The sequence below is a fragment of the Stegostoma tigrinum genome, chromosome 12 (genome assembly GCF_030684315.1).
Source record: "Stegostoma tigrinum isolate sSteTig4 chromosome 12, sSteTig4.hap1, whole genome shotgun sequence".
Classification (NCBI taxonomy): Eukaryota; Metazoa; Chordata; class Chondrichthyes; order Orectolobiformes; family Stegostomatidae; genus Stegostoma; species Stegostoma tigrinum.
Window position 1 is genome coordinate 39,685,997 of NC_081365.1, and position 126,088 is coordinate 39,812,084.

Consider the following 126,088-nt stretch of genomic DNA (forward strand, 5'->3'; position numbering starts at 1 on the left):
TTTTGAGGATGTGACTAGAAAAGTTGATGAGGGTCGAGCTGTGGATGTGGTGTATATGGACTTCAGTAAGGCATTTGATAAGGTTCCCCATGGTAGGCTCATTCAGAAGGTCAGAAGGAATGGGATACAGGGGAACTTAGCTGCTTGGATACAGAATTGGCTGGCCAACAGGAGACAGCGAGTGGTAGTAGAAGGAAAATCTTCTGCCTGGAAGTCAGTGGTGAGTGGAGTTCCACAGGGCTCTGTCCTTGGGCCTCTACTGTTTGTAATTTTTATTAATGACTTGGACGATGGAATTGAAGGATGGGTCAGCAAGTTTGCAGACGACACAAAGGTCGGAGGTGTCGTTGACAGTGTAGAGGGCTGTTGTAGGCTGCAGCGGGACATTGACAGGATGCAGAGATGGGCTGAGAGGTGGCAGATGGAGTTCAACCTGGATAAATGCGAGGTGATGCATTTTGGAAGGTCGAATTTGAAAGCTGAGTACAGGATTAAGGTTAGGATTCTTGGCAGCGTGGAGGAACAGAGGGATCTTGGTGTGCAGATACATAGATCCCTTAAAATGGCCACCCAAGTGGACAGGGTTGTTAAGAAAGCATATGGTGTTTTGGCTTTCATTAACAGGGGGATTGAGTTTAAGAGTCGTGAGATCTTGTTGCAGCTCTATAAAACTTTGGTTAGACCGCACTTGGAATACTGCGTCCAGTTCTGGGCACCCTATTATAGGAAAGATGTGGATGCTTTGGAGAGGGTTCAGAGGAGGTTTACCAGGATGCTGCCTGGACTGGAGGGCTTATCTTCTGAAGAGAGGTTGACTGAGCTCGGTCTCTTTTCATTGGAGAAAAGGAGGAGGAGGGGACCTAATTGAGGTATACAAGATAATGAGAGGCATAGATAGAGTTGATAGCCAGAGACTATTTCCCAGGGCAGAAATGGCTAGCACGAGGGGTCATAGTTTTAAGCTGGTTGGTGGAAAGTATAGAGGGGATGTCAGAGGCAGGTTCTTTACGCAGAGAGTTGTGAGAGCATGGAATGCGTTGCCAGCAGCAGTTGTGGAAGCAAGGTCATTGGGGTCATTTAAGAGACTGCTGGACATGTATATGGTCACAGAAATTTGAGGGTGCATACATGAGGATCAATGGTCGGCACAACATTGTGGGCTGAAGGGCCTGTTCTGTGCTGTATTGTTCTATGTTCTAATACTTCTGACAAAGAGCTTTCCAAGTAAATTTTTTCAGTATGACTACCTACCACTACTTGGTACAGAAACTTCCATTGTTAAGTGGCATCTGAAGTTTAAAATAAATAAAACAAAGAAAAGAAACGAAGAGATGGTTCAATAAATTAATACCTGCCATCCATTCAGCATCCACCATCCTGTAAGATGCAATCACCACACTCCTACATCTCTTTCTGAAATCAGCTTGATTTTGAAAACTGATCAACTTAAGGATTTATCACGTTCCTTCTCAAAAGAAAAATGATAGAAATAAAGACAATTTTACATCGTATTCTAAAAAATGTCCGCAACGGCCACTTTGAAAAAAAGACTTCAGTTCCAGGTATTTTTAAAAAAAAGAAAAAAGGCAGCATGGAGGGAAATTTAACTATCTCAAACACTCACCCTGGATCTTGATTCCAGTATATTCAGAATTCTTCAGGAGGTTCATGCTAACAGTATTATGTTACAAGATAGGTTTATTCATCTTGATAACTGTCAAAGGTTTATTCACCTTGATAATTGACAAAATACAAAAATTGAACAATTTGGAAATCGGAAGTAAAGACAAACAGATCTGAATATGCAAGACAATCAATAACTGTATTGCCTTCACAATTATACACATTTTCATGAATTTCTAGAAGGAAGGTACAATTCCCTTGGGTTAAAAAAATTCTAAGAGAAATTAAGCAGACAATTATAGCTCAGGCAGTGGTTATGGATTTAAGTGCTATATAAAAAAAAACACTACTTATAAATTTTAAGCAAAAAAGATTTTTACTTCAGGTTATCTCAATCACACAATTAAACAGCTTAAAAGAATCTTTGATAACACAGTGTGAAGCTGGATGAACACAGCAGGCCAAGCAGCAGAGGAGCAGGAAAGTTGGCATTTCGTGTTGAGACCCTTCTTCAGAAAAGTTAATTTGGGGTGCATATATACAAAGTGATTTCATCACACACTGCCCCAACCTACCTGTACCAATGTCAAACCAGCGGCAAGCAACAGTTTAGACTGTGTTCCTTTATTTTTTAAGCTACATTAATTGCCATATCTTAACGTTTTTGGAGGAGGGTCTAGGCCCGAAATGTCAACTTTCCTGCTCCTCTGATGCTGCTTGGCCTGCTGTGTACATCCAGCTCTATACCTTGTTGTCTCAGATTCTCCAGCATTGTCAGTTCCTACTATCTCAAAGCATCTTTGTTGTGTGTTACGGTCATTTTTATCAAGTGACTTTGGCACTTGATTTGTTCGCTAACCTGTGCGGAACAACAGTCTGTACATGTCGAACACAAGATAATGCTCTCCTTAAAGTGTGCCGGAGACAATAGAAGAACTGAATTATACTTGTCTGTTTTCTTCTATTGAGATGGTTAGCAAATATGCTTCACTTATCTTAGCAAGCGAGAGGCCAGTAATACGTAGCTAGTATACTGCTCCACAAATAAACACAAAAAAGGTCAGGTCTGGATTTTCAGGCAAGATCATTACCTGTAGAGGAAGGACTGTCATTTTAAAGGGTTTGTGCTGTTCTGTGATGCAGAGCAGAGCAGAGCAATCAGCCTGCCTACGAAGGGGAGCTGGCCGCTGCTCAGAGTGAATCTTAGTTCTACAGTGAGCAAGATTATGGGCCTAAACAGGAAGGAGAGGCTTCTTTCAGTGGGCCTACTCCCTCCTAAAGCAGTTCCAATAAGCCTTGCAATGCTACCAGTGATCTCTCTTAAAAGCAAATCATTAAAATCAGCATCAATAGTGACAAAATGGAGTACATTTCTTAGACCTCACCTATTTCCATCAGTAACATGAAGTGGTGAAGGAGCTTTCTTCCCAGCTAGGGCAGAGGAAAATCCTCAGTGGTGCTAACAGGGACAGACATACAGCAATAGGCCTCTTCGCTCAATTTCAATTTTCCTCAAGAGCACCAAATTGAGCCGAGTTATACAGGAGGTCAACACTGTATAGCTGGTGATCTGATTTCCCACTCAGTGTGCAAAACAGATGGAAAAGACTATGAGATTTCTCATAAAGTCTCTTTCTTCAGTTCCAGCATCAACACTGCAGTAAAACTGGAAGGATGTGTTGGTAATAGCCCTTAACCTGGGGATAAAATGGTCTTCCACAGAACTGGCTTTACCCAGAACTGATAAATACATTACATTCAATGTCTCATGATCTGTAGAGAAACAAGCCTTTTCATCATTTGAATTCTTGTGTCTTTTCTGCCTTTCAAAAAGTGTCTCATATGCAGCAAATATACAAAGTGGTTTCATCAGTGATATCATCACACAGTGAACTAACTGCCCCAAAGTCAACCAGCAGCAGGCAAGTGTAGACTGTTTCTTTATTTTTTTTAAAGTTACATTAATTGCAATATCTTAACTTAAACAGCAAGCTATACTGTTATCAAAGCAGATCTTTCACACTAAAATCAAACTGAAATGCACTGTATTGGAGTGAACCATAGCAAGATCAGTATCCACTGGTGTAAGTTTCAACTTGTGCATGTTCAAAGACAGCAATAAACAATTGCACAACCGTTTTCTCTCAATAGTGTCTTGAGAACACATTGTATATAATGGAACTACTGCCTCTCCCTTTAAACACTCCCAAAGGAAACTTGTGCTGCAGCCCATTTTAGCCCTTGGCACCAGTCTCCTTTTCAAGCCTGTTTCCATCAGAATCAAAGACTGCTTATTTTACTGGCTTCAGGACTTTTAAGAAAAAAAAAGAAACTGGTAAAACTTGGCTCTCTGCTTGAATCAATATTTCATTGTAATTTAGAACTTGCATTTCACAGTATGAACTCTTAACCCTATTGCCATTCAAGGCAATAATGTTCAGTTTACACCCCAAATTGATCAATAATCTGAAACCACAGGAATGGTGACTGACCAGCAGAAACCAAGGAAATGCAGCTGGAGTTAGATCTTCTCTGTCAATAGAGATGGGCAGATGTTGAGGAATACTGGCAGTATCTCCACAGTATCACTCATTCCACTAAAAAAATTAACAAAATCACACAGTGACATTCCCACAAAAGAAGTGTTTGTACCCCACTTGAATATTTGAAAATGGCTTTTTAAAAAAAAGAGGAAAATTACAATCATTGCACGTTAACATTCTTAAAACAAAACACTTCTTGAACACCTGCTTTTCTTTTCCCCAAAATTTGCAGAGTTTATGCAGTTCATCCAATGGTCAATCCTCCAACACTAAGAGATTGTCATCTCAGTCTGAGGCCATCGATATTAATTTGTGTTGCTCGTATCTTTGTGCCATTCTCTCCCCGCAGCAATAGCGAGAAGAACAGTAACCAATTGCACAGGAGAGAAGTCCAATTAATATCGCAATACCAATCCCATATATCAAAGGCATTTTGAAGGAATCCAGCACTAGCAGTGAGAACAGGAAGGGAATGAGAGAAAACAAAGACAAAAATTAGTATCTGATCCTCTGGTCTTTTCGTACATGCTGAAATATGCAAATATTGTATTCCAGCACCACTTCTGTCCAATCTTTCTGAATTTTACTTCTTTTTTGAGTCCCACCTGCATTGTCTCCTTCTAAGATGCCTGATCATTCCCTTGATCTGCAATACTACCTTTATCTCATTTCTCATTAAACACATTTCTCATTAAACACATGCATTTTAACAATTTCTGACTTTTGCTGGACTTAGCTTTCCTTTTGTTCTTGTCCAATTTCTTTGTTTAATTCTATTACTAGAACCTGGCTGGAGTATAACATTAACAAGTGACTTTACACCTGTGTGAAAAGGGCATTCCAGCACTAGAGAGACTGTAATCACACTGATAACAGAAATCAGAAAATAATGATGACTAAAAAAGGAGGCCAGTTGACTCATCCCTCTGCATCCTGTTACTGTATATCTATGGATGTACTGTCACATAGGCTAGCTCAAGGTAAAGCCCACAGATTATTTATCACCCTTGGGAAAGCACTAAAGGTTTTTCAGAAACACTATGGAGCGAAATCTGTGAGGCTATATGTTGTAGTTGTGAATTATGTACTACTTCTCCTGTTTGAGTAGAATATCATTGTCACAGCTGCAAGAGTACGAGCTATGTAATCAAACCAGCTTTTGTTACATGTTTACTTTCACAAGATGAGATGAGCAATTACTGTTGTCATGGAAACCTTCTCCTAAAAAGCACTGTTCAGAGGCCTCCAGGATATCACCATCTCAAAATGGACAGTGATACAGGGGAAAAGTAGGGAAATGATTTGATACACCAAGGCACCAGGCTACCAAGGCACAAACTTGTAAAAATTTATTTATGGTGGGGTAAACGGTGTGGGGGGGGAAGAAGAAGAGTAACAGAACCACTCAGCTTTTCAATGTCTGCATTAACTGGAGGAAAATCTGGCAGTCCCTTCACAGACATGCACTGCAACATAGACAATTCATTTTTCATGAGACCAGATAAACCTCTCCTCCTTAGATGCCAAATGGTGAATCACGGTTACTACATTCTGTCCAGAGTTAACTTTGCAGCCACTATAAAACGCAGATATTCAAAACTTTCTACAGGTATTGTGTGCTTAGCCAGTGCTTTTGCTCATTTCTAAAAGGACACTTCATAGCCTTAACAGCTATTATTAAAAGGCTATTTTAAAGTTAGAGGCTTGGGGTTCAACATCACTTCGGTACAAGGGCCAACTGTTGTCTGCTAAACCTGCATTTAAAAGGTCACTCTTGCTGCTTGAAAGTGAACTAATCATCTAAACTATAAACAGACTGCCTGGTTTAAAACGACACGCTCTGCAGGTTTGCCTCTCGTCAAAATTGACTTTGTTATTCCCAGTCTGCTGTCATTATGGCTCTTGGAGAGAGTAGGGAAGGGGAGAAAAGAGATACAGGACATCAGTCCCACTGGCCACCCAGAGATTAGCCTCAAAAAAAAAGGAGCGCACATCTCTGAACAGCGGGGAAAGCCAAATGGACTGCGATGCCATCAACAAGAACAGCCTGTCAACTCTTCCTCCACATTCAAAACGAGACACTCAGGATTTCAGAAAAGGATCAATTCACATTCAGAACTATTCTCAAAAGGTAAAAACAGAGCAAATAATTAATCACAATAGAAATTTTGGCTTTCAACTTTTAAGCTCTACTTCCTTGGCAATCGACTAATATTTTCTTTTCTCCAAATTTCAAAAGAGCGTAGAATTGCAAGTAAAAATCTTACTTAGTTGGTGTGCACAAGGAGGCACTAGAATGTTTTACAGCATGAAGCATCACATTTCCAACAGGCAGTGTAAGTCACAAGTTTGAATTATAATTGTTTCAAAAATATCAAAAATCTTTTGAACAAACCAGTATTAAAAACTTAATAAATATTGTGCTGAAAAAATATTAAATTCCCTCCTTCTCTTGATTTCATTATGTAAAATATTAGGGGAAGCCTAATGAAAAATCTCTGAAAACAGGAAAAAAAATCATTCATTCCTGGCCACATGCAAGCACTTCAGCTTTACTCAAAGCTAGCTCTGAATGAGAAATAAAACTAACCTGAAACATCAACACGTATGGAAAGAGAATCAGAATGTTGTGGAGGCATTTTCTGCCATGTTCCGGTCTCTAATTTTACCCAAGGTGTGACTTTGCAAAGATAATCCCCGGCAACAGACTTCTCAGAACAGTGTAGTCGTAGACGGAATTCATGCATGCTGATTCGTTCAACGCTGATATCGGTATTGGCTTTCAGATGGGTCACCACTGACCTTTGATCTATCGACAGCAGAGGACGTTGGCTTGTGTCATTGGAGAATTGTTGGGTCACAAACCATTCGACTTCATACAAGACATCTAGGAGGCAAGTCAGTTCATCAAAATTTAGTTTAGAATCACTTCATTACAATCTTGAATACATTCAAATTCATTTCATCTTTCAGGAGGTGCAGCTCATTCACGACACCAGAATTTACATCAGGAGGGTGGTTAAAGAAAAATCTAGAAGAATAATCAATTGAGGAAAGGCCAAATAAAGGTAAAAAAATGGCTCAAATAATTTGGAGTCAAAGCTTGGCAAGAAAAATGGCAGCTGAACAATGGGCCACCTTGGAGATTAAAAATAGCTGGAATGGACACAGATGATCAGGCAAACAAAACCAAAGCTGCCTGGTTCAGAAAGAGATGGAAATTGTGACAAAGTAGTAAAAGTATGCCTACGCTAATGTCAGGCAGAAAATAAAAATTCAGAACCAAGCTGAATATAGAAGATTTAAAGAGGAACTGGAGAAGTGAAAAGACGCAAATAGTGTACACCAAAAGAGATTAGCTACTAACAGGAGAGGGAATGCCAGTGTCTTCTGTGGGCATATACATAGTAAAGAGGAGGAGTGGGCCCCAATGGTGACCAAAAGGAGGATTCATATGCAGAGGGAAACAGTACAAAAAGCAAATGCTGGAGAAACTCAATTGGTCTGGCAGCATCTGTGGAGAAAGAAATGGGGTTAATGGTTTGAGTCCAGAGACTCTTCTTCAGAGTTTCTCTAGCAATTTCTGTTTTTGTTTCGGATCTTCAGCATCGGTGTTTCATTTTAAGAGGCAACAAGTATGGCTGAAACAAACATTTTGCATCTCCGTACTTGAGGAAATCAGATGCACTGTATTTACTTACTCTTTCAGCCAAGCTTTCACTTCCATTTGAATTTGTCTTTACCAAGAAAGCAGATGCTTCCCAGGCTGTGATGACTGAGGAGGAGATATATGCTAGAGGGTTTAGAATGGAGGAGCAGAAGGAATTACATAGGCAGATTGAACTTAAAAGTGACAAGCCATGGACAGCAAGTGAAATGCATTCAAAACACGCTGAATGAAGACAGAAAGGAAACTACTTGGGCACTGGCAATACCTTTCAATCTTCCTTAGGATCACAGCGGTGCCAGGGAGCTGTAAATTGCAACATTATTCCTTCCTTCAAATAAAATGTAAATGTTTAATTAACCCATATTTACTTATGAAAATAAAAGAAACATGAAATTCTAAAGAGAAGTGACCTTGGATATAATTTCAGCTCCAATATTTGCAGAGAATATCAAACTTGAAAGCATGATAAACTGAGAGACGGATGGTGAAAATCTTGAAAACACCAGACGTTGGAGAGGTGGGCAGATGGGTGACAGATGAAGTCGCTAAAGTCCCATAAGGGCTTATATAGTCTCACTGGGCTGCTCTTAGGAAAGGTTTAACCCGAGGGTTACCATACTTTAGGTGAGGGGAGAGGTAGAAAAGTATGGAAGTTGAACTCAAACTGTTGGCAACAGTCTGCATTACAAACAGATAACTGACCCCCCACACTTTGGTAGGAAGGAGATGGAGAAACAGTTTAAAAGGGTACAACTCTTAAAAAGGGGACAAAAGGAGAAAAGAGGGTCCTACATGTGGAAAGTTATTTAAAAAGGTGGCAGAACAGGTGAAGAAAGCAGTTATTCTAGGCTTTATTAATAGGGGCACAGATTGCAACGATGGAGGTGGTTATCTTGAATTTCTATAAGATAGTAGCTCAGCCAAGTCTGAGTATTCTGTCCAGTTCTGGGTGCCGTGCTTAAAAGGTGGATGTGAAGGCAAAAGAATGAAAGGGATTAGGCAGAATGTAAAGCTTCATCTGAAACCAATGTAGATAGAGTGAACAAGCTAGATGTGTTTTCTTTCCATTTGAAAAAGATTTAGAGGAGAACTGTACTGGTGTGTTTGTGTGCGGCGAGCGCGCGAATGAGGGTGGGGAGACGAGGAGACAAAAAAAGACACTTCCACTTTGGAAAAGATTAAGAATGAGGGGACACTGATTTAAAGTATTTAGCAAAAGAAGTGACAAAAAAAATAAAAATAGTCAAGGAGAAACTATTTCAACTTAGCAAACAGTTCGGCAATGTGTTTCAAATCCTGAGTGTGTTGTGGCGGCGGGGAAACAGGCATTCACGGAGGAATTAGGTAGTTATTTGAAAAAGGGACAAGTTTACAAGGCAGAAGATGAAAGGATAACATTAAGAGAAGATCCTCTTCTGGAGAGCCAACACAGACACCATGGGCTGAATGGCCTCCTTCAGTGCTGCAACAATTGTGACTGAATATTGTGAGAACTGGGTATCACAGTGAGAGAAACCAGTCAAAGATGAGAAGCAACGACAGATCTTCTAAGCCAATCAGATTGGAAGATTGTGAAATGAACAGGGGAAGGGCAGAAAAGAAAAATGTAATAAAAAGCACCAAACCAAAGTGGATGAATTCAAAGCCAAGCAACAAATCACCCCAAGAGAACCTAACAATTGTCACGGCATTACCAGCCCTGAATCCAGTGCCTCCCCCCACCCTAAAATCATCCTAGAGGTTACAACTGATAAACTGTACTAACCACGTGAATATTATGGCTGCAAGACCATGTCAGAGGCTAGAAGTCCAGCAGCAAGTTACTCATATTCTGATTCCCTGAAGTCTGCCCACCATCTACAAGACAAGTCAGGTTAGTGAAGGAATACTCCCCAGTCAGCTGGATGAGTGCAGCTCCAACAACACAAGCAGCCTGGTACCATCTAGGACAAAAGCAGCCGACTTGATTGTTTGTGGATGTGGTACCATTCACTTCTTCCACCACTGATGCTCAGTAGCAGCAGAACCTATCTAAAGGACGCACTGCAGCAATTCAGTAAGGCTCTTCAGACAGTACTTATTAAACCCACACCCACTACTATCTAGAAGTATTGGGGCAGCAGACACGTGCTAACACCACCACTTCCAAGTTCCCCTCCGAACCGCTCGTCACCCCGACCTGGAAACATGTCACCATTCCTTTAGTGTTGCTGGGTCAAAACCCTGGAACCCTCTCCCTAATGGCACTGTGGGACCAAATACAGCATGTGGACTGCAGCTCTCCATCTTCAAGGGTAACTACTGAACTTGAAGGAACTTATGGACAGGGATTACAGCAGTGTTCACATGAAGGTGTTAAATGGGAGCAGGGGAGTGGATGGAGACAAACTACAATATTAAAAGGAGAAACTGGGAGAATATTGATTGGAGGCAGCTCTTGGAGGGTAAAATCTACAGACATACGAGTGTATTTCAAACAGCACTTGTTCGGGAGCAGCACATTCCTGCAAGAATGAAGGACAGGTATGTCATGTTACGTGACCCTTGGATGATCAGGGATCTTATGACCTTGCTCAATAAGAAAAAGGAAGCATAAGGTAGGTCTAGGACAATGGGAACTGAAAGCCCACAAAGTACGGAAGGAAAGATCTTAAAACAAAACAAGGAATTAGAAGGGCTTAAAAAAAGGGTCATGAAAAGTTGTTAGCAAACAGGATTAACCAACAGGAGGGAATCTATATGTGGAGCCATAAGAGGTAGGTCCTAAACAAATACTTTGTGTACGTATTCAAAGAGAAAGAATCAATGCAGGATGATCCCAGGGAAGGGAGTGTGGAATTCCTAAGCCAAGTTGCTATTAAAAAGGAAGAGGTGTTTATGCGTCTTAAAAACTATTAAGTCCCCACACCTGATGAGATCTATCCCTGAATATTGAGGGAAGCAGAAGAACAAATTGCTAGAGCATTAACAGAAATCTTTGTATCTTAGGAGATAATAGGAACTGCAGATGCTGGAGAATCTGAGATAACAAGGTGTAGAGCTGGATGAACACAGTAGGCCAAGCAGCAGAGGAGTAGGAAGGCTGACATTTCGGGAATTTTCTGAAGAAAGATCTAGGCCTGAAGTGTCAGCCTTCCTGCTCGGCCTGCTGTGTTTATCCAGCTTCACACCCTGTTTTCTTTGTACCTCATTTAGCCACAGGTTTAGGTCCCAGAGGATTGGAGAATAGCCAACATTATCCCATTGTTTAAGAAGGGTAACCGGGATAATACTGGAAATCAAAGGCCTGTGGGAATCAGATGGTGGTGGTAGGGAAGTTATTGGAAAACATCCATATGCATTTAGAAGCAAATAGACTTATTAGTGATAGACAGCTTGGTTTTGTGCATGGAGGTTATGCCTCAGTAACTTTGAAATTGAGGTGGTGGTGAAGATGATCGATGCAGGAAAAGCAGTTGATGTTGTCTAAATGGAAGTCAGTAAAGCCTTTGACAAGGCTCCTCATGGCAGATGGGTACAAAATGGTGAAGTCACATGGTATCAGGGTGAGCTGGCAAGATGGATACAGAACTACCTTAGTCATAGAAGACGGAATGTAGCAGTGGAAAGATGTTTTTCCCGAATGGAAGGTTGTGACTAGTGATGTTCATAATCATGACTGAAAACGTGACTGGTCAAATTAGTAAGTTTGCAGATGATAAAGATTGGAGGAGTTGTGGATAGTGAGGAGGATTGTCAGAGGATACAGCAGGATATCGACCAGTTAGAGGCATGGGCAAAAAAAGAGATTGGCAGATGGACTTCAATATGGACAAATATGAAGGCGATGCATTATGGAAGGTCAAGTACAGGGAGAAATTATACAGTGGATGAGTGAGGATACAGAGGGGGATCTGGGTGTGCAGGTCCACAGATCACTGAAGGTGGTAGCACAGGCTGAGAATGTAGTAAAAAAAAAACTGATGGCATGCTTGCCTTCATTGGAACGGGCACTGAATAGAAGGATAGACAAGTTGTGCTGCAGCTTTACAAAAGCTTTGGTTAGGCCATACTTGGAATAATGCACACAGATCAGGTCACTGCACTACCAGAAACCTATGGATGCTTTGGAGAGGTGTCAGGGAAGGTTCACCAGAATGTTAGCTGGTATGGGGGATTTTAGCTATGAAGGAGGGTTGGACAGACATCATTTTGTTTTCACTGGAACACAGGAGGTTGAGGGGTGACTTAATAGAAGTCTGTAACATTGTGAATAGCATGGGTAGAGTGGAAAATATATGAGGCTTCCCCCCCCCCCCAGGGTGAAGGGGTTAATTACAAAGGGACACAGGTTCAAGGTGCAGTGCAGTTTCAAAGATGTACAAGGCATTTTTTTTTATTCGAAGGGTGGTAAGCGCCTCGAACATGCTGCCAGAGGTGAAGGTGGAAGCAAACAATAAGAGCATTCAAGCAGCACTTGGACCACTGTTGAATAGGAAGGGAATAGAAGAATGTGGAGTCTATAAGCAAAGACAATTTTAGTATGGAAGGGCAAAATGTGTCAGCGCAGCCTTGGAGGGCTGAATGGCCTGTGCCAGTACTGTATATTGTACTTTGTTCGAGTGATGGGCAATAAATGCTGGCTGAGCCAGCGATGCTCATGACACAAATGAATTCAAAATGTCAAGACAGAGACAGTTTCTTTAAAAAAAAGGGAATATTGGATTTAAAAAAGGGGAACAAAATTATTAAGATAATGAAATGTGAGGCTGGATGAACACAGCAGGCCAAGCAGCATCTCAGGAGCACAAAAGCTGACGTTTCGGGCCTAGACCCTTCATCAGAGAGGGGGATGGGGGGAGGGAACTGGAATAAATAGGGAGAGAGGGGGAGGCGGACCGAAGATGGAGAGAAAAGAAGATAGGTGGAGAGAGTGTAGGTGGGGAGGGGATAGGTCAGTCCAGGGAAGACGGACAGGTCAAGGAGGTGGGATGAGGTTAGTAGGTAGCTGGGGGTGCGGCTTGGGGTGGGAGGAAGGAATGGGTGAGAGGAAGAACCGGTTAGGGAGGCAGAGACAGGTTGGACTGGTTTTGGGATGCAGTGGGTGGGGGAAAGAGAGAGCTGGGCTGGTTGTGTGGTGCAGTGGGGGGAGGGGATGAACTGGGCTGGTTTAGGGATGCAGTAGGGGAAGGGGAGATTTTGAAACTGGTGAAGTCCACATTGATACCATATGGCTGCAGGGTTCCCAGGCGGAATATGAGTTGCTGTTCCTGCAACCTTCGGGTGGCATCATTGTGGCAGTGCAGGAGGCCCATGATGGACATGTCATCAAGAGAATGGGAGGGGGAGTGGAAATGGTTTGCGACTGGGAGGTGCAGTTGTTTGTTGCGAACTGAGCGGAGGTGTTCTGCAAAGCGGTCCCCAAGCCTCCGCTTGGTTTCCCCAATGTAGAGGAAGCCGCACCGGGTACAGTGGATGCAGTATACCACATTGGCAGATGTGCAGGTGAACCTCTGCTTAATGTGGAATGTCATCTTGGGACCTGGGATGGGGGTGAGGGAGGAGGTGTGGGGACAAGTGTAGCATTTCCTGCGGTTGCAGGGGAAGGTTCCGGGTGTGGTGGGGTTGGAGGGCAGTGTGGAGCGAACAAGGGAGTCACGGAGAGAGTGGTCTCTCCGGAAAGCAGATAGGGGAGGGGATGGAAAAATGTCTTGGGTGGTGGGGTCGGATTGTAAATGGCGGAAGTGTCGGAGGATAATGCGTTGTATCCGGAGGTTGGTAGGGTGGTGAGAGAGAATGAGGGGGATCCTCTTGGGGCGGTTGTGGCGGGGGCGGGGTGTGAGGGATGTGTCGCGGGAAATGCTACACTTGTCCCCACACCTCCTCCCTCACCCCCATCCCAGGCCCCAAGATGACATTCCACATTAAGCAGAGGTTCACCTGCACATCTGCCAATGTGGTATACTGCATCCACTGTACCCGGTGCGGCTTCCTCTACATTGGGGAAACCAAGCGGAGGCTTGGGGACCGCTTTGCAGAACACCTCCGCTCAGTTCGCAACAAACAACTGCACCTCCCAGTCGCAAACCATTTCCACTCCCCCTCCCATTCTCTTGATGACATGTCCATCATGGGCCTCCTGCACTGCCACAATGATGCCACCCGAAGGTTGCAGGAACAGCAACTCATATTCCGCCTGGGAACCCTGCAGCCATATGGTATCAATGTGGACTTCACCAGTTTCAAAATCTCCCCTTCCCCTACTGCATCCCTAAACCAGCCCAGTTCATCCCCTCCCCCCACTGCACCACACAACCAGCCCAGCTCTTCCCCCCCCACCCACTGCATCCCAAAACCAGTCCAACCTGTCTCTGCCTCCCTAACCGGTTCTTCCTCTCATCCATCCCTTCCTCCCATCCCAAGCCGCACCCCCAGCTACCTACTAACCTCATCCCACCTCCTTGACCTGTCCGTCTTCCTTGGACTGACCTATCCCCTCCCTACCTCCCCACCTCCACTCTCTCTCCACCTATCTTCTTTACTCTCCATCTTCGGTCCGCCTCCCCCTCTCTCCCTATTTATTCCAGTTCCCTCCCCCCATCCCCCTCTCTGATGAAGGGTCTAGGCCCGAAACGTCAGCTTTTGTGCTCCTGAGATGCTGCTTGGCCTGCTGTGTTCATCCAGCCTCACATTTCATTATCTTGGAATCTCCAGCATCTGCAGTTCCCATTATCTCTAACAAAATTATTAAGCTTGTTTTTAAAGTATCCAACCATTAAAACACAAATAAGTGCAACTTTTTCGGTGTTGGTGTTTCATTGTGAAATGTTAACTATTTATCAATTTCTTTTAAAACGTTGGCAATTAATACAGAATGTCAAAATACATGTGGAATTTAAAATGCTCAAAAATAAACTCTTGCTTCACTTCAGACAAATCCTAAACTTGCTGGGGTGTCATTAGTTTTTGTCTAGATTAAAGATGCTGCTCACTGCATTGCAATGGGGAGCTATGTAAAACGATGCTATTCTCATGACACTATAGATCAGCCACCCTCAGAGAGCTACTTTCAAGTTTTCAGTGTTCGAGACTGCAACAACTTTTGCCTTAAGTTGTTGTAGTATGTGTACATAAATAAGGGAGTGTTCTGGCTATCATGTTAATATTGCAATGAAGCCAACTCTCGTCACTGTTGTTGTTAACTAAGGTGTTGCTAAACTTGAAGCCTGCATATGGTTTTATAAATTTTGCATTTGTAGAAAGTTTATTTTTGAAAGATTAAGAGGTACATATTCTGAAAGCTACAAGCAAAGAAGTGTAAAAGTGCACAATGAACTTTACCAACTATAGTAATTGACAGGGCTCAAATAGATTACATAGGGAGCTTGATTTGATCTTGCGCAGGAATAACTAATGTCAAATGCTTCAGTAAAATCTTCAAAATGTCATTGCAGCACCCTGCCTATTTGATTCTAAGTGAAATGATGGAATAAAATTCAAATAGAAGATGATCTTTGAATGGAGTTTCATTTTGGAAAATTATACAAGAGGGAAACAGCTTCAGAAATACCACAGACAGGTGGAACTGCCACTCATTCAAGCAGAATCTTAAATGACCTTTGTTTCAAAGTTTTACCTGGGTGGGGGATGAGGTGAATTATACAGGGGGAAAAAATTTAATTCCAAAACGTCTTTCCATATTCTACTGCACTGGAGTGGGATGCATTAATGGCTATCATCTGAGTGCAGACAAGAAAAACACTTTAATGTCATAAAATCCCAAAGCATTTTACAGGAGCATTCTAAAACAAAATGACTCAGCCACATAAAACAAATTAGGTCAGATGATCAAAAACCTACCTCCAATGCTGAGTTTAAGAAGTGTCTTCAAAAGGGAAAGCACAGTAAAGACTCAGTGATAAACAGAGAATTCCAGAACTTGGAGCTTATATTCAACTCAAGGCACAATCATGAATTATAGACCAATTAAAAATCAGGAATGATTAAAACAGCCAAACAGTTTAGGAACACAAGTTTAGAGGGTTGTGGAGATTATAGGAGGGAAAAAAAGAGGGTCTGGTTTTCAATGTTCATTTCTTTTAAAAATCCATTGGATTACTTATTAAGTGTGTGACATCTTCCCTCCTGACAGTGACCCAAACATATTTTAAAAACAAGGAGAAAAAGGGGAGTGTTTTTGTTATTCCCAGGTCTAAATGACAGGATTGTCCTGCATCTTCCATCCATGTCACATTTATCTACATTCCTCCAATCACGTGTCAATGAGATCAAATGGCAAAGCAAAGTTTAAAGAGGAGCTACGTTTTTAATAAACAGTTAAGTTTCCATTTTTTCCTCCTTTGGGGTCACAACTCTTTCCAATCACCTCAATTACACCAGAATAAGTCATTTTGAAATGCCCCCTGTCATCCACTCAAGTCAAATTCCTGTGAAATCTCAGCTATTATCTGAACATTTAAAAGACGCAAGACTTTAAAAGAAGAGTCTTGGCTGCTTGGGCCCTGATTATAGATATGATGGGAGACTTCATCTGAACAGTGGCTAGTATTATTCCTTCAGTATTCATAGTATCATAGACATGCATACAGAGCAACAGGAGAGGAGAGAGGTGATAAGTAACAAACAGCAGATTCCAGAACTGTAGAGCTGCTGAATGTAGCCATGCTTGACTGAAGATTTCAGGCATCATCTGCTTGAAACTGCAAGCCTTCTGGGTACAGCGCGTTCTTAGGAAGCTAGTACAGACCTCCTAATAGGGTTGTTGCTAAAGTTACCTGAGTTGTTAGGTATGTCCAATAGATCAACAGTGCAATTCATTTCCACAGTCTCGCCTTGGAATACATGAGGCTTCTCAGATTGCAAAGTCACGTTAAACCGAGGAGCTGCAGAGCAAGATGAGAGAGACAAAAAATGGTTTATTTTATTATACTCTAATTATTTACTCAGTGCAGCTTTAAACTTTGAAATTCCACTCAAAGTACTGGTCTTCCTTCTGAAGTGACATGACAATTGATTATCAACATTCAACTTCCATCATCTGATTTTTTAAAAACAAAGACTTTCATGAAGTAATGTGATTTTTGTTAGAAAAGGAAAGGCAGCTACCTAATGTAACCATGAGCCCCTGGCCCGAGACTGCGATGAGTTTTAATAAACCACTGAGGTGCAGAAAACCTATCTACACGATAGTCACAATTTCATCCAAAGACAGTAAAACTTGCGTGGACTCCCAACACAAGAAACTATACACCATCCAGGACAAAACAGCCTGCTTAACTGACACCATCTCCACAAGCATTCACTTCCACAACCATCAACATTCGCAATACATACTGATCTTACTATCTTCAGGATGCATTGCAGAAATTCACCTAAGATCCTTAGACAGCACCTTCCAAGCCCACATCCACTTCCATCTAGAAGAAGGGCACAGACACAAGGAAACACCATCATCTACCAATTCCCCTCCAAGCAGCTCGACACCATGAATTAGAAATACATTGCTATTCCTTCACTGTCCCCGGATTAAAATCCTGGATCCTCAAGGAGGATCGGGGTCAACTTATAGCACATGGTGAGCTGCTGCTTTGAAGCACTGCAATCCACCACCCTCAAGGGCTTGAGATCCAATTTGAACGAAAGATGAACGCCATTTAAATAATTTATTTTTATTCTTTTTGTAACTCAAAATGGCACCAAATTGTGGTTACAAAATTTTTTAATGCCGCATATTTAAGAAGATATAGGTGAAATCATTCATAACTACAGATGGACAATAAATGCTGTCTCAGCTAGCAATACCCATGTCCCATGAGTGAACGAATACAAAACACAATAAGTCAGCATCAAGAAAATATTGTGTTTGATTTGAATTATTGTAGTCACATAGGGAGGCAAAGGTCTAGTGGTATTTAATCGCTGAACTGTTAATCCAGACACCCAGATAGTATGCTGGGGACCTGGGTTGAAATCCCACTATTGTGGAGGATCTGTGATAACGGGAACTACAGATGCTGGAGAATCCAAGGTAACAAAGTGTGGAGCTGGATGAACACAGCAGGCCAAGCAGCATCTCAGGAGCACAACAGCTGACGTTTCGGGCCGAGACCCTTCATCAGAGAGGGGGATGGGGAGGGGGAACTGGAATAAATAGGGAGAGGGGGAGGCGGACTGAAGATGGAGAGAAAACAAGATAGGTAGAGAGGAGAGTATAGGTGGGGAGGTAGGGAGGGGATAGGTCAGTCCAGGGAAGATGGACAGGTCAAGGAGGTGGAATGATGTGGTAGGTACTAAATGGAGATGCGGCTTGAGGTGGGAGGAAGGGATGGGTGAGAAGAAGAACAGGTTAGGGAAGCAGAGACAGGCTGGGCTGGCTTTGGGATGCAGTGGGGGGGAGGGAACGAGCTGGGCTGGTTTTGTGATGCAGTAGGGGAAGGGGAAATTTTGAAGCTTGTGAAGTCCACATTGATACCATTTGGCTGCAGGGTTCCCAAGCGGAATATGAGTTGCTGTTCCTGCAACCTTTGGGTGGCATCACTGTGGCACTGCAGGAGGCCCATGATGGACATGTCGTCTGAGGAATGGGAGGGGGGAGTTGAAATGGTTTGCGACTGGGAGGTGTAGTTGTTTGTTGCGAACTGAGCGGAGGTGTTCTGCAAAGCAGTCCCCAAGCCTCCGCTTGGTTTCCCCAATGTAGAGGTAGCCACACCGGGTGCAATGGATACAATATACCACATTGGCAGATGTGCAGGTGAACATCTGCTTGATATGGAAGGTCATCTTGGGGCCTGGGACGGGGGTGAGGGAGGAAGTGTGGGGGCAAGTGTAGCACCTCCTGCGGTTGCAGGGGAAGGTGCTGGTGTGGTGGGGTTGGAGGGGAGTGTGGAGCGGACAAGGGAGTTGCGGAGAGAGTGGTCTCTCTGGAAGGCAGACAAGGGTGGGGATGGAAAAATGGCTTGGGTGGTGGGGTCGGATTGTAGATGGCGGAAGTGTCGGAGGATGATACGTTATATCCAGGAGGTTGGTGGAGTGGTATGAGAGAATGAGGGGGCCGGGGTGTGAGGGATGTGTTGCAGGAAATGCGGGAGACGCGATCAAAGGCGTTCTCGACCATTGCGGGGAGAAATTTGCGGTCCTGGAAGAACGTGGAAATCTGGGATGTGTGGGAGTGGAATGCCTCATCCTGGGAGCAGATGCAGCAGAGGCGGAGGAATTGGGAATAGGGGATGGAATGTTTGCAGGAGGGTGGGTGGGAGGTGGTGTATTCTGGGTAGCTGTGGGAGTCAGTGGGCTTGAAATGGACATCAGTTTCTAGCTGGTTACCCGAGATGGAGACAGAGGTCCAGGAAGGTGAGGGATGTGTCCTACCTACCACCTCATCCCGCCTCCTTGACCTGTCCATCTTCCCTGGACTGACCTATCCCCTCCCTACCTCCCCACCTATACTGTCCTCTCTACCTATCTTCTTTTCTCTCCATCTTTGGTCCGCCTCCCCCTCTCTCCCTAGTTATTCCAGTTCCCTCTCCCCATCCCCGTCTCTGAAGAAGGGTCTAGGCCCGAAACGTCAGCTTTTGTGCTCCTGAGATGCTACTTGGCCTGCTGTGTTCATCTAGCTCCACACTTTGTTATATTGTGAAGGATCCTCCTGTTTCAGCTTCTGCCTGTAAGCTCACACTTGCACGATAAATTCATAAATTTGGAGATGAAATGTTGCCTGGAGAGTAATCTGCTTGGAAGGATGATGGATCTGACAAATATGCAAACTGACTTACGTTAATCACCGCTTGAAAATCAAAGCGGAGGAAGAGAAAAAGAAAAATGAACCAACAACAAAAAAAAAGGCTTGTAACCTTGAACATTACCCAATTAATACTTAAAAAGGAAATGAGAAAAACAGTTATTCACTGCGAATACGGGGTCCGTGAAAACTTCACCACTGCTGCGGAGTGTAAGTCAACATTAAACAAAATGGGCTCAGGTTAAAAATCCAGCTTCTCAAACAAACATTCCACAAAAAAAAAGCCATTGCCTAAATTTGAGTGTTAGGAGACAATAAAACCCCTCTTTCAAGAAAAGCTTGTAATTTGGCTCCATTTTAATCTAGCTAATTTAAATCTAACTAATCTAATTTAATCTAATCTAAATTAAAAAACTGTAAGAAGGACCACCACATCTTATAAAAAGCATGTGCTGCAGCCAAAGAGATTGTTAAACAGGAAGCCAGTTCTACTTTCTGACCTGTTCCTATAGTCACATATCGTCCTCGGACTAAACTATTATTAAGGTGCATTTACTGCTTGTGGTCAGCTACATTGAACATATGCCAGAGAGTGTAATGCTATTTTTTCAAAAAAACATTTTCTCCCAAACTGTCCTGTACTAAAGGCACCGATTCCTTGCTGACATGCAATTCTGTTGCCATAGGATGGCCTCCTTGAAAATATATTTTCCTGTTTTCTGAATGGGAATTGACAGTAGGCTGAACTACGTAAAGCCTAACAGCCAAGCCCAAGCATATAACTGATTCTGATCGGACTGGAAATTGAAGCTGAAACTTGCAGACCATGATGCTTTATGTTTACAAACAGTTATTTATTGCATGTCAAGTCAAATGTTCTAAACACATTCTATTTAGTCCTGCATCAGAATAATTCTATTCCCTAAAATGGGTTGAGGTAAACACTCAGGTGAAGAATGAACAGTTATATTTAAATATCAGTTACAAATTATTTTGAGCTGTGGTAACCACACTTAATGACAGTTCTGTTGCAGCTCTAAATAAAGCAAAACCTGTTTTTTTTCTTGTGTTGGGAGGTGCAACTGATTAAAAACAGCATTCCCCTATCTTCTGTATTAAATAATATGCCAACAAGAATTTCACTGGCAGAACATTCACCTATAAAAAGGTAAGCTGGGCAGCCAAACTGAAACTACACGCACTGATGCAGAGATTCTAAAAACAATATAGCATCTAAAGTATCAGTGTCGGGTATAATTACACTGCCACCTAATCAAAACCCAGAAACCTCAAATCACATGCAGTACTAATTACAGTTTCCTGTTATGTCAGGAACGTAAAGAGTTTCAAAAAACAAATCCAAACTAAAAGTTTGAACACAGCACACTTAATATGCTGATAGAACATGGACTGTATTAGTCATTTACAGACTATTAGATATTGAGCACTCAAAAATAAAATTGATGCATGGTCAAAGACAAAGTACACTGTACTTTTAGCAAATCAACTATTCACAAAAAGCAGCTATTTCATTCTAACCTCTAATCTCCTACACTGCCTTTTTAAACAAACCTTCAGCATTTTTAATAACAAGTTTTAGTCATAATGAAATTTCGTTACAGCTTTGGGTTAATTTATAACTCAACAAAAATACAAACTGTTGTCAAAGTTTCAGTGGTGTTAAATTTGGAAACAAAAACTCAAATCTGATGGATCTTTAGTTTACACTATCGAATGCAGGCAAGGCAAAATCTAGTCTAGACTTATGAAAACATAGATGTAACAGTCATACTGTAAAGAGATTACAGGCAGTCCCCGAGTTGTGAACAGGTCCCATGCTTGAGTTAATTCACAATTCAATTTGAAGACAAGTCAGAACACAATGCAGGATATATGGAAGGAGTTGCTTGTAAAGGACAGGAAATGTTTGTATGTCAGATCTTTAAAATTACACAGTATTAAGTAAAAACATTCATAAATGGACATTCACAAATTGGAGACTCCCTGCATATGTTTCCCAGATTCAAAACATTCAAATCATCCTACATTAGAAAGGCAGCTATTTTGTTAGATAATCAGCAGTCTTCTATTAAATCACATTGAAAGGCACAACAATTTGTTATCCGAGGATTGTCAATAGTTTGATAACATTAAATTGAGAACCTACCTGCAGTTTTAAAGGCAACAGCAACAGTGTTGGATGAATTTGCAACTATTTCAGACCACTGCCCATTTGTATCCAGAGCCCAAGCCTGTACAATACAGTAATATGATCCCTCATCAGAAAACTGAGTCCTGTACAGACGGAAACGGAACTCATCATCACCAACTTTTTCCAGAACAACATCCTCCAATCGATCCTGGTCATCCCATCTCTCCAGTTTGACCACCGAGTCCCGAGTCAACGAAATAAGTTTTTTGCTGTATTGTGTGTCTGTAAGAGCTGGTTCATTCATTGCTATAGCCACAGAGTAATGGGGGACTTCAACATGCTCTGCAGAAACACTACAGATCATCTCAAAAGTGTTTCCTCGTGTGGATACTGGTTTCTCCTCTATTGCTGTAATACTCAGGCTTGGATCTATGAAGTGGAGGAAATACTATTAAATGCAATTAAAAGGATCGATTCTTTATAATTCTAAACCACCAGTTGTTACAATCTGAAGACAATATACTTGATGCGTGATACACACCAAACTTTGGTCATGAATTGTTCCACTATATTGTGCTGAACATTCTGCTCAAATCAAAGCTTTTTGACAATACCTGCCCACAGTAACCCACATTGCTTTTACTTATTTTGCATGATTGTGAGAGTGCAAAAGGAATTCTGTTGGTAGTGGTGGCATGGAAAAGAAGAAAGAATTTACACAACCCATCCCATGTTAACCATTTAAAAGCAACATCTAACAGTATTATCTTGTCTGTGCTATTGCTTACAAGTGCTGATCAATAATTTTAAATTGTTCTCTATTTTCAAAGAAAAGCATTTTTAATATACACAGAAAAACTTTAGATTTTCCAAAAAGCGGAGGAGACCTTACAAAAAAAAACTGTTGAAATATTTTACCTTCTGTTTTCCAGTCAATATCAATGGCAAGCGAGGAGACTTCTTGTTTTTTCAACCACATATTACCTCGTTGTTTAATCTGGGCAGTGACATTGCAAAAATACTTTCCTCTATCAGAAGCTACAGCCTGTTGCATCTGAAATTTGAAAGTGTATAGCTCAGGCTTCATAAAGATGATGTCTCCTTTTTCTGCACGCTCAATATATTCATCAAACAATTGTAGGGTCCAATCCTGATCCATGGCTGCTATAGGCAGAGTCACTTCTGGAGTTCCATTCAGCTGTTTTGGGATGACATACCAGGCTACAGTCAGCTTTGCATCATCTGCATTTTGTAAATCCAACACCCGGCACTCAAACTCAGCTGATTCCCCTGTGGTACTAGGTACCTTGATGGAGCTTAGCTGGACAGTGTAGGTAGGATCTGTGGATGCAATCAGAATGAAGCTTATTTATAATAATAAACCACAAAAAAAGCTCAACTGATACAGTTCGTGACATGGTGATCGGATAGGTAACTATTTAAAGAAGGTCAACAACAAAACAAAAGTAAATTGCAGTTGGATTTTTTTCTTAAATACGTTCATGGTGCATGGGCACTGCTTGGCCAGCATATATTGCCCATCCTGAATTGCCCAGAGGGCAGTTAAGAGTCACCCACATTACTGTGGCTCTGGAGTCACATGCATGCCAGACCTGGTAAGGATGGCAGTTTCCTTCCCTGAAGTGAACCAGGTAGGTTTTTCTGACAATCGACATTAGATTCATGGTCAGAGACTCATCTATCCATCCAGGCTTTTTCAACTGAATTCAGATTTCACCATCTACCGTGGCAGGATTTGAACCCAAGTCCTCAGAACATCATCTGGGTTGCTGGATTAATTTTCATCAATAAACTGGTTAGCAACGTTAGAAGAACATTCCACTTAGAACAGCATTTATACATCCAGGCCTGAATTTCCAGATTTGTTTGCAGGTTCAAATAATGATACAAGAAACTCAAGTACACCAGGATTTCAAAAACATTCCAATGAGGTCCAGGAACAAGTTGCCAGAAACAATTTCCTTCAGCTATTTCAAAACAACTGAGAAAAGAAAAAGGGACAGCATGGGCAATTAGACCCAATGAGCCACATCAACCCAAAAGTAAACAGCTCCACAGAAAAATGTTACCATACATTCACATTAAAGCTGCAGCTTCAAATTGTAAACGTAGTCTGAATTTGGGAATCCAATGCATGATCAGACACTGGATCAGGCAAAGGAGTGTCAAATTTGCACTACACCTTTAAAAGTAGGAAAAACGGAAAGAAAACTGGGAACCAAAGGCTAATTAGCCTCACAAACTGTTGGGAACATACTGGAATCCCAGAAGATCTTAATAACGCACTCTGAAAAATGTCCGATCAGACTGTAGCTTTCGAAAAAGAAAATCATGTTTCAAATTTATAATCATTTTTTCAAACTGTAACTAGCAAGATAACCGATACGAGGACAGTAGATGTAGTAAAACCTGGACTTCCAAAAGGCATTCAGTAACATGCCACACAAAAGGTTAACAGACAAGGGAAGAGCTGAGAGCTCGGGTAACAAATTAGCTTGGATAGCAGATTGGTTAAATGGGCAAAGAGCAGGAATAAATGGAGAATCTTTCATTGGCAGATTGCGACTAGTGAAATGCCACAAGGATCAGTGCTGGGACTTCAAATATTTCTAATCTAGATATTATTTTCTCTCTGGTCTGCTAAGTTTGCTGACAACACAAAGCTAGATTGCAAGGAAGGGGAAAGAGAGAGGATGGAAGAGGATGAAGAGATATAACTAGATTAAATCAGTGGGCAACAAGTGTGGTCATTCCCTTTGATTGTAGGGATGGAAAAAAAAATCAATTGGGGAAAAAGCTTGCAAATGATATTCATGGGACTTGGGTGTATTTATGCAAAATCACAAAAATGTTGGCAGATACAAACAATTAGAAAAAGCAAATAGCACACTGGTCTTTATTCGAAAGCACCAGTTGCCTTGTAACAATGAAGTCTTGCCTGTACAATTGTATAGAATACTGCATGCTGTTTTGGTCTCCACATCCACAACAGATCTACACTGGAGCTAGCACAGCATATGTCCACTCTAATGACTCCTGGAAATAACAAGGGTGTCCTATGATTAGGCTAAACTGGTGTTTTACCTTCTAGAGTTTAAGAACGAGTGTGATCTCGCTGAAACATTCGAGATGTTGAGGGGGATAGATACAAAGGTCACTTCCCCAAGCTGGGGAATGTTGAACACTGGACCAGTGTCTCAAGATGGAGCAGAGCATCTGGGTTGGAGACGTGGGATGAATTGTTCGCTCAAAAGGGCTGTGAATCTTTGGAATTCTGTGCCTTAAGGATGTAAATGTTCCATCTTCGAATACATTTAGGATTGAGACAGACTGGTCTTTGAACTCTCAGGGAATCAAGGGATCAGGAGCAGATATTACAGATGAAGCCAATAGTCAGCCATGATCATGTAAACTGTGAAATACGTTTGACAATGTAAAATCTGATCCTGCTCCTATTTACAGGACCTACGAGTGAGGAACAGCCTGGAAGGGAAATCTTTAGTTTGAAGCTAGTTTAGTCAATTGCTGGCTTGAAGCGTGAAGCCTCAACTTGAAAGTGGATTGCATAGGTCATTCTAACTCATGGGAGTTATTTAAATATAAAGGGGACAAAATGCTTTACCTGAACACAGCATCAACACCACCAGGCAGAAGCTGGACAAGTGCAGAAGTGGGTTCTTACTGGGATCTCTTCCAGCAAGCAGCTAAGTGGGCTCAGGGAATCAAGGGGGTTTGTGAATGGCTGAAGGCGGAAGTGGCAGAGGACAAAGAGGTTTAATCTAACATCACGCACAGGAGCGCAGGGCTGCTGGCTTCCTTGTAAAGACCCTGGAATAACATTCATCTTCTTAATGGCCCACAAGTTAATCAGAGATTAAAACTAAAGCCATATACACCACAAAAGGGAGGTGATGGCCTAGTGGTATTATCACTGGGCTGTTAATCCAGAGACCCAGATAACATTCTGGAGACCTGGGTTCAAATCCCACCACAGCAAATGGTGGAATTTAAACTTAATAAATATCTGGAATTATGAATCTAATGACTACCATGAATCCATTGTCAATTGTTGGGAAAACCCATCTGGTTCACTAATGCCCTTCAGGGAAGGAAACTGCCATCCTTACCTGGTCTGGCCTACATGTGACTCCAGACCTACAGCAATATGGTTGACTCAACTACCCCCTGGGTAATTAGGGATGGGCAATAAATGCTGCCTAGCCAGCAAAGCCTTCATCCCATGAATGAATTAAAAGAAAAAAAAAAAGCAACTTTATGGATATGCTTCTCATGTTTCCAGAAAAATCGTTACCCTAAGCATCAAACCCAATTTCCAAAACATTTAAATGTTGTCAGGATCTCAGGTGATGCAGTCAGAGCTCAATATTTTCCAATTCTGTTTGGCTCGCACCCATCCTCATGTTCTTAGCTTATAGGATATCAATTTTCAAAATGGTACACACTTCTGGAAACATCTTTTTACCCCAGATAGCAGTTTAAACCAACTTACAATGATCATTCGTCATAAAAATACACTGAATTTAAGTTAGTTGTACATAAAGCAGTGCATCGCTTGTTACTGCCCTGGGACAGCAAGTCAGTGCCACTAATGTCAATAGGCACGTGGAACTGGAGGTGGCACCCACTCTGCCTGTTAGATGTTGACCACAATATGCAGAGTCAAGCACTCATCACCTTGGTCACCAAACCCCCGGGGCTACCCCACTGGCTGTCCCACTCCCAACTCCTGTCAACATGCTTGTCCACAGAGAATGGTAAGCAACAAGGGAGCAGGATAGCTGGCAACTTTGCAAGCAGGGTGGTGAAGTGTTGAGGGTTTGGCAAGCAAATTTTAATCCCAGAATTTGAATTGACACAAAACATTTGCAAAAGCTACTTTATATCGGGGCTGAGCTCATTAAACTCTTAACTTTGCTTAATGCCAGGTACGGACCTAGTCTTTGATGCAGGAAGGTGCCTATTGCAAAATTTGCAATGACATTACAGACAATAGCTGCATGGGTGGGGAGTGCATCGCCTGCGGTTGTAGCAAATGCAGCTTTGAATTAAAAGCTTAAATAGACAAAATTCCATTTTAATATTGGTGTCATGCAATAAATGTGCCAAGGCAAACAGATGAAAATGGAATACAAGACATCCTAATTTCATGCATGTAGGCTTTAATTTATTACTTTAGCACTTCAATAATTGAAGTATTAAAATTACCTAAAATGCCAACAATGACACCAACCGGACTGGACGTTCCCTCTGCTGCCTTGTGCCAAATCTCACTGGTATACGGAACCCAGACCGAGGCTGCACAGTAGTAATATCCACTGTCTGTTTCGTCAATTTGTTGCACTCTCAGTCGGTACTCACTGCTACTAATCTTGCTCAATGTGACAAAATCAGTATCGCTCACCACTGCTGCCCGATTCAAGCTCACTACAGCCTTATCACTTGGAGGATGCTTTGCTGCAGATGTGCTGAAATACCAGGAAACTTCAACTGTCAGCGTGTCTACAACTCCTGTTACGTTGCAGATGAGGTCAATTTCATCACCTTTATTCAAAGTGAGCTTCTGACCGGGTGTAGAGACGTTCAATGTCTGGGCTGTAATAAACAAACAAATAGCATTTTAGTTTTTGTAGAATCAGATTCCCTACAGCACGGAATCAGGCCATTCAGTCCACACTGATCCTCTGAAGAGCATCCCACTGCAGCCCTATATTTCCTATGGCTAAGCCACCTAGCCTGTACATTCCTAGACACTATGGGCAATTTAGCACAGCCAATCCACATAACTGACATCTTTGGACCACGGGAGGAAACCCACACAGACATGGAGAACGCGCAGACTCCACACAGACAGTTGCCTCATAGAACATTAGTGTAGTACAGGCCCGTCAGCCCTCGATGTTGCCCCCACCTATGAAACCAATCTGAAGGCCATCTAACCTACAATCGTTCCATTATCATCCATATGTTTATCCAATGACTATTTAAATACCCTTAAAGCTGGTGAGTCTACTACTGTTGCAGGCAGGGCATTCCATGCCCTTAATACTCTGAGTAAAGAACCTACCTCTGACATCTGTCCTATATATATCACCCCTCAATTTAAAGCCATGTCCCCTCATGCTAGCCATCACCATCCGAGGAAAAAGGCTCTCACTGTCCACCCGATCTAATCCTCTGATCATCTTGTATTTCTGTATTAAGTCGCCTCTTAACCTTCTCTCTCTAACATAAACAGCCTCAAGTCCCTCAACCTTTCCTCATAAGCCCTTCCCTCCATACCAGGCAACATCCTGGTAAATCTCCTCTGCACCCTTTCCAATACTTCCACATCCTTCCTATAATGCAGCGACCAGAACTGCATGCAATACTCCAAGTGTGGTCGCACCAGAGTTTTGTACAGCTGCAACATGACTTCATGGCTCCGAAACTCAATCCCTCTCCAATAAAACCTAACACCCCATACACCTTCTTAATAACCCTATCAACCTGGGTGGCATCTTTCAGGGTCTATGCACAAGGACACCCAGATCTCTCTGCTCATCCACACTATCAAAGAATCTTACCATTAGCCCAGTACTCGCTATTCCTGTTACTCCTTCCAAAGTGAATCTCCTCATTTTTCTGCATTAAACTCAATTTTCCACCCCTCAACCCAGCTCTGCAGCTTATGTACCTCTGTAACCTGCAACATCCTTCTGCAGCATCCACAACTCCACCGACTTTACTGTCATCCACAAATTTACTAACCTGTCCTTCTACACCCTTCATCCATGTCATTTATGAAAAATGACAAACAGCAGTGACCCCAAAACAGATCCTTGCAGTACACCACTAGTAACTGAACTCCAGGGTGAACATTTCCCATCATCCACCACCCTCTGTCTTCTTACAGCTAGCCAATTTCTGATCCAAACCGCTAAATCACCCTCAATCCCATGCCTCTATTTTCTGCAATAGCCTACCGTGGGGAACCTTATCAAACGCTTTACTGAAATCCACATAGACCACATCAACCGATCCCAGCTCCCTGGCACTACTGAGCCATTACACTATCTTTAGTAGGCTTTATTCCTAGGAGTATTCCAAACGTCTGCAGTTACCAGAACTTTGCCATCTGTCGAAAGATGGACCATTGAGCTGGGTGACCTAAGTTGTGTGGTTTAAGATGAATTTTTTAACCATCATCTTCACTTTAATTATCAACTCCAGTAGTGCTTTCTACTATGTTAAAAACCCTCGAACTATTTCTGTTGCTCATCAACTTAATTCTTCTAATCTTGTTGCTTCAGATATGATGGACAGAACAGAAAGAAGCATGCCCTTTCCAATGCTTGCAAGTTATAAATAACAAATTTAAAACAGCTCTCAATTCAACTGAATAGCTCTCACATTCCTCCTGCATCGTATCTGGTAGTATCCCATGCAAAACATTACCAGACCCTTTCTACCTCCTCAACATGCTTTTGCACAAAACTAACTGCTTTAAAATGTTTTATAACTGACACATTTCAAAACATCTTTTTACATAACCCTGTATTGTGCTAACTCTTTTTTGGCATAATTCATATTATTAAAAAAGTGAACCAAAAACATGACATGACATGACATGAGGGTCTAGCTGGCTAGGTCATCATTTATTGCCCATCCCTAATTGTTCAGAAGGCAGTTAAGAATCAGCCACATTGCTGTTCATCTGGAGTCACACGGAAGCAAGGTCAGGCAAGGATGGGGGATTTTTTTCTCTGAAGAATAGTAAATCAGATGGATTTTAAAAAAAAATTTGACATTAGTTACATTGTAGCCACTTGTTACTCCACATCATTTGAAATTTGAATTTCAGCAACCTAATTTGAATGTACACCTCCAGAACATTGGGCTAGTAATCCTGAATCCAGATCAGTTTACTGCAACATCACCGCCTCCCCCAATAGAGATCAAGAATAGGAGTTTAAAACATGCCAACACGGAGAAGACCCCTTGGAGGTGAACACATCAACAGGTCACTTTTATGCTCAATGTAAAATTCAATCCTCATCTTCAGAGGTTTCAAAAGTCCACTTAAAAGGGCAATGTTTATGACAAATATTGAATTTGAAAACTAATGTGATATATACTAGCAACTCCATCCAAACCACCCTTTATCCCAGGAAAAGTGGGATTGATCATTCAATAATTTTGCAAAAATAATCCATTCCAAAATTATAGGATGACTGAAAATAGCATACCCAGCTGCTGCACTTCGATCACTGCAACGTCTGTATTTTTTTCTTGAATCTGTTTCCATTTGGAGCCATCTTCTTTGACCCATTCTGCCGCTATGCAGGAGTAAACACCCCCATCCTCAGGTCGCAAACTGGTTATGATTAATTTGAAGGTATCATTTGTTTCTATTCCCATTCTAACATCACCACTCTGATACCTATCCTTGTACAAGTCACCGGGTCGAATCCAACTGTCTTCAGTGAATGACAGAACATTTTGACTCTTGCTGCCATTCACTTTTAACTGCCATGTGACAGAGACACGAGTAGAAACAGATGAAGTTGTCTTCGCAACACACTGAAGTTCCAGTGATTTCCCTTCCACATAACTTGCAGGCTTTGCACTTCGGGACCTTCTCGGTGATACAGTCAGTCCATCTGGGATCACTGAAGAAGAATGCATACGGGTTACTAACAAAATCAAACGAAAAGATGCTTGACAGGAGTAGTTATCAAACTAGAACCAAGAGCTTTACCTGATCGCTTACAATAACAATGCCTTATTTCAATACGAGTTTCAGTTCTAATTTTATCTCCTTGTCAGGAGTATATCTGTCACCAACAACCCCACCCCCCAACGTAATTTGGCAAAATTTATTGGGTGAGCTCAATACAAATGTTGAAGTAAAAGAACAACAGAATTGTTTTACCATTTGATAATTTGAACTTTAAATGTATGTGATAGATAGAGCAGACATTGTTGCTTCAAAGTGCACATTCTCTGCAACAATTCAATATGACGGCCTTCATTTAGTTTATGGCCAACCATTCCAGGTTTATTAACTTGAGAAGTCTTTAAGAGTTTGTTTTTTGACAGTGATCTTTAAACTCACCCCTTCTCAAAACCAACTGAATGGCAGTAGAGGCTTCTTTTTTCTGATTTCTCTCATTACCCATTTCCCACTTCTAATTTCTACATGCTACGATGCTGTCGTCATCCTAGTCAATCTCCCTGTATCTCCTCTGGCCGGTTCTTTCCTGAAGTAAGGCACCCAAACAGGCCAGAATTGTTAACTTGTATGAATCAATGGCAAGGCTTCAGGTTGAACACTATCTCTATTTTTGTACTTTATACACTGTAGCCTGGAATGTAGAGTGTGGAACAAAGATTCTATAAACACTTTTCAAATTTCATTGATTTTATGTTTCTGAACTCACTTAAAAGAACCATTCTACACAGCTAAACCGATTATGGGAACTGGCAGCTTCCCAACACCTTTGCAAGGATATCAGATGGATTGTTTAGCATTCCCAAACCGACAAGTAACAACAAAGCCTACTGTCAATAATTGTGAAACAACATTACAGGACAAAAATACTTAACGATTCATCTAGTTATTAACATGAACCCTCTGAATACTCCCTGAAGCAGGGTCTCTTCTACCACTCTAAGGGGGTAGACAACATAAAAACAGAAGTTATTAGACCCTCATCAAGTCTCCCCTGTCCAGACTACATACTATTGAAAAGCAACAGTTAATTTCCCTGGACAATGTTGGTCATGTCTCTATCACTACTCAATCATAAAATCTGCCATTGAACTATGGCATTGATTTTTTGCAACTTCCATTAATTACTATTTCAATTAAAATGACAGCACTAACGCTTTCTCACTTGAAATCTTACGACATATTTGTTATTCTACAATTGAATAAACATAGGCCAGTGTGCCAAGGCAATCCATATTTGGGACAGGGTGTAGAGGCAAAAAATGTAAATTGTAATATTTACAAATACTTTCAAGAGGGTGTCAAATTAAGTACAACGGTTAGCAATGGAACCCCTTTTCTTGAGGGGAGGGGAGGGAGGTGGACAGGGAAGAATAAAGGCCCAGTTTTCCTTTTCTTCTGCTCAGTAGCCAGGAACAGCTATCAGAAAAGCTGCATGCATTTGCACATTTACAAGAAAAGGCAAAAAGCTATGAATAAGCTGGAATAATTACAATAAAAAAAATTTCCACAGCTGAACAACCTACTCTTGCTTCTGGTCACGAGTTGGTACTTGACTGAAATAGCAGTTAGCTGCTAGAATCATAACCAGCAACAGGCAGAAAATTTAGGGGAAAAAGGAAGGAAAAAAGTAGAAAAATTAATATGTTGCTTCAAGTTAGGAAGTAATGTAAATACAAATGCAATCAATTTGTAAAACTTGTATCCACTGAAAATTAAAATAGCAGTTAACACAGCCTTTACAAAACCTACCCTGCAAAAATACACTGTCATCATAATTTCCAGAACTATTTTCGTCTGTGCTAGGGGTCTGGCATTGATACCTCCCATCATCCTCAAACTGGACACTCTTGAAGTGCAGCTCAACAGAGTTGTCACTAAGTCTCTTCACCCAAATATCCTTCTTCTGGATTTTCTCTTTGTATTCAGCATCCGAAAATTCAGGTTCCAGCGTGCTGACAATCCTGAAGTGTTTGTTTACGCGGTTCACAGACCAATCAAAGTTCTGTTCAGCTGGTCCTTGATAATCACTGACGTTACAGGGAATGCTGACTGGAGTTCCAACAACACGGTACAGGCGGCCCGATGGGACTTTGACAACACGTCCCAAAATCAGTCCTGCAAGAATAAAGGAAAATAACCAAACGTGAATGCCTCTCAATCCAGACAGAGAACAAAAAAAAGTCAAACAATGGGAGAAATCCCCACATCGTTAGAAACTTAAAAGTACACTTGCTGGTTCTACTGATTGCATTAAAATGTGACACGTGATTTCATCAAGTAGCATTTTCCACTGTGGGCAATGTTTTAAATTTTGAGCCATCTGTTTCTCCATGCAAACTTCAAAACATAAATGAATGCATAAAACCACTGACCAATCTATCAGCTATTAAACGTAGTTATTTGGGAATCCAGACATGAGCAATTGTATTATGGGCTAATAAGTGAGAAAGGGACACCTGCACTGTATTTGGCCTCAATATTCATTTACTTGACATACACATATACATCAAGACTTCTAACGTGAATAATGGCACTACAGAATGACACTAAAGCAAACATACAGAGCCATAATTTGACAGTGCATTTAAATGTCTGCTGTTAGCCCATCTTTCCTTCTTAACTGCCACAATCTTTTGTGGAAGTTGATTAAAAACACAAGTTCAATGTTACATCAAGGGAGATTGGGGTCAGTGTTTATTTGGTACTCCTGAAATCAGACTGAACAATTGTGAAATTAACCGCACAAAAAAAAAACAAAGGAAAATAGATTGGGTGAATTCAAAGTCAAATAAACCCCACAGATGGGGAAAGAAACATGGTTTATTTTATTTTCTCAATCCAAAAGGATAAAATAAGAAAAGGACATAAAATGGGATCATTTAAAATAAAAGTTCAACAAATAAAGCTTAAAGGAATGAGACTTCCAATTAGTTCATTTCTGCACCAAAGCTGACTGGCAGCATTTAAGGCTCATACATCTTTTAAAGGAATATTTTCAGCCTGCAAGACTTAACCTTCGCCAGTGAATTCAGTGCATATCCAACACTAATGAAGCAACAAGCTATTCAATATATTTGAATTGCGAACCAGAGGGCAAAATAAAACTGATCGTAGACACAAACATTTTGGACATGTTTTGAATTTCCACATTTCTCTGCTCATTCTCTTTGCCTGAAGTTGCGTGTTATTTTCATGTGAATAGTGAACTGTTGGCATCCATTGTCACAATAATTTGCTCAGAATCGGTGAATTTTTTTAAATTCATTCATTAATGGGATGAGGGTGTTGCTGCCTAGGCAGCATTTATTGCCCATCCCCAATTACCCAGAAGGCAATTTGGAGTCAAACACTTTGCTGTGGGCCTGGAACCACAAGTAGGCCAGACCCCATAAGAATGGCAGTTTCCTACCAGGAAAAAGGACATCACTGAACCAGATGGGGTGTTCTGGAAATCAACAATAGATTCATGGCCATCATTAGACCTAGTTCCAAATATTTTATTGAATTCAAATCCCACCATTCACCATCTACTGAATCCCCGCATCATTATCTGGCTCTCTGGATTAACAGTCCAGCAATACGGCCACAATGCCATCACTTCCCCTTTAATCAGAGCCACAGAACTGTTACTGTGCAGAAGGCAGCTATTCGCCCTGTTGTGTCTGCATCAGCTCTTTCGAGCATTTTGACTTGGCACCAAATTGTCAGTTTTTCTCCATTACTCTGCACTTTTATGTAATTTAGGAAAGACAGTGCCCTTTTTAATGCCGCAGTTGAGCTCACCACCAATCATTTCCAAGCAGAGCATTCTAAGCACCGATCACTTACTGTGGGCAGGTTAATTCTTATTTTGCATTTGCTTCTTCAGCAAAACATTTTAAATCTGTCTAATTCTTGATCCTTTTACAAGCAGGAACAGTTTCTCCACATCCACTTTTCCCAAATCACACTCAATTTTGCAAATGTCAGCTAAATCTCCCCTTAGCCTTCTCCATTAAATAGGAAATTACATCTTGACTTCTTCGTAACTGAGGATCCTTATCCTTGGAACCATTCTCACCCCAAAGCATTCCTGCCCTTGCTCTGCAGCACCCAGAACTCCAGAGGTCAAACCAGGGTCTTAAATTCAGCATAACTTTGCTGCTTTTATACTTTATGCCGCTATTAATGAGGTCTAAAATATTGCATACTTAAACATCACTCTCTACATGTATCACCTATAACGACTTATTTAAATGTTCACTCGGGTCTCTGTATCCCGGCACATCATTAAGAATATTAAATCAAGCTTTAGGCTAGATAATCTGTGTTCTTTGTGCCAAAATATATCCACGTTAAACTTCATCTGCCACATAACAATCATATTGGTAAAGTGACAAGCATTGCACTGTCCTCACAGTTTAGATCTTAAGTAACTTCCTTAGGGATTAAGCTTTCCTAGACTCAAAATAGGAATTTGTCGTCAGTCCCAACAGCACATCAGAAACATTTTAGGATGTGCCTCCAGCAGGGTGTCTTTATCAAATAAAAGCTGAAAGAGCTGCAGATGCTGTAAATCAGGAACAAAAACAAAAAAGTTACCAGAAAAGCTCAGCAGGTCTGGCAGCATCTGTGAAGGAAAAAACAGTTAACATTTCGGGTCCAGTGACCATGCCTCAGAATAAGGTATCTTTAACTGCTGTCCAAATGCTTAAGGTAACAGAAAAGAACTAGGACCTCTGTAGAAAGATCAAAAAGATCCAACTGATGTTTACTGAACTCACCTGATATAAACAAATATTACATGCACAAACACCTCCATGTCTGGGCTCAAATTAAGCTATTTGGTTACAAGTAGCAGTATTGCTTACCAGATGTTAAAGCGTACGATCAAAATGATGCAAATTGAAATGTGTTCCTCCCTAAAGTATACACAGAATGATAGAGAGACCAGGTTTATGAACTAAACATTAACAGTGTGGATATCCATCAACTATTCTACATAAAGCACTGTACTGAAGTTAGCCTGCAGACAGATATCAAAGAAAAAGGGTCAGTTCCACCTTCCTCCTCCTTGGTTTCAGGAACCTGAATTCCAGAGTCAAAAAACTTGCAGAATCCAAATGTTATTTCAAACCACCAAAGGAACTCATTTATAAAAGCAAATTTCTCAAGATTGTTGAAGTTATATTAGACTAGCCCTTAAGACACAGAGAAAACTACTTGAAAAGAACGTTATATTAAAAAAAAACAAAATGGGAACAAAAGGAGAAAAATTGGATTAAAAATTGAATTAAATTGGTCCTTTTTAGACAAATGCAGTAGGATGAATACCTATTTCTGTGCAGTGAATTCAGCAATTCTACAGCTCTGCACAAGATACAACTGGGAATATACACATTAATTTATTAATAAATCCACAAGGTTGGATTTAAGTGAAGAAAGAAACATTCGACACAATTGACTGCATCATTCTAGATACCAATTCTTCTACCAAATATCCTGCCATACAATAACCCTGATGTAGTAGGAATGCTCTGCTGTCTGTCTGAAATTAGTCAGTATTCTTTAGAAAGCACAGCTATTTTCTGAAGCTGGCAACCATGATGCTACACCATCCAGTAATGGCCAAGCCACTTTTCCAGAATTATTTATCCATACAAACTATAGAGAAACTGGCAGACTGCAAGATCTTATTTTGAATAACAGAAGACAGACAGGACCAATTCAGAGTTAAAATACTGCTTTCTGAAAGCTGTTAATGTTGGTAAATAACAGCTTATCTTAATAAAAACCTAAAGAAAGGCAGATGCTGTAATTCAGGAACAAAAACACAGTTGCTGGAAAAGCTTAGCAGGTCTGGCAGCATCTGTGAAGGGGAAAAACAGAGTTAACATTTCGGGACCGGTGACCCTTCCTCAGAACCCAGACCCGAAACATTGAAGGGGAAAAACAGAGTTAATGTTTCGGGTCTGGGTTCTGAGGAAGGGTCACCGGTCCCGAAATGTTAACTCTGTTTTTCCCCTTCACAGATGCTGCCAGACCTGCTAAGCTTTTCCAGCAACTTTGTTTTTGTTCCTGAACAGCTTATTTTAATCCAGTTACGTTATCTTAGCTTTCTTAGTGGCCAGGGCAGGTTTTCATAATAAAAGTCATATTTTTATTACAATCAAACCTTCTGTAAAAAGGTAAATGTTAAGCAATTCCTTGTGAATTGGATAAGCAAACAAAACAAAAATAGTAGCCCTTGCACCTCTTGTAAGCAAAGTAGCAATAGTGCACAGATATTGGCTTTAGAACATAGAACATAGAACATAGAACAATACAGCACAGAACAGGCCCTTCGGCCCTCGATGTTGCGCCGACCTGAGAACTAATCTAAGCCCCTCCCACTACACTATCCCATCATCATCCATATGCTTATCCAAGGACTGTTTAAATGCCCCTAATGTGGCTGAGTTAACTACATAGGCAGGCAGGGCATTCCATGCCCTTACCACTCTCTGAGTAAAGAACCTGCCTCTGACATCTGTCTTAAATCTATCACCCCTCAATTTGCAGCTATGCTCCCTTGTACAAGCTGAAGTCCTCATCCTTGGAAAAAGACTCTCACTGTCCACCCTGTCTAATCCTCTGATCATCTTGTATGTCTCTATTAAATTCCCTCTTAGCCTGCTTCTCTCCAATGAGAACAGACCCAAATCCCTCAGCCTTTCTTCATAGGGCCTGTGCTCCAGACCAGGCAACATCCTGGTAAATCTCCTCTGCACCTTTTCCAATGTTTCCACATCCTTCCTGCAATGGGGCGACCAGAACTGCACGCAATATTCCAAATGAGGCCACACTAGCGTTTTGTACAGTTGAAGCATGACATCACGGCTCTGGAACTCAATCCCTCTACCAATAAAACCTAAGACACTGTACAAAGTATTTGTTTAGTATCTTCCCCCAGCTCCACACATAGGCAGCCTTGTTCATCTTTAAAGGGGCCGTATTGTCTCCCTAATTATTCTTCTGTCCTTAGCGTACTTGGAGCATCCCTTTATTTCTCCCTAACCCGATTTGTCAAAGCTATTTCATGTTCCCTTATTCTTAGGTATCGAAGATCTCCCTACATATTTGCTTCTCAATTTCCCCACTGGCTACTGAGGGGGTCTATAATACAATCCCAGTTAGGTGACCAAGCTTTTTTTATTTCTCAGTTCCACCCAAATAACTTCACTGGACATCCTCCCAGAAATATCCTCCTTAAGTACAGCTGTAATGTTATCCTTAACAAAAAAAACACCACTCCCCACCGCCTCCTTTTCTGTTTACCATCTCCTCCACTCCCTATAGTATCTATACCCTGGAACATTAAGCTGCCAGTCCTGTCCCTCCCTGAGCCATGTTTCTACAAAAACAATGATATCCCAGTCCCAACCTGAGGGTGCTGATACATTGCTCATTTGCATCCTGGGAGTGGGCTTCACAGTCAGCACAGGCATGAAGGGTATCATAGAAAAACGTGGTGTTAAGGAATGGGTCAGCCCAAACATTACATTACTGTAACCATAATAAAGAAAAGAGAGGAGACAGAACATTGTGAAAGGAAGGTCGACAGCCAGTGCAAGCCTAAACAACTTCCAGAAACTTTACAGTTGATATTATAATTGTAAATTACAAAGGAATAAAGGCTTGGCAGGAGAGCTCCAAATTGTAGTCTGTTCCTCTTGCTTGATGTGGGAAGCCAGGCATTTCCAGTGCCCATGAGCTGCATGCGTATACTGTGTCCAGCTGCAGCTCTTGGAAGCCCGAGTTTCTTAGTGCAATTTCCCCGAATGGCCTTTATACTTAAAACAAAAACAGCTAGAATGAACATTATAGATACATATCATTACAGCAGATAGTTCAGCCTACAAAAAATTTTTTAAGAACGAATGACACCAACGCCAGTGATGTCCTTTTTTCTTTATTCATTCGCGGGATGAAGGTGCCACCAGCTAGGCAGCATCTATTGTCCATCCCTAATTGCCCAGATGGTAGCTAAGAGTCAAACACATTGCTGTGGGTCTGGAATCACATGTAGGCCAGGCCAGATAAGGATGGCAGTTTCCTTCTTTAAGGGGGATGAGCGAACCAGATGGGTTTTTCCTGACAATCGACATGAGATTCACTGTCATTAGATTGTTAATTCCAGAGATTTATTGAATTCAAATTCCACCATCTGCCCTGGTGGGATTTGAACCTGGGTCCCCAGAACATTATCTGGGTGTCTGGATTAACAGTCCAGCAATAATACCACTAGGCCATCACTTCCCTTATGGAGACAAGGGATGTAAAAATAAATGATGAGGTTATCTGGGAAAAAAAAAGGAACAGTAGCCTCATGTCCCATTGCTGATATCAACTAGTCCACCAGCGTTTGGTTTCATGAAAACAAAGCAAAGCAGTCAGGTAGTGACTTGACAAAGATGCAATGCTGTACATGAGAAACCTCTACAATTGTAATTTTTGGACTGAGCAAGCTGGAGCCCTGCACTCAGGAGTCCAGCATAAAAAGGTGCTATTCTGCCTGAAGAGGATCCTGTTGTCAAGGTCCTTATATTTGACCCCAGGTGGAAAACTGCTTTTCCTCACTTCAAAATACCAGCCTAAGCCATCTGGGCTGTGACACACTTTTGATGACCCAAACGGAATCACAAATGACAGATGTGACCAAAATAAGGAATTCCTAAAAAACGACAACGATAAATGCATTCTAAAAAGATGACCGAGTTGGTGGTTTGCTATTACTTTGGCTATGTCAATTGACAAAGTTTTAGCCACACCATAAAAACGGAACTGGCAGCATTTATTCTAATGTAAAGCCAGACTGAGCCTGGCAACTGAGTCAATGAACCAAACAGCCACATGAATCAATTATTCCACTTTTTCATACCACCGCATTGGGGATCATTGTAATATGGAACAGGGAGTGGCAAACTACAAAGATATTTCCAGTCATGACAATCCTGGAGTATCAGAGTTCATCTGGATCTTAAATGGAAAACTTTGGTCCAACGTAATCACTTTCTTCTGCCTTCACATCAACCACAGAATTGGTTCTGCTTATGACAAAAACTATGACTGGTTTGCCTTCAAGCTCAAGTAACATAAAAGATAATCAGAGTCCTATTAGGTTTTCTGTAGACAGGTAGTTCAATTGCCTGCAAACTCCTACAGGTTAATACTGAATCAGAGTCCGAGTGTACTCTATCGATTGTAAAGCTATTCTGTTTAATATTCAGGGTCAAAATTCGACCCGTGGTCCTTTATCAAGAACAATTTTTTTCGTCACTTATATGAAACAGAATTCTACCATAAGACCACAAAAACATCTGGTACAAATATGGACTGGTAGAATACTTTAAACTAATTTAATATGGACTTGAGTCACATTATGACTACCATCACATACATAATTTCCCCATTATGCCCCATAACTCCCAAATGTTCCAGTCAGAGTCCCATATTGAAAATAGTGGTTACCCAAAAGTGTACACTGGTGACTACAGTGAGAGGGGGGAAAAAAAATGGTGACATTAGATGAGAGGTCAACAATTAAAATAGTATGCTTGCATTGCTCCTTCCGTGCCTTCGTGTTTGTATTTAAAAAGTCTACACACCGTAAGCAAAAGAACAAGTGTAAATTGAGAGCAAAAAATTCACAAACATTGCTGGCAGATCATTTGTACAATATGTAACTGTTAGTGAGTCACAATGGCATTTTAACTAATTATAAAACTCATTGTTAGCAGAAAGAAAGAAAAAAAAATCAGGCATATTTAGTCATTAAATGGCAATGAGACTAATGGTCTGAAACTGAAAACATACATAAAAGGGAATGTCTTTTATTTGAGAAAGAGAGTCATACTTGTATCAAGTGCCAATTTTGCCACATTAAAATGATGCAACAAATTCAAAGAAACCAACATATGCATCAACAGTACAGGACATTTAAAATAACCTCCAGCAACTGAAACATTAATTCTCTCCATACTGAATCTAGTGATGTCATAAACTGAAAGTAAGTGTGTTGTGGTATCCATCTATTGCATAGGCCAGACTACATCTCACACGTTTACTTGTCATGACATTAAAACAGAAAGCTTCAAAATCTGCCCTAATAGGTAAAAGCTATTAATCATATCTTCATTTAAATTTCCTGAATAGTGTAATTTTGTACCAGAGAGCAGCTGGAATAGAAAATCGCAAACAATTGATGCACTGAATTATCCAGATAGAGGATACGATCACATCCTGCTTTCTAAAATGATGCATTTGTGTACTGAGATAATGGATTCTCCAGGATCTGCAGTTCCCAAGATAACAAAGTGTGAAGCTGGATGAACACAGCAGGCCATGCAGCATCTCAGGAGCACAAAAGCTGACGTTTCGGGCCTAGACCCTTCATCAGAGCTCTTTTGCGTCAGCTTTTGTGCTCCTGAGATGCTGCTTGGCCTGCTGTGTTCATCCAGCTTCACACTGTTATCTTGGATTTGTGTACAGGTGCTTTTATTAATCCAAGAACTTTACGGTTCCTAAACATGTCCACAACTATACTTCGTGTAGTCATGAGAATCTTTTCTTGTCCATTGAAGTGGTTTTCTTTGACATATCTAGATGTTGAAGTAACTCTTGCCCCCCCCCCCCCCCCCCCCCCCACCCTGCAAAATGCCTGACTGCCGAGTCCATTACACAACATTAGGATTTTACCCAAGGTAAGGATGAGATGACTACCTTCACAGTATGCACCTACATGCAGGGTGCACATGACTACAGCAGACTAGGACCAACACATGTAACGTTTGTACTTCAATCCAAACATGGTGCTCTTGATATAAAGAACAATTGCACGCATGTACATTTTTAGTAGCTCCACAGTTACGCTGTTCGTAGGCATTAGCAGGTCATGACATTTTTTCTGTGCATGAACTGCACAGGGTTTTTAAATTGTACTAGTTCTTGTTTGCACGTTCTTGTTGGTTGTTCATCTGGATGATGTTATTTTGCCAGATTGTAACATTCCTGTCATTTGTTAGTGTTGTGGTATCCATTGTTGCTTCCCCATGAGACTCTGGATCCAATTGTCAATGAATGGTATTCCGTGTCAGTGGTGCATTAACATCTTGTTGATCTACCCCCTGCAGTTGGGCAGATATACTTGTAGTCACAATGGCACAGTTGATCATTCACATCTACTTTGTATGTTTGGGATGACAACTGCTCCATGCAGATCCCAAGTTGGGCTCGCTTTTGCTGACAGCATTGAATGTTTGCATACTGACTGGCTTGCCAATACTTGGTTCAAACCTAAGTTGAAACAGCCTTGGCAAAATGAAATTTTGCTATTTTCTCACAATCACCCGTTACTATCTCTGGTTTCAGTAGCTTTTTTGCTATTAAAAAGATAGAGTAGAGTGATGTGCGCAGTGACTCCGTTTTTGTCCTGTCCTACTTTCCATGCCTTCAGGTGCTGCATTTCTCCAGCTGGGTACTGCCTTACATCTTTGTGGGATTGATTCACCCTCAACTTTTCCATTTGATGGGGGAAACAGTGTGGAAGTGATGTACAGAGTTGAATTTCCCACTCATGAACACAGAGCCTTTGGTCACTCGTAACAATGTCAGGAAAGCCATAATGACTGACATGCACTTGGAGGCATTCAACAACCTCAGCAGCAGCTACTGAAGTAATCTGGTCTGCCTCCCAGCAATCATAGCAGAATCCGCTAATGACAAGACAAATCAGTTTCTTGGTGTGTAAAGAAATTTATACCCAGCTTCTTCCATGTCTGTGATGTCACATATCATCAGCAGCTCACCAGCTTGCTCAATTTGGTATTTATGGTACGCTATACTGGCTGATGTGGCCCTCAATTTCATTGTTCATTTTTGGCCAGTAAAAAGGATCTCTCTTACCTTCCTCAGACTTCACTTATGTTCACTGGTGACTTGTATGGATGGGCTTTAGAACATAGAACAGTAGAGCATAGTACAGGCTCTAAGATCAGGCTACCTGTATCCCGTAGATTTTACTATCACCCATGTGCCTATCCTAGAGTCACTTAAATGTCCCTCATGTACCTGACAAGTACCATCTCTCCTTACAATTCCTTCAGAATAAATGGCTATTTTCTTTGTACAATATGCCATCTTCAGCTGTCAATTCATCTCAAAATGTACCTGTTGCTACATCAGGTACATGCTTAATGCTTCATGCCATCCCTTTATCATAGCTTCTTGCCACAGGTAGGATGAGAGATTTGCATCTTGTTAGATAGCTTGTTTGATTGGACTAAGGCTCCCACTTCTTATAACGAGTGTCTTGGTACGTCAACGATTGCTGATTGGTGTTGAATCTGGAAGATTTCATCTGTTGTAGCACCCTGCACGTGCTCTCGCCAACACATCGACAATACGCAGTTTTCCTTACTTGTGTGCAACATTCAGATGGTAGCTCTGACGTTCTCTGCAGGTAGTTTGGAGCCGACAGCAGCAGCTAAGGAAAACACTTTGAAGTGACTCGTGGTCAGAGTCAAATGTCACTGACTCATCCAAATGTGAATTGTTGAAAATATTCAGAAGCCAAAGACAATGACTGAGCATATCATTTGTTTATGGATGCAAATGCACCTAGTTGACCTTGCTGCATTCGGGCTGTTCCACGCCCTGTCTCCGTCACAACAGATCATGATATTTCAGCACTGGTATTGCCATCACTAGGTTGCTTGATTTTAGTGAGAACTAATCCTTGTTCTGCACCCCAGTACAACCACATAGCCTTGGATGAGGTAGCATTATCGTTCACATCACGACGAAAAATAAAGAAAATCAAACAAATAATTTGCGAAAAAGTTGACAAATCCAACAAGTCATTAGCATGCTTTCACATCTATTGGTTGCTGCATAGTTGTGACAGCTCTCACCTTAAGACTTGGGCAAAGGTGAGGCATGCACACAAAGGTCTACGTAGTCGACTTCCAGCATCAATAGTGATCTTCCCTTCAACTTTCATGTTCACTTGGTGAGCTATCAGTCACACTAGGTTTTGATCGAGACCAATGACGGCTATTTCCATTGCCCTGCCGCATCCACAAAGTGAACTAGCGACTCCAGGTCGATCACAAACTCACGTTATCTGTGTTTATATTTTTTGAGCACTAAGTGCCTAACATACACAACCACCTATATCACTTCAAGAGCATCAGAACGTAGTTTTTAAAAAACCCTCTAACTTCACATGCCAGCAACCATCCTTGGCATGGCAAATCCAGAACCAGAATTAGGAGAAGCAAGTGATTGACGTAGCTGTAAAAAATGAAACTAGATATATTTACGTCTCCAAAGAATACTGGAGAGAGATGCTGTCAGTATTAGGTAGAAAATTTACTCAAGAGAGGAAATGTTCAACTGAGAGTAAAAATTCCACCCACAGCCCGAAGTTCAGGCTTGACATTCAATGATAACAAAAGTGTGGGGCTGGATGAACACAGCAGGCCAAGCAGCATCTTAGGAGCACAAAAGCTGATGTTTCTTTCTGAGTGTTACTTTAGGATGAAGTGTCTAGGCCCAAACGTTGTTAATGAGAAATTTGTTTTAAAAACCATATAGATTCCTCTGGCAGTAACAGTCATGGATGCTTGAGTTATCATTATACTTAAAAAAAAGTATGCAATCTAATCTGTTACATTTTAGGTGCTGATGTTACTTCAGATAACAAGGTTTAGAGCTGGATGAACGCAGCAGGCAAGCTGACAGTTCGTGTCTGGACCCTTCTTCAGAATTCAGAAGGGTCCAGACCCGAAACGTCAGCTTTCCTGCTCCTCTGATGCTGCTTGGCCTGCTGGGTTCATCCAGCTCTACACCTTGTCATCTCAGATTCTCCAACATTGGCAGTTCCTACCATCTCTGACATTGCTTCAGTCAGGCGTTCTGAAAATTGTATTAAATTATAAATTGTTACACGTTGTTGTGAAGGTTGTCCTTTATTCGTTTTTAAGAAAGCGGAATGAAATGAAAACTGTTTTCAAAAGGAGGGTTGAAAAGTTTGACCCAGTTTTGGAAGTAAATAATCTAACACCCATTGCAGGTAATTTTAACAACTGCTAGAACCAGCAGTAATTGAAGTTCAGATTCCTAAATGTGTGGAGGTGAGGGTACCTACTGATTCTGTTGGTTGCAGTTGCCAATGATTGGTCTCTTGCTTGCCAGCAACTGAGATTGGATCAAGGGTGGGTGAGCAACTTGGAGCTGGAAACAAGTTACAAAGAGCTACCATTCAGCAAAAAGTACAACTGACCAGTGAGAGACCCCAAACTGAGAGTCTCCTCCCAGCCCAGAAGCTACCTGTTCTCTGCAGACAAAAAAAAATTCATTTTAAACACTGAAAAACACTTACTTTTCCTACAGCAGTTGCTGTGACTTTTAAATTGATAAATCAAGAGACATTTTCCAAATTATTTATTTTTTAAAAAAATTGACAGACGTGGGATTGCTGGCTGGCCGGCATTTATTGCTTATACCTCGTTGCTCTTGAAGGTTGATCCAAAATGCCCATAGGGAAGAAATTGCAAGATTTGACCCAGCAACATTGAAGGAATGGTGATACAATTCCAAGTCAGGATAGTGAGTACTTGGAGGAAAACTTGCAGGTAGTGATGCTCCCATGTATCTGCTTCTCTGTCCTTCTGGATTATAGCAGTCAGACATTTGGAAGCTGCTTAAGTGATCTGTGAATTTCTGCAGTGTATCTCGACGATGATACATACTGCTACAAAGTGTTGATGGAGGAGGGAGTGGATGCTTGTGGGTGTGGCACCTATTAAGTGAGCTGAATTAGTTACTCTTTCTTGCAATCAAGTAGATGCACCCAGAGAAAAAGACAAAAGGTAACAGAACAACAAAAAAAAAATGCAGGCCTGGACAACTGAAGAATCATCAACATTGGAACCGGCAAGCAACAACCATGGCACCAGGATCCAATAGTCATGTAAATTGGGATAGTATTCACACTATTTTAAAAAAAAACCTTAAATATTTAGTACAACTCCAGGAACAACAGGGCTTGATTTACAGTATGATACCCCCCATTGTTTAAAATGGACAGTGGCATGTTGCAATATCGGAACATTATTATATTTCTGTCCCTGCTGCCAAGGTGTAATTGAAGTTAGCTTGACGGTTACAGCTGAACATGTGTTAGTCTTATTTGGGGAAACAATAAATCACTCAGATTTCCCCAATGATCCCCTCACATTCTGACAACTCTCATAAGCAGTTATTTACTATAACTGAATAAGCATTCCGTCGAAGCCATTACCAGATTTATCTGAAATTCTGCGGCTTTAAATGTATAACACGAATCTTTGCAGATAAATTTATTAAAATTTATACAGAAGTGGAGGCATGTCATATTAGGAAACTTGGCAATATACTTGGATTGGCAGCTACACAAATAACTCAGGTAGAAATACGCCCTACTCCATCAATGTTAACTGCTTACTAGCTTGCTGCTGCAAAGATAGGGCCCACGTTTACTCCTGAGAATTCTGTTGTGTTGAATTAATCCTTACTGTCAAGTTGCAGTTGTCTATTGGCACCCTACCTGAATACCCCACCCTGCCACAATACCAGCACAACACTGAAGGAAAACCTTCAACACCAAGGGGAAAGGAGCCCCATTAGCAATAATACACAAGATGGAAGCACCACATACAGCATATAATTGGTGGGTTCACATTTACTGAATTCAGGGATGTATAGCTGTCAATCGCTTCCAAATCATCAGGCACACAAAATTTATAACTCCTGATTTTAAACGGCAGGCTGTGTTATTAAGAATTTAACTATACAACGTGGCGAGAGAGAACCACGCTCTCCTATTCATTAAGGTGCCAGTGTCAAAAGGAACAACAACAACACAAACGATGCTCTACCTCGGGCATTGCAAGAGGTAGCTACATTAATGAAATAGTCAGCAACTTTCTACAATCCTGGTTTTGCTTCCCCAGACTAGAACTGAAATAGTTGATCCAGAGAGGGAAAACAAGCAAACTGACTCTTTAAAAGCAATGTTTATATCAATATTGAAATTGCATATGGTAAGGAAAACAACAAAACACAGGCAAAATAATTGACAGATTCAGGAGCTGAGTCTATTATTAAAAGAGCAAAGATCTCAAGGTTTATAAACAAAATGTTGCAGTTTATATTTTCCAATTGGACATCAAATCTCTGCCTGAATAAGATGTTGGATCCTGAAAGCTTAAAGTTCTAAAATGGATGGATGGTCTGGAGCAAAGCACACTTCAAATCATTTGAGAACATCATTCTAGAGTATGAAGTCTTCCTTGTCCCTAATATAATGCTTGTTGTTTATTGTTATTGTACAGTCAGCCTCATGAGCAACCCCACTGTAGCACTTCTCATACAATGTGTCAAAATGTTAAAACGTCCCATACAAGCTGAAAAGTCCCTAGAATCTGAACGATTTCAGAATTCCCCAGTGAACACTGCTTCATATGGGAGATGAGTAACCAATTTTATATTCCGATCAAGCAAAAAAAAACTCAACCAAAAACAAAATACTCTCGAATACATAACAATCTGATCAAAATCAATGGAAAGAACATGATAAAACTAGCACCTCAGACATAAAATGAAGTGTCACTTGGAGAATTACCTAGTGTATTTCTCTAACAAACCAGAAATGCAGTGAGGATTGACCAACATGTTTTGTTTCAATCTCTACCACTGAAGATTTTTTTTAAAGTTAGCCACACTCAATCACACCCCAGTACAACAATAATAAAAAACACTGGAAATGGAAATAAGCTCACTGGGAGGTGCATTCAGTTTTGTACCCATTCCTTTCAATGTCAGCACTTGGTGCTCTAAACCCTGGACACATCCTTAATCTTAGGGCTGAGACTGGAGGCAGATTTGATGAGGATCTTAACGGGGACTGCAGTTCTTTCAAATTCCCTCCAGCTAAATTCTGGCATCACAGCAGAGTCTTGAAAAGCCCGATTGTGAGACTATATTGTGATTGTACTGTGCATTTCCTTAAGAACATTCTGGGCAAAACAAAATTAAAGATAAAGGGAGGAAAAGTTAAAAAAAAGTTTGAAAATCCATAAGTATCAAATACAACAATATCCTACAAACAGCAACAACAACGACCAGGACAAGGTTTGTAAAGAGTAACTATTAACTATGACACTAAGCACTCCCATGCTTCAACATAAAGTCATCCACAGGATGTACACATAGCTGGCAAGGCCAGCAGTTACTGCCCATCATTCTTTCCACAATGCCAGGGGATCTTTAATGCCCACTTGCAGGGGCATTTGGGACCTCAGTTTACTATCTCAACTGAAAGACCAACTCCTCCTTCAGTACATGTATTCAGGATTCAGTTCATTAAGGTCACTGGTTCTGATGGAATTGTGCACAAAGGAAGTGGCTTTTTTTTTTCATTAAATCCACAAAGTATATCATCTTATTGAGCCAGAACCTTCTCACTTCCTCACAAACAAAATCAACCCCACACACATTCAATACTAACTGAAAAACCCATATTCAGGTCGAAATCATTTACGTTGCACCTCACTTCCCACTCCATAATGAAACATTCAACCCAACTACTACCCATCTTCCATCTTGATGCACTAAATGGTCAAGCCTTCCAGAGATGAGCTCCCAGTGGGCATCCTTTGGATCAGAGAATAGGAAAGATGGGGAGTCACGGCTGAACGACAGGCTTTCAATTATCATGTTGAGGTCCCTGCTAAACAGGTTAAGGATTGCCAGGCCATTGCTCAGACAACCTCCGCCACTGGAGCCCCAGCACAAACTTGAACTTGTGGAGATACATAAGCAACACTACACATTACAGGCAATGTCCCCCTCAATAGACTAAATCCACACCCTTATGCACATAGGACAATTTATTATACACTGTTCTGATAAAGGTTTTTGAAATGTAAAGCAAACAGCCACGTGATGCTTGTGACAGTAGTCAGAGAAGTAGATCTCCAGATCTTTGCACTTGTTAGTTCAATTCTGGCTTCAGTCCACAAGCCAACATGGGCTCATGTTACTGTGTGGAAAGAACTTGCCATCATTTAGATTTTACTGTAGCTCATTTCACCAGCACTTACAATTGAGTCAAGTAATGAGCAAGGGTGGCCAAGCAGTTACTGGGATTCAGTATTTCCAATTAACTACACAATTAAGCACTTACATTAGGAGTGTGGTTCCCATTTCAAATAAGGGTATGTAGACACCACATCGATTTTAAACAAGTTTAGCATAATTAAAGTTGTATTCTTGATCAAAATGTTATCTGACTAACAAGAAATAGACAATAAAAACAAACCCAATATATTCGCAATGACACTGTTTCCAGCAAGTTTAGACTGTTTTGTTTTATAAGAAAAACAATTTAAACTGACAATTATAGATGGGTATAAATAGAATTCATTTCAATCTTGGGAGGCGGCCAACTGGCCAGCTCTTCATCCCAGTTCCATTTCCCTGTCCTTTGTCTGTGAGTTACTACATTCAGCCTTTTCAAATATTTTCCAATTCCACTTTAAAGTGTCATTGAGGCAAGGATCATAATGTCAACTTCTAGTAAAGCATTCCAGTTTTGAATAACCTTTACTTCCCCCAACTTTCCTTATCTACCCTCTGGTCAGAACCTTGAGCATATGCCTCTTGTAAGTAGTCAATCCACTGGAAGAAACTTCTTCAGAGTCATAGATTCATACAGCATGGATGCAAAGATCTTTCGGTCCAACCAGTCCACACTGACCACGTTCCCAAACTAACCTAGTCCCACTGGCTTGTGTTTGGCCTATATCCCTCCAAATCTTTCCCATTCATGTAATTATCAGAAATTTGTTTAAAACACTAACTGTACATCCATACATCACTTCCTCTGGCAGATCATTCCACACAAACCGCTCTGAAAAAGGTCCCTCATGTCCTCTTTCTCCTGTCGCCTGAAAAATATGCCCACCCCAGTTTTGAACTCCCCACTAAGGGAAAAGACACTGACCTTATCTATGCCCTGCATGTTTTTAATAAACCTTAAGATCGATCCTCAACCTCTTCTTACACTGCAGTGAAAGTACCAGTCTATTTTTAGATCTTAAGCCCTCCATTCCTGGCAACGTCCTGGCAAATATTTTCCAACCCTTCTGCAGTTTGATAGCAACCTTCCCATTACTAGGCGGCCAGAATTAAACACGGTATTCCAGAAGAGGCTTCACCTAGGTCCTGCACAACATCAACATAACATTCCAACTCCTATACTCAACTATCTGAGCAATAAAAGCAAGCATGCTAAATGCCTGAACTACCCTGTCTAGCAATGACTCAAATTTCAAAAGAGTTACGTACCCGATCCTTAAGTCTTGTTATTCTACAACACCATTCAGAGCCCTACCATTAATTGTATGAGTACTGTCCTCGTTTGTATTACCAAAATGCAATACTGCACATTTAACAAAATTAAACTCCACCTACCACTCCTCAGTCCATTAGTACAACTGATCAAGATCTCTAATCTTATTTCATATTTACTCCCCCAAAATCTATCATAATTCAAAAACAAAAGCAGTGCTATTGGATCCATTCAAATCCTTTGTTCCTGCAGTTAAGAAAAGGTCAATATTCATGCCTCAACAATAACCACCTATAATTTCAAAGGAATCTGAATGGCTTTGTACTTCAAATCATTCCAAAATCCTCCTGATAATAGGGGTCCCCAGAACTGTGCATAATACTGCACAAATTTTATAATATTTGTTGCATACAAATACAAAATAAGTGCCTTTCATACATTTAATGTTTCCAGAGTTGAAACAAAATACCCCTGGCTTTTCATGGCCTATTCTTTGAGTAAAAATGCAAAGGTCTATATATTTAGCCATGTTGATGCATCAGATTGGACCATTTAAGATACAAATCTTTTCATGGGTCTTACAGTCAATATGGCATTCATTCCACAAAAGAAGTTGCATCTTCCAACCATGGCACAGCAATCAGGCTTTACATATAATCTAATCTGATCCTGTGTCTAAGAACCTTGTACAACATAAATAGGTATGGCATGATCAGTCAATGGAAGTGTGCCAACACATACTAAACTGGGTGCAAACACTTGTTAATGGTAGAGAAACCGCACTCTCAAGAGGAAGGTTACACCACTCTAAAGTCAACCAAATACTTCACAAAATTTCGGGGTGGGGGGGCAAGAGATGGGGGATGATCCTAGGTCATAGATTGTGGTCTATCACCCACATCCTTGGAAACAAATTAGCATGGGGAGAATGGGTGGGTGCGGGCAGAAAAGGGAATCATTTTTAGCAATGACATGTTAGCGATAATGATAATGATCGCATTATCAATTTCTGAGGAGCTACTGATTAACTCTATTTTAGTGACTTAAAAACAGGACAACAAATAAGTTAAACAGACATTGCAGCAAGCCAACTGATTGGCTTTGTCCTGTTAGATGCAAAAAACTGTCGGCTGGACTCACTGTGGTTTTTGGCAGTGATGAGCTGCCTTCTTGAATGACTGAAATCCATGTGCTGGTGGACCTGCAATGCTTACAGGGTGGGGAGTTCCAGAATTCTGATCCTGTTACAGTGAAGGAATGGCAATACATTTCAAAGTCAGGATAGTGAGTGGCTTGAAGGGGTGCTTGAGGCAAGTGATGGCGTTCCCACATATCTTTAAATGTCATTAGTTCTGGGTTTGAAATGTGCTGTCTTTGGATCTCTGGTGAATTCCTACAGTGCACTTTGCAGCCGAGTGAACTTTTCTGATGCCAAACAGGCAGGCTGTTTTGACCCGGATGATGTCAAGTTTTGATTGTTGCTGGAGCTGCTTTTATCGAGGTAATGGAACACCTCTCCTGTCCAAACTGTGCCTTGATGATGGACAGGTTTTGGGGAGCCAGGAGGAGAGTCGCTCACTGCAGGATTCCTATACCTTCTGACTTACACTTGAGTGCATAGTATTTATAAGGCAAGTCCAGTTCAGTTTCTGGTAACCTCTCAGTGTTACTTGTGGGGGAAATCTAGTGATGGTAATATCATCGAATGTCAAGAGGTGGAGGTTAATTTCTCTCCTGTTGACAAATAGTCATTGCCTGGCTTGTGGCACAAGTGGTACATGCTACTTCTCAGTCCAAACCTGAACACTGTGCAGCCTTTTTGCATTGGGACTCAGAACATTTCTGTATTTGAGGAGTCACAAATGGCATTGAATATCATGCAATCCTCAGCAACCATTTCTACTTTTGACGTTACGTTGGAGGGAAGGGCATGGATGAAGCAGCTGAAGATGGTTGTATTTAGAGTATTATACTGACAACTATGGGGCTCTTGGGGTGCAGAAATAGCATCTCTACCTTTGAATCTGGAGACCCAATTTCAAGAGTCACCTGTTCCAAAGTTGTATAACAACAACTCAAGAGGCTGATTAGAAAATACCTGTAACCGAGAAACTCCTGTAAGGATATCCTGGAACTGAAATGACAGGCCTCTCTTACTTTGCCAGGTGCCATTTCACCAGTGGAAAGCTTTGTCCAATTCCCATTGACTTCAGTTCTAATCAAACTCCTATCGGCAAAGGCAGCTGCTCTGATCACACTTCTGCCTCTGTTCAAACTAAGCTTGACACCATCCAGGCTAGAACAACCTGCTGTAACGAGGAGCCCAGTAGCCCTGGTACTAGAGCCCAAAATGAGCAGTGAACAGGTTATTTCTAAGCAAGTGCTGCCTGATAGGACTGATGATCCCTTTTACCACTTCATTGCTGAGTAGATAGATGGTCCAGCAATGTGTGTCAAATTTATCCTTTTTGTGTAGAGGATATACCTGGACAAATTTACCACATTCTGAGATAGATGCCAGCATTGTGGCTGCACTAGGACAACTTGTCTAGGGACACAGCAAGTTCTGCAGCATGAGCCCTCAGTACAATTGGTAGAACACGTTAGGTTTATATCCTTGGTTTTAGATAACCCACTTTTTCCTCTTCAAAATAAAAAAGTATATGCTTAGCTTTTACTCGAACTGTTTAAGCTTGATGGACCTCACCAGGACAACAGTTCCCATTCCTGTTCACATGGGAATCTTAACAGTTTAATGCTCAATTGTTCATCATGAATTGATGAATTCCCTGCACTGCTCTAGTTAAATGTCGTAAAACATAAGTTACGAAGCAGTCAAATCATGTAAATTATCTGATCGCTGTAACTGCAGCTTGTAGCAAAAGCAGACCAACAGCCAGGCAGAGTCACATCAATATATGGAGCCCTTAGGAGGTGAATCCTCTTAAAAGGAAAGCTTCACAGAGGTTTCCCTTGTGTGAATCCAATTAAGGTGTTAGTGGTAAAGGACATAGAAGGTAAAGAAGAATAATTTCTCACACAGAGTTTTAAATGGTGAGAAGATAGATTAGCAAATATGCTGGCAATAATGACAGTGAAAAAGATACTTTATAACAATACAGACTGGGAAAAAACATTGCTAAGAGTAGGCTTGAAAAAAAATGATGTCCACTGAACCTAATCAGTCAAAATGATTCCAATTCACTAAGGGAGGTAGCAAGTTTGGATCTGGCCTTGTGAAATAAAGTAAGGCAAGTGGGGGATGTTTAATTAGGAGAACATCCAGCTAATAGTGATCACAGTGCAATTCAGTTTAAAGTAATCAGGGAGACAGACCAGGACATATCACTGGTAAATGTGGTCAAATGGAACAAGCTCATTTCAGTGGTTTAAGGTGGTACATAATTTAGAAAAGAATTGCAAGATAAAGCACTGACGAAGTAACGGAGGGTAAACATGAAAGGCATCTTTCCAGTATAAGCTAAGTGTATTCCTTAAAAAGGTAGATTAGATCATCTAAAAACGTAGGTAATATTTTGGGTCGTGACGCCGAAACACTAACTGTTTTTCCCTTCACAGATGCTGTCAGACCTGCTGAGCTTTTCCAGCAACTTTGCTTTTGTTCCTGATTTACAGCATCCAATGTTCTTTTGGTTTTTAAAAACCTGGGTGGCTGGGAACGAAAGTAACTATTGAAATAAGACAAAATTTCATTTTGGACAATTGTCAACTATTTTTGTTTTTTTTTTCCCCCCAGTCTTCCGTAAAGTTTAGAAAAGCATTTCACAGAAGCATTACAAAGTTAAATTAGGCACCGAAGAAAGGACTTGGGTACATAACTTGATTGACAAGGTTGGCTTTAACAAAGAAGACAGGCAGAGATTTAGGGATGAGGCTTCCTAATTGAAAGGCAGGATAGGTCTGAAAACCTGAGTGGTCAGCTGCTACATTGCTATTACCCCAAATCGCTTTCAAGCCAAGAAAATTTGAGGGTTAAAAATCTACAAATAATTAACAACTGAAGGGCTGTGAAGAATGAATGGAAACAAAATTTCAGAACTCCAGCTTGGTCTTTAAATCTTACAAAGTGGATACAATCTTTGGGCCGAAGCGATGGAATAATTTTGCCAGTATGACAGTGTTCATTTGGAATAGAAGAATCAGCACAACACGTGCAGGAGAAGGCAGATCAATGTCAAAAACAAAGCAGGAACAGTACAGTTGGAGGCAGCAAGAAAGCTCCTATCAGATAGTGGGAGAAACTTAGGACAATCCTTTTTAAAGCAGCTTCTGAACTCCACAGTGGACCAGTGGGAAATAGCCAAACTGAAAAACACCTCATCGACTATCAAGTGCCAGATTGTATAGGTTCTCTATCTTGGCAAAGTGCAATGGAAGATAACTATTCAATTTAAAACAAATGAGTCTTGAAAAACACTGGGGCTGGGAAGGGGGTTTAAACCCATCCACAAGGGGCCTGCAGCTGATGAGAACCTAGTTGGGTAGGTCTGCTTGACGCAGAGCTTGCTTCCTGTCAGGAGAGAGCAACTGCCAGGCACCTAACACAATTCTTCTTCTCTCTCCACCACCACCCCACCCCCCCAACCCGCTTCCCTGCTGAAACCTGGAGGAGAAAATCCAAATTAGTCTCCTTTAATTGCTTTGTGGCCCTTAATAAGCCATTCCATGACAAGGGCTGTATGGAGGCAGGGAAATGTTACACCAGGCAAGCTATTTTTGACTCCCATTGTTAGTAGACTATAGCGTAGGAAGGGGAAGGGATTAGGTGGCTTCAAAATCAAGCCCTTAGTTTTTCCACGTAGGAGGGGGCACAAATAATTATAAAAAGAGCGAAGGCCAACTGTTATGCCAGATTTTATTTCATTTCAGCATTAAATGCATAATGCTATTTGACGTGAGATAACAATGTTGTTACAAGATCATTACTGAAATTTTCCTCTGTGTCATCAGGACTACCATTTGAGTAGTCAAAAAAATAAAGTTATGAAAAGATGGACTGGAATATTTTAGGTCGTGACTTAGGCCAATGCTGGTATAATATATTTTACAAGTCTAGTAATAAAATGTTTTTTCTAAAAACCTAACCTCAGGATCAAGGTATCAGAAAGCATTTCATATCCAATTAAGCCTAAGGCATAATCATGGTTTTGTACACAATCAATGTTCCCAAAACAGAATATGGGACAAACAACAACTTAATCTGTTTTTTCAAAGGTGTTTGTTAGGGGAAAAAACACAAGTAAAGACACTGAAAGAACTATCAACACTTTAGATACCATCATTGAATATTTCACATTCACACAAGACAGTAACTCAATTTAACATCTCAAACATCTATAAAATTCAAAGAATAGCACCTAAGTGTCAACAGCTGACATGCTTAATTCCTGGAACAGAGTTTGGAATTACAATCTCTTGACGCAGACAAAAATGATACTAAACAACTAGAAAAGAAAGATAGTATTGTGTCCCTTTACAATCCATTCTTTGTATGCTGTAAGTAAGATCAAAGTTTCAAATACTAGTAATGATTATGCCTATATCAGGCATCAAAATGTTTATCCTGAAACTGCACACAGTTTGACAGTGCAGAGTTGATTTTACTTACCCAATGTATATTTCACCAGATTCAGAAATCAGGCATTTTGCACTTCAACTGTTAATCATTATGCAGAATCCACATGCATTTTACGATTTGCAATTCTCACGAAGGATCAAGGATAGTCAGGGTACTAAAACCAACAGTGCTCAGTGGGAAAGGAAAACTAACTTGGAACTGTCTTGCATGTTATAGGATTCTTAGCAGTATCGCAATTCAACCCTAAGGCCAGTTATGTACTTTCATAAATCGTACAGAACCTTGATTAGGCACTATGTCAACAGGTTTGCACTTTGCCAGGATTGCATGCACATACCTCAAAAAAAAGTTCTAACCAATTATAGTTTAATGCAAATTAGAATTGCCAAGTTCAGAAAAGCAGCAGCTCCTCTTGATCGTTATTCTTCAAACTTAGAAGATTTTCAACCCTGTTAGTTATTTTGAAAAATCTGGAATTAAACAAAACAGATAGCAACAGATCTCATTCCTTGATTGGTAGCATTTTTGTTTTCAATCACAGTGGGTCAGGTTGCATCCATGGAAAGAAAGCAAGCAGAGCTCTGAAGAAGTCAGACTCGAAACATTAGCTTGGTTTCTCTCCACTAGTGCTGCCTGACTTGCTGCAATTGCCAGCATTTTGTTTCAGTTCAGATTTCAGAACCTGCAGTAATTTGTTTCTAGATCTTACTCCATTGCTGTCTTTAACTTAGTTACACAAATTGTAGTGAAACTCTCAGAAAACAACTATTTCCTAACACAATAGAAAAGATAAAGATAAAACCTCAAAACACATATCAGCAACTGCCTCAAGAACTGCAGGGGTATATTGTTGGGAAAAGCAGAACAGGTCTCTTATAATTACTGAGTTATTCTAATTTTTGTTCTGGTGTTTAACACAAACTTTTGGAGAAGTTGCTTTGAACTGTTATTTTCTCAAGCATTTACTCTGCATCAACATTTGAAAAAAAAACCAAGCTGAAACTCTTGCAGGCCACTAACAACTGATTTTAAAAAAAACTTTTCTTCCTTGCACTTGAAAATTATTTGCCACTGACAGGGCAAGCTCCACTCTCAGTGGAACTGAAACTGAAACAGAAATAGCATGGCAGTAAATCTACTGCAGAAAGCAAAACCCTCTAAAAGTAAATCCATGAGGGGATAGTAGCTGCTCAGAACAAAAAAAAAATTAATTGGAACAAATACTTTTGCAACATAGTTAGACTAGGAGACTCTCAACTCTTCACATTCCTCACACTAAGTATCTGTTGCCAAACTAATTATACTGTTAACATTGTAAAAACTTCAACTACAAGCTCACTGCTGGTACAGTTGCGATAATATCTTCCAATACCAAATCACCTTGGAGTGTCATGCAAGCCTTAATTTTATTTTGGTTAGAACATGGTTTGGTGATGTTGGTGTAGTTGAAAGGCTTAGGACTGGGGACTCTGGGTTCAAATCCCACCATGGCAGATGATGGAATTTTAAATTAAATTAATACTGAAAGAAAGTTAGTTTACTCACTGCTCATTTCTGCAAAGAAATGAAAACTTCTGGTTCACCAATGTCCTCGTGGAATGAAAATCTGTTGTCCTTATCTGGTCTGGCCTACACATAATTGCAGACTCACAGTAATGTGATTGACTTTCAACTGCCTACTGAAAATGACCTGGCAAGCAATTCAGTTGTATCAAACCACGAAGAGCAAATAAAGGAATGAAACCAAGAAGATAACCCAGTAATGACAAAGTCCTCTTACCAAGATCTGGGGGCTTGTGCCAGAATTGGGAGAGCTGTCCCACAGACTAAACAAGCAACAGCCTGAGGTTGTTTGTGAAGTATGATTCTAAAAAAATTATGTGCTGGAAACTACTAAAATCATCCAAGTGTTTTTGTGCCCCACTAGCAGGGCAGGCCCACAGGAGGTGGCAGCACAGCAGTACACAATCTGTGAGCCTTAACCTGTACTCCAGAAACCATTGCGTCAGGTCAAATATGGGCAAAGAAACCTCCAGCTAACAAATCAGTACTCCTCCATATTGAACACAATCCGGAAGCATCCGAGTTAATGGTAATGGCACAGCATGTACTTTGGATGGGGAATTTCAATGTCCATCACCAAGACTGGCTCACTAGCAACAGTGAGTTTGCAGAGCTGTAAAGAGTACAGCAGGTCTGTGACATGTGCTGAAGGGACCAAGGGGGGAGAAGTTCTTTTTGACCTCATCCTCACCAATCTATTCGTAGCAGATGCTTCAGCCATGATAATGTTGGTAGGAATGGCCAGTGCTCAGTTCGTGGAGACGGGAGTTGCATCTTAACATTGAGGACATTGTCCATCGTGGTGTGTCAACAAACAGCATGCCAAATAAGAAACTTCGAACAGATCTGGCAATTCAAATCTGGGCACCAAAAAGGCACAGTAGATTATCAGCAGATGGTATTCAACCACATCTGCAACCTTATGGTCTAACACATGTCCAGCTCTCTCACTAACTAAGATTGACTGCTCAGTTTGATGGTCGAGAAATACTGCAGGAAGGAAAGCAGAAAGTAGCACCAGGAATACTTAAAAGTGCGATGTCAAACAGGCAAGGCGCGTCAAACAGCAGAAGCATGTGCAATAGACAAGGTTATATGATTCCACAACCAATGGATCAGACCTAAGCTCTGCAGTCTTGCCATATCCAGACGTAAATGGTGGGGGACAGCTAACACGAGTTGGAAGCACAAGGATTCTCATCCTTAAAAGATGGGGGTGCCCATCATATTAGTACAAAAGTCAAGGGTGAAATATTTGCATCTCAGCCAGAAGTTCTGAGCAGATGATCCATCATTTTCTCCTCCTGCAGTCCCTAACACAGATTATATCATTCATTCTGATATAATTCATTCTACATGATATCAGGAAACAGCCGAGACAATGGATAATGCAAAGACTGACAAAATCATGATAACAACACCAAAGAATCTTTTCTCCAGAGCAAGCCACACCATTAGCCGAGCTATTCCAGCAAAGCTGCAATACTAACCCCTACTCTGTTTTCTCTGACCTTTGCCTCAGAAGGTTTGCGGACACCAATTGGACTGCAGAAGCGTAGAAGCAATGACACATAGTACTGGAAGCTTCTCCTGTGTATAGAATTCAGAAGATAATGTGAAGTCAGGAATGCTCAGAGGAAAAGCAGCCACTATCCAACAATTCCACTCTCAATCATCAGCAAAATGATGGAATGGTTCATAGATATGGACATAAAGTTACACTTGTGAAGTAATGGTCTGGTCATTGGATTCTGCTAGGGCCACTGAGCATCTGATCTCATCAGAACCTTGATCCATACATGGACATAAAACAAGGGAGCTGAATTCCAGACAGAAGTCAAGACTGACTGCTTTTGGCATCAACTGAATTTGAGACACAGAGACTGAACAAAACTGGAGTCAATGAGAATAGAGGGGAAAATACTTATGACTCATAACTGGAAGTAAGACAAACAGACAGTTGCAGATAACAAGGTGTGAAGCTGGATGAACACAGCAGGCCTGGCAGCAGACAAACAGGAACGCTGACGTTTCGGGTCTGGACCCTTCTGCAGAACTGGGAGAGGGGAAGGGGGTTCTGAAATAAATAGAGAAGGAGGGGCGGTGATAGCAGGTGGATAGTACAGCAGATAGGGGAGAGAGAAGACGGACAGCTCACGGAGGCAGGGGTGAAGCTAGTAAAGGTGAGTGTAATAAGGAATTTGGGATGGGGGGTTGGTCAGTGAGGTGGGAGGAGCACCTATCCACCCTTCTCACCTCACTGACCAAGCCCCACCTCCACTTCCTACCTACACTCATCTTTACCAGCTCCATCTCTGCCTCCTGGAGCTGAACATCTTCTCTCCTACCTATCTGCTCTACTATCCACCTGCTATCACCGCCCCTCCTTCTCTATTTATTTCAGAGCCCCCTTCCCCTCTCCCAGTTCTGCAGAAGGGTCCTGGCCTGAAATGTCAGCTTTTCTGTTCCTCTGATGCTGCTTCGCCAGCTCCACACCTTGTCATCTCAGACCCCAGGATCAGCAGTTCCTACTATCTGAGACAGTTTGCAGTTGTTGGAGATCAATCTCCTCACCCCCAGGACATCACTGTAAGCAGTGCCTCTCAAGGTCGTGAGTTAGTCCCAGCCATGCTTAGTTGCTTCATCAATTACCCTCCCCTCATTATATGGTCTCAAGTAGGGATGCTCTTTGATGAATACACAACATTCGGAATGAGTCAAGACTCTCCAAATCCTGAAATAGTGCACGTTGAAATGCAGCAATATCTGTACAACACCCAGACTTGGACTCATAAGTGCCAAGAAACAATTGCGCCAGACACACCAGGCAATGACCGCCTCAGAGAACCTAAACGCTGATCCTTGACGTTCAATGGTACTGAAGTTGACGAATCTCCTATCAACATTCCGAGAGTTACCACTGACCAGAAACTGACCTGAATGAGCTATAGAAATACAGCGACTGCAAGACAGGTCAGCAGCTCAGAGTAGTGCGGTGAGTAACTCATCTCTTGTCTCTCCAAAACCTGTCCACTATTTACATGACAAGTCAAGAGAAGATGGAGTACTCTATTTGTCTGGATGGGACCTTCTCCAAGAACATTCAAAAAGCTGGACACCATCCAAGACAAAGCAGCTCTATTAATTGGCATCAATCCACCATCTTCAGCATTAAGTTTCTTTCTGAATTGACATGGTGGGGACAGTGACACCAGTCCAGGCTACCAGATGGCACTGTGTGCCATCTACAAAATGCACTTCAGTAACTCAACAAGGTTCTTCTGGCAAGATCTTCTAAACCTGCAACTACTACCAACTGGAAGGACAGGAGCAGCAGATGCACAGGAACACCAGCATCTGGAAGTTCCCCTCCAAACTATTCACTATCTTGACCTGGGTTAAAATCCTGGAATTCCCTTCCTAATGATACTTGGACATTTCTATACCCCAAGAACTGAGAGCTTAAAACAGCAACTCACCACCACCTTCTCTAGAGTATTTAGGGATGGGCAATAAATGCTGGCTGAGTCAACAATATCCATCTCCCACATATGAATAAAAACGAATGATGTCCATTTCCGAAGGAGGGTCTGGGCCTGAAACATCAGCCTTCCTGCTCCTCTGATGCTGCTTCGCCCAGCTGTACATTGGTTATCACTGAAGACCTTATTATCGCTTTCATGTTGCTATTGCTATCCACAATCATCATAAAACTCTGGTTCACAAATATTCTTTGAGTGGAAATCTGTTGCCATTATCTGCTCCGGCTTATAAGTGATTCCAGACCCACAGCAAGGGCCTTCTAAAATGGTTTACGACTCTGCTCATGAGCAGTTAGCAATGGGCAATAAATGACTCCCATATTCTATGAAAGAATAAAATTGAAGCAAGCTTTGAACTATTCCCACAAATCCTTCACTGCTTTGTTATTATCAGACTGCTTGTCCATCATCCAGGCTTGGGCAAGTTGCAATGTACTCAATTTAAATAATGGGGTAGATAAGGTTGTTAGCTTTGATTCCTAGTCACAAACATTCAACTGTTACCAACAATTCCACGCCTTATCTAAACAGGCTGTACCAGATTGCAGTGAACTTTACCAGAGATCGGGGCTTCTGAACTTATCTCCAACACGCACTGCCCACTTCCATCATGAGTCAGCCGTCATCTCCACCATCACTTCAATATACTTGCTGCCAAAACTCTTCTCCAAGCGTTTTGTCAATCCCAGAGTGCAGTGCAGTGCACTATTCCAATATTCTCCGGGCCAACCACCCATCTTCCATCATTCAGAAGCTGCAGAGTTACTAAACCTCTGCTGTCTACATATACAACACCCCCGCACACAATAACCTACTACTCTGGGAGTACTGCAAACCAACAGTATGAATGTACAATTTTCATCTATGTTCAAATCCCTCAGCTATCTTGCCTATCCTCATGTGTCACTCCATTCAATACTATAACCATCTGAGGACACTACATTCCACCAACTGTGGACTCTTCTGCACCTCCTGTCCGCTGTACCCCAGCACTGACAGCTGTGCCTTCAATCCTGTGGACTCAAGCTCTCCTCATTCTCCTCCTTCAAGACTCTCCTTAAAAACTTACCTGTTTAGTCACTTGCTATGGCAGCATCAATCTTTGTATGGTTATTTATTTTCCCTCAACGCATTTCACTAAGTTAAAGGCACTGTAAAAATGCAGCTGTATTTTGAACTGTTGTATACAGTTACAAGTTAACAATGACTGCAAGGACAAAGTAATGGGGTGTGACTGGCAGAAGTGAAATTATACTTCAATTAAAAAGAGAGAGAAAAACCAGCAAAACAAAAATCTGAACTACACTTGGTAACTCAATACCGTGATCCCATACAAATTACTTGCAATAAGGTGTGGCTGCAAACTTCTTTTTTGGAGAAATGTTTTTAGGGCATCACTATGGCAGTAACGTGGCCAGAAATAAACAGGTACAAACATCAAAATGGAAGAAAATTTTTTAGAAACTACCAGCCCAAATATTACGCTAAGTGAGCAGATTGCACGATTATTAGGGAGTCAGTGTGACTAACTCCAGAATGAAACAGAATGATCTCAGAGTCTGGAAAGATTAATCACCGAGACTGCATTCAGCTTCTTTCTAAATAAAGGGCTCAAAGTCCAAACATTACCCTCTAAAAGGAATTTAATAAAAACTGACACTTAAATAGAAACAGGTCTATAATTGCTAGTGAGAGTTTAAAAGAAGTGACAATTCAGATTTTCCTTTCAGGAACATGGATTATTACATTCAGATGTGTGGTAGACCCAGGTGGTGTTAGGCTGCTGAGATGTGTCAAACATTATTGAACATTACCTTTATAAATAATGCATTTTCTGAAATACAACTTAGGGCCCCATTCGTAACCACCCTAGATAAAATAACATTTCCGGCCGGTCAGGAGAGCAAACAGAGATTCAAAAGTTCAAGTCATATTTGGAGGTGAAGGCGAAGAGGAGACGATTGTATGCTGGGTCGCATGCTACCTTTTCCTTTTTCCTGAGGTGCAGAAATAAATACGTTTTAGCACTGTCCACACGAGTAAGTGAACACAGGCAGCGAATCTGCACAGTCATTAATCAGGAATCGCTGCCCGGGCTCGTCTCGGTTGAAAAAAAACTCAAAAATTTAAACTGGGAACACAGAGGACAGAAAAGGGCGACTAACACCATGCGCCGAGTTTAAATTAATTTCGCAATCACACTTCCCAGAAAACATTCAAAAAAACCTTCAAAGCAAATAAGAAACCACACAAAAAAAATGAAGAAAAGATTATTGGGAGAGTCGAACCATAGGAACAGCTCTAATAAATGAAGCCAGGGTCTGGGGAGAAATAAAAAAATCACTAGAGAATAATTTCCCGAGATCAGCAGCTTCAAGGGTGAGGCAGATTGTGAATTAACAGGGAAACAAAGTCCGATGTTAACAGAAGCCGAATGTGCTGAGAGTAGTTATAAAACCAGGGCAAACGGCTTGGGAGTGTTTCAATGGATCGTGTGTATCTCGTGAAACGCTTTCACACTGTCCTCACTCGGCACTTTCCCCGGGGATCACAGCGCTCTTATCCCACGTCCCCCTCTCACAGCCCTCGGCTCGGCGTTCACTCCCCGTCCCTCAGCATCGCAACCTCCGGGACTACTCTCAGGAGAGATGTGAGAACACAGGGTTAGTGTTAGGGGAATAGGAAATTCAGAGGTTTTTTCACCGCAGCCAGCGCCCTCACACTTACCCCAACTAACCACCAGAAGCAGCAGCAGCAGCAACAAACGCTCCATCCTCTCCCAGGATCTGCCTTTCTGGCAAACACTCCCCAAACTCCCCGAAGAGAGGATAAAAAAAATCCCTCCCCCTCTCAACTGGAGCCTTTCCAGCAGCTCACTCTGTCTCCAGGTGGCACTTCTTGCAAAATGAGCCAATTCCAAACAGAAACTCCAAACTTCTTTTTTTTAAAACTTGAACTTTATCTATTGCCAAAAAGTTTATTTTATCCTTGAGAACGTAGAAAGCCCAAAGCGAACTTTAACAGTCAAACACTCGGAAAGTTTTTGATCTTTCACTACAAGAGTCCAGACGGAAACACCCAGGAACTTCCCCTTCTTTCAGGTAATTGGCTCCGTTAAAATGGGAGGGCAGGGACGTCAGGCGACACTCAAAAAAAATCAAATGATTACAATCCTGCCTCATGGGAACTTTTATTTTCTGCAGTTGGAAGCTAGGTTATTTGTTCATGTTCATCGATATTCCGTCGTTGGAAAGCATTGGGATCAATGCACATTATGATTTGGCGTTGGCATTCGGTTGCTGAGAGTTATTATCACTTCCTCTGCGAACATTCGGCTCAAACTGCAAATAAGTGTTAAAGACACATCCTAATTCAAATTGGATAACTAGCATGGTTTTGCCAACGATGGATGTTGTGCAACATAAAATCAATTCACACAAGAAAAAAGAGCAATCGATCTATTTTCCTGCAATCACAATCGATTCACACTCCTAGGGTTGAAGGTTCAAACTTCACGTCTCAGACTTGAACCCAATAGTTAAGCACTGAAGAAGTGCTAAACTGAGAGAGGCGTAACATCTCAGATGAAGGTAAAAGGAAAATAGACACTTTGGCATTATTGGGAGAAGAGCAATGGAGCTTTCCCATTGTCCTGGATAAAATGTGTCCCACCACCAACACCAAAGTTGGTAATCTGATCCTTTGTTTCGTTGCTCTATGCAATATGATTGCTGCGTTGCCTCCAATTCAACAGTGACTAAATTTCAATTCCATCTGTGGATGATTACTGAAATTTAGTTGAACTGCTTGCTGACACCATAACACATGGCATAGACTTTTTGAGTACCATGGTTAATTCCATCTGAGCTCAACCAGATAAATTAGTACAGCATCAGTTCCCAAATTAATTGCACATTTTTTGCTTTCACTTCTCTACCTAGCAGAATTTGACTTTTACTTATATGGACATGATTCTTTCTATGTAACAATTTAGGTTTTTTTCCAAAAAGGAAGTTATCCTTTTAACGCCCTTCACTAATTTATAAGTTATCAAAAGATCATTTTGTAGCCACCTTTAAAAGGTGAAAAATACAAGTTGGTACAGCCTTTTCTTTTGCTTCAAACCTCTAACAGTAGGGGTTCAACTTTAACTTGCCCAGTAAGAAAGAACCACCACTTTTACATCATTGACATTATTGGCATGTAAAAACACATACTGAGTAAAATAGTTTTGTTGATCCAATCCCATCAGTTTTCTGCTGGGTGGATTACCTTTTAATTAGCCGTAAAGAACCATTTTTGTATCTTCTCTCTGGATTCTTACCAATGTTATATGTGCTCTTGATGATTTAATGTTTAAGTTTGGGCACATTTTGCAAAGTGTGGTCAAGCCAGAACACTATTCCTGCCATCTCTTCACAGGATGTGGCAACATTGGCTAGACCAGTATTTATAGCCCATCCCTTTATTGCCCTTAAAAAAGTTGCCTTTTTGAAATACTGCTGTCCCATTGGTGTAGCAGCACCCACTGTGCTGTCAGGAAAGGGCTATAGGATTTTAATCCAGTGACAGTGATGTATGGCTTGGAGGTGAATTTGCAGGTGGAGGTGGTGCCCATTGCAATTATTCATGCCCCCTCCAAATTTATATTCTAATGTTTTATCTGTACAAAGCAGCATTCTGTTTGATTTGTTGATTGCTATCACGTAGGGATTGAACATGAGCTACAAATTTACTAAAATGAATAGGTCTTTTACATTTCTCTGAGAGATTTCACAAATTCCACGGGGTACATATATTTTTCATTTTTTGTTTCTGTAGACAGTGCTTTATATTTACCATATGAATCTTTACCTTCTGTTGTTACATTTATTTACATAGCTTGCCAAATGATTTTACAGGTCCAGAGCAAGTTCCTTCTTGTGATAGGTTTGTGTGACTGATCCATATTACTAATCCTACTATGAGACAGTATGGATCTGCAGAATAATTCCTTAGACTCATCGCCCAGCATTTCTTACACCAGCATCTTTCACACCTAACTGCCTGTTTAAAAAAATTTTCATGGTTTTTGTCTATTTCAAAATGTCTCTGAAGTTTCTCGAGCTCCTATTGTCTGTAACTCATCTTCCATGTACAACTTGGTTAAGTTATTTCAAGTTGGAGGGTTTCCACAGCTACCACTTCCTCAAGTTGCACCTAGATGCTAAAAGTAATGAGACCTATAACAAGTTCACAGCTTGTAAAAGAAGCTAAAAGCAGGACTGTCTCTGGCTTAATGTGGAGTAGAAGTTATACATGGGTGATCGAAGGTCATCAAGGAACTAAAAATTGTTAAAGATAGCTATTAAATGAAGACAATTATGGGCTTTCATTTTAATTCAACTCAATTCCAATTTATTGTCCATATGGAAATTCATTTTGGCCTCATTTTGTTACATATAGCTGTATAATGACAGTTAAAAAAAGAGAATTATTCAAAGAGATTTAACTTTAATTTACAACTATTTCAATGCATTAGAATAATTTGTCAGTAATTCCCACAGTTGATACTTATCCTCAAACGTACAAAAGTGCTGCTAAAGATGCTTATAAAGAAGGGCCCATAAAATTTGTAAAACCAATCTGTCCTGCATCTGAAGAGTTGTTGCCTTCTCTTTCACAATGAGATAAGGATCATTATTCCTGACAGTCTTTCATCAAATTTCTTCAACACTAGATTTCATCAAGAAATATTTACTCAACAAATGCCCTGTCTGATTCAATACTTTAGTTTATTCATTCATGAGATGTAAACCAGACCAGCATTTATTGCCCGCCACTAATTGCCCCTGAGAAGGACATGATAAGCTGCCTCTTTGAACCTGCCAAAGTCTTCTGGTTTACCCCCTGTGTTGCTTTTGAGGGATTTCCAGGATTTTGATCTAGAAACAATGGAAGAGTAACAATATTGTCCCAAATTATGATGATATATGGCTCAGAAGGGAACTCGCAAGTGATGGTATTTCTATACATTTACAGATTCTCGAACATTGTTGAAGCTTTATCCGTTCAGGCACGTGGAGAGTATTTCATTATGCTGTTTGTCGATGGTGGACAACTGCACCAGGCAAGATATCCAAAAAGAATAATGCTCTCAGCTGCTGCTGTAGAGAAAGGCTTCAAGTTTAGAGGATTTGCTCAAAAGGACTTTAATATTCTGAGGTGACATAATTGTTTGTTCCTTTGCCACTGCATCTGAATATTGTTCCATCCTGTCATAAAACATTTTAATAAAAGCCCCTTTACTAGTCACGAGATAACATTTGCAGAACTGTAGTCAAGCAGGCTGGACAAAAGGAGGAAAAATGAGAGGAGAGAAGAATAAATAAAGATATGAGATACATTAAGGAAGAAGGACGCACAAGAAGATAAATCACTAACATTATCACTTAGAATAGGAATTGCAGATGCTGGAGAATCTGAGATAACAAGGTGTAGAGCTGGATGAACACAGCAGGCCAAGCAGCATCAGAGGAGCAGGAAGGCTGACATTTCGGGCCTAGACCCTTCTTCAGAAATTCTGAAGAAGGGTCTAGGCTGGAAACGTCAGCCTTCCTGCTCCTCTGATGCTGCTTGGCCTGCTGTGTTCATCCAGCTGTACACAATATTATCACTTTTTGTTTTCCTGATCAACCTGTTCATAGATGTTATTACTCACTTCTTGAGAAGGTGGGACTTGGACCCAGATCTCCCAGTCCAGAAGTGAGGACCTGTCCATTGCACCCCAAGCCCTCAACGTTAATATTAATTGGCTAGCTCTGCAGCATGTTATCTATAGTTTGTCATTTATACTTGTTATTTTGTACAAATCAAGGCCTGAAATTCTTATGCCAACATATTTGAACATTGAAACTACAGGAAAATTGTACAGTAAATGATAAATGGGACCTTCAGTGCCCAAAGGTGTGTAGCTTTAAAAGAAATTGCTTCATTCAGTTTTACAATGTGATAAAAACTGATTTATTTAATAATTTTCAACTGCAATCATAATATAACATTCAAGTCTATAACAGGATTAAAAAAGAAAAAAAAATGCATTTCAACGTACACAGTTTCAGTTCATGGACCTTCTGATTTATTATTTCAGGTCCTTATCATACCACCTTATTTCTTGCAGAATAAATTTCAACCAGTTCTCAGCTTCTTGTATGAAATGATTGTAGAAAATTTCAAAATTTAATTCTCAAGCACAATTACTTGTCACACGTCAATACAGTTATCAATGGAGATACCACTCAAACCATGTAAAAATACTGGACTGGTATAAATAAACTTTTATCACTGGGCTAATTCCAGTCAATATCCTTGATGTCATAAAGCACTTTCATATGCAGAGTTATGTTCTGGTCCATTCAATTTCCAAAGGACTGATGAAAGTGAATAGAACAACTGATTCCCACATTATATATTATGGATGACTGGAGATGACAGTTGAATCCATTTACTATGCCTTTGTCTGACGTTTCTCTGAACTCAAACAACAACAGACGTAGACAGAATCATTCTGTCTTTTTTTTTGTTCATTTCCATCAATAGAGCCTTGTTTTTAGTATAAACAGTGATATCAACGTCGTCATATTCCTGTCATCTTCCAGCCAGTGAAGTCATTGGAAAAATGAAGAAAGACTTTATGTAGGTTTAGTAAACAAAGGACAGCAATATAATAACATGTCACAAGGTGCCTTAATATGACTGAAAACACAGGGGAAACTGGAAGTGGGCTAATAGATATTATGGATGGGTGATGGTGAGTTTTGTGTTGAGGACTGCTGACTGTATTTTTGAGGGTGCAAGACTTGTGCTGGAGAAGGGGCAACTGTTAAAGGAAAGTATCAATGTCAAGCACCATGAGGACTAGGAAGAGCAGTTCAATGCCAAAAAATGAATAGGGAAAGGATATCACAGGAGCAGAGTTTGGAAAGGTTTAAAAACTCCATTACCGGTGAGAGTTCAGAATTGTTTGTTAGAAAACTGAGGGGAGATGGGCACCAATGAGGAAGAAGGAAGGAAGGAAATAACAGATACAGAGGTAGAGTTGCTGAAAATAAGGCAGTCAAAGGTAAAGATGCAACAGTGGTTCAATACATTATTGTAGCAGAAATGCAAGGATGTTGAAAAACTAAGGAAGAAAAGGCAAAATAAAGTCTTGTGAATTAGAGATCGAATTCATGGAAGGAGTAGAATTATTATGTTATGTCAAGATAAGTGGCAGTGTGGATGGTAATAAAAAGATCAGACTAGGAATCATTCTTGCTGAACAAATTATCTCATTTGCGTGTTGACAAATCTATTGCCTGTGGACAAAATAGTTTAATTGCAGGCTGTACTTAAATATAAAAAAAAATGCATTTTATGCACCAGTGCATAACAGTTTGTTTGTGAGCCCTGAGTTGACAACAGGGAAATCAGAAGTTTAAAACAAAACTAAAATGCTGGAAATGCTGGAATTCTGGCATGAAGGTAGAAACTGTATCCAAAACACCCCCAATTCAGATCTCCTGCATCATCCTCACCTCCCAGCCCAGTCAATACCTGACATGCTGCCTCATCTTCCTGTGGCTGACTCAGGCCTGCTAAACTGTCATTCACGGGACCCTTACAGTTTCCAAAACCTAGTGAACAATGGCCAGAATGCATCCCAGCAGTCAGTGAAGGGATCTGAACCAACAGTCTCAGCCTCTGCCGAAGCACCGTAGAGGAACATCAGCTTTGAAATTGTAATTCACCAAGAATTTGTCTGTGGGCATTTTTCATAATGTTATGTTATTAAGCTTTTTTTTATAACACCAGATTAAAGTTATTGAAAAGCCCCACTTTCACATCTTTCCCATTATTAAATACGAAGTACCAATTCACTCTGAAACTTGCTTCATGATGAATGTCCAGATGTTATGGAACTCAGTGAGCTGATGTACAATGGATGTATGAGTGGTTGAACAGCTGCCCAAGGAGGGGCTGAGGGGACGATTGGTCCTGTTGATGGGAGTGATTCATTTCTTATGTTTTACAGTAGGTGCATCTTTGCAATATTAGCACACTCTAGGCCCAGTATAATCAGTAGATCTCGTGAAAGGTGTCCCATTTTCAGCCCCTTAGTCTGACCTTCTCTAAGTTCCCTTCATCTGAAGAAAAGAGAAGAGTCCCTTTATTCTCTTCCACCTGTATTCTTGTCTGGTGTCAATGTTGTGCAGGATGCGAATACATAATAGACAGTAGACAGTAGGTACTGGAGTAGGCCATTCGGCCCTTGAGCCAGCACCACCATTCATTATGATCATGGCTGATCATCCACAATCAGTATCCTGTTCCTGCCTTATCCCCATAACCCTTGATTCCACTATCTTTAAGAGCTCTATCCATCTCTTTCTTGAAAATATCCAGAGAGTTGGCCTCCACTGCCTTCTGGGGCAGAGCATTCCATATATCCACCACTCTCTGGGTGAAGAAGTTTTCCCAACTCTGTTCTAAATGGCCTACCCCTTATTTTTAAACTGTGTCCTCTGGTTCTGGACTCACCCATCAGCGGAAACATGCTTCCTGCCTCCAGAGTGTCCAATCCCTTAATAATCTTATACGTCTCAATCAGATCCCCTCTCATCCTTCTAAACTCAAGTGTATACAAGCCCAGTCGCTCCAATCTTTCAACATATGATGGTCCCGCCATTCATGGAATTGACCTCGTGAACCTACGCTGCACTCCCTCAATAGCAAGAATGTCCTTCCTCAAATTTGGAGACCAAAACTGGACACAATACTCCAGGTGTGGTCTCACCAGGGCCCTGTACAGCTGCAGAAGGACTTCTTTGCTCCTGTACTCAATTTCTCTTGTTATGAAGGCCAGCATGCTGTTAGCTTTCTTCACTGCCTGCTGTACGTGCTTGCTTTCATTGACTGATGTACAAGAACACCTAGATCTCGTTGTACTTCCCCTTTACCTAACTTGACTCCATTGAGATAGTAATCTGCCTTCCTGTTCTTGCCACCAAAGTGTATAACCACACATTTATCCACATTAAACTGCATCTGCCATGCATCCGTCCACTCACCTCGCCCATCTAAGTCACCCTGTATTCTCATAACATCCTCCTCACATTTCACACTGCCACCCAGCTTTGTGTCATCAGCAAATTTGCTAATATTACTTCTAACGCCTTTGTCTATATCATTAATGTATATTGTAAACTGCTGCGGTCCCAGCACCGAACCTTGTGGTACCCCACTGGTCACCGCCTGCCATTCCGAAAGGGACCCGTTTATCACTCCTCTTTGCTTCCTGTCAGCCAGCCAATTTTCAATCCAAGTCGGTATTTTGCCCCCAATACCATTTGCCCTAATTTTGCTGACCAATCTCCTATGCGGGACTTTATCAAAGGCTTTCTGAAAGTCCAGGTACACTACATCCACGGGTTCTTCCTTGTCCATTTTCATTGATACATCCTCAAAAAATTCCAGAAGATTAGTCAAGCACGATTTCCCCTTCGTAAATCCATGCTGACTCTGACCTATTCTGTTACTGCTATCCAAATGAGTCGTAATTTCATCTTTTATAATTGACTCCAGCATCTTTCCCACCACTGATGTCAGGCTAACTGGTCTATAATTTCCTGTTTTTTCTCTCCCTCCTTTCTTGAAAAGTTGGACAACATTAGCCACCCTCCAGTTCGCAGTAACTGATCCTGAATCTATAGAACATTGGAAAATGATTACCAGTGCATCCATGATTTCTAGAGCCACCTCCTTAAGTACCCTGGGATGCAGACCATCAGGTCCAGGGGACTTATAAGCCTTCAGACCTAACAGTCTATCCAACACCATTTCCTGCCTAATATAAATACCCTTCAGTTCATCCATTACCCTTGGTCCTTCAGCCACTACTGCACGTGGGAGATTGCATGTGTCATCCCTAATAAAGACAGATCCAAAGTACCTATTCAACTCTTCTGTCATTTCCTTGTTCCCCATAATAAATTCACCCGTTTCTGACTTCAAGGGCCCAATTTTAGTCTTAACCATTTTTTTTCTTTTCACATACCTAAAAAAGCTTTCACTATCCTCCTTTATATTTTTGGCCAGTTTTCCTTCGTACCTCATTTTTTTCCCTCTGTATTGCCTTTTTAGTTATCCGCTGTTGCTCTTTAAAAGCTTCCCACTCATCTTTGCTATATTATACTTCTCTTTTATTTTTATATAGTCCTTAACTTCCCTTGTCAGCCACGGCCGCCCCTGCCTCCCCTTAAGATCTTTCTTCCTGTTTGGAATGATCTGATCCTGCACCTTCTGCATTATATCCAGAAATACCTGCACTCACTGGAGAGTCATGAAAGGCACCTCTAGCAATGTTTGAGAATTCATGGCTTTTAGCAACTATCTCCTAGGTGGCTGTGTTGGTGTGGTCTGCCCTCTCCATATTTGGGTTAGTGATGTCCTTGTAGCAGAAATATGGATCTCCACATGTTCAAAGCCCAGTAGTTAGCTCACCGTGCAGAGGGTTTTTGAGTAAACAGCTATCATCCATCTAATTAATGTAATCAAGCTGTCAGATATCATTGACTTAATAATGAATGTTTGTGGATAGAATTAGCTGCTCCCAAGAGATCAAAGTTGTATCCACATAAGAACCTTGTAAAGTATTTGTCATTAGGAAACAGCAGCTGGAAGTGTGAGAGTTTATTCAAATGGAACAACTTCATTGGTCAGTTTCCTTGACTCTGAGGAACTGCAAGTTTTATATTTATAGACGAATAAGGTGTTTTTACAGACATCCAAGAACTCCTGAGGATGTCTATTGAATGAACAACTGCAATAATTGAATTCCTGACTGCAGTCCCATGATTTCTCACTGGATTCAAAAAAATCCTCCATTAATCTTGGGAGTGGGCATGTTGTAACTAAATGTCAATGGTTTTAACTGCCACCTGCCACCAACTTACCCACTCTAGAGGTTAAAATTCCACCCACTGAGGTTATGAAATTGAATGGTTCAGCAGGCTCGCAGGTGGAATTAGGTGATGCTTCAGAAGTGAAATTAGCTTTTGTATTAATGAATTCATTGTGAAGTTTAAATTTCACTTTGTGGTGAAGCAGAACATCATATCGGAAAAATGCTGAGAAAATTAGTGACTTGCCCATACAAGGAACAGAAAACACTATCCTGCTAAAGATGTTCTATAAGAAACAATAAATATTGTACTGTAAAAGTAGTGACAAACTCATACCTCTGTGAATTTTAGGTTAGTCGATTTTGTTGTTGAGTTTGACCGTGTTAGAAATTTCATGATGATATTGTCTCCCTGACAGTACTTGCCTGATTCCACTGATTAATCACGTCTCGATGTCATTGTCAGAATCAGATTAGCAGAATCAGAATCTGTGTTAACAGCAGCCATTGTCCAGAACAATAGATGCAGATATGGTGCCTACAATCCACATCCAGTACACATAGCAGGTATTGGCTGGAAGAATGGAACAAAACAAACTTAACTGTTTGAGAACATCAAGATCATCCTTTTCCTTTAGTAATATTCACTACTTAACATATATCATCAAGTATCTATTACTTCATGTCTAGAAGTTGTACGAGAATGAATTTGGTTCAATGTATAACTTGCCCATCATTGATATGATGCAGAAAAATGTCAAAGAACAGAGTCTCTTAATGCAGAACTACAACAATATCTCTCAAAAACAAGATAATAAAATGTGAGGCTGGATGAACACAGCAGGCCCAGCAGCATCTCAGGAGCACAAAAGCTGACGTTTCGGGCCTAGACCCTTCATCAGAGAGGGGGATGGGGAGAGGGTTCTGGAATAAATAGGGAGACAGGGGGAGGCAGACCGAAGATGGAGAGAAAAGAAGATAGGTGGAGAAGAGAGTATACGTGGGGAGGTAGGGAGGGGATAGGTCAGTCCAGGGAAGACGGACAGGTCAAGGAGGTGGGATGAGGTTAGTAGGTAGGAGATGGAGGTGCGGCTTGGGGTGGGAGGAAGGGATGGGTGAGAGGAAGACCAGGTTAGGGAGGCAGAGACAGGTTGGACTGGTTTTGGGATGCAGTGGGTGGAGGGGAAGAGCTGGGCTGGTTGTGTGGTACAGTGGCGGGAGGGGACGAACTGGGCTGGTTTTGGGATGCGGTGGGGGAAGGGGAGATTTTGAAGCTGGTGAAGTCCACATTGATACCATTGGGCTGCAGGGTTCCCAAGCGGAATATGAGTTGCTGTTCCTACAACCTTCGGGTGGCATCATTGTGGCACTGCAGGAGGCCCATGATGGACATGTCATCTAATGAATGGGAGGGGGAGTGGAAATGGTTTGCGACTGGGAGGTGCAGTTGTTTATTGCGAACCGAGCGGAGGTGTTCTGCAAAGCGGTCCCCAAGCCTCCACTTGGTTTCCCAATGTAGAGGAAGCCACACCGGGTACAGTGGATGCAGTATACCACATTGGCAGATGTGCAGGTGAACCTCTGCTTAATGTGGAATGTCATCTTGGGGCCTGGGATAGGGGTGAGGGAGGAGGTGTGGGAGCAAGTGTAGCATTTCCTGCGGTTGCAGGGGAAGGTGCCGGGTGTGGTGGGGTTGGAGGGCAGGTGGAGCGAACAAGGGAGTCACGGAGAGAGTGGTCTCTCCGGAAAGCAGACAGGGGTGAGGATGGAAAAATGTCTTGGGTGGTGGGGTCGGATTGTAGATGGCGGAAGTGTCGGAGGATGATTTGTTGTATCCGGAGGTTGGTGGGGTGGTGTGTGAGAACGAGGGGGATCCTCTTTTGGCGGTTGTGGCGGGGGCGGGGTGTGAGGGATGTGTTGCGGGAAATGCGGGAGACGCGGTCAAGGGCATTTTCGACCACTGTGGGGGGAAAGTTGCGGTCCTTGAAGAACTTGGACATCTGGGATGTGCGGGAGTGGAATGCCTCATTGTGGGAGCAGCTGCAGCGGAGGCAGAGGAATTAGGAATAGGGGATGGAATTTTTGCAGGAGGGTGGGTGGGAGGAGGTGTATTCTAGGTAGCTGTCGGAGTCCGTGGGCTTGAAATGGACATCAGTTACAAGCTGGTTGCCTGAGATGGAGACTGAGAGATCCAGGAATGTGAGGGATGTGCTGGAGATGGCCCAGGTGAACTGAAGGTTGGGGTGTAAGGTGTTGGTGAAGTGGATGGACTGTTCGAGCTCCTCTGGGGAGCAAGAGGCTGCGCCGATACAGTCATCAATGTAACGGAGGAAGAGGTGGGGTTTGGGGCCTGTGTAGGTGCGGAAGAGGGACTGTTCCACATAACCTACAAAGAGGCAGGCATCTTGGGTTTACATGAAAGCAGGTTGCATGAATCATTTGTATCGCTGTAAAAATAATTATAAAATCGATGGCTGAGCAATTGGAAACATGCTTGAATCAGGATCTTAAGGGATCATTTAACTGTGTTTAAAACATTTTCTAACACTCCCTAAGCTTTTGACTGAATGCCACATTGCATTACACATGCAGGACTACGCAGGAAAAGGTTACTGTGCTACCTGTAAAGGAGCTCAGTTCTGAAACTTAATCATATAACATCTAAACAATTTTCTAAAACTGGGAGGGTGAGTAACCAAGGTGCTTCTAAAATAACAGTGTCTTTATTTTTTTAAGGATTGCACAATGGTGAGATCTGTCTGTTACTCATACAGTTGACAACAAGTAAACCAGAGAGAACAAAATCAAGCATCGAAACAACCATCTCTTTTAAAAGGCAGCCTTAGGGAGAGCACTCTTGCTTTGACTGCTGCACAGAAACATGTTAGTCCTACGAGAAGGAATTTTTTTCACACACAGCTGCCAACTTCCCAGCAATACATTTGGGGACTGCTTTCCTAAAAGTTATTTAGAGATACAGGTACAGTTACAACATTTAAAAGACACTTGCATAAGTTCATGAATAGGAAAGGTTTAGAGGTACATGGGCAGGATTAGTTTAGTTTTGCATTGTGTTGTGCATAGACTAGTTGGAGCAGTGTCTGATTCCACGATGTTTGACTCTTTTACTGTACAGCTGTTTGTTGGAAAGATGATTTAACCCACTGATGTCATTCGAAAACTGGACTCAATCACTGGACTGGCAAATATTTCACCTCTGTGTTGCCTAGAACATTTGTGGAATAGCAGTATAGAATCTCTGCAGTGTGGAAACATTCCCTTTGGCCCAAAAGGCCCACACTGATCCTCAGAGCACACTACCCAGACCCATTACCCTTGCGCTGTAACCCATCTATACATTCCTGAGCACTATGGGCAATTTAGCATGGCCAATTCACCTATCTTGCATATCTTTGGACTGTGGGAGGAAACCCACACAGACGGGAGAATGTCCAAACTCCACACAGACAGGCACCCGAGGGCGGAAATGAACCCTAGTTGCTCGTGCTGTGAGGCAGTAGTGTTAACCACTGAGCCACCATGACACCCAGACATATTACAGCTTGCAAGTCAAAAGAGTGGAGCAATACATTGTTGTTATAAATGTTTGTGGAAGAATAACAATTGTATTTGTAGATGAGAATTAAAAGATTTCATAAAGGACAAGAACAGATTAATCTGTCAATACGAAAACCAAAGGTCTCTTGAAAATATTTACACAAATGAGTTCAAAGCTGTGTACCTTCTACTACAGTTAATAGGATATGCAGATGCTGGAGAATCCGAGATAACAAGGTGTAGAGCTGGATGAACACAGCAGGCCAAGCAGCATCTTAGGAGCAGGAAAGCTGATGTTTTGGGCCTAGACCTTTCATCAGAAATGGGGGAGGGGAAGGGGGCTCTGAAATAAATAGGGAGAGAGGGGGAGGCTGATCGAAGATGGATAGAGGAGAAAATAGGTGGAGAGGAGACAGACAAGTTAAAGAGGTGAGGATGGAACCACTAAAGGTGAGTGTAGCTGGGGAGGTAGGGAGGAGATAGGTCAGTCCAGGGAGGACGGACAGGTCAAGGGGGCAGGATGAGGTTAGTAGGTAGGAAATGGGGGTGTGGCTTGAAGTGGGGGAAAGGAATAGGTGAGAGGAAGAACAGGAGGGACCACTCTCTCCGTGACTCCCTTGTCTGCTTCACACTCCCCTCCAGCTCCACCAAACCCAGCACTTTTCCCTGCAACTGCAGGAAGTGCTGCACCTGCCCCCACACCTCCTCCCTCACCCCCATCCCAGGCCCCAAGATGACCTTCAACATCAAACAGAGGTTCACCTGCACATCTGCTAATGTGGTATACAGCATCCGCTGTACCCGGTGTGGCCTCCTATACATCAGGGAAACCAAGCAGAGGCTTGGGGACCGCTTTGCAGAACACCTCTGCTCGGTTCGCAATAAATGACAGCACCTCCCAGTCGCAAACCATTTCAACTCCCCCTCCCATTCTTTAGATGACATGTCCATCATGGGCCTCCTGCAGTGCCACAATGACGCCACCCAAAGGTTGCAGGAACAGCAACTCATATTCCGCTTGGGAACCCTGCAGCCCAATGGTATCAATGTGGACTTCACAAGCTTCAAAATCTCCCCTCCCCCCACTGCATCCCAAAACCAGCCCAGCTGGTCCCCGCCTCCCTAACCTGTTCTTCCTCTCACCTATCCCGTCCTCCCACCTCAAGCCGCACCCCATTTTGATGGTCACAGGGAAAATAAGATATCACACTGACTACCAAGTGAATCTCACCAAAGCCAGTTCAAAAACTTGTCATTAGAGCCAGCAATCCATAAGAGGAATGATATGGCATTGTATGATAAAAAGAGGATAACTAATTAAATCAGAGAAGAGAAAAATCTCGTGACCATTTTCTCGGAAAATTAAAACGTTATACAATTCATTTCCTTGCATTTTTTTGCTGGAATAACTAAATCACGCAGTTTGATTAAATCTAGCTCCCTACCCTGCCCTGATGCCTTCATGCCTTTCTGTGGCTCAAGTTTGCAAAGGCAGTCTCGATTGTATCAGTTTCCTGTGAATGTAATTTGGAATATTGGGACCTTCACTCTTTATTATATTCCTGTTGGACGATGTGGAACAAAAAAAAATCAAAAGGAAACATGCTGGAGCAAACAGCATAAATAGTACTGAAAATAGTTTCCATCGACTGAAAAAGCATGGTTATCTGTTCATCTTGTCACAATCCCATGCAGGAAGCCATCGTACAAAGGTGCATGCTGTACTGCATAGCACTGCACTAGGCCAATGCAAAGAGTCAAAATAAAAGGGGTTTCAGTTCTACTGTAGCTTTCACAGCCTCAAGACCTTACACTTAACAAGATATTTCTAAAGTGTGGTTACTGTCATAAGACAGAAAACACAGCAGCCAATTTGCACATTGTAAGCCCCACAAACAGTATTAAGGTAACCAGATAATTTGTTTCTTGCAATGTTAGTTGAAGACTAACTATTGGTTTGGAAACTGCAAGGAATTTCCTGCTGCTCTTAGATCCAGAACCATGTAATGTCTTACATCTGCCTGAGATAGCAGGCAAGCCCTCAATTTAACACCATGTCTTTAAAGTAGTGCTTCAACAGTGCAGCACTCCTCAATCCGAACTGGACAGTCAGGCGAAATTTTGAACTCAAGTGTCTGGCGTGGAACTTGAAACCCATAAACTCTGAATCAGAATGGTATCACTGAACCACAGCAGGCATCAGAAACATACTGACTGATAGTAATTTAAGAATGCTACTCTTGCTAAATTGTGTTGCACATGAACATCATCTGAATCTTGATCTGAAACACGCTCCAATCTGTATTTGACATAGACAGTGTATTAATTGAATAGTGAAAATGTGTTTTGCTAAAAATAATTTACAAGTATTTCACTCAACCAAACACTTGCCTGAACAGGAATATGGCAGTAAAGGAGAAAATTCACTTGAGCTTGTTTTATCATCCATCAGAATCTGGCCAATTGGTACCTCAAATGAATGTATCTGTCTTTGCTCTATATCCTTTGATGCACTAACAAAATAAGTATCTGCTGATCTCAGTGAACATGTCAATTAATCCAGCATTTTGGAGAACAATTTCCAGATTTTCATGAACATTTCTGAGAAAAATTACATCCTGATTTCCTTCATAACATGGTTCTAATTTAAAGATTACGCTCCGTTATTCTGCATTTCTCCACCAGACCAATTATTCCTCAGTTTACTCTATCAATTCTGTAATCATTTAAAATATTTCAAATAGACCATCTTCAATCTTTTAAGTTCAAGGAAGTATGTGTAGTCCGTCCACAATATTTGATCCTTTGAATCTCGGGAAAAAGTTGTACTGGTCCCATTAGAGACCAAATAGAGGGAAGACTAAAATAGTTGGCCAGTGAGGAGGGCACCCAGATATTCTGCCTTTGTTCCCAACCACAGTCATTTTCATAAGGGCAGAAGAGCAGATTCCAGAATCTACAACGGACCCGGGTCTATGAAGGAAACAGTGACAACATGACAGTCAATCGAGATAAGTTTTTAATTTATTTTAAAGGAAGAGCTGAACTTTAGAAGCTGTTCATTTTTGAACCATGGATTGGAGGTGGCAAGAGTTTAACAGAGAAGTAAAATGGTTTTACCTTCTTCATAGTTCATCAGAGTATGTTGTAGCCTGCGTTATATCAGTGTTCGGTAAGCTGAATTATGACAGTGCTGTGATGGAAGATATAATTAGCCATTACCAGATTGCTACTTCTGCCAACTGGCGAGCCGTCAAGTAAAAGGTCAACATTGTTAATGTGGAAAAATCTTTAGATGAGTTAAGAATGTGAGTCTGATGGATTAAGTAGTGGAGTCAGTTTCTTGAGAGGGTGGTTAAGTATGATAACCTAGTATGAATGTTCCATGTTTTCCTCGTACCCTTATGTATCTATTCAGACAGTGGTTCTGAAGCCTGTTTGTTTACTTGAGTGGGGTGGGGCTGTGTGCTCTTGCCTGCAGTCTAACTCCATACTCACCTCTCAAGTGACTGACATTGTTTACCCAATTGGTTTGAAAAGTCTGTTTGGGAACTTGAATTTATTTTCATGTTATTGAATGGCTTCCTATTTTTGTAACAGAGCTTGTGTGAGTTCTGATCATAAAGTGGGTAATGGGTAAAGGGTGAAAACATTGAGGGGGGGATGTTAAGATGACAGGTGTGAAGGGACAAGATTAAGGAGGATTACAGGGGTTAGAACATTCAACTGTATACAGCTGAGCTGCTGATTGCTAAAGAGGCACAGAGCCAAGGCTGTTTAGGAACGGATGAAGGCCTTTTAATCTGCCCATTTTAGATTTACCCACAGCAGGACTGCATCTAGGCCTTTCAGGGCATGCGCTCCCAGGTGCCTGCAGTCTCAAGATGGAGGCAAGAGTGTGATGACGGGATTCATCACACCTCCTGATTCTTGCCATTAAAATTATAGCACTTGGTGTTAAAATTCCAGTGAGCATGTGCACGGGGCCTTTAAAGAAGAATCAAGTCTATGAAAATAGAATGAGATTAAGGCAGTCCAACCTGTCTCTGCCTCCCTAACCTGTTCTTCCTCTCACCCATCCCTTCCTCCCACCCCAAGCCGCACCTCCATCTCCTACCTACTAACCTCATCCCACCTCCTTGACCTGTCCGTCTTCCCTGGACTGACCTATCCCCTCCCTACCTCCTCACCTATACTCTCCTCTCCACCTATCTTCTTTTCTTTCCATCTTTGGTCCGCCTCCCCCTCTCTCCCTATTTATTCCAGAACCCTCACCCCATCCCCCTCTCTGATGAAGGGTCTAGGCCCGAAACGTCAGCTTTTGTGCTCCTGAGATGCTGCTTGGCCTTCTGTGTTCATCCAGCCTCACAATTCATTATCTTGAATTCTCCAGCATCTGCAGTTCCCATTATCACTGAGATTAAGGCAGGACTGGATTGATTGCACTTTCAGAGTATTCATTTATCAGCTTGACATGTGTCTTTGATTTGATTCAATTCCATTCTAAAGTCTTCTTTTTAAAAAATCAAAATTTAAACATAAATTTATTTTATGAGATTATTTTGCTAACAAAATGTAAAAAAATAACTTAATCAGCAAATACAAAATTAAGTGTTTGAAATGTTCACAATTCCATGCTGGAATTGCTCCAACAATTTAGCATTGCATTTATAATTCTGGTTTTTGTCCCACCTTCACCTTTTTCAAAACAATACTGTTATACACAAAGATAGTAGGAACTGCAGATGCTGGAGAATCTGAGATAACAAGGTGTAGAGCTGGATGAACACAGCAGGCCAAGCAGCATCAGAGGAGCAGGAAAGCTGATGTTTCGGGTCTAGATTCTTGTTTAGAAATGCAAGAGGGGAAGGGTATTCTGAAATAAATAGGGAGAGAGGGGGAGGCAGATAGAAGATGGATAGAGGAAAAGATAGGTGGAGAGGAGACAGACAGGCCAAAAGGCAGGGATGGAGTCAGTAAAGATGAGTGTAGGGAGGGGAGCTAGGGAGGGGATAGGTCAGCGCAGGGATGACGGACAGGTCAAGGAGTTGGGATGAAGCTCGTAAGTGGGAGAGGGAGGTGGGGCTTGAGGTGGGAGGTATGGATAGGTGGGTGGATGGACAGGTTAGGGAGGCGGGGATGAGCTGGGCTGGTTTTAATATGCAGTAGGGGGAGGGGAGATTTTGAAGCTTATGAAGTGCATATTGATACCATTTGGTTGCAGGGTTCCCAAGCGGAATATGAGATGCTGTTCCTGCAACCTTCAGGTGGCATCGTTTTGGCACTGGAGGAGGCCCAGGATGGACATGTCATCAAAGTAGTGGGAGGGGGAGTAATGTTAGTTGTATGTGTGTAATAACAGTTTCTTCTGACTGACAACTCTGGAGGTGATGTCAAGATAGCTTTGTTCATAACATGATTCTATCTTTTGTGTTAATGGGCTAACAGCCCAGAATCAGCATCATTGTGAGACACTGCTAGGTATCAGCTATTAGCTGGTCCTGATGTACATTACAATCAGCTGTTTCAAATTTCCAGTGTAACATGGATCTGAAAAACCAGTGTGAAACTCGTGTGTGTGTGTGTGTGTGTGTGTGTGTGTGTGTGTGTGTGGTCAAACTGGCCACAGACCTCCTTTGATAAAATTGATGAAGTAGACACTCCCCAAAGTCAGATTGCATGATCATACTTGTTCTCAAAAGAAGTTGCTGGATATTTGTATTAACATTCCCTTGAGGTTCTATTTGAATGTAAAGCGTGGAATATCACAATGTTGCAATGTATAACACCTGAGCTTAGCACAGTCTAACAGAGTGCAGTATAGTGTCATGCTTCATTGCACAGCACTGAATTACAATAAGATGTGTCATTTACACATATTTCTTCTGTCAGTACAGTTGCTGAGGTAACCATCAGCCTGATAACAGCCCTACACTGTACATTACTGCACCAATCCTAGACTGTAATCTGAGCTGCTCTCTGTCTGCCATGCCAGCCACAGCATGTACACCAAGTGATTTATGAGCTTTGTGTGGATTTCTTATTACAACTCATATCCTGTGTACATTTCTGCTTCAATGTGATTAATCCATGTGAGGATAGGAATTTTAGTTAGAACTCTGTCATAACTAAAGTACTGACTGCATTGCTTCTGTTTTATTACTGTGGAGTGTGTGAGATGGCAGGGTCATTTCGACCTTCCCCCATCCTCTCCCACAGTGATGGCTTCTCAGGAGCAGTGATATTATTGTCAAGGGACAGAAGTAGGAGGAATGGAGGCTGAAACAAAGGAGAATCAAGCAGCATTTAAGAAAAATGACACCATCAGACAATGTAAGTGGATACTGATAGATATTCACTCATTGTGATAGCAGTTGGAGAAGATTTTGGTGTCTTGGAATATGAGGTGTGACTGGCTGTGAGAACATCCAATGGAAATGGAAATAATGAAGAGATGTGTATAAGAGTAAGATGAAAGATAATGGGGAAGCTTTGTTATGGACTGTACAAAGACTGGAGCTCTGGACATCTGACCACACTGCACTTTGTAAATGTAGTGGTGACAAGTAACTTCAACTTTAATACCAAAGACTCACTTCAAGAATGGTACTCTGAAGGGCAAAAACCTAAGATGTGATATGTGCTTCTGATCCTACAGTAGGCAGTAATACTTTAGACAATCTCAGCTGTAACCACATTGGACCTTGGATTTGACCTCCTTCCCCACTGATCTAATGTGAAGGGTGTGATGCTTACCCACTCTTAACTTGTACCTGCCATCCTTGCAGACCCATCACAGCACTAGGGAAAAGGGGAAGTCAAAACGAGAATGAAGAATAATGATTAAGATGAAGAAATGAAACAGCGATATAATTACTCACTGCTGCTGCTTGTAGCTAGCTTATCCCGGGAGATCAGCTGGGTTCTGCCTTGTAAATTACATAATATGCTGAAGAAAGAGAGGGGTAATGATGCTGATGGTGATAGTGGCGATGCAGGTGAAACTGGACGCGAGCTCATTTGTGGAGTTTGTGCAGAGACCTTTAACTATTAAAATGTTCATTCTTGAGCTGTGGGATTTGCTGGGTAAGGCTTGTGTCCATTGTCCATACAAACCACTTCTGCTTCATGAGTATGGTATCTTGAGTGACTTTGCTCAAGTTGAATTAGACTATACAATGTTTTTGTATTGTAAGGCTATGTACCTCTTGGTTTGAAGGCTAAAATATACAGCAAGGTTGTGGGGTGAGTGTCAGGTTGCCTGAAGGTATGAGTCATGTGACAGTAACGAAGAGATTGGGAAATTTTTTGTAGATTGGCAGGGGAAGAAAAAAGGTATTAGATCTTTCATAATGAGAGGATGTTATGAGAATTATGAGCAATGGATGGGTTACCAGGGTGTGCACATATTGGAAGGGAAGCTAGTTGATATGGCATAGACATACAGGAGATTCTGGTATTTGGAACCAAAAGACATTGTGTCTTAAATGATTGGGCGATTGGGACTGTCTTCATGGGAGGTTATTCATCTGTTGTAAGTATAGCAAAAAAGGTATTAGAGTCTGGAAGGTCATAAGGGGTGTAACTGGCTGTGGGAATATCAAAAATGGGTGGTGGGAGGTTAGGGCAACACAGATGACACTATAGTCTTGGAGGTTTGGTGAAAATAGATTCTTGTCAGTAGAGCATTAGTTCTTTTATTTCATTTGGGAATATTTTAAGGAGCTGCAGCAATTGAAATGCAACTGGATTCAGTCTCCAGAGCTCAGGGCAGGAAAAATCTGCTCACATTTCTATCTTTCTTTGCTCTTTGGTAGCCCACATTTCAGAACGCTAAGGACGGGATCAGGCATGGTTGTGATGTGCAATGCTTTAAACACTCAGTGTCTGCATTCACATTAAATGCATCATAGGCAAGGTACCAGAGCACAGAATGAGTCACTGTTTTCTGGCAAGATGGGGGAGAATGGGAAGTAGAGAAATGCTGATATGTGTAAAACTGTTGTTGACAAGTGTGTAACTGGATTCAGCTGTGCAGTTCGGAATTGTTTTTGATCTATGCTGCCCTCTCATGGACAAATTGGAAATATAATGTATGTGCTGCATATCCATTTGCTGTTCATCAGTTTATTGACTTAGAACAGTGCAGGGGAATTTTACTTCAAGTAACTCTGATTTTCCATTTCTATCCTATCTAGCATTCATATCATTTCAAATTCCTTGACTGCATAAGATTCGATATCATAGCCATGACATTGGAAAATATTTTTAATCTGTTTTCATTCTAAAATCATTATTAAAAAAATAAATATTTGTGACAACTATAGATTAATGTGACTTTAAGCCTGGAGTGTTCTAAACTGATAAGCTGAATAGCAGGCCTTCCCTTAGCATATAAGAAGCAGGAACAGTGGTAGACCAGGCAGTACTTTAGCTGATTCCATCATTGATAGGAACATTGCAACAGAAACAGGCCATTCAACTCTTCAAGCCTGTTTCATATGATCATTCAACATGATCACGGCTGATCTTGGGCTTCAGCGCCAATTTCTCATGAGCTCCCCATCATGCTTGATTCTCCAAGAGGCCAGAAACTTGTCCATTCCAGCCTGAAATGTATTAATGATACAATTTCTGAAAGCTGTCCAAGAAATCCTCATGTGAACTGGCAGATTTCAAGAGATTCATCACACCTACTGATGACATATAGCCAAGTAACAACAATCTTAGAGTTCCCAAACCTGAAGAAACATGTTTAAACTACTAAGTTTTGTCAACTTGGTTTTCCTTGGTAAATTATTTTTTGACAAGAGAAAGATATTTGAGCAGAATGACTTCTACAGATCTGACTTTAGACACAGGGAAATTTTGAAAGTTGCATAGATTGTCGCTATAATGCACTCCATACGCTGTTTCCAGAGGCAGATACAAAGTGACAAGAGGTATCCCATCCAGCAACGGTGAGTAACCAATTGGACAATCGAGGCCCCACTTAGGAGCAAGTTTCCGAGGCTGACAAAGTTTTCCTGGCATCACACCAGCCCCACCCTGAGTCTGGAGGCTGGCAACAGCTTGGAAGTGGCAGCGGTGATGAAATGTGTATAATTTAGAACATAGAACAGTACAGCACAGTACAAGCCTTTCGGCCCACAATGTTGTGTGAAACTTTTACCCTAATCCTCAGGTCTACCTAACCTCCACCCCTACCTTATGCTATCATGATGGTTAGATTCCCTAGAGTGTGGAAACAGGCCCTTCAGCCCAACAAGTCCACACCACCCCTTGCAGCATTCCACCCAGACCCATCCCCCTATAACCCACACACCCCTGAATACTACGGGCAATTTAGGATGGCCAATCCACTTATACTGCACATCTTCGGACTGTGGGAGGAAACCGGAGCACCCGGAAGAAACCCACACAGACACAGGGTGAATGCGCAAACTCCACCCAGACAGTTGCCCAAGGCTGGAATCGAACCTGGGTCCCTGGTGCTGTGAGGCTGCAGTGCTAACCACTGAGCCACCATGCCGCGCCATCATCCATATGCCTATCTAATAGCCACTTAAATGCCCCTAATGAGGCCGACTCCATCATCCTCTTCGGCAATGCATTCCACGCCCCTACCGCTCTCTGGGTAAAGAACCTACCTCTGACGTCTCCCCTGCATCTACCTCCACTCACTTTAAAACTATGTCCCCTAATATAGCTTCCTCCATCCTAGGAAAAGGTCTCTGGCCATCTACTCTATCTATACCTCTATCATTTTGTACACGTCTATCAAGTCACCTCTCATCCTTCGTTGTTCTGAAGAGAAAAGCCCTAGTTCTCTCAACCTTTCCTCATAAGACCTTCCCACCATTCCAGGCAACATCCTGGTAAATCTCCTCTGCACCTTTTCCAAAGCTTCCACATCTTTCCTGGAATGAGGCGACCAGAAATGGACACAATTCTCCAGATGTGGCCAAACCAGGGTTTTGTATAGCTGGGGCATAACTTCATGGCTCTTGAACTCGATCCCTCTATTAATGAAAGCTAACACACCATATGCCTCCTTAACAACTCTATCTACCTGGGTGGCAGCTTTCAGTTCACTGTTGACATGAACCCCAAGATCTCTCTGCTCTTTCACACTGCCAAGATTCTTACTGATAACCCTGTATTCTGCTTTCAAGTTTGTCCTTCCAAAATGAATCACCTCACACTTTTCAGGGTTAAACTCCATCTGCCACTTCTCAGCCCAGCTCTACATCCTATCAATGTCCCTTTGTAACCTAGTACAGCCCTCTGCATTGCCCATGACGCGACCCGCCTTCGTATCGTCTGCAAACGTGCTAATCCACCTTTCCACTCCTTCACCCAAATCATTTACAACAATCACAAAAAGAAGAGGACCCAGGACAGATCCTTGTGGTACACTAATATATATGTTTATAGATGTAAATATGATTTTTATTTGGATTTTTAAGTTCAAAATAGTAATGTGTGGTTATTGCAGGGAGGAGATGATCTTGTGGTATTATTGCTAGACTATTAATCCATAGACTGAGGTATTGTTCTAGGGACTCATGTTCAAGTCCTGCCATGGTGAAAATTGATTTCAATTTTTAAAAATAACCCAGAATTCAATGTATGATTAATACCATGCAAGCGTTCCCAATTGTCAGAAAAACCCATATGGATCATTAATACCTTTTAGAGAAGGAAACTGACACCATTACCTAGTCTGGCCCAAATTTCCACAGCAATGTGGTTAACTCTCAACTGCCCTCCAAAATAATCACTGGGAAAATTCAAAAATGGAGTGTGACCAGAAGGACAACCTGGCATGACCCAGGCACCAGAAATGACAATGGTAAAAACAGTCCTTTTAACCCTGCAATGTCATCATTTCCTCATTTCTGGGGACTTGTGCTAAAATTGGGCGAGCTACCTGGAAGTCAGTGGTGAGTGGAGTTCCACAGGGCTCTGTCCTTGGGCCTCTACTGTTTGTAATTTTTATTAATGACTTGGACGAGGGAATTGAAAGATGGGTCAGCAAGTTTGCAGACGACACAAAGGTCGGAGGTGTCGTTGACGGTGTAGAGGGCTGTTGTAGGCTGCAGCGGGACATTGACAGGATGCAGAGATGGGCTGAGAGGTGGCAGATGGAGTTCAACCTGGATAAATGCGAGGTGATGCATTTTGGAAGGTCGAATTTGAAAGCTGAGTACAGGATTAAGGATAGGATTCTTGGCAGCGTGGAGGAACAGAGGGATCTTGGTGTGCAGATACATAGATCCCTTAAAATGGCCACCCAAGTGGACAGGGTTGTTAAGAAAGCATCTGGTGTTTTGGCTTTCATTAACAGGGGGATTGAGTTTAAGAGTCGTGAGATCTTGTTGCAGCTCTATAAAACTTTGGTTAGACCGCACTTGGAATACTGCGTCCAGTTCTGGGCACCCTATTATAGGAAAGATGTGGATGCTTTGGAGAGGGTTCAGAGGAGGTTTACCAGGATGCTGCCTGGACTGGAGGGCTTATCTTATGAAGAGAGGTTGACTGAGCTCGGTCTCTTTTCATTGGAGAAAAGGAGGAGGAGAGGGGACCTAATTGAGGTATACAAGATAATGAGAGGCATAGATAGAGTTGATAGCCAGAGACTATTTCCCAGGGCAGAAATGGCTAACACGAGGGGTCATAGTTTTAAGCTGGTTGGTGGAAAGTATAGAGGGGATGTCAGAGGCAGGTTCTTTACGCAGAGAGTTGTGAGAGCATGGAATGCGTTGCCAGCAGCAGTTGTGGAAGCAAGGTCATTGGGGTCATTTAAGTGACTGCTGGACATGTATATGGTCACAGAAATTTGAGGGTGCATACATGAGGATCAATGGTCGGCACAACATTGTGGGCTGAAGGGCCTGTTCTGTGCTGTACTGTTCTATGTTCTATGTTCTATGTTCTACCTCACAGACTAATCAAGGAACTCAGGGAATCCTACCTTACTGACATTTTCCAGACACCACCATCACCATTCCTAGGTCCTGGCAGAGCTGGCAGCACAATGGTACACAGTCAGGAGGGAGTCCTCAACATTGAGACTGTACACCATGAAGTTGCATGGCATCGGGTCAAACATGGGCAAGGAAACCTTCAGCTGATTACCATGTACTGCCCTCTCTCAGCTGATGTATCAGTGCTCCTCCATGTGGAACAACATGTTCATGGTCAACATGTTCAAGAGAATGAACACCATGTTGGTGGAAGCACTGAAGGGGCCAAGGATGCAGAATGCACCCTGGGTGAGAAACTTCATTGTCAATACCAAGAGTGGCATGGCAGCACCAGTACAGGCTGAGCTTATTGAGGTGTAAAATAAAATTACTGGTATATTGGGTCTGCAACAGGTCTGAGGCAACCAACAAGTGGGGTAAACAAACTTGACTGAGTTCTCATTAACCTGCCAACTGCAGATGCATCTGTCCATGATAGTATCAGTAAGATGACCATCACATGGATATTATGAAGACAACTTCCTGCTTCCACATTGAGGATACCTCCATCATGTTGCGTGGCACTGTCGCCATGCTACATGAAACAGACTTTGAACAGATCTAGCAACTCAAGACAGGGCATCCATGAGATGATGTGGGTTACTAGCAGCAGAATCATACTCCAACACAATCAGAAGCCTCATGGCCCAGCATATCCCCCATTCTGGCATTACCATCAAACCATCAACGCTGGTTTAATGGAAAGTGCAGGAGAACATGCCAGGAGCAGCACCAAGCAAGTCTGAAAATGAGGTGTCAACCTCATGATGCTACCAAACATGTGAGTGCCAAACAGCATATGCAACAAGTGATAGAGCTAAGCGATCCCACACCAGGAGATCAGATCGAAGCTCTGCAATCCTGTCACAAACAACGATGGACTATTGAACAACTCACTGGAGAAGGAGGTTCCATAATTATCCAAAACCACAACGATTCAAGAGGCCACTACATCAGGGCAAAAAAATAAGGTCAAAGCACTTTCAACAATCTTCAACCAGAAGTGCTGAATGGATGATCTATCTCATCTTCCCCCACAAAACTCCAGCATCACAGATGCCCATCATAAACCAATTTTATTCTCTCCACATGATATCCAGAAACAGTGTGAGGTCCTGTATATTACAAAGGCAATAGGGCCTGATAATATTCCAGCAATTGTATTGGAGACTTGTACTCCACAACTTACCATTCCTGCAGCCAAGCTGGTTGCGTACAGTTGCAACACTGGCATCTATCTAGCAGCATGGGAAATTGCTCCTGTGCACATAAAGTAGGACAAAACCAACCTGGCCAGTTCCACCCCAAGCCTTAATGATCAGTAATGCTTTAGAAGATGTCATCAACGGTGCTATCAAGAAGCACTTGCTTTGCAACAACCTGCTCACAAACATTCAGCCTGGGTTTCACAGGGCCACATAGCTCCTGACCTCAATACAGCCTTGGTTCAAACATGGACATAGGAGCTGAATCCCACAGGTGAGGTGATAGTGACAATGCTTGACATTGAGTCTGCATTTGACTGAAATTCTTATCAAGGAGCCTTGGTGAAACTAGCGTCAATGGGAATCAGGGGGAAAACTCTGCAATGGCTGGAGTCATACCAGGCATGTTAGAAGATGGTTATGGTTGTTAGAGGTCAGTTATCTCAACTTCAGAATGACTCTTCAGGAGTTCCTCTGAGGAGCTTCCTAGAACCAAGCATCTTCAGTTGCTTCAACAATGACCTTCGCTCCATCATAAGTCAGAAGTGGGAATTTTTGCCTGTGATTGCACAATGTTGAGCACCATTCATAACCCCTCAGATACCAAAGCAGTCCATGTTCAAATACAGCAATATATGGACAATATTTGGCCTTGCACTGATAAGTGATAAGTAAGGATAGAAATATGTAGTAAGCAAAGGTGTCTGGTTTTAAGGTTACTATTAAATCACATTGTTAGGCATGGTGCAGCTTTATCTTCCTACTAACATAAATTATACCTCTTCGGAAAAACTCCCAAGTAACATGCTGTTTCAATGATAAGAGGCTTTATGCCATATCCACAAACATTCACTCTGCCCACAGCTGACTTTCATTAGCAGCATTTGTACTATCTACAAGATGCAATGAAGAAACACACTAAGGTTCCTTAGATAACACCTTCCAAACTCACAACCACTTCGAACAAAAGGGCAAGGGTGCAGACACATGGGAACACCACCATCTGCAATTTCCCCTCCGTGCCACTCACATCTTGCCTTGGAAGTAAGTTCGTTCACTGTCACTGGATCAAAATCCTGGAACTCCATCCCTTATGGCATTGTTTGTGAACCAACACCAAATGGAATGCAGTGGTTCGAGAAGGCAGTTCACTGCCACCTTCTCAAGGGCAACTAGAGATGGGCAACAAATGCTGGCCAGGCCAGCAATGCCCAAATCCCAGTTGAGTTGACTCTTAACTGCCCTCTGGGCAATTAGGGTTGGGCAATAAATGCTGGCTTAGCCAGAGATGCCCATACCTCCTGAATGAATAAATAAAAAGAAATTAAATGCCATCAGCCTGTTATCATTTCAGAATAATGAAGGACTAATTCTGGACTCAAAAATTCAAAATATAAAATAGTTTGAAGCATTCACTGGAGACATGACCGGGCTCAGATGCAAATGCAATTTCTTTCATTACATCAGTTCAGGACAGTTCAAGAAAAGCACAGGTACCTCAGCAGCAAGGTTTATTTTGTGAAGTTACAACTTCCAAAGTATGGCAATTTGGTTAGAAATCTGCAGGTTATTAGAAGCTGGTAAAAATTAAACTCTCATTTTTGTGATTATTCATGTAAAAAGACTCCACAGTTCACAGCAAAGAATCTGAGGAGTATAATTTAAGTAGAAATCAAAGATTTAACACAGAGTAGTCATTTCTTTGATCTTGAATTTCTGTAAATTGGTAGTTTTGGAAAATAAGTTGAAAACCTTCATATACAGTATGTTTTAAGATTTTTCTAAGCTTATTTTAATTGTTTTCATTTGTTATGTCATAAACTTCTGTTTTATTGTTAAAGAAACATTGCAGCCTCATGTGAATGTTCCAGTGACTGAATGTCACATTAACAAAAATTTTTAAAAAGTTAACATTTCAAGTCCAAATGACTTTCTTTGGAATTGTGTTCTGAAGAAAACATCAAATTGCATTTGAAATGTTACACCGCTTTTTCCTCTAGACTTGCTGACTTTCTCCTGCACTTTGTTTTTGTTTCAGATCTCCTATATGTATAGTACTTATGATCTGACAACCCAACTTACATTCTGGGATGTGATTTATCCAGTAGTACTGTCACCTGGAGTCATAACACAGGCTTCCAACTGCACCTCCTCCCTGAGGCCCTTCATACTCTCCCACTTCCCTCAGCAGCACTCATTTCTCCTATTGGGACCTCTGGCCGTCCAGTGAAGCATGCTCTTGCCTTGGTAACTAACTACTATCCTTAACTGGATGACAGACCTGGAAGTGGCCTGCTAAGTGATTCTGTCCTTTAAGACTATGAAGCTACAAGGATGACAAGCACCTGCAAGAACGGATAGCCCTGAGCATTTGCAATATTTTCTGTTTATATATCATTCATTTTCTTACTTAGTCTTCCTGGAAGCAGTCATTTGTGAATTCCTCTTGTATTCTCTGGGTTGCCGCAGTTTGTTGTTCATTTTTTGAATCGCAGCGAACACACAAAGTGGAAGCAGCTGAAGTCATATAGAGTGTGACCCTATTGACAATGTCAACTGTTGTAAGTGGGTTGCCTGAGAACAGCATAATCACAGCCTTGGGCCATTGAAGTGATAAAGGAAAATCTGAATGTTACCTGCTTTCTGATTCCTGTCCTGTTCTATCCTGGCAGAACGTATCCTATTCAGAAATTGACCTGAAGACAGCACTGGATTTAATTGTGATATTACATAGGCCTAGAAACAATAATATAAAGGATGGCTACCTGGGTGAATTAGTGCAGCGCTAAAATACGAGAGAAACATTTGCTATCTTCAGAAGAGAAGGAGTTTAAATAAAAATAATTTGTTCAGTAGTACCAACTTTTTAAATTGCTCTGAGATTTGTTGTTTACATCTCAGAACTTCAAACTTACAGGTCTAACACTGTAAATGTCAGTAACTGTAACGCTGCCTTAAATGGCTATTAATATGAAGGATCACAGCTGTGTTGGTTCAGGCTTTTATGTTCCTTTCAATAGAGAGAGGATTTTGTGCAGTTGGTAAATTGACTTTTGTTACAGTCACAGTTCGAAGCCTGCGTAAAAATATTGGGACATCTGTTCATTTGTACTCTATATTACATTCTGCCATTCATTCCCCTCCCCCACTGCATGGAAACAGTCAGTTCACTCTTCTAAATATGCCCACAGCCATTTTTAAACAACTGCATATTGTTACTTTCTACTTTAATTTGACCTAAATTGGTCAGATTGGGAAACAATTTTTCATTGATTTTTAGGTGACTTTCCTCTCAGCTTGGTCTTATGATCTGTAAATAGGGTGAATATTGACAAATAGGCTGGGTATTGACAAAGTCTTAGTGTATTGTGTTATTAAACATCAATACAATAAAAAGAAGCTGAAATGAATATAGTGCAAGTACTTTCAGTTTCTATGTAAGTAACTTGTTGATGTTAGGGTTATATGTACTGTACATGGATTTAGTTCTCCCATTAGCTGGCAGTGATGTGAGACTGCACTCAGTTCACTTATTTGGCAATCTGCTGAGACATAGTTATTTTAAAACCACTCAGGACAGTTAAAACAGCAATCATTGCTCAGGAGACAAATTCATTCAACTGGCCGAAGATGGTTGTGAGCTTGGAACCTTTACGTTTGACACTTACTGGAATTGTTGGATGACCATTTCCTCTCCTTGCCAACTGCCAAAGTTCAAAATGAAAAAAAAATTGAACAGCTCCATGCGGTACAATCCATGCATAAAATGTTCTGTGATTACCAATCACAGCCATTTGCTTAACCAAGATTAATGATTGTGAACTATAGAAATATGTAGCAAGCAAGGGTGTCTGGTTTTAAGGTTACAATTAAATCACATTGTTAGGCATGGTGCAGCTTTATCATCCCACTAACATAAATTATACCTCTTCTGAAAAGGCCCCAACATTAGCAGAATGGAAAGAAGTTGCGTCCCTCAGCATCAGGAATCCTTATATTAATGAATGCAAAATTCACCAATATAAATGAACAATAATTATGGGTAAATTAGTGTAGAAATATTATTTTATCCTGGGACTATTGTCCAAGAATGCTGTTTACAATAAGCTGGCAATATTAAGTTACTGACAAAGCAGTGATATTGAAAAGATTGTGGCAAACTTCATAAATATAATATTATTAGCTTCAGAAGATGTGAGACCGCTTGGCACTCTTGGTACCTTCTTCATGACAAACTGTCGGGTAAAGTTGTGCTGAAAAAGTGTGTCGTCAAACATTTACAAGAAAATATGTTGTTTCTGAAGATTAGAGCTTAAATAATTGATTATCTCAGTGCAGAAAAACATTATTTGGCATGAGCAGCAGCAGCTGTTACTTTTCCTGAGTGATTTCAGCGTCTAAGCATAAATCTCAAAAAGTGTGGATTATTCTAATTTGTCAAAGGCGATTAGGAATTCATCTGTCAATTATTATTGCACAGGTGCCTGGCCGACTGCATCACACTCAGGAGTTGTTATGAGTTCTCATTCTACTGACTTCAATTCTGATTTTAACTCAGAACAGGAACCACACAAACTGATTTGGGATGAGTAGCATGCTCTATGACACCATTGATGTGAACATCCTGGGTTTCACTTATATATGATTGAAAAGGTGCCCCTCTGATGGTAACAAAGTGTGGAGCTGGATGAATACAGCAGGTCAAGCAGCATCTTAGGAGCACAGAGCCTGATGTTTAGGGCCTATCTAGACCCAAAACGTCAGCTTTTGTGCCCCTAAGATGCTGCTTGTCCTGCTGTGTTCATCCAGCTCCACACTTTGTTATCACAGATTCTCCAGCATCTGCAGTTCCCATAACCCCTCTGATGGTGTTGCAAAATGTTCCATTTGCTCAGTTTCAGTGCAGTGTTTCTCAAGTCACCTCGGACCTAGTTAAAGCAGATATTAGAGTGAGGTGGTATTTCCTGATGCCAGATTTCTTTGCATCACTCTAGATACAACTCATTGTTGTAAGAATAATTCTACAATTGCCTTGAACTTTTCTAATCTATTTATCGATCAGGACTGGGCAGCGTTGACAAATAGATTCGATGCCAGCGGAGGGACTTAAATGCAGTGAGGGAAGAGGTTCAACAGGCACATCAGCAACAAAGATGAGTGAAGTACTTCACCTTTCAATGTCAGTACCAGGAAAAGCTCCAGTTATCCTTATCCAAATATCTCTGTTTATGGTTTTTGACTTGTTAAATTTGTGAATACTGAGTATATTTGGCTAAACTGCCATTGCTTTTTTAAAAAATAGAATCCCTACAGTGTGGAAGCAGGCCATTCAGTCCATTAAGTCCACACTGACCATCCCATCCAGAACCAACACCTCCACCCCTGTAGTCCTGTATTTCCCATGACTAATCCACCCAGCCTGCACATCTTTGGACTGTGGGAGGAAACCGGAGCACCTGTAGAAAACTTGCACGGACTCAGGAGAATGTGCAAACTCCACACAGACAATAACCTGAGAATGGAATTGAACTGGGCCTGTGAGGCAGCAGTATGAACCACTGAGCCGCTGTGCCGCCCCTTTGCTTGAAAGTTTGAAAATGTTCCAAAAGTTTGTATTTATTGTATATTGATCAATTACCAATTTTCCATGTGACATGATGACCCTTGACCTGTAGCACCAACATGAAGAACGTTAAGATGTGGAGGCTGGCTGGCAGGCAGACAATAAAGAATAAGGAGAGCTAGAATCGTGAGTTGACAGAAAGCATAGCTAGGATGCTTTTATTGTTTCTTTCATTTCTGTGTGATTGAATGCCTAGAATTGGGCATACCATGTAAAGGCAAAGGTTATTCAGATAGGTCCATGCATCCTGTGAGAGCTAAGTGTTAGGAAGGTTCTGGAAAGCAGTATGCTATCGTGTAGAAGATTACATGTTTGGATAAGCATTGGCTCATATTTAGAGAACATGCACATGACTTATAACAATTATTCATTCCTGTCTTGATCAAAAAGAAAAGAGGAATGGTGGTTCAACCATGGCTTAAAAAACAAATTACGTTTAGTATTAATTCCAAAGAGGAGACACATAACATTGCAAAAATAAAGCAGTGGGTCTGAGGACTGGAAGCACTTCGGAGTCAGCAAAATAGGACAAAAACTTTTATCAAGGAGGAGAAAATAAGATGTGAGAATAAAATTTCTGGGAATGTGGGAACTGATCACTAAAGCTTCAGAAAGTGTGTGCAGAGAAGAAGGTCAGTAACGATAGATGTAGGTCTGTTACAGCCAGAAGCCAGAAAAATTATAATGGAGAGCAAAGAAATTGCAAAAAAAAAGTTTGTAAAAGTTTGGCTCTTTCTTCACAAAAGAGACCTCAACTAACCTCCCTGAAATGTTAGAGAACTAAAGGGGTCCAGCAAGAGGGCAGTATTGAAGAAAGTCAGTATTAGTAAGAAAATAATCAAGATCATCAGCCTCTGCAGCTTTGGCTGAAGCTCTCGCGGGTTAAGGGGTCCCATCTGAAGAGACTTATGTTCAACTTAAACAGAGTTTTTTACTTCATGGTAAGATTTCTCCGGTGTCTGTTCTGCTTTGCAACCTCTTCCAGGTAAATCAGTGGCATTGAAGAGCCCCAGGAATGGCAGTGGTACATCTGTTCCTTCAACGTCTTCCCCATCAATACATCCAATCATGTCAGTAGGTCAGCTAGGTCCCAGAGCTTCATGCATGCCTAGCTGAAATAGTTTGCCACAGGATTCTTATGGGCTGAAAAAATAGCTATGGGGAAGAAGGACATCATGGGTTTGCACATGACAAAGCAATCAGAAAATGGAAAATAAATATTGTGTTAGAAATTCAATTCATTGGCATTACCACATTCAGCATTTTGATCTATGTTGTGATCTCAGATAACCTTCTATGTCTGCATTCCCAGTATGTTTTGGTATCGGAGTTATTTGAATGGATTCAATGTTCTTGACGTATAATGATGAGAGTGGGAAAGGATCTAACAAGGACTAGGACACAGAGGGAATTTGATTTCAAGCCAGGAAAGAACAGGTCATGAAGGCTTCTGGCTCCGGATAACAGCATATGTGTAATCAATGACATCCTGGATGTAACAGAATCTGAGCTGGTGATGCAAATCCTGGCAAATCCAATTAATTGGTGAGGTCGAGGAAGGTACTGTGCTGCTTAAACCTTACTGACAGCTTACAGATTGGGAGATGCAGAATATAGTAGACTGGAAGGAGCCAGTGGCCAAGAATTTAAGGGCTGTAATAATTTTAGGGGCACCTGGCAAAGCATGAAGCCTCTGCTTTCACCCTCATCCCATATTGTCCTCTGACCCACTGGGTTGCAGGTCCAGAGACCAGAGGTTACAGAGTGCTCCTTGCAAAGTTGCAGCCTTCTAATAAATCCAATAAAGTGACCTTTAGTCTATATAGATTTTGTAAGAAAGTCACCATGGGTTGACACTTGAAAAAGGTGAGAAATAAATAGAAGGGAATGCTGCCATTACATGAGTTCCCACTGAGACTTCAGCAAAGTTGCTATTGTTGAAATGTTATGTTGTGATTTTTGCTATGCCCCCGGCACAGAGTATCGTCTGAGTACCCTTTCGTCAGCAGCTATTTTCTCATGGGTGTTGGCGTTCGTTGGGCAGATTAGGGATAAATAATGAGGAAAAAATGAGGAAAGGACTGTAAAGGCAGGGAGTAGTCCTGGCAGTATGGATGTACATAGGTTTGTGATCCATTTATCAGCAGGGGAACACCCAATCAAGCAATACGCCATTGAGGTAAAAATCCTACAAAATGTTGCTAGAGATTTGGCTGCTAGACAGGCTTTCAGTAACACTGTGTTACATTGGGGCCCAAATTGTATCATTGGACCCTGATTTGCAAGCAGTCCTTAATGCCAGCCTCAGGCCTGGGCATGTTGGGCTGAAAGGCCTTCCGCATTGTACCGCTCTATGACTGTATGAACTGGTGGGCACCTTTTCCAACAAAATAATTGCCAAGTTTAAACAGCAACCAACTCATTATGATTCAAGAACTTAGGAATAGGACATACTCTGTAGAAATTTTAAATTGCTGTCTGTTTCAAGCCGTGAGAGTCAGGTTAAAATCACCTTTTTGACAAAATTACAGGCTCCTGACTAAAGGAACCTTAGTGACCTGTCATTGTTAATGATAATTTAGACATAGTGACACATATTTTCTGAACAACTTTTTCAAGGATATAATTCACAGCTCTAGAGCAGGTGAGATGGGGACAGGGCATCCTAGCTGAGAGACAGGAACACTGACACTGCACCAGTAGAATTCTATTTCTCAGGACCTCTAATAATTGATCATTAAGGCATTTTTTAAAAAAAAAACTTGTTTACATTATTATTAAAGTATTTCGCCAGTGCCCAATGTGCTGTTAAACAGGAATAATAGGCCTTAAAATTGGAAGAAAGGATAAAGATAACACCCCATAACATACTTTTGCCACTTCTCTCATGTTGGATTCTCAGTTATAATTTTGATCTGATGTAGGAATGCAAGAAAAATGGGTCACAAGTGCCCGCCGCACAGAGAATTCATGCTCTGTCATTTCCACATTAGAACTAAATTTTCTGATGAGCTTTTTTATTTGCGAGTCAATTTAAATCCTTTGTAAGGAATTTATTTTCTCCCCTAATTTGCAATAAAATTCTGTCTTCCTCCAACCTGTGATAAAATGTTGCTTTTCTGGGAGCAGATACCAGATTAGTAGTGTTGTTGCTCTCCACACATCTGTAGCAAGTATTCTACGTGTTTTCTTGTAATAATTTAAAGTAGTTTAACGTAATTCTAGGATAGAAAATTCTGCACTTTTATAGCATGAACATCATTGTTGAAATCTATTTATGTTTAAGTGCAGGGGTGCAGAAAGCAGCGTGCTGAAAGGGCATGCAGATTACATTGCACTGTATCATTAAAGCCTTTGGCATTGAACACCCACAGGAGCACATCTACTGCGTCAGAATAAATTACAGGGTATCCATGTATGCCTACTCTTGCAGATGTTTTGTTTTCTAAGATATGAACCGAATGGGCAATCGACCCTTTGTGTGGATCTGCCCGTGCCTCTCAAAGTTTACTAAAGTCCTGAGATGTTGTTTTTGAGGAATATTCTGAGCTGTCACAGGTGATTGGATATGAATCATGTTTTCTGTTACAGCAAATGCACTCAACAAAGCTAACTTCTGCAAAGTTCTGCTATGTGGACTTTGGCATGAAGCCTCAGGAGCAGACATTCATGCAGAAAGCCATTTGAAATTTTGACACCATGAGCTCAAACTATGGTATACAAATATGCAAAAGGAAGGATATTAGTGGACAGATAGTGAGTCAGCTCAAGTTAAGCATAGCCTTTGTTAATGCCAAATCTCAGAGAGCTGCTATAACTCTTAACTTGTGACAGCGTCAACACTCGGTCTGTTCCCTGGTAACAACAAGCTGGATGGATGGCTTCTGGGGAATTCTAGCTATCCTCATTGACTGTTGCTGATTACACCAGTTTCCATGTCAACCAACAAAGCTGAGCAGCAATACAACGAGGCCCCTGCCAAAATAAGTGTGCACACCTAGCAGTGTTTGGAGTTTTGAAGCAACAATTGAATTACCTAGGTCACAGGAGGAGGGGGAAGGTAGGCATGTTATCATACATTATAGAAAGTGTCTAGAAAAGTTGAGGGTGGCATTAGTATACAAGAATTCCAATGAAAAACAACATTCAGCTGATGAGAAAAATGAAAAGTGACCTAACGACATGGTGTCCGAGAATGAAGTATTATTTAAGGGCACTCAACAATTTCTGTAGAATAGAGTTACATTCTTCAACTGAGCTCAAAATAGTTACAATGAAATACATCAAGGGCAATTATTGCTATCCCTTACATTTCCTTCACTATTGCCAATGATGCCCTGCATCTTACAGGCAAATTACTGATACTGTAAATGTGGCTGTTCTGCATTTCTTCTAAGTAATGAGAATATCTAGTTTATATTTCATACGTTTTAGAATATAACTCTCAGTTTTAAAAATTGAAGTTTGAACTGTAGACAAATAATTGTGAGGAGTGAAATAACTGCATAGAGGCGGGTATCCCATTCTTGTAATTCGTACATGAAATGTTGTCCCTGCAGTAAACTGTGTCTTTTGCTTAGCAGAGTTCCTGCTGTTCCTAATGCCATTTCTTGCCTGCCATCCTCCCCCATCCATCCCCCCACCCACAACCCCTGCCAGGCCTGGGCAGATCAGATTTAACCTGGTGGGAAGTCTTCTCCCCATTAGCAACTCTGCTGGAACTATTCCTGTAGTTGCATGAGCGGTGATCCAGTCATCAAATTGGAACTGGGACAGTTTGGTATCTGGTGAAGTGGTAGGCTGTTTCTTTAAAACTACCTTCAAAATTTGGACTGCACTTTCATCTAGACCACTGGATGGTATGAAGCTGCCCTTATATGTCGAATATTATTCGACTTTATGAAATGCTGAAATTCACTGCTGATAAACGTTGGCCTATTATCTGTAATCAACCATTCTGGGACTCTGTATATTGTAAAAGATTGGTGCAGTTTTTCCAATGTCGTCCCGTGTTTAATGAATGAACTCTGTGCTCATTTTAGTTGTGACAGTTTTTTAGTTTCCTGCATCACCAGCAGCTGTTTGAGTTTTGACAGGACTGGATCTTTCTGTGTCCAAAGTCTGAAATTGTCAGCTGTGACTGGGAGTGCATCCGAAAACTTTAAAACCATGGCAGACTTGCCCAGTAGCAGTACAACTGGAGGTGTATCTGCCAGTAGGAGACACCTCAATGTATCAGCATTTGCTACTTGGCCTCCAAGAAGATCTTCCAATTTGTAATTATATTCATTTAGCATTAGAGCCCACTGCTGAATTCGACCTGAAACCACAGGCAGCATTGTCTTGTCCTCTTTTAGAAGACACAGCAGAGGTCTGTAGCCCATTATTGCTACAAATTTATGTCCGAAAAGGTATTGGTCAAACATCCTGATTCCAAATATGAAAGCCAAACATTCCTTCCCTTTTTGGACGTATTTATGTGCTGCATTAGCCAAAATCCTGGATGCATACACTATTGGGTGGTCCTCTCCATTGGGCTACCTATGAGTTCATACTACCCCGTTGCCATATGGGGAGTCATCGCATGTCAATATAAGGTCTTGTTTGGGATCATAGTGTGCCAACACCTGAGAGGATGATAGCTGTTTCTTCACTGCTCTGAAAACTATGGCTTGGCTATGCAACCATTTCTCAGGCTGACCCTTTTTTAAGAGTTGATGCAACAGTACCAGGATGGAGGCCAGTTAATGTATGAAATTTCCATAATAACTCACCAGTCTAAGGAAAGACCTAAGATCCGGTACAGATGTGGGAGCTGGGGCACCTTTGATCTGCCTCACTTTATCTTCCAATGGGTGTAACCCAGCCTTGTTGATTCTGTAACCCAAGTAGGTCATTTCCCCTTCTAAGGCACCCACCAAGGAGAAATTTCTAAGGACTATTTCCAAGTTCTCTGAGTGTTCCTAATTGGTCTTCTTTATTAGCACATTAAATAGATAAATGGTAACTGGGGGTTAGACCTTATAAAATAGTTGTCCATTGTCCACTGAAAGATTGCACAGGCTAACGATAGCAGTCTTGTATATTTGAACAGATCCTTATGGTATTAACTGTAGCATACTTCTGGGAATCCTCATCTAACCGCATTTATGAATATGCATGGCTTATGTCCAGCTTTGTGAAGGACAGCACCGCCCTGCCAGCTTTCCATATAAATCCTCTATGTGAGGGGTTGGGTATTTATCCTGTCGTGAAAGGCAGTTTACCAATTGTTTCAAATCCTCATAAAGGCGAGGCAACTTATTAGGCTCCAGAATCAGTGTGACCTGTGCTGCCCACTCTGCAAACTAGTCTAGTTTGTGAATTCCTTCTCTTTCCAGCCTCCTGATTCATAGAACATAGAACAATACAGCGCAGAAGAGGCCCTTCGGCCCTCGATGTTGCGCCGACCTGTGAACTAATCTTAGAACATCCCCCTACACAATCCCATCATGCCCCTAATGTGGGTGAGTTAGCTACATTGGCAGGCAGGGTATTCCACGCCCTTACCACTCTGAGTAAAGAACCTGCCTCTGACAGCTATCTTAAATCTATCACCCCTCAATTTGTAGCTATGCCCCCTTGTACAAGCTGAAATCATCATCCTCGGGAAAAAGACTCTCACTGTCCACCCTATCTAATCCTCTGATCATCTTGTATGTCTCTACTAAATCCCCTTTGAGCTTCCTTCTCTCCAATGAGAACAGACCCAAGTCCCTCAGCCTTTCTTCATAGGGCCTGCGCTCCAGGCCAGGCAACATCCTGGTAAATCTCCTCTGCACCTTTTCCAATGCTTCCACATCCTTGCTGTAATGGGGTGACCAGAATTGTACGCAGTTTTCCAAATGAGGCTGCACTAGTGTTTTGTACAGTTGCAGCATGACATCATGGCTCCGGAACTGAATCCCTCTACCAATAAAACCTACCACAACATATGCCTTCTCAACAGTACTATCAACCTGGGTGGCAACTTTCAGGTATCTATGTACATGGACACCAAGATCCCTCTGCACATCCACACTACCAAGAATCTTTCCATTGACCCAGTATTCTGCCTTTCTATTATTCTTCCCAAAGTGAATCACCTCACATTTATCCGTATTAAACTCCATTTACCACCTTTCAGCCCAATTCTGCAGTTTACCCAAGTCTCCCTCCAACGTGCAACATTCTTCCACACTGTCCACCACTCCACCGACTTTAGTGTCATCTGCAAACTTACTAACCCATCCACCTATGTCTACATCCAAGTCATTTATAAAAATGACAAACAGCAGTGATCCCAAAACAGATCCTTGAGGCACACCAGTAATAATCGACTCCAGGCTGAATATTTTCCATCAACCACCACTCGTTGCCTTCTTACAGAAAGCCAGTTTCTGATCCAAACTGCTAAATCTCCTTCAATCCCATGCCTCTGTATTTTCTTCAATAGCCTACCATGTAGAACCTTATCAAAGGCTTTACTGACGTCCATGTACACCACATCAACTGCCCTACCTTCATCCACATGCTTGGTCGCCTTCTCAAAAAACTCAATGAGGTTTGTGAGACACGACCTGCCCTTGACGAATCCATGTTGACTATCTCCAATGAAATTGTTACTTGCTAGATTATTATAAATCCTGTCTCTTATAATCCTTTCCAAAACTTTTCCTACAACAGACGTAAGGCTCACAGGTCTATAATTACCTGTGTCATCTCTACTGTCTTCTTGAACAAGGGCACAACATTTGCAATCCTCCAGTCCTCTGGTACTAAACCTGTAGACAATGAAGACTCAAAGATCAAGGCCAAAGGCTCTGCCACCTCCTCCCTAGCTTCCCAGAGAATCCTCTGAAAAATCCCATCCAGCCCAGGGATTTATCTACCTTCACACCTTCTAGAATCAATAACACCTCCTCCTTACTAACCTCAATCCTTTCAATTCTAGTAGCCTGTAACTCAGTCTTCTCCTCTACAATATTCTCCTTTTCCTGAGTGAAAACAGATGAGAAATGTTCGTTTAGCATCTCTCCGATCTCCACAGGGTCCACTCACAACTTCCCACTTCTGTCTTTGACTGGCCCTATTCCTACCCTAGTCATCCTCTTATTCCTCACATATCAATAGAAAGCTTTAGGGTTCTCCTTTATTTTACCTGCTAATGTCTGTTCATGTCCCCTCCTTGTTCTTCTTAACTCTCTCTTTAAATCCTTCCTAGCTAATCTGTAACTCTCCATTGCCTCATCGGAACCATCTCGTCTCAACATCACATAAGCCTCCCTCTTCTGCTTAACAAGAGATGCAATTTCTTTAGTAACCCATGGTTCCCTTACCTTATCGCTTCCTCCCTGCCTGACAGGGACATACTTATCAAGGACACGCAATATCTGTTTCTTAAACCAGCTCCGCGTTTCAATCGTCCCCATCCCCTGCATTTTGCTACCCTATTCTATGCCTCCTAAGTCTTGCCTAATTGCATTATAATTGCCCTTCCCCCATCTATAACTCTTGCCCTGTGGCATATTCCTACCCCTTTCCATCACTAAAGTAAACATAACCGAATTATGGTCACTCTCTCCAAAGTGCTCACCTACCACTAAATCAAACACCTGGCCTGGTTCATTACCAAGTATCAGATCCAGTGTGGCCTCCCCTCGACATACTGTGCCCGCAAACCCTCCTGCACACATTGGACAAAAACTGACCCATCCGATGTACTAGAGCTATGGCGTTTCCAGTCAATGTTGGGGAAGTTAAAATCTCCCATAATGACTACCCTGTTCCTTTCACTCCTGCCCAGAATCGTTTTGCCAATCCTTTCCTCCAAACCCCTAGAACTTTGCAGAGGCCTATAGAAAACTCCCAGCAGTGTGACCTCTCCTCTCCTGTTTCTGACCTCAGCCCATACCACCTCAGTAGATGAGTCCTCATCAAAAGTTCTTTCAGCCACCGTTATACTGTCCTTGACTAACAAAGCCACACCACCCCCTCTTTTTCCACCTTCCCTGATCTTTATGAAAGATCTAAACCCTGGAACCTGCAACACCCATTCCTGACCCTGCTCTATCCATGTCTCCAAGATGGCCACCACATTGGAGTCCCAGGTACCTATCCATGCTGCAGGCTCACCTACCTTATTCCAGATACTCCTGTTGTTGAAGTAGACACACTTCAAACCAGCTTGCTGTCTGCCAGCACACTCCTGTGACAGTGAGGTCCTGTCCATGTCCTCCCTACACTCATCCTCCTGTGTACTGGAACTACACCTCAGTTTCCCATCCCCCTTCTGAGCTAGTTTAAATCCACCCGAATAGCACTAGCGAATTTCCTGCCCAGGATATTAGTGCCCCTCTGGTTCAAGTGGAGACCATCCTGTTTGTAGAGGTCCCACCTTCCCCAGAATGAGCCCCAATTGTCCATGCACCTGAAGCCCTTCCTCCTGCACCATCCCTGCAGCCACGTGTTCAGCTGATATCTCTCGCTGGTCCTTGCCTCGCTATCATGTGGCACAGGTAACAAACCAGAGATAACCACTCTGCTTGTGGTCGCTCTCAGCTTCCACCCTAGCTCCCTAAAATCCTACCTTACATCCCTATCCCTCTTTCTACCCATGTCGTTGGTACCTATGTGGACCATGACTTGGGTCTGGTCACCCACTCCCTTCAGGACCCCAAAGACACGAGACATCATGGACCCTGGCGCCTGGGAGGCAATACACCAATCGTGAGTCTCTTTCATTCCTGACAAACCTTCTATCTGCCCCTCTAAGTATTGAGTCCCCAATGACTAACGCTCTCCTCCTATCCTCCCTTCCCTTTTATGCAGGAGGGACAGACTCTGTGCCAGAGACCTGCACCCCAGTACATGCCCCTGGTAAGTCATCCCACCCAACAGTATCCAAAACGGTATACTTGTTTTTCAGGGGAACGACCACAGGGGATCCCTGCACTGACTGCTTTTTTCCCCTTCTAACAGTTACCCAGATTTCTTCATGCTTCATTACTTCCCTGTAACTCTTATCTATCACAGAATCTGCCTCCCGAATGAGCTGAAGTTCATCCAGCTCCCGCTCCAGTTCCCTAACACGGTCTTGGAAGCGCAAGAGTTGGGTCCACTTCCTGCAGATCTACTTGGATGGGACACTAATTCCTCCTTCTATTTTTGCAAATAGCACTGGATGGATCTCACAGAATTGTGGCATTGCTTCCTTGCCAACATGTAAGGCGCCTTAGCTCCTTTTATTGCCCCTAGACCTTCCTTAAAAAAATTCCATATATTTAATTAGGACTTCAGTGAGGTAGCCATTTCCAACTCAAAAATACTGAGCGAATCAAAGTAATTCTTTCTTGGCCAATTTTGCTTCAGCAAGTTTGGGCCTAAGCATTTTACTACAATCAGTGGTAACTGAACTAGCTGCTTCTCATAACCTAAGTTGTTTACCCATAATCTGTAAAAGATACCCCCATAAAGGTTGCACCGAGTCTTGTGCAAACTTTAAGAGTTGGAGTCCAGAGCAAATTTTGGTGAAGACTAGTTCTGTGATCATTGAAATGGCTGCACCGGTATCGACATCTATTAGAACAGGGTGACCATGTAACCAGATGTTTAGTTTAATTGGTTCCAGTTTGGATGTTGCTAAGCAATTTAACTGTTCCAAAACAGTATAGGTGGATTTTCCAAGGTATGCACTCCCCTGGCCTATGAGTTTTCTTATTCAGTTTAGATCTAATAGGACTCTCTTGCTGTCTCGATTACACACATCAACGGCAACTACAATGGCTTCCTGGACAGGATCCTGAAGAAAATTCTAACCAATTGGCCAAAGCTTTGCTTTGCTTTGGGGTTTTGCTGTGGGCTGATCTAAAGTCTCTCTGTTTACGATATGTCCTGGGTGAAGCTGTGCATTTGTCTTCACTCAGGTTGTGTTCCCCAAGCTCAGTTGGACTGGTGAGAGTATCCGCTTCCATTGGAATACTCCGCAACTCATATGCTTCACTTACTGCAATTTCCAATGATAAAGCCAATGGTAGCTCTTGTTTAAAATCCAGTTGAGCTTCAGTTATTAGGTACTTATGCATGGTTACATCATTAATTCCACAAACCAAACAGCCTCTCATCATCTCATTAAGGGTTAAACCAAAGTCATTTGTTTCTGCCAGTCATTTTAACCAAGTGAAAAATCCTGATGTCCTCTCATTCTCGAATTGTCGAGTAAAACTGATAGTGCCATTGATTTAGAGTACACTGGAGGTCGTAACATTCCTCATCTAAATCTATCAACTATTGAAAGATTTTAGTGTTCAGTGCCCAGAGAAATTTAGGCTCCTAATAATTGAAAAAGCCATGGGTTCACAAGCCATCTGGATATGCCCGGAAAAAAATAAGACATTCTTTCTTTACCGGGCCTAGTCTTCAGTAGCAGGATTGAACAAGATAAGCTTCCCAAAGAACAGCGTGAGTGCACTTTTCTCTTGTTGCCACTGAAATAACGCCACAGAGACTGGTATTCTGTCACCAAGTCACTTTTATCAACATGCAGAAAGTTTTTGATGTTGGTACAGCCTCATCAGAGTCGATGTCCAGTGTGTCAGGATGTCTGATGCTGCTGTTTTCACCTGTCAGCCAAGGCTGTCTGATTGAACCAGATTATCCACCTCGCTGACCTCATTACAATCACTACTCAGAGATGGAAGGGAAGTGTGTGTAAAGGTGTAGGGATTATCCAGTTGAAAAGCTAAGGAGCAAACCTGAAGAAATCCCATTTCAAGCAAACTTGGAGTTTATTACAGTTAAAAATTAACACATTTATTTTGCAAGGCTAGATTTGAAGAGTTGACGCTGAATAATAAATGATCTATTTCTGGATCTTCCGTGGAGTCTAGGTGTTGATCATCATATTTAAGCTAAATGTCAAAAATTCTGGGAAAGAGAGGATAATAAACTCCATTAAGATCGAAGTTATTCACATGGTTTCTCAGTATCAAGAAAATTTGGAATTAATAGTTAGTCAATTTGTATTTGTAATGCGGAACAGCCCATGTATGTCAAGTTGACATAGAGATAGTGATTCAAGGTCAAGCTTGGATTCAATACTTCTTTTGTCTACCTGTTGTGTTTGCTGACAGAAACAAACAATTCAGTTTGACATCAGGCTGAGCCAGTTTGTAGCTTTGAAACTACATCTCAGCACTTTGTGATGGCTAAAAGTAGGTGCCAGTCAGGCTTGTGTTTCAAATCCAGAAAATACTAACTTCATAGTACAGGCTATGGAGGGCAGGTAGCGTTGGGTTTTCTGGGAGAAGGGTATCTGGAAGTTATGTTCTGTCATGCAGCTGGTGGAATAAATCTATTCCACCTGCACCTAGTGACAAAAAGCAGTTGACAGAATTAGGTTGAAAATGTGCGGTCAGTCAGATGACTATCAATGGATAACCAATTGCAACCCAGCACAGAACATGGTAGCAGCCAGCAGCCAGACCACGTGAAGGCCCTCCACATAGTCTGCTGCAGAGATCTCTTCGAAAGTGACTGTGATGTTCGTCTTTTTAACTCTTATTTTTCTGACATATGGCCCTACTGTGTATAGCTGTAATGTAACTTTTTCATTTCTCTGATATAACAAGGAGTAGAGCTGGAGGAACACAGCAGGCCAGGCAGCATCAGAGGGGCAGGAAAGTTGACGTTTCAGGTCTGAACCCTTCACCGAAATGTCAGCCTTCCTGCTCCTAACCAGTCCAACCTGTCTCTGCCTCCCTAACCGGTTCTTCCTCTCACCCATCCCTTCCTCCCACCCCAAGCCGCACCCCCAGCTACCTACTAACCTCATCCCACCTCCTTGACCTGTCCGTCTTCCCTGGACTGACCTATCCCCTCCCTACCTCCCCACCTACACCCTCTCCACCTATCTTCTTTACTCTCCATCTTCGGTCCGCCTCCCCCTCTCTCCCTATTTATTCCAGTTCCCTCCCCCCATCCCCCTCTCTGATGAAGGGTCTAGGCCCGAAACGTCAGCTTTTGTGCTCCTGAGATGCTGCTTGGCCTGCTGTGTTCATCCAGCCTCACATTTTATTATCCTCTGATGCTGCTTGGCCGGCTGTGTTCATCCAGCTCTACACTTTGCTATCTCAGATTCTCCAGCATCGGCAGTTCCTACTGACTCTTTTTCATTTCTCTATTCTCTAACTAAGGATTGTACCTAGGTACTCTGTACATAAGATGGTGCTGTAGGTGGCGACGTATAAACTTTTCGCTATACTAGTTTGAGTACATATGACTGTACAGCTAATTCAATTCAATTCAGAAGGAGGTGAAGCATCCACCGTTGTGAGGTCAATGAAGGAAAAAATGAAGAGTTATGTAAGCAAGGGTCTAATGGAAAGACCCTCACTGAAACTATGGAAGAATAGTGGGAATATCAAAGAAAATTAACAGTAAATTCTGTAGAGCTGTGGGCAAACCTTTGGGTTGGCCCTCAGTAAAATGAACGAATCTGCAAGATTTGATAGGAGAAGGGAACTCTTCGAAATGGGAAGTAAAAATTAATGTGCAGTTTATCGCATCTTTTTGTATCAGTTTAATTCATTTCAATAAACACTAAAATTTGTTTTTGTTTAAAAATGTGAAATCTTGTGATGTAATTCACTTGTTTAGTGGCAGACTTCTTCTTCAAATGTTAACTATCCCTAACTGTACTAAAACAGTTAACGACAATAATCCTGTAGAAGTTCAGTGATCTTGATTGCTTGTTAAAAGTTTGTCATTCTGCTTCTGTTGGACAAATGTACCAATCTATCTCATCTCTAAAATCTGCAGTCAGGAATTATGCATGTGACTCTGAAAAGAATGATGGTGCTCAATAAGAATGAATATTGCCCATAACGACTTCTTTCATGAGGTGGATTCAAGAAATCGTGTTTCAGGTGGTTAGAACAGAAAATAACTTGCATTCATATAGCACTTTTCACAACCACTCGATGTCTCAAAGCACTTTACAGTCAATAAAGTACTTTTGAACAATTGTCACTGTTGTAATTTAGGAAATGTGACAACCAGCATGCCTGCATCAAGTTCCTATAAATAGTAGTGCGATTAAAAAAAACAGCCTTATTGTTCGCACCGATGTGCTGGGGTCTTATATATTGAAGATAGGAGTATTTGTGGAGCCTCCCCCTCCAACAAGTTGTTTAATTGTCCATCGCCTGTACTAACTGAATGTAGCAAGACTGCACCTTCTTGATCTTATCAATAAGTTGTGGGATGGTTTAGCTCTGTCTGCCACTTTCTGCTTATGCTGTTTGGCACGCAGGTAGTCCCATGCAGCAGCTTCATTAGGTTGACACCCTAACGTGTTGCTCCTGGCACATCCTCCAGCACTGTTCATTGAATGAGTAATTTGTTGTCATGTCTCCGTATTCAGCTGCTTTGTAGTGTGAAATGTGTTCTCTCTTTATATTAGACACTTTAATGGTGTTTGATTTTAACTGGAATTTAGCAGGAATTTAAGAGTTAGTCTGTTCTGGAGCTGTTCCTGAGATTCTGATGACAGGGTCTCATTGACAGCAACGTGCTGATGTATAGATTAAGAAAGTTGACCTGAATAGGAACTGGGTGCCCAGCCATTAAAACCAGGAGGTTCCTGACAGTACCACCAACTGAATCTTAGCAGATATTTGAAGCTAAGGTGACACATGTTGTTGGCTGTTCCTTCAGGACAATGATACCATGCACACCGTACATAATTCAAATTCACACTGTTGCGCTCACCACACAGTGTGTTTAGCTCATATATCTCACAAAGGAGTCTGAATCAACTCTTAATAGTATTAGGGAATGATCTTCATTAATTATAACACAATTAATACCTTAATAGTGATTACAGTATTATATAATAATGATAAAATACTATATGCTACAAACAACAATTAACACTAAGAATCTGACAATAAGCATTAAATTTAAGTCAGTATCTTGTACTTAACATGGAATGATCAAACATCACCACTCTAAACCTTGGCCTTGATCCACATGGTAATGGCGATCTGGTCTTCCTCTCCCGGTGGTCCTGTGGCACCTTTTATACAGTGATTGGTCTCGAATTACCTCTCCCGGCCGTGCTGTTGCAGCAATTCTTATCCATGGAAGCTTCCACAGCTTTGATTCCCACCAACAGATCGATCAGGAATCGATCCCACAGCTGACTGGACACAGTCAGGCAGTGCCATGCGGATGGTGAGGTGATCTCTGGCTCTCATTTTCTGAAAGTGGCAGGAGCATGTAAATCAGGCAGGCTTCCCAGATAAGAGTGTGAGGTGCCCCTTTGTTCAAGAAATAGCTCAATGTTTCTTATTGTCCTGGTAAATAGGATTAACCAATTGTGTATTTTGAGATAACAAGGTGTAGAACTGGATGAACATAGCAGGCCAAGCAGCATCAGAGGAGCAGGAAGGCTGACGTTTTTGGTCTAGACCTTTCTTCAGAAATGGGTATCCTTAGAAGAGGCTTCGCAGTGGGGTTAAAATTGTTTCAGACATAGTAGGAGCTGCAGATGTTGGAGAATCTGAGATACCAAGGTTAGAGCTGCTTGAACACAGCAGGCCAAGCAGCATCAGAGGAGCAGGAAGGCTGATATTTCTGAAGAAGGTTCTAGGCCTGAAACATCTGCCTTCATACTCCTCTGATGCTGCTTGGCCTGCTGTGTTCATCCAGCTCTACACCTTGGTACCTCAGATGATCCAGCATTGGCAGTTCCTACTATATCTGAAACAATTGTGTATTGTGCTGTCTGCAGCTGCAGCTTGCCTGCTTGGGTCAGCAGCTTGTTTATTTCAGTGTCTTTTATCTGAATATTTTTGCCAATGCTTGCCTCAATTTCCCCGAATGCTTCACATCCAATTCTGCCATTTTGAGTGGCCCATCCGGCTACAGTCCCTCCTCTTGATCCTGAACACAAAATGTGATGGATCACATGATCACAGACCAGTTTCTATGTGTTGACTTTATGATCATCCAAGCTCAAGCAAAGCACAAGATACACTCAAACAGGTAAACTCTTACAGATAGCGTGTTAGGAAATGACACCTAACTCGGAATGGGCAACTTCATCAGATTTTACATAAATAGGACATCAAAATTCAAACATGACCGCTAGTCAAGCAAGCATGGTAAACTAGGGATAAATAAGACATTGGGAATTCATAGCGATGATCAAACAAAAAGGGTCGTATACATACATATCAGAAGTGATTAAACAAGGTTTGTACCCATGAACAAATAATCCATCAGATTAAGAAATGTTAGTCCGTTTATCTTTACATTACAGAATACTAGAGAAAGAAAAATATTAGGCCTATATGATTTAATTAGGTTAGAAATTATATATATTCTTGACAAAAGTAGAGAGTAGTAAACCGACTGTCGCAGCTGGGCATTGGGCTTTCACTACTGCTGCCATTTCACTCATTCATCCATTCAGTTTGACAGAAGTGGCTTTATGAATGAATGAATGAATGGAATGCGTAATAGTAACCATTAGGCATTGGTGCGTGGTTTGTAAAGTTGCGAATGAATAAAAACATGGTAGTAGTAAATACAAACTGCTTGTGAATGGGTTGGTAGAAAGGACCTATTATACAAAGGTAGAGAAATCTGTAATACAATATCTCACAGACTCATAGAATAAGATGCTTTAAGATTATTAGTAGATATGTAATGTATAACAATTTGATAGAATTAAATGCTTGGCTAATTGAATTATAAATTTGATGTAATTAATTTACCGGCTTGACGTAATCAACTGCAGAGTAACAATTACCTTGTGGACTTAGGTAATTTCAATGAAAGAACGCGTAAAAATAGTGTTGCAATGGGCTGCCTTTTTAATAGGCTCATGGAGTCTGTGAATTGAGTGAAGTCTCTATATTGAGTCTTTGCAATAGTTCTCTTTTCACTGGGCAAATTTGACAGTGAAGTATACCAGGGTAACCCACACTAACAGCACAGAAAAATGTGACATTAGATGAACCCAGGGATGGATTTGTACATTGGAGTCCCAGTCCCAGAAATCCACCCACCAAGTCATAACTGTGACAACAAGGTGTCAAGCTGGATGAACACAGCACGCCAAGCAACATCAGAGGAGCAGGAAAGCTGAAGTTTCAGGTGGGGACCCTTCTTCAGAAATGTCATTTCTTTTATTTGTTCTTAGACATAATTGGCCTGCTGTATTACCTTGGCTCTATGGGCTGTGGCCAACTGGATTCAAAACCTCTGGGAGGGGTTTGAGACCAGTGTCATATTTCCCCAGGTTTTATCCCAGACTTTGCCAGAGTTCCTCACTTGTATTAAATTCCACTCTTTCCCTTTTGTGTATATTTATTCAGTAAATTAGGCCTACCTTGATGTCTACGTGTGGCCTAATACAGAAAGTGGTGTTGGTGACATCACATCATGCCATCCCATACTGATATGTGCTAAGTGAGGTTGTGAGGCAATATTCCCCTTCTCTTGTGTAGACCAACCAGGTTATGTCAGTGCTCAGGTTGTGAACCTCTATGGGACACTTTAGACTGGTGTTTGTCTTGAAGCCACATAGTGCATGTTCATTCAAATAAATTGGGTATGGGTTTGTTATCACTACATTAATTTATCAACATCTGTCCAGAGTCGTGCCTACGAGCCTCCCTTCCTTCTCCATTGCGTATGACAAGGCGCTGTCATATCTTATCCATAGACCCTCTTGAATAGTGCTAATGTTCTCTACTTCGAATACCCTTAGTCCAATCCTGTCATCTGTGATTACTGACAGTGCTAGTACCATCCTTAACGCTTTCCCAGGAGTCCCTTTACAGTCATCGTTGAACCAGAGCCTGGTCAGCTGCCTGAGTTGACAGCCTGATAATCTAGGGTGATAATGGGAACTGCAGATGCTGGAGAATCCAAGATAATAAAACGTGAGGCTGGATGAACACAGCAGGCCCAGCAGCATCTCAGGAGCACAAAAGCTTTTGTGCTCCTGAGATGCTGCTGGGCCTGCTGTGTTCATCCAGCCTCACATTTTATTACCCTGATAATCTAGGGTGTTTCTTTCCCTTAAATAAAAGCTGTATTTGTTGCTGATCCAGGATGGAACATGTCCTTGACTAACCTGAATAAGTTTCTTTCTCAGCTATTCTATTATCCACTGTCCATATACGCTGCACAGGGTCCAGTTCTCTTGTCTGCTCTCACTTTCCAATATCCCTTTCATTATCTGATCTATTGTTTTATCATGTCCTTCCAACACAGCTACCATAAGGCTACTGGCTTTATTCCCAATTAGATCACCTTCGGCATCCTGCCAACAATCCTCATTAATTATGTCCAAAGTCTGCTTTACTTGTTTGGTCAGGACCCTGAGTTTATTGTCAAGGTCAGTCAAATCAGGGGTGTTAATGTTTGATACTCCTGCCCCATATGCTGACTCTATGCCATTCAGTATTTCTCTCTTATATCATTCTTCCTTTTTGAGTTTGGTCTTCTCTTCATCCGTCCCTAAATCTAGTCGCAAAAATCTAGAGGTCAAGTCGAGGTATAGTCTTTTAAGTTGCAGGGAACGCCACTCTGGCAATTGAGTCCTTGCGAGGTTTGAGAAGATTTGTAGCTGAGGTTGAGGTTCTGGATGTGAGATTGCTCGCTGAGTTGGAAGGTTAGTTTTCAGAGGTTTCATCACCATTCTAGGTAACATCATCAGTGAGCATCCGATGAAGTGCTGGTGTTATGTCCAGCTTTCTATTTATCTGGTTAGGTTTCCTTGGGTTGGTGATATCATTTCCTGCGTTGGTGATATCATTTCCTGTTCTTTTTCTCGGGGGATGGTAGATTGGCTCCAAATCAACGTGTTTGTTGATGGAGTTCCGGTTGGAATGCCATGCTTCTAGGAATTCTCGTGCATGTCTCTGTTTGGCTTGTCCTAGGATGGATGTGTTGTCCCAATCAAAGTGGTGTCCTTCCTCATCTGTATATAAGGATACGAGTGATAGTGGGTCATGTCGTTTTGTGGCTAGTTGATGTTCATGTATTCTGGTGGCTAGCTTTCTGCCAGTTTGTCCAATGTAGTGTTTGTCACAGTTCTTGCAAGGTATTTTGTAGATGACGTTGGTTTTATTAGTTGTCTGCATAGGGTCTTTTAAGTTCATTAGCTGCTGTTTTAGTGTGTTGGTGAGTTTGTGGGCTACCCTGATGCCAAGATGTCCGAGTAGTCCGGCAGCATTTTGGAAATGTCTTTGATGTAGGGGAGAGTGGTTATGGTTTCTGAGCCCGTTTTGTCTGTTTGTTTGGGTTTATTGCTGTGGAATCGGCGGACTGTGTTCATAGGGTACCCGTTCTTTTTGAATAAGCTGTAGAGGAAACCTTCAAGACCGTCAATAATACCCTTATTGGCATAACATTCACAAAAGAGGAGGAAAACAACAGCAAACTGCCATTCCTGGATGTCACAGTAGAGCGAACAGCCAATGGGGAACTTCAAACCAGTGTCTACAGGAAAACAACACATACGGACCAAATACTGAACTACAGGAGCAACCATCCCAACACCCACAAACGAAGCTGCATTAGAACATTATTCCAACGAGCCACCACACACTGCAGCACAGAGGAACTACGCAGAGCAGAGGAAAATCACCTATACAGCGTATTCAAAAAGAATGGGTACCCTATGAACACAGTCCGCCGATTCCTCAGCAATAAACCCAAACAAACAGACAAAACGGACTCAGAAACCATAACCACTCTCCCCTACATCAAAGACATTTCCAAAATGACTGCCAGACTACTCGGACCTCTTGGCATCAGGGTAGCCCACAAACCCACCAACACACTAAAACAGCAGCTAATGAACTTAAAAGACCCTATACAGACAACTAATAAAACAAACGTCATCTACAAAATACCTTGCAAGAACTGTGACAAACACTACATTGGCCAAACTGGCAGAAAGCTGGCCACCAGGATACATGAACGTCAACTAGCCACAAAACGACATGACCCACTATCATTCGTATCCTTACATACAGATGAGGAAGGACACCACTTTGATTGGGACAACACATCCATCCTAGGACAAACCAAACAGAGACATGCACGAGAATTCCTAGAAGCATGGCATTCCAACCGGAACTCCATCAACAAACACGTTGATTTGGAACCAATCTACCATCCCCTGAGAAAAAGAACAGGAAATGACATCACTAACACAGGAAATGACATCACCAACCCAAGGAAACCTAACCAGATAAATAGAATGCAGGACATAACACCAGCGCTTCGTCGGAGGCTCACTGATGATGTTACCTAGAATGGTGACGAAACATCTGGGAACAAACCTTACAGCTCAGTGAACCAGCTTACATCTCGAACACAATAAAGACCCACTCTCTTGTGGACCGAGAGGACGAGACTGCTGTCTTGGAGGTGAAAGGAGGACGTCGGGTTGGCTGTGCACCCTTGCGACCAGTGGATCTTAATGCTGGCTTTGGCCTAACGCTGGTTCAGGGGAGCAGCCAACCTGCAACGATGGCTGCAGCAAGTGCTTGTGCCCCAGGTCAGGGGGTCCGGAACACCATCCGTGTTTCTGTAAAGAAGGTGGATGAAGGTGCACCTGTGGGCCGCACCTTCTTCGTGAAGAGGGTCCTGTTGGACTGTTGTGGGTTTGCTGCTGCGGATATTTACTGCCTGCAGGATTTCCCCGGAGGAGGTTTTTACGATGTGACCTTCCGGAGTGCCAAGCTTTGCGAACGCTTCCTGGAGGTTTTCAAGGAGAAAGGAGGTGAGGGCCCCCTCTCTGTATTGACCGCTGTCCCACTGTTTGTGATGCCAGCACAGAGGAGCCGTATGGTGACTGTACACATGTACAACCCGCATGTGCCAGCAGTTGATGTCCTGACCTTCCTCGGAAGGTATGTGAAGGTGGAAGGGGACCTAACTGACATCGTGGACCCCTTTGGCATCTGGACGAGTAAGAGGCAGGTCAAGGTGACGCTGAGGATGGGCGCAGACGGGAATGTCGCACACCCACCGTCCAGCTTCGCGATCGGCGGGAGCAGGGGCTACCTGACCTATGCAGGGCAACCTAAAGTCTGCCATGCCTGTGGTAGGTCAGGTCACATGGCGGCCGACTGCAAAGCCACCATCTGCAGGAACTGCAGGGAGGAGGGACACCTTGCAAAGGATTGCCCACGAGAGAGAAGCTGCAACCTTTGCGGGGAAGCGGGCCACTTCTATAGGGCATGCCCCCGGCGGGGTACCACCTACGCCCAGGTCGCTGACAGGGGAAATGCGGGGCCAGCCCCCCCGGAGGAGAGGAAGGCACCAGGGCCCAGCAAGGACCCCACTAATGTGCAGGAGGGCCAGGCCGTGCAGGAGGGCCCAGCCCTGCAGGATGGGCCCGAGGCCAGCAAAGCACCCCTGCAGGCTCCGATCCCCCCCGACAACCCGGAGCCAATGGAGGCGGCGACAGGCGACCCAGGGGAGTGGACAACAGTCCGGAAAGTGAGGAGGAAGGTGCGTCAACGGGCCCAGGAACCGCAACAATCAGGCGGGAAGAGGCAGCTACAGGGGGGCTATAAGAGCTCCTCTGACGAGGAGGATTCGGAGAGGGCCCACCCGAAGCAGAAGTTAAAGGTCTCGAGGGGGAAGGAAAGCAGCACCCCGCTTCCAGGTGACGGGAGGCGTCCTGAGGCTCACTCTGACACCCAGTCAAGTGCCGCTGGAGCACTGGAGGGCCCCCCGGAACTTCCAGGCGGGAAGGAGGAAACAGCACGTCCCCAGCCTGATCCGGAGCCGGACCCTCCTGCCTCCGCACCCCTGACGGGGGGATGCCACCCGGAAGGCAGCACGGACGGTTTCCTGAGCCCAGAGAGCGTCCAGCAGTTAGCCCGGGCAATGGGCATGAAGGGACAGATGGAGGGGCTGGACCTTGGACTTGGGGAGGGTACTGCGGTCACTGCCCACAATGGGGGTACGAATTGCGAGCATTAATGTGCGCAGCGTCAAGTCAACCGCGAGATGTGTGTCCACGTTGGCCTACCTGACTACCATCAAGGCGGACCTCCTGTTTCCGCAGGAGTGCGGGATACCGCACCTCGGCAGGTACGGGAAATGGTCTGGCGCCTGGACCTGTGGGCCTTCGATCTGGTCGGGGGGTAACGACTGTCGCTCCTCGGGCCTGGCTATTCTGCTGCGGGGGCACAACTTCACCATCTCTCAAGTTCAGGAGGTGGTGGGGGGGCGCCTCCTAGTGGCTGACATCACCTACAGGAATGCTCCCCTGAGGCTGATCAACGTGTACGCCCCAGTGGTACGGAGTGAGCGGTTGGCCGTCTTGCAGCGGCTTCCACCCCTGCTGGCTACGTCCAGGCCGGTCATCCTAGGCGGAGACTTCAACTGCATCATTGATGCAGATGGAAGATCCGGCGTGGGGACAGCGGGTGGGGGGATTCAACTGGACGTCACGTCCAGATTCCTGATGGGCACGGTGAAGGACGCCAAGCTGCTCGACGTCTTCAGCACCCCTGCAGACGGAGCGCAGCAGAGGTACACCTGGTCGTGGCCAGACGGGTCAGTCCGCTCAAGGATAGACTTCCTGTTTGTGTCACGGACGTTCTCGGTCAGATCCACCGGTGTCGAGCCGGTGTTCTTCTCTGACCACTGCCTCCTGTTGGCCGACTGTCACTTACAGGACGACCAGCCGGCCGGCAAGGGGACGTGGAAGCTCCACACGACTCTGTTGACCCCAGAGAACGTCGAGGAGCTTAAGAGGGAGTACGCCGGTTGGAGAACCGTGAAACCCCTCTTTGAGTCTCCAGGCGACTGGTGGGAGACGGTGAAGGAGAACATCAAGAGGTTCTTTGTCCTCAAGGGTGTTCAGAAGGCAAGAGAGAGGCGGGGAAAGCTGTCGCGACTCCAGAAAAGGGTGCAGAACCTGCTCCTTCTGCAGTTGATGGGGGTCGATGTCACGGAGGACCTCCGCGAGGTGAGGGGCCAGCAAGCCTCGCTCTTCGCCGTGAAGGCCTCCAGGATAATCTTCCGGTCCAGGGTCCGCTCCGTGGAGCAGGACGAGACGTGCTCACGTTTCTTCTTTCAGAAGGTGCACAAAGAGAGCTCTGTGCTTAGCCGGCTGAAGGAGGACGACGGCTCGGTGACGTCGTCTCGGCCCGACGTTTTGAGGATCAGCAGATCCTTCTATGCCGGACTGTACGACACGAAGCCCACGGACAGCACGGCCTCCGAGTCGTTCCTGTCGTCTATCACGGAGGTCTTAGACGACGGCACGAGGGAGTGGCTGGACCGGCCGATATCCCTGGACGAGCTGGCCAGAGCTCTCAAGTCCTTGCAGAGGAATAGGACTCCCGGAAGTGACGGCTTACCGGTCGAGCTGTATTCTGCTCTGTGGGGCCTGGTCGGCCAGGACCTGCTGGAGGTGTACGATAGTGCGCTTTGGGCAGGGGAAATGTGCAAGTCCATGAGGAAGGGCATCATCACCCTCATTTACAAGAGGAAGGGGGAGAGGGAAGAAATTAAGAATTGACGTCCCATTTCACTTTTGAATGTGGACTACAAAATCCTGGCCAAGGTCATTGCCAACCGGGTCCGGTCTGTCCTGGAGTCAGTGATTCACCCTGACCAAACCTGTGCTGTGCCGGGCAGGAAGATCGCTGAGAGCCTCGCGCTCATCAGGGATACGATCGCCTACGTACAGGACAGGCGGGTGGACACCTGCCTCGTCAGCCTGGACCAGGAGAAGGCCTTCGACAGGGTCTCTCATGCTTACATGAGGGACGTCCTCTCCAAATTGGGGTTCGGGGAGGGCATCCGCAATTGGATCCGGCTGCTCTACGCCAACATCGTTAGCGCAGTCTCGATCAACGGGTGGGAATCAGACAGTTTTCCTGTTAGATCTGGAGTCAGGCAGGGCTGCCCGCTCTCTCCTGCCTTGTTCGTGTGCTGTGTGGAGCCCTTCGCCGCCTCCATCAGGAAGGACGTGAGCCTGAAGGGTGTGACTATCCCAGGCAGCGGAGGCCTTCAGGTCAAGACCTCCCTGTACATGGATGATGTCGCTGTCTTCTGCACCGATCGTCGGTCGGTGAGTAGGCTGTTGGACATCTGCGGCCAGTTTGAACTGGCCTCGCGTGCCAAAGTCAATAGGTGTAAGAGTGAGGTCATGTTCTTCGGGAACTGGGACGACCGCTCCTTCATCCCCTTCACCGTCAGGACAGACTACCTGAAGGTGCTGGGTGTTTGGTTTGGTGGAGCTGGGGCATGCACTAAGACTTGGGAGGAGCGTATCGCCAAATTTAAGCAGAAGCTGGGCAGGTGGACGCTCCGGTCCCTCTCCATCGCGGGTAAGAACCTGGTTGTCAGGTGCAAGGGGCTTTCGGTACTGTTGTATGTGGCGCAGGCCTGGCCTATTACCTGGACCTGCGCCGCTGCGGTTACCCGGGCCATCTTCCACTTCATTTGGGGGTCGAGGATGGACCGGGTCCGCAGAGACACCATGTACAAAGACCTGGAAAATGGGGGAAAGGGCATACCGAACGCCACCCTCGCCCTGACGGCTATCTTTATGTGTGGCTGCATCAAGCTGTGCGTAGATCCTCAGTACGCAAACACCAAGTGTCACTACTTACTGAGGTTCTACCTGTCCCCGGTGTTGCGAAGGATGGGCCTGGCCTCGTTGCCGCGGAACGCTCCGAGTAATTGGACCGTTCCGTACCACCTGTCCTTCGTGGAGAAATTTTTGAAAGGAAACACCTTTGACCACAAGGCCGCCAGGCAGTGGTCAGCACGTAGTATCCTCAGGACCCTTCGGGAAAAGGAGAGGGTGGATCCCGTCGTGTGGTTCCCCACGCAGACTGCCAAAGTCGTTTGGCAGAATGCCTCATCGCCAGAACTTTCAAACAAGCACAAGGACATTGCTTGGCTGGCGGTGAGAGGGGCTCTGCCAGTGAGATCCTTTATGCATGCCCGGAATCTCTGCACCACCGCACGCTGCCCTCGAGGTGGCTGCGGGGGGACGAGACTGTCGATCACCTCCTTCTGGAGTGTGCCTCTGCGCAGGAGGTCTGGAGGGGGATGCAGTGGTATTTGTTGAGGTTCGTCCCGAGCAGCTCCGTGACGCGGGACTCTGTGCTCTACGGGCTGTTTCCGGGGACGCACACCGAGACCAACATCAACTGCGCCTGGAGGACCATCAATGCGGTGAAAGACGCTCTTTGGTCTGCCCGCAACTTGCTGGTCTGCCAGCTGAAAGAACTGACCCTGACCGAGTGTTGCAGACTGGTGCACTCCAAGGTCCAGGGCTACGTGCTGAGGGACGCGCTAAAGCTTGGGGCAGCCGCCGCCAAGGCGTGGTGGGGAAAGACCACCGTATGAGCCCCCTCGTCCAGAAAAGGGAAAAGAATCCTATCTGGTAACTGGGCCCAGCTGGCGCCTTCCCCAACTGGTCAGGGGGCCAAGTGGGACTGTGCGGGGTGACGACTGCCGGGGCGGTTTCTTTGCTTTGTTTTTTTTTCTCTGTTTTGTTTTTTTTTTCCTTTAGTTGGTGTACGTACCCCCGGGTAACCCGGAGTGGCTTGCATGACTGGGTAGGTGTATAAATGTTTTATTTTTTGTACATTCTATGAATAAAGTATATTTTTTCAAATAAAAAAAAGGTGACGAAACGTCTGATAACTAACCTTCCAGCTCAGCGAGCAAACTCACATCCAGAATTGAGTGCTTGCTAAATTCACCACCATAGGTACCAATTCATGGTGAACATTGTCATAGAGGATTTTCCCCATAAGTTTTTAAACTATCCCATTTCATGCACCAGGGATGACTTCAGTACAGAAGGGTTGGGGTGTATCTGTGACTGGTTTTAGGCCATTCCTAGTCTCACACAGAATGAACTGCTCCTCTATTAGTTTCCCAGGGCATCGCTATCTGAGTTCCAATCCCATTTCTGGGCTGCTTGTTAAGCATCCTATCTCAGGGCACCCATTGTTCGACACTATTCCACCTATTACCTGTGATCTCTATGCTTATTGTCTGATTTACAACAATATCAATTATCTGATCTCCCATTTATTTTCCTGTATACTGCCCCAATATTATACTTTTATTGGGGTATACTCATAACACACCATCCTCACATTTGCCTGCCTCTGGTTGGCCAAACCATAAGTATCCTGGGTACATATATCCTGGTCTGTCTAGTGTTTCTTGTGTATTGCTTTTGGTATTGATGATGATCCTGATGAAGTAGATCCTGATTATGTTTCTTGTAGTCATGGTTGTCCTGGGGGAAGATGAAGATAATTTCTGTTGCTTTCCTCATTTAATATCGGAATAGTTTATTACGTGTGTAATGCACACTCTAACACTTCTCCACTTCTTTTTCTTGAATGAAAACCTATATTTGATTTGAGTGTAAACAAGCAATAGTAGTTAATCCCATTAGCATTTATAAGAATATGATTTGGACCTACAGAACCTATAGTGACGTGTGAATTGCATATGAATCCTGACCATCAGAAATAGTTTTACCTCACCTGGGGTGTCCGCCAGGAACCATTTCAACATCTGGGTTAATGACTCAATATAGTCATTGCATAGGCACCCAACAGAGACTCATCAGTTTGTTTTGAATCCTCTGTCTCTGTGGGCCCAATCATATTGTGTCTTCCATGTTCATGTGCTATCATTCCCCCTAGTGTGCAGTTTGTCTTTCCCTTGTCCACACTTGTCTCTTAGTATTGTCTCATATCCATGCTGTGGATACACCATCTGAGGTCTGAGTTGTAAGGGCTTGGGGTCTTTTGATTTCTTTTTCCATCAGGGAGTTATTGGGAAGTTCTGTCATGTCTGGGCTGTGTGTCAAGTTGTTCCAATAAGAGAGTCTTGTGGTAAGTCAATTAGATTGTCTGGGGTCCATTAGTCATTGGAGCTGCAGTCAGTGGTAGTGATGGGGGATTATAAATTTTGTCGGGGTGCAGTCTAACTGAGAGGATGTGTCGGGGCGTGTATGTGGCCATGTCACTTGCTCTAGGGCAGTGTGATCGGCCATGCATATTTCAAGGTGGTGAGAGTGGCTGTGTTGAGTGCCATCGATTTTAATTAGTTTAGATGGTACCAGCAGTCTTTCCTGTAGCTAGCAGAACCTTGTGTACCAAGGGACTCGCCTTATTGACCACAGTGTGGGCACCTGAGTTTTTCGGGAAAAGAAAGGAACTAGGGTTGTGTATCTGTAGCATAGCTAAAGAATATTCACAGGGTTAACTTTACTGTCAAAGTAAGCTTTACTTCATTCCCTTTTGGTTCCTATCCAGACAGGTGCTGCTAACTGCATGGCCTTGATATTTTCAGTGAGCTGCTGCATCATTTTATTGTGGGGGAGGGCAGTAAGGGCAGATTCTGAGATGTCAAGTCCAAACAAGTAATTGACCCCTCTCATGGGTTGGCCCATCATTACGGGGGTTACACCCTGTGGATTGTGGGATGGTGTTGCATATCATTACAAGGACAAATGGAAATACTGTGTCCTAGGTTTCATTGTTGGGCAGTGCCATCTTCCTAATCATTCGTTTTAGGGTGCAATTCGTCCTTTCCACGATCCCACTAGATTGGGGGTGGAATGCAAGGTGGAATTTCTGTTTGATACCAATCCTAGTTCTGCATGACCCGGCCAGCGAAATGACCTCCCTGATCTGATTCAATACTGCGGGGTGAACCCATCTCATAAATACCTCTTGTGTGAGGATTTGTGCAGTCGTTTGGGCTGTATTTTTCCTAACAGGAGAAGACTCGGCCCATTTTGTGAATATATCTACGATTACTAGAATATAAATAAATCCATTCCTACTTCATGGAAGTGGATCTATATAACCAATTTGTAGGTTTGTCTAGGGCTCTTCTGCTGGATGGGTATGCCTCAGTTCTCCCTTATGGGCATACCTGCCTGGATTATTTTGGGCACATACCAGACAATTTTCTGTGTAGTGTCACATCCTTATGTAGTTTGGGCCACTAACACCGTTCTTTCGATTGTTTGGTAGTGGCTTCAATTCTCTGGTGCCTGAGCTCGCCATTGTATTGGTGTATGATCTGATTTCTATGGTGAATCAGAACTCAATTAACCCGTGCTTTTAGAACTCATCTTTCCCATATTTGTAGGGAATTTTTCCATTTATCACGAGCACTTAAATAAACTCCTCCCAAAACCTGTTTCAAGGAATCATTGCAGCATTGTGCTTGTCTAAGGTCCTCTATGGTCCATTGGCTCACAATGATCGCACTTGCTTACTCTACTGTGGGTGGCTGTCAGAATTCTCCTACATGAGCACCTCTCTTAGCTAACTCATGCACTTTTGGGGATGTTTTGTGGTGGCTTCTAACTTTGATCATGCAATATTTGCTTTCACCAGTGGCCTGTAGAATGTATTTTAATCAGGGGGGTGATGACAGGGGTTACCTATCAGCAGAGATAAAACCTCTAGCTTCCCATAATGGTAAAAATTCTGTTGCAAACAAACATGCTATCAAAGTATATGTCCATGAATGGAGGGAACAGATCGGAATGGTTGACCACATGGGCTACAGCTGCTAGTTCTGCAGCTTGGGCACTTAGAAGGCTGGATAATTTTAAAACAGCACGGTGGCTCAGTGGTTAGCATAGCTGCCTCACAGCACAAGGGACCAGGGTTCAATTCCAGCCTCGGGTGACTGTCCGTGTGGAGTTTGCACATTCTCCCCGTGTCTGTGTGGGTTTCCTCTGGGTACTCCAGTTTCCTCCCACAGTCCAAAGACGTGCAGGTTAGGTGGATAGGCTAAGCTAAATTGCCCCTAGTGTTCAGGGGTCTATAGATTAGGGGGTTGGGTCTGGGTGGGATGCTCCAAGGGTCGGTGTGGACTTGTTGGGCCAAAGGGCCTGTTTCCACACTGTAGGGATTCTATGAGTTCAATGAGTGTTTTTCCCTGCCCACCTGTCATATGTATACCACAGCAGGTGATCTGAATGCCATCCTCCGCTGTGGAGGATCCATCTACATAGATTTTGAATGCAGTTTCTATCTGCTTATTTTTCTGTCTCATTCCTAACTGTCTCTCCTGTTGCTTTGAGGTGAAAGGGCCAGCAGGGTGTTTTGCTGTTATCATTTGGCAGTTAGGTGCCATAGTTTGCATTATTGACTAGGAAGGTGGGCACCTTGGTAAGTTTGACTGTGATGTCCTGACCGTGAAGCAGCAGAGCCCATCGCGCAAACTCGTGCCTGGCTCACTGAGTTGTCTTTGATTCGGCTGTTCAACAGGAACTGGATTGGCCCATTTCCCTCTGGACTTCCTATTCATGTACCTGTCCAAATATCTTTAACCTTCCATAACTGTACCTGCATCTACTATTTCCTCTGGCAGTTCATTCCATATGTGCACCACCCTCTGTGTGAAAAAGTTTCCCTGCAGGTCTGTTTTAAATTTTACCTCTCTCACTTTAAAACTATATCCCCTTGTTTTGAATTCCCCTTCTCTCTGGAAAAGACCTTTGCTATTTACCTTACCTATGCCCCTCATTAGTCTATAAACCTCTATAAGGTCATCACTCAACCTCCTGCACTCCAGAGAAAACCATCCAAACTTATCCAGCCTCTCCTTAAAACTCAAACTCTCTAGTCCCGGTAACATCCTTGTATATCCTTCCAATCTAATAATGTCCTTTCTATAACAAGGTAATCAGAAATGTCTACAGAACTCCAAAAGTGGCCTCAACAGCGACCTGCCCTAACTCCTTTTCTCAATACTGCCACTAATGAAGGCAAGATAATAAAATGTGAGGCTGGATGAACACAGCAGGCCAAGCAGCATCCCAGGAGCACAAAAGCTGACGTTTCGGGCCTAGACCCTTCATCAGATGAAGGGTCTAGGCCCGAAACGTCAGCTTTTGTGCTCCTGGGATGCTGCTTGGCCTGCTGTGTTCATCCAGCCTCACATTTTATTATCTTGGAATCTCCAGCATCTGCAGTTCCCATTATCTCTGATACTAATGAAGGCAAGTGTGCCGAACACCTCTGTGCAACATTTCACAAGTATCAAATTATATTTTCAGGACAGATCATTCATTCAACAATGGTTATTAAGATCACCATTACGACCCCAGTTGTATCTCACTGGGGAAATCTTAACTTTTATAATGGTTCTAATGTCAATGTGAGAGCAGAGAAAGAGGAAGTTCTCACTGCAGTAAATGAGTTCACTGATGAATAATTCTTGAGGCAATGGGTAAAGTGGAGACAGGAATGGTGAGATTCACTATGACACCTTTAGTAGATTAAGTGGCAGTTGGAACTTCAGGAATTTGCCTCAACCTGTGCGTGAACTAAATCCTGAGGCTTGTTTCAAAAAGATAAAGACAGTGAATGGGATTGAATTTTACAGATTCAATGAAACCTGGTATCAACTTTAATCAAGCATCTAATGATTTCTTAGGATATTGTTTAAATCTTACTTCTGCCAGTGGCGTTGCAATGGTTAGAACTTCGATCTGCATCGAGCAATATGACAGCAAACTTTGTATGCAGTCAACTATGATCATTACTTTGATAAACTACTGTGTCAATTTTCACAATGTTCCATTTTGACATAACTATGCATCAGCCACATTACAGGGGATTAGTTGCCATTCTCCAATTTTATAATTACATTCTGCTTTCATATATGCCCAAAGTGCTCTGCTGTTTCCTGCAGCAGATTTTTTTCAGCTTCATGTACTCATTCATTAATAATTGCAGATGCATTCAGTGAGTCTTTGAACGGACAGCTTCCACTGATTTTTTTTTCTGGAGGCTTACAAGATATGTCAGCTGTGCTTCAAGCAACTGGATACTTTTCATGTTGTTAGTAACTTCCCAACTCCTCAAAAATCTCTTTGTATTATGCTGTATAATGAAACACACTATTTCCATTCAAATCACTCCTTTCATGACCTGAATTTTGCCAAATGTCTTTAGAATCTTTTTTAATGTCTTTCCAGTTTGGGAATACAGCATTTAAAACTCAATGCGACCTTCTGGTTATATAACTACGCTACTCAAGTTTGTTCTGTCAATTTGTGAGATCATGGCAGAT

The 126,088-nt window shown here is 42.4% G+C and overlaps 1 protein-coding gene across 1 annotated transcript; it reads right to left on the reverse strand.

Moving 5' to 3' along the window:
• Positions 1-2,101: 2,101 nt before the first annotated feature.
• Positions 2,102-63,685, reverse strand: LOC125457060 (prostaglandin F2 receptor negative regulator). Its single transcript, XM_059650298.1, has 9 exons — positions 63,326-63,685; positions 32,230-32,595; positions 29,993-30,415; positions 26,973-27,359; positions 22,644-23,066; positions 21,741-22,154; positions 16,611-16,718; positions 6,757-7,053; positions 2,102-4,615 (listed from the first exon to the last, which is right to left on the reverse strand). Exons 1-9 carry the CDS (start codon positions 63,369-63,371, stop codon positions 4,452-4,454), a joined length of 2,628 nt encoding a protein of 875 aa, XP_059506281.1. The 5' UTR covers positions 63,372-63,685; the 3' UTR covers positions 2,102-4,451.
• Positions 63,686-126,088: the final 62,403 nt, after the last annotated feature.

Excerpts from the sequence above, each read along its gene's own strand:
- LOC125457060 (XM_059650298.1), bottom strand. The coding sequence starts at position 63,371 with ATGGAGCGTTTGTTGCTGCTGCTGCTGCTTCTGGTGGTTAGTTGGG. Across the intron at positions 16,719-21,740 it reads TGTTGCCTTTAAAACTGCAG|CTCCTCGGTTTAACGTGACT; the intron begins GTAGGTTCTCAA and ends CTTGCTCTGCAG. Across the intron at positions 4,616-6,756 it reads CATACGTGTTGATGTTTCAG|TGCTGGATTCCTTCAAAATG; the intron begins GTTAGTTTTATT and ends TCTCACTGCTAG.